The sequence below is a fragment of the Enhydra lutris genome, unplaced genomic scaffold (genome assembly GCF_002288905.1).
Source record: "Enhydra lutris kenyoni isolate GAN:26980312 unplaced genomic scaffold, ASM228890v2 scaffoldscaffold97, whole genome shotgun sequence".
Taxonomy (NCBI): Eukaryota; Metazoa; Chordata; class Mammalia; order Carnivora; family Mustelidae; genus Enhydra; species Enhydra lutris.
The window spans coordinates 1387861-1504354 of NW_019154181.1; the positions used below are offsets into that span (position 1 = coordinate 1387861).

The 116494-nt window shown below is 55.6% G+C and overlaps 4 protein-coding genes across 5 annotated transcripts in view; 3 read left to right on the top strand and 1 right to left on the bottom strand.

Annotated features, from left to right (window-relative positions):
- LOC111139225 (ATP synthase mitochondrial F1 complex assembly factor 2) overlaps positions 1–4665 on the bottom strand; it is an 18784-nt gene extending 14119 nt beyond the window's left edge. The window contains exon 1 of the mRNA XM_022491426.1: positions 4387–4665. Coding sequence (XP_022347134.1) covers positions 4387–4519 — 133 coding nt within the window. The 5' untranslated portion in view covers positions 4520–4665. The remainder of the gene's footprint in view (positions 1–4386) is intronic.
- Positions 4666–4971: 306 nt separating this feature from the next.
- On the top strand, positions 4972–27824 carry LOC111139226 (GID complex subunit 4 homolog). Its single transcript, XM_022491427.1, has 6 exons — positions 4972–5347; positions 10891–10950; positions 17698–17805; positions 23114–23215; positions 24737–24867; positions 27704–27824. Exons 1-6 carry the CDS (start codon positions 5159–5161, stop codon positions 27765–27767), a joined length of 654 nt encoding a protein of 217 aa, XP_022347135.1. The 5' UTR covers positions 4972–5158; the 3' UTR covers positions 27768–27824.
- Positions 27825–40428: 12604 nt separating this feature from the next.
- On the top strand, positions 40429–59628 carry LOC111139245 (developmentally regulated GTP binding protein 2). Of its 2 annotated transcripts, none has more exons than XM_022491460.1 (13): positions 40429–40630; positions 44458–44618; positions 48608–48697; positions 49164–49224; positions 50809–50899; positions 51482–51554; positions 51647–51737; positions 52556–52653; positions 53041–53117; positions 54312–54400; positions 55187–55245; positions 58410–58463; positions 58810–59628. In XM_022491460.1, the coding sequence occupies exons 1-13, from the start codon at positions 40567–40569 to the stop codon at positions 58894–58896; spliced, it is 1095 nt and encodes a 364-aa protein (XP_022347168.1). In that variant the 5' UTR covers positions 40429–40566; the 3' UTR covers positions 58897–59628. The 2 variants fall into 2 exon arrangements, with proteins under 2 accessions (XP_022347168.1, XP_022347169.1); XM_022491461.1 differs by having other exon boundaries at positions 40483–40630; positions 58410–58447.
- Positions 59629–67175: 7547 nt separating this feature from the next.
- LOC111139262 (myosin XVA) lies at positions 67176–116041 on the top strand. Its single transcript, XM_022491489.1, has 65 exons — positions 67176–70781; positions 72820–72902; positions 73493–73556; positions 74134–74243; positions 74586–74660; positions 74918–75008; positions 78349–78354; positions 78668–78771; positions 78897–78960; positions 80076–80189; positions 80698–80859; positions 82167–82280; positions 82727–82785; positions 82876–82999; positions 83228–83323; positions 83751–83882; positions 84326–84451; positions 85147–85224; positions 86031–86179; positions 86295–86340; positions 86512–86636; positions 86914–87031; positions 87301–87476; positions 87970–88054; positions 88691–88744; positions 88841–88922; positions 89008–89138; positions 89628–89723; positions 90693–90928; positions 92274–92455; positions 92748–92820; positions 93025–93216; positions 93523–93674; positions 93783–93877; positions 94385–94505; positions 94726–94793; positions 94868–94945; positions 95103–95283; positions 95404–95536; positions 95866–95971; positions 96106–96178; positions 97503–97624; positions 97856–97915; positions 98379–98454; positions 98803–98918; positions 99003–99121; positions 100361–100502; positions 101135–101246; positions 101332–101406; positions 101849–102027; positions 102647–102762; positions 103023–103095; positions 103353–103425; positions 103664–103737; positions 103986–104068; positions 105782–105912; positions 106941–107035; positions 107218–107295; positions 107616–107712; positions 108892–109052; positions 109453–109586; positions 111208–111341; positions 111653–111786; positions 112985–113125; positions 115940–116041. Exons 1-65 carry the CDS (start codon positions 67176–67178, stop codon positions 116039–116041), a joined length of 10587 nt encoding a protein of 3528 aa, XP_022347197.1.
- Positions 116042–116494: the final 453 nt, after the last annotated feature.

Below are 116494 nucleotides of genomic sequence, written 5' to 3' on the forward strand. Positions count from 1 at the left end.
TACTGGGCAACTACTATACTCAGTAGTTAAAGTAGCCTGAGATGACATGAAAATGAATGGGCATGGCTGTGTTCCAATAAAACTTTATTTGAAAAACAGGTGGCAAGCTGGGCTTTATCTACAGAATCTCCCTCAACCCAACACAGTCACTCTGTGAAGACAGTTAAGTGATGCCTCTGAGGTAGTAGAGACTCTGAGAAGCCAAATGACTTGTCTAGGTGACAATGTGAAAACAGAGACAAGACTTCCAGCCTTGGCTTTACTGGGTGTTGCACGCAGCCAGACATACAGCCTCTCCAAACACCTTCTCCTCTAAACCAGCTGATGGATCTCTGACAACTGGTACAGAGCTGGACCACCACATACCCTCCAACAGGCCTCCTTGCTGCAAAATCTCCTCTAACACCCCAGCAACCCTTTCCCAAACCCCTCCTCTTCTGACAACCTTCACTGGCACGGCCATTCCTAAGGAGCCAAGTTCAAGCTGCCTGCCAGAGTCTTCATGGAGAAGGCCCCCACTTGGGTTTAATATTCCACCATTCCCAAGACTCACAGAATCTCAGTGGCAGTGTCTTTGCAGTGCACTCACAGGCCTGGTTTCATGAACCTCTCTCCCACTGGGCTTCATTCTTACATTCCTCTTCTCTTTCATGTTTAACTACCTTCCATGTGCCAGCTACTTCCAAGAGCCTAAACTAGTAAAGTCTGCAGTAGAAGGGAAACAGAGATGGTAGATTGCGTGCCATAGTAATAGGAAATGGCACCACTGATCCAAATGAACGCTCTGCCTATGCCAATTTCAGTGAACTCTGCACATGTCCCCTTTGGTCGTGTTGTACCTTCCCAGGATATTGTAAAGGAAACTCATTTTCCTTTATGCATTCACACAGACACTCTCTGCTCCAAATGTCTGGGGGGTTTGCCACCCAACAGCTGGTGTCCTATAATTCAATGAAGTTCTGACACTATCTGCCTGGAGATAGCATCAGATGCCACAAGTTAAGGGCTCAGTCTCACAAGACTGCATTTCCTGCCCCCTTTAGATGCCAACCACAAGCCCAGGTGGTCTCCTATGCTTCCGACTGCTGGCTATAAATCAGAGGCTCCCAGGACCCCGCCTCAGGTTTGATGACTTTGCCAAAAGCAGTTCAGAGAACTCAGATAAATACCTGACTTACTAGATTGCCAGCTCATTATAAAAGGATATAACTCAGGATCAGCCACATGAAGAGATGTGCAGGGCAAGGTCTAGGGGAAAGGCTGTGGAGCTTCTGTGCCTTCTCTGAGAGAAGTAGCAAGCTTTGAGAAAAGCATGCTACTCTTCCAGCATCTCCGAGTGTCCGCCACCCCTGAAGCTCTCTGAACCCCGAAGTTCAGGGGCTTTTATGGAGGCTTCATTATACAGGCACGATTGATTAAATCACAGACCACTAGCAATCAAGTCAATCTCTCCAGCCCTTCTCCCCTCCCCAGAAGTCAGGGGGTAGGCCTAAAAGTACCAAACCACTCATCTTGTGGTTGGTTCCCCTGGCAACCAGCCCCCATCCTTAGGTGCTTTCCAAAAGCCACCTCATTTACATAACCTCAGGTGTGGTTGAAAGAGGATTATGAATAAAATACTGCTTTCAACTTTATATCTTTGGAGCAATTTTAGGACAGAAGACCAAATATTATAATAAAAACCTCTTCCATAGCTCTTATTGCTTAGTAAATTACAAGGGTTTTAAGAGATGTGTGCCAGGGGATGCCTGGGTGGCTCAGTAGCTTAAGCTGCTGCCTTCGACTCAGGTCACAATCCCAGGATCCTGGGATCAAGTCCTGCATCCGGCTCCTTGCTTGGCAGGGTGCCTGCTTCTCTCTGCCTCTGCCTGCCAGTCTGCCTGCTTGTGCGCGCTCTCCTCTCTCTCTCTCTGACAAATAAATAAATAAATAAATAAAATCTTTAAAAAGGGGTGCCTGGGTGCCTCAGTCGGTTAAGCGTCTGCCTTCCTGCTCCGTCATGATCCTGGGGTCCCGGGATCGAGCCCCGCATCGGGCTCTTTGCTCAGTGGGGAGCCTGCTTCCCCCTCCCTCTCTCTGTCTCTCTGCTACTTGTGATCTTTTTCTCTGTCAAATAAATAAATAAAATCTTAAAAAAAAAATCTTTAAAAAAAGAGAGAGAGAGAGAGAGAGAGAGAGATGTGTGCCAGGAACTGAAGGGAGACCAAAAGAGACAGCTGACCCTTGAACAATGTGGGTTGGAACTGGACAGGTCCACTTATACCTGGATTTTTTATAGTGCAGTAAATGTTATTTTCTCTTCCTCCTGATCTCTTCCTTATAATTCATTCTAATTTTCTAAATAAGATCTTCTTGTATCTAGCTTACTTTAAGAATCTAAATAAATAGTAATTATTATTATATATATTATACATATAATACATATAATAAATATATATAATAAAATATATATTATTATAAATAATAAAACATCTAACATACAAAATGTGTGTTACTCGACTGCTATCTGTAACGCTTCTGGTCAACAGCAGGTTATTAGTAATTAAGTTCTGGGGGAGTCAAAAGTTGTATGTGATTTTTCAATGGTGGGGGGTTGTAGTGATATTCCTAACCCTTATGTTGTTTGAAGAGTCAACTGTATATTTCTTCTTCCTTTTTTTTTTTTTTTTTTTAAAGATTTTATTTGTTTGACAGAGATCACCAGTCGGCAGAGAGGCAGGCAGAGAGAGAGAGGAGGAAGCAGGCTCCCAGCTAAGCAGAGAGCCCGACGCGGGGCTTGATCCCAAGACCCTGAGATCATGACCTGAGCTGAAGGCAGAGGCTTTAACCCACTGAGCCACTCAGGTGCCCCATCAACTGTATATTTCTTCTTATAACTCACAGTGTCACAAGTGCCCTTCCTTCTCCCTCTTTACTGGCTCTTCATGGCCCACTTTCATGCCCTTCGACTTGGACCGCCACAGGGAAAATGTCAGCTCCTTGTTGCATCCAGCTCTCTCCCCCATGTATATAAAATTATGAAACTTAACAGGACCCTCATAGGCAACCTGGTCCTTCAACCCACAGAGGAAAATGAGGCCCAAAGGAAGCAGTCCAGTGCCCAAGATCACGCTGTACCTTCAGGCAGCATTAGACCCCAGGTCTGTACTTCTGCCACAATGTCGAACTGTCTGTAGAGTTCTAGATTTTCTAAAGAAAATAATGTCACAGCAAGGTCCCTCACACCCTGCTGTCACCTCTGAACTTGTTCTGTCCACCCAACACTCTTCCTCCTCCTCTCCACTGAACTCCAACTTATCTGTCAAGACTCAGCTGAGGGGAGGCTGGGTGGCTCAGTCACTGAGCGTCTGCCTTCGGCTCAGGTCACGATCCCAGAGTCCTGGGACTCCCTGCTCAGTGGGGAGCCTGCTTCTCCCTCTCGCACACGCCCTGCTTGTATTCCCTCTCTTGCTATGTCTCTGTCAAATAAATAAATAAAATATTTTTTAAAAAAGACTCATCTGAAATGTCCTTTCATCCAAGATCCTTTCCAGACCCTCAAAACCCGCAAGATGAGAGTAGGTGCTTCTTTATGTTGTCAGTTTCTTTGTATTTCCCTTATCACAGGATAAACTGTTGTTTAATCAGACTATTATAACTTGCAGTGAACTATAATGACAGTGATTAGGTAGGACCTCACCTACCTTGAAGACTACCATGCCTCCAGCTCTCGGCACAGAAAAAATAACTAAAGAGTATTACTACTCTGCGCTCATTTAAGGGAATCATTCCCACTCTTACCCTAAAACCTCTTCCCAGACTCAGTGAAAGTGTTACTACCTTCTTCTAGGCCTTATCAGTCAGAAGTGAAAGGAGGCACCAGGATCAACTTCTTAGAAGAAATGGCAGGGATTGTGGTAGGACAGTGGGACCGAGGGCCACGGAACCTGTAGAGAAATTGTCCAGGATAGAAGACTGAATACCCACTGAATGCCCCGTTCCAGGATGCCCAGCCATGGGTACACAGAAAAAGGTCAGACTGACCGTTGCCCTCCAAAAACTTCTGAGTCTGCTCTGTGACCTTGGTGTGGTCCTGATCTAAGAACCTGAATTTCCCTGCCTGAGAACAAGAATGCTATTTGCTTTCCTTATCGGAAAAGAAAACCATAAGCTTTGAGAAAAACTGCACGTCCCAAATGGCAACTACTGTCTCACGCAGCGACGCGATGTGTGTCCTCGCCTGGCCGCCTATTTTCCCCGATCCGTAGCAGGACCCCCATTGAACTGAGTAACCTCACGAGCCTGAGCCCAGCCTCGGTGAACCCGCCCTACACAGCCGAATCCCTCAGCCCACCTTAGTCCGTCTCGGGCCCTGGCCCAAAGAGAATATGCCCTGGCCTTCCTCACCTGTTGGGGGCGCGTAGGCCCGAGCAGGGGTCAGTGGGTTTGGCTCCCGCCCCGCGGACACGGTGAGGGCAGCCCAGGGCCGGTTCAGGAGGCGGCGCCCGGCGTGCCGCAGCCGGAGGCAGCTCCTCCACATTGCGCCCGAGAGTCTGGGGGGACAACCGGCGGGAAACCTGAGAGCAGGAAACTGAGCGAAGGGATTCCCAAAGCCGCACGCTCCGGTTGTACGGAAACCTTTCACAACCTCCCCAGAGCCCTCAGCCTCCCCTGGACGCCGCCATCTTCCGCTTGACACCAGCGGCGCGCCGTCGCTCCTGCGCGCCTCCTGCGCACACCCCCAGTCAATCAGCATCACAAACGCTCCTCGCCCCGCCCCCTCCACGCCGCGCCTCGGGAAGAAGACTACAAGTCCCAGAGGGCCCCTCGCGCACCCCGCCACGTGTTTTCTCCTCCCGCCAATGGGTGGAAGCGCCGCGTGAGCCTGTTCCCTCCCCCCCCGGCGCGCCTGAGCCAATCGAAAGGGTGGTGTGTGTGCGAGGGCAAGTGGGGAGGGGGACTCAGCTCAGGACAGGGAGGCCCTGCTCGCAGGTCCCGGGGTCCCGGTGGCAGCCGGAGCGCTTGGTCCGCAGGCAGCGGGCGGGTGGTCTCCCCCATCCGCCCCCCCCCCCCGCGGGCGCGCCCCCGCCCCCCCCCCCCCCCCCCCCCCCCCCGGCTCCCGCGCGGCGGCGGCGGTTCCTTTCCCCTCCCCCCAGCCCTGGCTCCGGGGGACCCCGCGATGCCGGTCCGCACCGAGTGTCCCCCGCCGGCCGGTGCCTCGGCCGCTTCCGCGGCCTCGCTCATCCCGCCGCCGCCCATCAACACCCAGCAGCCCGGCGTGGCCACCAGCCTGCTCTACAGCGGCTCCAAGTTCCGCGGCCACCAGAAGAGCAAGGGGAACTCGTACGACGTAGAGGTGGTGCTGCAGGTGAGCGCCGGGCCGGGCCGGCCGGGGCCCGCGGGCCTCCTCGCGGCGCTCACGGGCCGTGCCCGCCCCCGGCTTCTCGAGCCCGCAGCCGCGGACCAGGCCCTCGCCGCCGGGCCTCCTGCACCAGGCGCTTCACCCCCCGGGACCTGCCCAGCTGGTGTCTCACACTCTCCAAGCCCCAGCCCTGACTTGCCCCTCACACCGGAGCCTGTCGGGAGCAGCTCCTGGCAGACCCTGAACACTGTCCCAGAGTCGAAGCCCGTGACCGGCCTGCCTGGGATCCGGAAGCCCCCCCGTGATTGGCCACCCTCAGACCTGAGTCCTTCCTCCCCAGGACCTCTCGTCCCGAGATCAGCACCCCCCTCCAGTCCCTTTCAGACCCTGAAAGAGCTCTCCACTGGTTTCTCCTGACTCGGGACCCTACCCGAGGCTGGGCCCATGTCAAATTATCTCAGACCTGAAACAGTCATCCTCCCCTCCCCTTTCCTAAGTTCCAGGGATCCTCAAACCCTGGGGCCCTCCTCCCAGGATTTCTTCCTTGGGAGAGCCTAGTTAGTCCCCTCCGACCTGGCTACCTGGGCACACTCCCTCCATTAGCCCCTGAGCGCCCCCCAGCCCACAACTGATTCCTAGCCTCTGGTAATTACTCCCCTCAAGACCAGGCACTCACATCCTGGGTGCTGCTGAGTGGAGTTCCTCCAAGTATGTGGGGATCTTGCCTCCTGGCCTCCCTCCCCCCACAGCTGTCCCAGTCTCTTCCTGGCCCAGGCACCCAGCTGCCCCCAGCCCCAGGCCTCCCACTCTAGGCTTCTCATGCTCCCTGCCTCCATTCTTTGGCCACCTCCAGTCCCCTCCCAGTCTCCCCGGCTTGCCTCCCCAACCCATACCTTCATCTTCCTCCTCCTCGGCTCCAGGGGACCCTCTTTCTGTGTTCTTTTATCTACACAACCAGGGCTTCCTCCTGGTCTCTGATAGCCATGTGCTGGGAAATCGAACTCACCCCGTATTATTTCTCACACGGTATTTCCTTGCTGTCCGTGTACACCTCCCCCCCCCCCCCCCCCCCCCCCCCCCCAGTTTGACCTGGATTTCCTAATACCTGGTGCCAGCCTCTGGTAGCTTTGGAGTGACAGCTTTACCTACTCTGGCCCTTTTCTGCACCTCACCCCTCTCATGCAAATAGAAATACACTTGACATTTTTTTCTCCAGGCAGAGATCAACAGTAGTTCATACTCCTTTTTCTCTCCCTTCCCCACAAAACCCCTTCCTGTGTAGCTACCCTTGCCTGCCTCAGGATCCACTTTCCTCCTCCCTTTGCCCCTTTTTTCCTTAGTGTGAGGCCCCGCCTCCTAAAGCCCCTCCCCATCTGCCCTCTTGAAAGGCCTTTTACAGAAGCTCTGAGGACCTAGTGTGCCACCTTACTGCTCCCATGACTGAGGACAGAACCTAAGATGTGTCTTTGCCTTATGTGCCCTTGGCTCTTTAAAAATAGTAAATTTTGGACAGCCTCTCTTCTGAGCAAGTGGGTGTCCCACCCAAAAGACAGTGCGGCTACATTTTCTTTCTCCTAACCGTAGAGCACCATTACCCTCCTTTTTCGTACTGTTTTGGGGGAATCAATAGTTTCATCTTTTTTTGGTGGAGGAAACTGCCTCTTCATGTTAATTGTATCTTTGCTCCATAAACTTAACTTTTTCACGTGAGCCGTGGCGTTTGTTATAACTGGAAAACTGTTGTGACTGATTCATTCAGTCTTCATAATTATATGCCTCATGTAGTGATCCCTCTTGTCTTTTGCTTAAAACGTGAGAATTTAGTATAAAGGTAAAGACTTTTTTCTTTATTGTGGGGGGCAACATTGTAAAATTCTGGCAGTGAGGTCCTTGGTGTGGGTCGTGTTTGGAATGATTGCGAATTTGTGCCAATTGTTTATTTTGACGGTTTCTGATGCGGTAGACCAGCAGGGTCGCTAAGTGTCAAAGAGAAGTGGTCTTTGACTTCTTCAGCAGCTCCCCGCTTCTGTCATTCGTGTGTTTCCAACGTCCTATCGGGTGCCCATGTCCTTGTGAACCAATAGAAGTGGTGATTGAGTTGGTGCAGGACTGACTGGTCTCAGGGCAGCCCAGAGCAGAAGCCCGGCTCAAACCTCAGTAGGATGTCTGCTGGTGGGAGCTGTGGCCGTGCCCAGGAATGCCGCCCTACATCTGGATTGGTGAGCTCTTTGTCCATCACTGAGACCGTCAGTGGCCTGTGAATTGGCCCATCGTCGCCCTGGTTTTTCAGCCAGGACCAGTTTCTTGGACTCAACCTTCTTAGAATATACCTCAGCCTCTTTCCTGCTTACTTGCTTTGTTTCCTAACAGCTTTGTTGAGATACAGTTCGCATCCTACGCAACTCGCCCACCGAAGGTGTTCAGGTCAGTAGTTTTTAGTGTACTCAGAGTTGGGTAAGCATCCCTGCAACCTAATTTTAGCCCCCTTTCATCCCGCCGAAGAGAAACCTCACCTCCTAGCCATCACGTTCCCGAAGATTTGCTTATTCTGGCCATTTCACGTATGTGGAGTCATACACTATGGGACCTTTTGTGTCTTGCTTCAGTTGCCGAGCGTCATGTCCTCAACGGTCACCTGCATCGTAGGATGTGGCTGTGCTTTGTTCCTTTTTATCATTGCATAATAATCCATTGTATGGATATATAGCATTTTGTTGGGCCTTTGAGCAGTCGGTGAACATTTGGGTGGTTTCCACTTTGGAAACCATTTAACGATGGAATGAACATTGCTGTATGAGCTTTCATGTGGACACCGTCTTCATTCCTCATGGGAGTGGAATGTTGGGTCTGATGGCAGCTCTGTGCTTACCACTCCAAGAAGCTGTCACACCGATTTCCAAAGTGCCTACCCCAGTTTTCATTCCCACCAGCCCTATATGAGGGTCCAGTTTCCCCACAGCCTTGCTGACACTTTTAACTTATTGCCTATCTCTTTGATCGCAGTCCTGCTAGTGGGTGTGAAGTGGTGTCTCATTGTGGTTTTGATTGGAATCTCCTTAATGACTAACAATGTTGCACATCTTTTCTTGGGCCTTTCTGGAGCCCGCCTTTCTTTCTTTCTTTCTTTCTCTTTATTTCTTTTTCTTTCTTTCTTTCTTTCTTTCTTTCTTTCTTTCTCTCTTCCTTCTTTCCTCTTAATTCTAGTTTAGAGAGTTTCCCAAACCTTCGTGAGATTTTGGCTGGGTTTCCCTTGTTGCCGTTGTTACTGTAACTACTCTGTTTCTCCTCTGCCATGCAAGGAGCCAAGACCAAAGTGAAGGCCAGGGTCACAGCGAAGGGGTACTAGAAAGAGCAGCTGTTGGACACAGCTGTGCTATGAGACGTTCTTGCTAAACATTTGCCTTGTTATCTTTTTCATCGAGATGCTGGCCTGGCGTTCAGTGTTAAGTTCTCTGCATTGTACTGTGTTTGAGTTCACCAACTGTCATCGAGATGAGTTGGGGCAGAAGGGGAGGGATACATGGTTGAATGGAGGCCAAACTGAAATTCTGATTCTTGAGCATGTGATAATCCATGCAAAATGTTAGCCAACTTCCAGTTCGCTTTTTAATCTTATTAGCAGGTATCTTGGCCACCTGATACCCTTTCCAGCAGCTGTGAAACCCCAAAGTGTATTGAATTCAGTGAGAATTGCATACATGAAATTTAAGGCCCCAGGTTAGAGCTTGGTGTGCCCTTTAAATAAAGTCCTTTGCTGAACCACGTTAGTGCAGATCAACCACTTTAGATCACATCCAAGGCCAAGGCCAGCCGATGAGGATATTTCAAGTGCTTTGGCAGTTTTCACATGGGCTACCTTTGTCACCGGGTCCAAACGGTGGGAGCATTTCAGCTTCACTGAAGCCCATTTGCTTTGGTGCTGACCTCCTCTGGCTGACTGTGCTCATTACAGTTTTTAAGGATTGCTGTAGTGTATGATTTACGGTGTAAACGAAAGTAGTTAAGTCCCCAAATCTGAAAATTACCACAGAACTTTCCTAGTCGTTTAAAATGAGACCTCACTTAACATTAAAATCTACGTGCCAGCGGCATTGTACTTGGGTTTGCTCTCTTTCCAGGGGTCTGCTTTTTAAGGGAGCCCAAGTTATCATGAAATGTGAAAATCTGCCTGTTTGGGACCAGTCTGTATAGATTTGGGTGAATTGTATCAGTTCAGGCGCACTAAGCTGTAAGTAAACCATAGCCACCTCAAAATAGTTTAAAGAATGAGTGAACCTAGCACTTCTGATTACAAGAAACTCGGAGGTGGCTTGGTTCCAGATTGGTCATTCAGGGGCCTCGTTCCCTTCCCTGTTTCTCCGCTGCCATCCTTGGCATTTCCCGGCCTGTTTGTCCTCATGGTCTCTAGGTGGCTGCCGAGGGCCTGGGCACTCGTACAGGTACTGCCACTTCCAGGGGAAGACAGAGGGCCTCCTCAAAAGCCAGCATCTTTCCCAGAGGCCCCCCCCAGGAGACTGGCACACATACCTGATTGGTTGGGTCACTCGCCCCTGAACTAATGACTCACGAGGGAACAGGGGCATGTGTCTGCCTTGGGTCTATCAGGGCTGCCCAGGCCCTGTGGGGCCGGGGTGGGTGCCAGACAAGGATCTGGGCCCTGGCAGCATGGAGAGGTCGGAAATTGGTTGTTGGGTAGGCACCCTGCAGTGTCTCAGCAACCCGTAAGTGGTGGGTACTTAGCCTTAAAATCTCCCGTGCCTGTTACCCCTATTCATTGTAGCCTCCAAACTCTTCACCAAGAAGTACAGGCGCTCAGCTATGAAATGGGCAGAGTGAACACTTAACAATATATTCCGATCTGGGGGTCAGCATTTTGGTTCATAACGGAAATGTTTGCCCAAGCAGTCTTCGTATGAGGTCTTTCCTGAATATGCTTCCCATTTCATAAAGAACTAATGCACAGGGGCGCGTGGGTGGCTCAGTCCTTAAGCTTCTGAACCTTCATCTCTGGTCATGATCCCGGGGTCCTGGGATCGAGCCCCGCATCTGGCTCCCTGCTCAGCAGGAAGCCTGCTTCTCCCTCTCCCACTCCCCCTGCTTGTGTTCCCTCTCTCTCTGTGTCTCTCTCTGTCAGAGAGATTTATTTATTTATAAATAAATAAAATAAAATCTTTTTTTAAAAAAAGAACTAATGTAGGATTGTGCTTAGTGTGAGTGTAGGGGAGGAGTACACTCTGGAGACCGGCAGGAGGCCTGTGTGCGTGGGCTCGCTGCTCCAGAAAAGCACTTTGGTCTCGAGATACTCAGCTGAGGAGGTTGAGAGGGTCCTGGGATCAGCTTCCTTGGTCTGAACAGGCCCATGGGTAGGGCGGACTCCCGAAGGTCTTGAAGGCCGGTGAGCCCTGGCCGAGCTCCATGGGCACCCACCTCCAGACCTCCCTTAGCCCACGTGGCCTGTGCCCGCAGGACATGTGGATTTCCACAGCATCCCCAGCTTGTCCCAGGGGTTCCTCCATTTGTAACCAGACTGTGTGTCCTTTTCCTTCCAGCATGTGGACACGGGGAACTCGTACCTTTGTGGATACCTGAAGATAAAAGGCCTTACTGAGGTAAGCACTCCTTCAAATGAACTAGAGCTAGACAGTGGGCCGCACGCATGGCCTTCTCAGGGTGTGAATGGCCAAGAGCGTGGACCCTGAGGCCCGACTAAAGCTCCCTGTGAAGTTGTACTTCACACACAAAGGATGTAGTTTTGATGTGTCCTGTTGGAAAGTGTACGGATGCACAAATCTTTAAAATTTATAAAGAAGTCACAGTGTTCCCAACACTATTGATTTTCTTCTTAATCCTTTGGTGGGAAAAAAAAATTGAGTAGGAATATGGCTACCTCTCATTCTAAGTTTAATGGTTTCTGAGCTATGCATTAATCCTTCCAGGCCCGAGGTCTTCGATATTCCTTAAACCCCTTCACTCACTGGAACAATGTCAGGTGATCACCCAGATCCTAACCCAAGGAGCTACTGGGGTAATGTAGAGGGTTTTCCTTTCTCTGCACCAAACTTTTAAAGTCCTAGAACTCCTAGGGATATGGAAGGCAAGAAAGAGCATCCATTCTTTCCCTGCTAGTGAGTCAGCAAGAAGACAAGGAGGGGACGGAGCCCAGCCGCCTAACTCCTCCGTGAGGACCTGGGCCTGACCTGGCTGCCGTGGTGTGGGCCTGACCAGTCCTCCCTGTCCGTGGCCCAGCTCCACCGAGCCTTGGGAAGGCCTGGAAGGACATCCTTTCTCTGCCCCTTGCTGGGGCTGTGAGCTTTCATTTCTCTTTCCTAATCTGTAAAATGAGAATGAAAAATACCCGCTCTGCTACCGTTGTGGTGAGCACAGAATAAGGTTTAGCATTGTCGAATCACCACGCGGACCCACAACCCGTGTGATGGTGTGCATCAACTAGACTGGGATAGTAAATAGAGTGGGATAGGGTAGGATATGGGGCGCCTGGGTGGCTCAGTGGGTTAAAGCCTCTGCCTTCGGCTCAGGTCATGATCCCAGGGTCCTGGGATCGAGCCCCACATCGGGCTCTCTGCTAGGCAGGGAGCCTGCTTCCCTTCCTCTCTCTGCCTGTCTCTCTGCCTACTTGTGATCTCTGTCTGTCAAATAAATAAATAAAATCTTTAAAAAAAAAAAAAGGATAGGATAAACTAGACCCACTCCATCTACTCCAGGGGGTCGTCCTAGGAGGGGAGGAAACAACATAAGAGCAAGAGGAGGACTCTAACCTGATACAAATGGAGGGATACTAAGGCCCTGAACAACCTTCACCTTGGAACAATTGTTTCTGTCTCTTTGATTCCCTTGGGTCCTCCTCCTTCTCTATTAGAAGTTTGAGAATTTTCTGTGACGTTTGTCGTTGGGATGAAGAGGTAACCTGTTTCTCGCCTCCAGAAACTTACCCAGTAGAGTAGGGTAGAAAATGAAGGATTCCAGCCTTTGAATTTAGGGCAGTGGGAAACAGTATGCTCAGCCGGTCGGCAGCCAGGGTGTCTGCTGAGTGCAGAATGTAAACATTTAGCTTCATGAGGACCCAGCAGAATCTGTCCCGTGGAATGCTACCATGGACCCTAAACCCAGCCACTGTGGTCCTAGGAAGCTGCATGGAAATGTGAGTACCATTAAGAATCCTGAAACGGGGACACCTGGATGGCTCAGTTGGTTAAGCGACTGCCTTCGGCTCAGGTCATGATCCTGGAGTCCCGGGATCGAGTTCCGCATTGGGCTCCCTGCTTGGCAGGGAGTCTGCTTCTCCCTCTCACCCTTCCACTTCTCATACTTTCTCTCTCTCTCTCTCTCCCTCAAATAAATAAATAAAATCTTTAAAAAACAAAAAAGAATCCCGAAACGGCATCCCCCAGGAGCAATTCACCCTAACAGAGGGAAACACCTCTGAGTCATGGGTGGCCAGGCTCTGGGGTGGGGGGCCCTTAGGCTCATGGCTGGTGTGGGGAGACCACCCTCCCAGGCCAGTCCTTCAGCCTCATGAGCGCGTGGCTGCCCGGACTGGTCCTCTCCTCGATGAGCAGCAGGCTCGGGTATGGCGCTAATGGCACATTTCATCAGAGGAGAACGGCCGTGCTTCTGAGTTGCCTGGGGCCTTCTCACACCTCAGGATTCTTTGAATTTTATCTTCTTTAACCACTTTTTTTTTCTTTTAAAGATTTTATTTACGGGGCGCCTGGGTGGCTCAGTGGGTTAAAGCCTCTGCCTTCGGCTCGGGTCGTGATCTCGGGGTCCTGGGATCAAGCCCTGCGTTGGGCTCTCTGCTCAGCAGGGAGCTTGCTTCCTCCTCTCTCTGCCTGCGTCTGCCTGCTTGTGATCTCTGTCTGTCAGATAAATAAATAAAATCTTTTAAAAAAAATAGAGATTTTGTTTATTTGACAGAGAGAGGGAGAGAGATCACAAGTAGGCAGAGAGGCAGGCAGAGAGTCGGGGGGAAGCAGGCTTCCCGCTGAGCAGAGAGCCCGACGCAGGGCTCGATCCCAGGACCCTGAGATCACGATCCGAGCCGAAGGCTCGAGAGGCCTAACCCACTGAGCCACCCAGGCACCCCTTTTACCACTTTTTTAAGTAGCTGTCCTGAGTCAGCTGACCTACCACACAGTCCACCTATGGAAAAGGTACAGTTCATTGGCCTTTAGTACGGTCATGGCGCTGAACACCCATCTTTCTTTTTTTTCCTTTTTTTAAGATTTATTTATTTATTTATTTGACAGGGGGAGACACGGCGAGCGAGGAAACACAAGCAGGGAGAGTGGGAGAGGGAGAAGCAGGCTTCCCGCTGAGCAAGGAGCCTGATGCGGGGCTTGATCCCACCACCCTGGTATTATGACCTGAGCCAAAGGCAGATGCTTAACTGACCGAGCCACCCAGGTGCCCCTGAACAGCTATATTAAACACTTTTTAAATTCTAAATCCAGGGACACCTCTGTGGCTCAGTCAGTTAAAAGCATCTACCTTTAGCTCAAGTCATGATCCCAGGGTCCTGGGATCGAGCCTCGCATCAGGCTCCTTGCTCAGTGGGGAGCCTGCTTCTCCCTCTGCCTGCCACGCCCCCTGCTTGTGCAGGCTCCCTCGCTCTCTGTCAGATAAATAAATACAGTCTTTAAATTCTAAATCCAGTATGTGGTCACTGTATATAATCACTGAAATGCCAAAAAATGGTGGGATTCTCTGAATGACTTTATTGCCTGTATTGTAAAATAGAGCTTTTCGGGTTTGTTCGCTTTTCCATTTATAGTTGTGAAAATATCACATATGTAACTTATTTTAATAAAAGCATTTAAATGGTTGGGTTTTAGCACTAGTCTTCCTCATGCATACAATATAGAAAATGAACTCTTAAATTGGAGGTAATTTTTGTCTCTTAGTTACCTCACATTCACAAATGAGCACAGTTTTTATTTATTTTTTTTAAAGATTTTATTTATTTGACAGACCGAGATCACAAGTAGGCAGAGAGGCAGGCAGAGGGAGGGGGGAAGCAGGCTTCCTGCTGAGCAGAGAGCCCAGTGTGGGCTTGATCCCAGGACCCTGGGATCATGACCTGAGCTGAAGGCAGAGGCTTTAACCCACCGAGCCACCCATGCGCCCCTGAGCACAGTTTTTAAACTGTGCCTTCTGGAAGTAAAATCCCAGAATTGTGAAGAATGGGTGTCAGGTAACATTTTCTTGGTAATTCTGAGCCAACCACCAGTGGAGAGAGGGGACATTTCTAGGGAGGGGCCCGCGTCTGGCACAGGGCTTAGGAGCCCAGCCTTCGGGGAGTCATGGGCTAACCCTCCCCTCATTCACTAGACGAATTTGGAAGCTTCTGCTGAGGTTGGGCAGACTTGTCTGAACCAAGGAGATGTCACACTAACCAAACTCGCCGAGACGGATATATACACAAGAGTGCGCATTTACTCATTTCTGAACTGAGGTACATGCATGTTCCAGAAGTTCCCTCTGACTTAGTAGCCAATTGGGTGTTAACCCCCCAGGAAGAGGGTCTACATGGAAAGCCAGACCCATCACCGGAGAGGTTTTGGTCGGCCTGGAATCCGTGTGGGGAGTGGTTTGGATGACCTGAATGCCTGACCATAGCTGGACCCCCCGTAGGAAGCCCTTGCCTGCCTTGGGGGTCGGGGGTTGCTGGCTTCGTCTCTTCCTCTCTGAGTCATTTTCTTGATGTCCCTCCTGCAAACGGAGTTCTTCCTTTGGCTTTAAAACTTACCGCCGGTCTGGCTCTATGCAAGTGCTTGAATCTCCTGGTCCTACCCTGGGAGACAGTTCATCTCTCTGGTAACTTCTGAACCTATTGACTCGTTCATCAGGCAGTGTTTCTTTTATTTTAATTCTCAGAGCTTGGGGGTACCTTGCAGTCCCCTTGATACACTGCCTGAAATGTTTCCAGCGCAGAATCAGTTCATTAGGAAAACGTGCAGTTGAGCCATAAGTATCTTCTTTGTACTGCAAGACGACCGCTTTATCATTTTCTTCCTTTCTGTCTTTTTTGTGGAAGCTTAAAAAAAAATGTTAAAGCTCAAACTTCAGAAAATCCACACGTGTAGCTTTCCATTTAAAATCTCAAGTCAGGGGGCGCCTGGGTGGCTCAGTGGGTTAAAGCCCCTGCCTTCGGCTCAGGTCATGGTCCCAGGGTCCTGGGATCGAGCCCCGCATCGGGCTTTCTGCTCGGCGGGGGGCCTGCTTCCTCCTCTCTCTCTGCCTGCCTCTCTTGCCTACTTGTGATCTCTGTCTGTTAAATAAATAAATAAAATCTTAAAAAAAAATAAAATAAAAAAAATAAATAAAATAATAATAAAATAAATAAAATAATAAATAATAAAATAATAAAATAAATAAAGATAAATAAATAAAATCTTTTAAAAAAAACCCTTAAGTCAGGTACTAACTGATCCAGAACTTTCTCTCTTAGTAGATCTCCCTAAAACAGATAAGCATGATTTAACTTATACTTTTATTTTATTTATTTAAAGATTCTATCTATTAGAGAGTGAGAGAGAGCACAAACGGGGATGGGCAGAGAGAGAGAGAGAGAAGCAGACTCCTCGTTGAGCAGGTTTGACCTGACCTGAGTAGGTGCTTAACTGATGGAGCCACCCAGGCACACCTTCATTTATTTGTTTGTTTGTTTATTTATTTTTAGATTTTATTTATTTATTTGACAGAGAGATCACAAGGCACCCCTATTTATTTATTTTTAAAGATTTTATTTTTAAGTATGGACACCCAACATGGGGCTCGACCTCATAACCCTGAGAGCAAGAATCATGTTCTACCGACTGAGCCAGCCAGATGCCGCTAGTTTATACCTTTAAAATCAGGTTTCCAGGGTCGCCTGGGTGGCTCAGTGGATTAAAGCCTCTGCCTTCGGCTCCAGTCATGATCCCAGGGTCCTGGGATACAGCCTCGCATCGGGCTCTCTGCTCAGCAAGGAGCCTGCTTCCTCCTCTCTCTCTCTCTGCCTGCCTCTCTGCCTACTTGTGATCTCTGTCAAATAAATAAATAAAATCTTAAAAAAAAAAAATAATAAGGGCTCCTGGGTGGCTCAGTGGGTTAAGCCTCTGCCTTCAGCTCAGGTCATGATCTCAGGGTCCTGGGGTTGAGTCTCACATCGGGCTCTCTGCTCAGTGGGGAGCCTGCTTCCCTCTCTCTCTCTGCCTGCCTCTCTGCCTACTTCTGATTTCTGTCAGCCAAATAAATAAATAAAATCTTAAAAAACAAAATAAAAAAAATTTAAAAAAAGATTTTATGTGCTCATTTGACAGAGACAGAGAGGCAGGCAGAGGGAGAAGGAGACTTCCCGCTGAGCAGGGATCCTGCTGAGGGACTCAGTCCCAGGGCCCTGGGGTCATAACCTGAGCCGATGGAGCCACCCAGGTGCCCCACAGATTTATTTTAAACATGTGTAGGTGTCTGATGCAGAATAAGAGGGGCCTACCTAGGGTCTGGAGAAGAAAGTGGGACCTCTGTGGTCCCAGGGACATTAGGACTGTAATCCATGGCTTGCCGGGCCAGTGACGTCATTACCACGTTTCCAGGAAACACCAGGGCCTGGCAGGCTGGGCCGAGGGGTTGCCCGGTTGGTTGGTCAGTTGATTGCTTTTTCATAAATGCAGAAAAATGGTGGACTTCTAACTGTGAACTTTTTCTTCCATTAGTTTTTTTCAAAATCTTGGGTGCCTCCTTATTAGCAGGTGACCAAATAGCAAATAAAATTGACGGGAGTATTCTAAGCATCCGGTTAGGATGACGGCTTATTTTTTCCCCCATGGTATTTGTTTCTGTTGTTGTGATTTTCCATCGCAGACGTAATTTACATGTATTTTCCTTAGAGTGGATGGCCTTAGTTCATATGATAGAATTAAATGTACCCTAATATACCAAAGTATTCTGCAAGAAAACAAAACAAAACACCCACCCCTGGAAGCCTGAAGAATGGAAAGTAAATTCCTTGCAAAGTAAATTCTACTTAGTTACTATCTGCTTTGTATTCTAGAACACTCGGAATGCACTTGTCCAAAATTCTTTTCTGAGGGAGCAGTATGTAACAAGTGAAGTTGAAGGAGGGTTCTCTGCTTCTGGCAAACTCCATAAAGTCCAGAAGACTCTCTGGGCACCCAGGTCACGTTGACGCTGCTGCCATTGGCAGATCGCTGGACTGACCCAAAGGTCATTGCTTAGCAGAGTGATCATTTTGTCAAAGTCCTGGGAATAAGTTAAAGTCAGGTTGATTTTTTCCTTTGGGAAAGGTAAAAACTCCTGTTTGAGACCTTATTCTGATACTTGGGTTTTTATCTTAGGAGTATCCAACCCTTACGACCTTCTTTGAAGGAGAAATAATCAGCAAAAAACACCCTTTCTTAACGCGGAAGTGGGATGCAGACGAGGATGTGGATCGGAAACACTGGGTGAGTAGGTCTTTGGTCTCCTCGGGGCCCCCCAGGCTCTGCTGGAAAGTCAAGGAACTTAGCTCTCTGGGTCTTATCATTGTCCCCTGTCCTGTCTGCCTGTACACCATTCCTTTCTCATCCTCTGTATGTGGGGAGCCCTGGGAGACACAGAGCAATGGCCTTTGTCTTTGGGGTTAGCATGAGGTGGAGATGCAGTTTCTAGACAGCTGCTTCTCCGCTGGCATCTCTGTGTGGGGAGAGCCCTGGCGGGGGGGGGGGGGCGCGGGGTTCTCACCCAGCTCCAGACCGACATGCACGGTCACAACTTCAGCATCATCAGGATGCCACTGGAAACTCCAGTGCCCCCACTTCTGACTGTCCCGTGTGGGGTGTGTTCTGACTCACCATTATTGAACATTTTGAGACAACTTAGAGTCACCGTGCTCGAGTCTTTTCATTGGCTTTCATACAAGTTTATGCCTTCAAAAATCCGTTTCCCAGCCTGTCATAATAGCCTTCTGGCTTAGTTGACCATGGCCATGGTGCATATTGGTTTATTTTATTATTGTTTTTTTAGTTTTTAGTTTTTTGAGATTTTATCTGTAAGTAATCTCTGTACCCGATGTGGGGCTCGAACCTACAGCCCTGAGATCAAGAGCCGCACGCCCCACCAAAGAGCCAGCCAAGCACCCCAGTGAATTTTGGTTAAACACCGAGGAAGTCCAATGTGCTCATCCTCTAAACCCACCCAGAGTGATTGCGTCCATAACGAAAACTCTAGAACGCCTCAGGCTTCCCACTACACCTCTACCTGGCCTGTCCGAGCTCTCTCCTGATTCCAGCACGATAGTCCTTGGACAGGACTCCCTACCGCAGACCCTCGTCCTAGTTAACCTCACTGTAGGTTAACCGCTTTGCTTGTTCATGTTTTCTACTTGAGATCAGAAAGGAACATCCTTCAGATGCTGAATTTCAATTCAATTTAAACTTGAGCTTTTAAAACCATTTTTGATAAGTTACATGTTTTACCTGTTGTCGCAAATACACACCGAAAGTCAGTCCTTTGTGTGTGTGCAACACGAGGGAATGAACAAGAGGGAATTGGGGAGCCCGAGCGGTGCGCGTAGAGCCGGCATCAGGAACAGAGTTTGAGGGGCTCCCTGCTGCCGTCTGGTCCCAGCCTGCCCGATGCGGGCTCTTCCGTGTTGCTCGAGGCCTCACGAGATGGATCCCTTCTCTCTCGGACAGCCCTGGCGGGAAGGCTCTTCCTTGTACTGAGCCACAGCCTATCTCCTGTCCAACCGGGGTTTTCCATCTCAAATCAGTTCTGCCAAAAAGGCAAGGTCTTTGAGACTCAGTGAATAGTCAGTTCTAAGCTAGGTCCGTGGCAATTTAACTACCTGGAAACCAGCTGTTAGTGTGCCAGACTTCCACTAGAACACTGGAAAATATCTGGATCTCCTTCGTTAGGCTGAATTGACGTATTTTAAGTGACACGGGGACGAAGAAGGCCATCCTTGGTATGTTAGGATGAGAAACTCGGCCTCTGGGCCCTTCCTCACCCAGCAGTCTGGGCACCTTTGCAGTACTCTATTTCCTGTACCTTTCCCAGCCCACGCTGGTGTCCCAGTGTCCCATGTGGGATCCCCATGTGTCAGGGCTTCACCAGTGACTGACAGAGGCATGCCCCGGAGACATGGCGGGCTCTGTTCCGTTCCAGACCACTGCAATAAAGTGACTATTGCAGTAAAGTGAGTCAAATGAAATCGTTTTGGTTTCCCAGTGGATATAACACTTATGTTTACGTGATACTATAGCCTGTGAATGGCACAGTAGCATTAGGTCTAAAACAACAATGTACACACCTTAATTTTAAAAAAACTCAAAGACTGAGAAACGCTCAGCATCCTCTAAGCTTTTCGCAAATCCTAATCTTTTTGCTGGTGGAGGGTCTCGCCTCAGTGTTGATGGCTGCTGACTGGCGGCGGGGGCGCTTGCAAAAGGTTCGGGTGGCTCTGGCCATTTCTCCAAACAAGAAAACAGTGAAGTTGACCACCGTGATGGGGGCTCTTCCTTTTGTGGACGATTTCTCTGTGGCCCCGGATGCTGTTCGATAGCATTTTATCCACCATGGAACTTCCTTCCAGACTGGAGTCCGTCCTCTCAACCCCTGCTGCTGCTTTACCAGCTAAGTTCATGTCATATTCTAAGTCCTTTGTTGTTGTTTTAAGAGTCTTCACAGCATCTTCACCAGGAGTAGATTCAATCTCAGGAAACCACATTCTTGGCTCCTCCAGGAGAAGCAGCTCCTCTGTTCAGGTTCCATCATGAGCTCGCAGCCACTCAGGTCCATCTTCAGGCTCCGCTTCTGCTTCTGGTTCTCTTGCTGTTGCCACCACATCTGCAGTGACTGGCCCCACTGAAGTCTCGAAGCCTCACAGTCATCTGTAGGGTTGGAATCCGCTTCTTCCAAACTCCTGTACTGATATTTTGACCTCTTCCCGTGAGTCACAAAGGTTCTTAATGGTATCCGGAATGGTGGATCCTTTCCAGAAGGTCTTCAGTTTACTTTGCACAGATCCGTCAGAGGAATCACTCTCTGTGCAGCTAGGGCCTTCTGAAGTCTATTTCTTAAATAAAAAGCCTTGAAAGTTGAAATGAGCTCTTGCTCCACAGGCCGCAGAGTGGGTGCTGTGTTAGCAGACCTGAACACAGCAGAAGTCTCACCGTCTGTCACCATCGGAGCTCTTGGGTGACCCGGTGCCTTGTCAAGAACCAGTAATATTTTGAAATCTTTTTTTTCTGAGCAGGAGGTATGAACATTCAGCTTAAAATATTCAGTAAACCATGTTGTAAACAGACGTGCTGTCATCCAGGCTTTGTTCCCTTACTAGAGCACGGGCAGAGTAGACTCAGCATAACTCTTAAGGGTCGCGGGGCTCTCGGAATGGCCCGCAGCGTCGGCTTCACTTGAAGTCACCAACTGCATCAGCCCCAGGCAAGAGAGTCGCCCTCACCTCCGACGCTCTGAAGCTGGGCGTTGGCTGCTCTCCGGCCATGACAGTCCTGGAGGGCATCTCCACCGACAGAAAGCGGTTTCGTCTATGTTCAGAGTCTGTTACTTAGTGTGGTTGTTTAGTGTAGTGTATTAGCTTAATGAGGGTCTAGAATCTTCTGGAGAACTTGCTGCAGCCTCTCTGTCAGCACGTGCTGCTTCAGCCTGCCCGTCTCTGGTACGCAGACGACGCCGTTCCTCAGTCCTCCTGAACCAGCCTCCGCCAGCTTCGGCCTCTCCCGCCGCTTCCTCACCTCCCAGCCTTCCCCAAACTGAAGGGGGAGTCACGGCCTTGCTCTGGGTTAGGCTTGGGCTGAAGCGAGTGTCGGGGCTGGGTTGGCCTTCTCTCCAGACCACTAAACGGCTTTGTTATCATTCATCTGTTCCCTCTAAGGCCCTCCTCATGTCCTTCTAGAACTTTCCCTTTGTGTTCACGGCTTGGCTCACTGGTGCAAGAGGCCTAGCCCTGCCCGTCTCAGCTTCTGAGATGCTCAGTCATTTCTAGCCTTTGATTTCAAGTGAGAGACATGCGACTCTTCCTTTCTCTTGAACACTTGGGGGCTATGGTAGGATTATTAATTGGCCTCATTTCAATATTATTGTGTCTTAGGGAAGAGGGAAGCCTGAGGAGACAGGGAGAGAGAGGGGGGAATGGCCAATCAGTGGAAGAGTCAGAACACATGCATTTATCGATGAAGTTTGCTGTCTTATTTGGGGGCAGTTGGTAGCACCCTAAAACAATTCTATTAGTAACATCAAAGATCACTCATCACAGATCAGAGTAATGAAAAAGTTTGAAATGTTGCAAGGATCACCAAAATGTGACACACAGACACAAAGGAAGCAAATGCTGTTGGAAAAATTGTACTAACTGACTTACTCAACACAGGGTTGCCACGAACCTTCAATTAAAAAAAAAAAAAAATGCACCATCTGGGGCACCTGGGTGGCTCAGTTGGTTAAGCATCCAACTCTTGGTTTTCCGCTCAGGTCGTGATCTCAGGGTCGTGAGATCGAGCCCTGCATTGGGTTCTGCGCTCAGCATGGAGTCTGCTCGAGTTTCTCTCTCCCTCACCTTCTACCCCCCGCCAATAAATAAATAAATCTTTTTTAAAAATGCAGTATCTCCAAAGAGCAATGAAGTAAAGTGCAGTAAAACCAGGACCGCCTGTCAATTGGAATCAGAGACCTTGTTTTTCACCCTCAAGTTTTCCTGATACTTGAAGTCGGTATCACGGTGGTGCCCTAAAGTCAAGATTCCATATACTTAATCCAGTTAGAATAGAAATACACGTGTTGGGGCGCCTGGGCGGCTCAGTCCTTGAGCGTCTGCCTTGGGCTTAGGTCATGATCCCAGGGTCCTGGGATGGAGCCCCCCCCATCAGTCTCCCTGCTCAGCGGGAAGCCTGCTTCTTCCTCTCCCACTCCCCCTGCTTGTGTTCCCCTCTCTCACTGTGTCTTTCTCTGTCAAATAAATAACATCTTAAAAAAAAAAAAGAAAGAAAAGAAAAGAAAAAGAAATATACGTGTCACAAATTCTGTATCTTAAATCTTATTTTAGGTATTTTCTTATAAAATGAATGCATATTTATTTTTTAAATATTTGAGTAAATAGACAAGCAGAAGGGAAAAAATCATCTATAACAACAATACCCAAAGTTAAAACAGGTATTAACCTTCTTTTTTCTTTTCTTTTACAAAAATAGGATCATGAGACACAGTTTTGTAGCCTATTTCTAGTCTCCGCTTTTAAAAGGACTTAACATATATTACCCACTTCCTGTTTCTACTTCACTGGCTGGCCCCAAGCCACGTTCCTGTGTCAGAGGACCCCGCTTTAGTAAAGCCCTTTTCTGCCTTCGGGTGACGTGATGGCTCTAAGTTGTTCTGCGTGGCTCGTGTTGATTGACTAGGAGATCTTCCCGCCAGTCCTTCCTGGCTTTGCTTGTGGTAAGGTGTCCTGAGAAAAGGCCCTCTGGAATCACATTCGTTCCCAACCCAGGGGGCCTTTCCTCAGACCGCATTAACTAGGCAGGTGTCACGCCCTGCTGCCTTGGCAGGGGGTGGTGAGGGGGTGGGTGGGTCAGGCCTCAGTTCACGGATGGGGACCACAGGCTCCCTTCCCCCATCCTCCACCTTTGCTGCTCTGTGGGCACGTCCAGCCGCCGTCACGCCTTTGCAAAGGCGCTCGCCGCTGGGCGCAGGAGGACGGTTGTGACACCAGCCTCCCCCTCCGCCCATCAGTCCTCATGCTCAATTTTTTGCTTTCAGGGCAAGTTTCTGGCTTTTTATCAGTATGCAAAATCATTTAATTCCGATGACTTTGATTATGAAGAGCTGAAGAATGGGGATTATGTCTTCATGAGGTGGAAGGTAAGGTCCCAGGCCAGCCAGAGCCGGCATCGCACCCAGCGCCCCATCTGCTCCCCAGGTCTGTGCTCATGACCGCTTGTCTCCGTGTAGCGTCTTTACACGCTCACAAAAGTGGGCACGGCTCCAGGCCACACTGGCCAGCTGCCACCATGCCCCATGGTTTGTCTTTGGTGACGCCGTTTGGTGGTTTAGCAGATGAATTCATGCTTGGGGGGAGGGGGTGGTCGGCCCTCAGCACCCTTGACTCTCCAGGTTGAGTCGTCCCTGGTGTTCTGGGGACTCAGGGGAGACCCAGAGTGCGTCCCTGTCACTTCCTGCTCTCAGTCGCGAACCCGTGTAAGTGACTGTTCCCTCTTCACATTTTAGCCAAGCTTCAGTGCGCTCTCAGCTTGCCTGCTTCCCTCCAGCAGGAAATGAGGGACCAGGAATGGAATTTGGGTTTTCCACTCTCACAAGCCCTCAGAGAGCTCCATCTGGCTGGACTCGAGAGATTGGCTTTGGGCTGACGCGTCTTTTGTGTTCTCTTTTGATAGTTTGGGATTTACTGCATTCCAGCCACAGGCTGGCAAAATCGTGAAGCGGGTTTGTGAAATCACTTTGAGCGGACACCTGCTTCCAACCCCTGGTTCCCAATCTGTAGGAGAAAGCGGTTTTATCTTGAAATCTTGCCAGCTTCCATACAGGCAAATCATTGAGCGTTATTCCCAATCTTTAGTTTGTACAGCTAAGAATTTGGGGAGGGGGGCGGGCTCCGTCCCTTCTTGCATAGACACAAGCCAAGTGCAAAGGGTAAAAGCCCAGTCTGCCCTCGCGAGCTTGCTCTCTGGTGGGAACCATGCCAGCAAATAAAGCACTAAAGGAAGTATCTTGCAAGGTTCTAATTTTAAAATTAGTTTTTAAAAACTAGCATTTCAGAGGTTGAGGAAAGGGACGGAGAGAGTCTCTCGGTGTGACTCGCTCTGGGCTTTCGGTAGACCTCCTGGGGCCCTGAGGCCACTGACCTCATCTCACCGGGAGAGTAGCTTGGCTATGGGAGATCACAGGCTCGCCTCTTCCCAAGGTGCCCGAGCAAGAACAGTACCCTTCTGATGGCCGTGGATGAGGTGTCGGGCTTTTTGAGGGGGTGTTACGCGGGCAAGTGGTGATTGATCTGCCCTCAGAAAGCAGAGGTGATCAGGAGCCTAGCACCAGTTCCCGGGGTGAGCCAGAAACCTCCTCTTCCCGGGTCGTTCTGTCAGTGGGCTCTGACATGTAGGTGGGTATCGAGGCATTTCCAAGATGCGTGGACTCTAGAGCCCTCTCTTCATTGCTGATCTCAGTGAGCTCAAGACACAGGCTACTGTGTTAGCATCTAGAATGCTGTTGACAGATCGGGTTGAAATGCAGATGTCCACCATCGTCCGGCAAGTCTGGGCAAGGCCATGGGACACTGGAGCCTGAGAACCACCTGAAGGCTAACGGGAAGTCCCAGACGCGGCTGGAGCACACCGTCTGTTACTGACCTCCTCCATCTGTGTGCAGGAGCAGTTCCTGGTCCCAGACCACACGATCAAAGACATCAGCGGCGCTTCCTTTGCCGGGTTCTATTACATCTGCTTCCAGAAGTCGGCAGCCTCCATAGAGGGCTACTATTACCATAGGAGTTCAGAATGGTAAGGCACCCCAGAGGCAAAGGGGGCGGCTTGATGCTGTCCCCCTCCCCAGGCTCTCCCTTCGCTTGCCGAGTCCAAAACCCTCTCCACCTGTTTCTGCGTAGTTTCTGTGCTCTATCTGCACGTGGGGGCCTGCTCATGGAGGGATTCCTATCCCTAACCATAGAGCAGAGTAAATCTCAGTGTGCTCACTGAAGAAACTCACTGCTCAAAGCTTTCAGGCACTTCTGTTATCAGCAGCATTTCTCCCAACCTTGGCCACTCTCGTATTTCTTCCCAAGTTGAATCAGTAACGAAAACGTAGGCTCCAGCTACGGACAGGGTGAGTTTTGCTGTTAGCAGCCTTTCCGGTTTTGGGGTCACGGTCCTCAGATGCTGGCCCCACGCGCTCTGGTCTCAGTCTGGTGACAGAGGGGCCCCCATGGGACCTGGCAGTCCTGCCCCGTGTTTCGTCTGAGGTGAGGGGTGGAGTGCCACCTCAAGTGCTGGCTTTGGTCCCCTTTCTGGGGACTCTCCTGACCCCTTGCTGCTGCTCCAAGCACCTTGCTGGACCTGAAGAAGGAACCCGGTCGCAAAATACCTGATTTCCTCTCCAAATGTAGGAGCACTGTATCCCCTTCCAAATGTTTCCCGCTTTGGCGACTTGCGAGTGATGTCTCTCGCTGGCTTGACTCAGGTTCCTTGTTCAGTGGCAGCAAAATGAGATCTGCAAATCAGTGCCCCAATTACCAGGGTTTCAGTAATTGCCCTGTTTTCAAAGGAGTTTTTCAAACCTGTTATAGCCTTTTTAAAGTAATAGCTCGATGGAGAGAATTCACATGCCATACGATGCACTCACTGAAAGCGTGCAATGCGGTCATCCTGAATGTTCCCAGTTGTGCGGCCATCACTCCGTGACCAGAAACCCTATGCCCCTTATCCCTCAGCCTCGAGTCCCCATCTCCTCCTAGCCCGAGGCAGCCACTGACCATCTTTCTATACAGACACGCCTATTCCCGACATTTTCTATAAAGGGAGCCTCATACACATGACGAACCAGCCTTCGTGTCCAGCTTCCTACACCTAGCCTGGTGCTCAAAGCTTCGGCTGTGTGGCAGCATGGGTCAGCCCTTCATTTTAACTGCTAGATAATTTTCCGTGGTACGGATAGACAGCAGCCCCTTCTTATCTGCGGTTTTGCCTTCCGCAGTTTATCCGCGGTCAGCACAGTCCAGAGGCAGATGGTCAGTGGTCACATGCCTGCCTCACTCGCCTCAACTCCTCACGCAGGCATGTCCCCCCCCCAAAATCCTCACAACAGGAAGGGTGACAACAGCACAAGAAGAGATTTCGAGAGAGAGACAGATCACATTCATGTAACTTTTCATCCCCGAATATTGTTATAACTGTTTTATTACTAGTTGTTGTTCATCCCTTACTGTGCCTGACTTAATAAATTGTACTTTACCATAGGTTTCTGTACAGGAAAGAAACAGCATACGTAGGATTCAGTACTCTGCACAGTTTCCGGTATCCACTGGGGAATGTATCCCCCAGATAAGGGGGGGACTGCTGTACCACGTTTTGCTTCTCCGTTCATCAGTTGCAGGGTTGTTTCCCCCTTCTGCCTGTTGTGACTAATGCTGCTGAGTGTATAAGTATCTGTTTGAGTTTCTGTTTGAATTTCTGCTCTCAATTCCTTCGGGCATAGACCTGGGAATGGAATTGCTGGGTCATACAGTAATTCCCTGACTTTTGAAGGAACCGCTAAAGCATGTGACGCACTGGGTTCCAGTTTCTCCACATCCTCCCCAACTCTTGTTATGATGTCTTTATGATTATTGCTGTCCTAGTGGGTATGAAGTGGGGTCTTGTGATTTGGGTTCATATATTCTGATGGCTAATGCACGAGCTTTTCCTCATTTTTTTTTTGGTGGTTTTTTTTTTGGTGAGAAATAAACTGCTTTTTCCCATGCTCCTCCTCACTCCCATGTGAAATAAGAAAAGGGAGAGCTAGCATCTACCCTGTCAACTCTGAATGTCCCCTGGGGGTTATCGTCCCTGTGTGCGGATTGTCCCAGCCTCTGTTTCTCCTTCATCCGCTTAACTCCTTGGAGCACCTACCAGAGAGGCAAAAACAAACACCTCAGAACTCTGATGTTCTCAAAGCCTCATGGCCGTGTCTAGGAAGGGGAGAAAATGCAGTGAATGGTGACATAGGCTTTGGGGTTGGCTGGGAAGTCCCCGTATTCCGTGAGTAGTCGTGGGCTGTGCTCTGCTCCCCATGAGGCCCCGAGGCTGGTCCAACCCGATGTTCCTGGAGAGGCTGAGTGTTGGACAACAGAAAGAGGCAGAGTGGAGGGCAGGGATGAGGCCCAGAGCTTGTCCACCTCTCCTTTTTTTTAAGATTTTATTTATTTTTTTGACAGAGATCACAAGTAGACAGAGCAACAGGCAGAGAGAGAGGAGGAAGCAGGCTCCCTGCCAAGCAGAGAGCCCGATGTGGGGCTCAATCCCAGGACCCTGAGATCATGACCCGAGCTGAAGGCAGAGGCTTAACCCACTGAGCCACCCAGGTGCCCCCCGCCTCTCCTTTCGTAAGAGGTACCCTACTGCTTCGTGGTCAGAGCACGAGACCTAGAAGCAGCTCCTCGTAGGTAGAGCTCAGGAGAATGGAACCAAAGAAACAGAAAGAGAAGCAAACTTGGTGCGGCCGCAGAGCTCTGAGATGCATCTGCCTTCTGATTCCAGCCTGGGGCCCGCCTGGTGCTCTGGCGGCGGGGAGGGGGTTCCGCACCTCTGTTCGGTCTTCAGCCTGCTTAGACCGCCTCCGTTTCTCTCTCTCCCCGCACTGCAGGTATCAGTCTCTCAATCTAACTCACGTTCCTGAACACAGTGCGCCCATCTACGAGTTCCGGTGACAGCGGTTCAGAGCAGGAACCAAATAAAACTGAACTTGGCAAAAAAAAAAAAAAAAAGAAAAAGAAAAAGAAAAAAAAAAGAACTTTGCCAAGAAAATTGTGTACCTGCCAGAACCAGGAGAACGTGTGTTCCTGTTTCTTCACGAGCAGACTCGCATTGGAAAGCATGAATGTTAACCCACAGAAACCAAGGAGCACGGCCGACCCGCGGGGCAGGCGCAGGGCGCGTTCTCCGCCCTTCCCCGCTCTCAGCGGCAGTTTGGTCTTCATCTGGTTTTAAGCTACCTTAAATGCACTTTTCCTTCCTGCACAGCTAACTTCTGTATCACCGAAAGGCCCATGAGGCCCATTCCTTCCTCCAACCCCACCTCCAACCGATTAGAAGGTCAGGCCCCCCCACAACCCCAATCACCCTCAGCCTTGGTGCTCAGTGGTCTCTGCCCAGGCCCCAGCCCTGTGCGCCGCCTCCTCCCCTACCCCCAGTTGCTTAGTCTGGTAGCTTAAGAGAAGGCAGAGCCCCAGCACACGTGTCTCCCCCCACCCTCCCCAGAGCTCTGTGCAGGGAATCGGGGAGCTACAGCAGCATCTGCCAACGGAACGGGAGGCAGAGGCTGCTTCACGGGGTCACCTGGCACTGCCCAGCCCCGCCGTGTTCATGCCGACCTAGTCAGTGGCTGGCAGGTTCCCTGGGCCTGCCATCGGGGATCACTGAATTTTAAGGCTTCCAGATCCCTGGCAGGAACAGATTCTGATCCTGCTCCACTCAGCACGTTTGCTCCAAACTTTTGAACTTGAGGGCAATACTAAACTTAAAAAAAAAAAAAAAAAAAAAAAAAAGGAAAAAAGGAAAAAAAAAGAGTTTTTTTATTACAAAATTATTTTTATGGTCCCTTTAACAAGGACCCTATGGCAAATGCACAATTATTCAGAATTACATTTTATCGTTTTCACATTGAAAACAGCAAATGTTGACTTAGTAATTTTTATACCTATATCTATATGTAAATGTATATTTAATCAACCAGCAGTTTCAAACTAGTCATCCTGGTACAAAAGTTTTGCAGCATTGCATCCACTCTAGTGCTCAACCTGAGAGCTGTCTTTGGGGCCTGGTTAGCATTTGTACCTCTCCTTTTGCTACTCACGACAACAGTGCTCCGAGGCAACCTTCTCCGTTGAGCCCAAGGGGCCGCTGTTCTCCCGAAACAGCACTCTGAAATGTTGGGTCGGGGGAGGGGTGGGAACATGAACACGCTCGAATAACTCAAGGCTCACGTGCCAAAGTGTGTGTGTGGGTGTGTGTGGGCAGGGTGTGGTTTTTTTTTGGGGGGGGGGTTGTTTTTTAACGTTTTAAAAAGCTTAATAGGTTGGCATCATTTGGGGTATCACATCTGTTGGCAGTTTACGAGACTTGCTCAGAATTCAGGAGGGAGAGCTGGAACCCACAGGAGCAAAACGGGCTGAAAGCTGTATATCCAGGGCCGGCGTAAGCACACACGTGGCCCCTTGGTCTACAGGAGTGTTGGGGATATGGTATATTCTTATAAAGTGACTTTCCTTTTGACAACCTTAGTACTGTGCATGACTGAGACTGAATTTCGGGGAAGCCTTCAAGGAGAAATACTTGGGAAACTAGGCAGTGGCGCCAGGACACCGAGGCCGTGTCATCCTAAGGCTTTGGGCAGAGGGAGACCGACCCCTATAGGGAGGCCAGGATCTTGGAGGCCCCAGAACGTTGGAGCCCCAGTGACCGCAGTGGCAAAAGGATTCCCGTCCGTTTGGCAGAGATGAGTCCTATGTTTTCTTGATTCTGAAACTTCCAGGCATCAGGATGGCTGGCTCTGGTCCCACCAGCCGATGGCACAGTACTGAGACCACGCTGGCTTGGCCCCCGTGTAGCTGGCAGGCATCCTGTGAGTAGAGGACACAGCGGGGCCGTGCTTTCCCGGGCTGCACGAGCCGTCCGTTCCCTTCTCACAGTGAGCTCACCCAGCTCGGCTGAATTTTGCAAGCTCCTTGAAGGCTAGAGGGAGGTCCCACACGGAACCTAAGGGGTGAGCTCCCTCCCTGGAGTTCACTGGGACCCTGTCCGTGTGGCTCTGGAGGTCAGTCGGTCAGTCCAGCGCACAGGAAAGACATATGCAAACGCTGCTCCCATTCAGCTAGCCAGATGGGCCAGGTTCGACTGTAGGATTTCTTCCCTTTTTTAGCGAGGTAATGAAGTGTACCCGTTGTATTGGGGAAAATGAAGAAGTGATACTTTTGCTAGATCTTCTGGGTACATCTGTGATGAAGCTTTGTTTGCGTAAACATCGGTGCGGTTGAGGACAGGGAAGGCATTATCTGTCCGCCTCCTCTTAGTAATTCCCAAACGATCGACATCAACCCTTTTCTTTCTCTTGAGTCCCCAAAGGAACTTTGGGGATCGTCCCCACCCGGGGTTACCCTTTCCTGAACCTTCTCAGCGGTTTACATGCCTCTGGTACTATGTGCAATAGTTTTGGTTGACACTTGTGTTCAGTAAGAAATCAGTGCAGGTTGCAGATTTTCTACCGTCTTCCTCCACCCCAAACCTGCCGTGAGGTGGGATCTTAGGGATTCCCACTGCTCAGAAGGCCTCCATTCTGCACCCCCAGCCTTGTCTCTCTTCTGTGCTGGAATTATCCCTTCCCACCTGCCCCTCCTTTTAAACTGTACAGCATTTCAGCTGCAGCCCAAAAGTAAGCAATGCCTAATATGAAGTAGAAAGTCCCATCTGTGTGCTGGTTCTGTTGGTAACGTGGATCTCACAAACTCCAGGGGGAGCAAAGGGGCTTTTCAGTGTCTTTTGCTTTCAGAAACAGGGAATTTATATTCTAAGGCCTTGAATTGAGTTTTTTTTTTTTTCCTCATAAAATAGTCTGATAAGCTAATTTTTAAAAAGAAATGCCATTAAGTATGTTGCATTGTGGTTTAAAATTACTAACAAGTTCTGGGAAAGAATATTTGATTTTGAATCTTACATGTTTTTAAAAATTAGATATGAAGGGGCACAAAATATGAATATTTTGTTTCTTTAGGGAGGACATGTGGAAAGGGTTTGAGGGTTTGGGACGGGAGAAGTATTTTGCAGAGATATCAATGTCCAAATAATTTTTAAAAAAATAATAAAGGTATTTAAGCAGTGACTTTGTTGTATTTCTATTTTTAAAAAATATTTATATAGAAGTGCCTGGGTGGCTCAGTGGTTTAAGCCTCTGCCTTCGGCTCAGGTCATGATCTCAGGGTCCTGGGATCGAGCCCCACATCGGGCTCTCTGCTCAGCGAGGAGCCTGCTTCCCTCTCTCTCTGCCTGCCTCTCTGCCTGCTTGTGATCTCTCTCTCTGTCAAATAAATAAATAAAATCTTAAAATATATACTATATATATATTTAACACAGAGAAAGCACAAGCAGAGGGAGAGGGCGAAGCATGCTCCCCGCTGAGAAGGGAGCCTGATGCAGGGCTCGATCCCAGCACCCCGGGACCATGACCTGACCCGAAGGCAGACACCTAACTGACTGAGCCACTCAGGTCCCCTGTCTTTGTCCTACTTCTAAGTCAAAACTATTCTGTTAGAAGAGACCAGGCCTCTTTTGGGCTCTGTGTCTGTGGAAGTTCCCGGACCGAGACAACCTCCCCCCATTATTATTTTTTTTTTTTAAAGATTTTATTTTTGACAGACAGAGATCACAAGTAGGCAGAGAGGCAGGCAGAGGGAGAGAGGAGAAAGCAGGCCCCCCACGGAGCAGATTCCCGATGCGAGGCTCGATTCCAGGACCCTGGGACCGTGACCTGAGCCAAAGGCAGAGGCTTTAACCCACTGAGCTACCCAGGCGCCCCTCCCCCCATTATTCTTATCCTTATTCGTCCTCATTCCAGTGCTGGCCGTAGGGCCACATTTGAGCTCCATTTTGTTAATTTCTACATTTCTTTAACAGTATGGAAGCTTTGGTGGGTTTTGTTGTTGTTGTTTTGCATGTGTTCAGGATTCATACTTTTATTTCACACACAGGAAATTCATGAACAGAACTCTCTGTTCACTGTCTGTTTTTTTTTTTTTTTTTTAGATTTTATTTATTTATTTGACAGAGAGAGAGCACAAGTAAGCAGAGCGGCCTGCAGATGGAGAGAGAGAAGCAGGCTCTCCGCTAAGCAGGGAGCCCGATGCGGGGCTCGATCCCAGGACCCTGGAATCATGACCTGAGCTGAAGGCAGCTGCCCAACCAATTGAGCCACCCAGGTGCCCCTCACTGTCTGTTTCTTAGTCCAGTGCCGGCACAGGCAGTGTGGACGGGGGGGCTAGTTCTCAGAGGAAATGCCCGTGCCCCAAAGCTCTCCAGCAGCGCTGTCCTGAAGCCAAGTTCTGGCCCTCAATGTCTCAGTACCCTGCGACTGAGGGCCCTAGCCCAGCCCATTAATGCCTGACTTTGATTTTGACACCACCCTGCCCGGTGCCCCAGGACACCTTGGCGCTCTCGTTAACAGTGTTAGGTTTCTAGACCACCTCCCTAGGCAGGGCAGAGGAACAAGGCTGGAAACGCCATATGAATTTCTGAGAAAATGTTTTCAGTGTTGAAAAGGTTTAACGTTGAGTTGAAATGCAAAGGGAAGTTACATCCCCGTCGTCGGGGCAAAGTTCCTGCATGTGTATAGTATCATCTCATCTCCCGTTGTTTGAGCAGCAGTGCTAATAACATTTCTCCCGCGACGTGTCAAGGAAGGAATAGGCTGTTCACAAGGCCGAACTGCTTACAGATGAAGACACGATTTACTGGTGGTTCTGTAGGGGGAGAAAGCTGTGGGACGCTTGGGTTCTTGATCCCAGATCTCCCTTTAAGTCCTCCTGGGACCTCCCATGCACCAGCCAAACCCTCTGAGCCTGGAGAGCGGAAGGAACAACCTTTACGTAGGTCAGAGAGTTGAGGGTTCTAGGAGGTGCTCCTGGAAGCCCTTTTGAAACCGTGCAAACACCCCACACATGTCACATGTCCTTCTTGCCAGATAATACTACAACATATTTGCCAAGGCTTGCCGTGTGCGCTGTGCCATTCTAAGTATGGGGGCGATGCGGAGACACGCTATGGTCCCGGGGCTGGAGGAACTAGCAGTCTGCAGTCGAGTGGAAATTGGCATTCTCGTCCGCACAGCTGGCAAAACCCTCTTTCGTATCTCAAGTGTTAGAGCCCCACTTTGAAAGCTTTATTGGCTTTTCTTTTAAAACCATCACCAGGAACGGTGGAAAGTGTGTGGATCGTGTGAAGCGTGAAACCCACGGCAGGACAGGACAAAGGGGAAATTGTAAATATCAGCGTTGCCTACATCGATCTCAACGGCACCCGAGGAGGAAGCATTAACGTTGCCCAGGACTGAAATAGGCAGCTGGCTGGGACACAGAAAAGTGCCTGAAAATTGGATTGCAATTGAGCAGCTTTTTCTTCTAGATTTTCCTTCCAAACATCTAAAGATTGAAACTCCCTGCTTGCACATGGCAAGCAAAATACGCAAGGGCTTTCATTTATAGAGAAGCATAGGCTGAAATTCAAGTTCATTTTGCCTTTTTTTTTTTTTTTTTTTTTGTCCTTCAGATTTTTCACCAGGCCTTATCATTCTCAGCATTGGTCCTCATTCCTCTCCCTGTTTGCTCAGTGACTAGCCCCCTCCCTGCACACTTTCTCCAACTAGCACTGCTTTTAAGCCTACTAGCACGTTAGAACCACCCAGTTCCCTTCCAGTACTTTCGTCTGGCAGCATGCCAGACCTGTTCTCTCACAACCTCCTGAGTGCCTTGAAGTTCCCAGGTGATCCCAGCGTGCAGGGAGGATTGGGTTTCCGGAAGAAATGAGAGAAGGGCTTTCAGGCTCGAGATGTTGCTTTACTGAGCGTGGTCCCCACTGGGTGGAGGAAGAGACAGGTGTTGAGTATCACAACGTCAGAATAGCAAATGCCACAGGCGCCTGGGTGGCTCAGCCCGTGAAGCATCTGCCTTCGGCTCAGGTCATGATCCCAGGAGTCCTGGGATCGAGTCCCACCTGGAGCCCCAGCAGGGAGTCTGCGTCTCCCTCTGACCTTCCCGGCTCTCATGCTCTCTATCTCTCGCTCTCTCAAATGAATGAGTGAAGTCTGTTTTTAGATTAAAAAAAAAAAAAAAAAGAATAGCAAATGCCAGCCTGTCATGTGCAGACAGAGCCAGCGAAAATGTCCCTCCATCTAGAAGCTCAGGTCCTGGGAAAATAAAGAGAAGGGGTGATGGTCTCATTTCTTATGAGGTCAGTGCTTATCTTCATCAGGGCTTTCATTCACGGACAAACACTTCCGAGCACTCGCTGTGTGCCAACCACCGTTCTGTGTGCCTGGGACGCATCCTTGCCCAGCAAATCCTAAGAACGGCCTCCCGTCCGCTCTTGAGGGGAGGGACACATAACAATGGCATAAGGAAGAGCTCATGGAATGTCAGATGTGGTATTAAATGATAAGCCTTCCAGGAAAGGAAAAACCTGAGCCTGGGGGAAGGGGGTGGGTTGCGGTTGTTAAAAAGACAGGCAGGTTGGGCCACATGGAGCAGGTGACATTTGAGCAAAGACCCCGGAGTGAGGCGGGTGTGAGCCAAGCAGATGTGTGAAGATGAGCGTTCCCGGGATGGGGGGGCAGGGGTCCCCAGGGCGCCAGCCGTGCTAGAGAAACAACAAGGAGCTGAGCCGGAGGCGGAGGCGGGGAGGGCAGAGCGACAAGGGCACGACTGTGGTGGGGATGGAGGGTGTGTAGGAGAGTCAGCCCCTGTGGGACATCGTGAATCATCATCACAATAAGCATTCTGGCTTTTTCTCAGAGTGGAGTTGCTGGAGGATGGGAGCAGAGGAGGGACGTGACCCGGTTTAGGTTTCAAAGGATTTTGCTGGCTGGTGGGCAGACCGAAGGGGCTGGTGTGCACGCAGAGACTGCGGTAAGGAGCCCACCGCACCCCTGGGAGAGGCCGCCGTGCCCCAGCAGAGAGCTCCTCCTCTGCCTAGGTTGTGCCAGTAAAGCCAAAAGGATTTGCTGATGGGCTGGCCGTGAAACGTAACAGCAAGACAGCAGTTGAGGGTGACTCCAGGGTGTTTCAAAACCTACAGTGGCCACCTTGTCATTTGTTGCCCGAGGAATTTTATTATTTTTTAATTTTATTTAAGCTTTATTGATTTCAGTGATCCCTACACCCAACATGGGGCTCGAACTTGTGACCCCGAGATCAGGAGTCACACGCTCTTCCTACTGAAACAGCCAGGTGCCACCTCCCCCCTCCCCAAGGGGATTTTTTTTTTTTTTTTTTAGATTTTATTTATTTGAGAGAGAGAGAGAGAGAGCATGAAAGGGGCAAGGGGCAGAGGGAGAAGCCGGCTCCCTGATGAGCAGAGGGCCTGATGTGGGACTTGATCCTGGGACTCCAGGATCATGACCCGAGCCTAAGGCAGTTGCTTAACCAACTGAGCCACCCAGGTGCCCCCACCCCAGGGGATCTTCATTTGCAGAGGTGACTGAGTGATGAGAGAAAAGTCAATGCCGTTGAAAGGTTTTCATTACTTGTATTTCCCAAGAGGAGGGGCCATGCCACGTTACACAGGACCACGTGGGGAGCACCGGGTTTGGGCTAGGAGGCAGAAGGAGCAAGAAGAAAGCCAAGGCCAAGAGGCTTAGTTGGGGATTCCAAGGGAATGGCTGGTTGGGACCTGGCAAAGAATTTAGGATTGGCTGGCCCCGGGGCACCTGGGTGGCTCAGTCAGTTAGGTTAAGCACTGGACTCGATTTCGGCTCAGGTCAGGATCTCAGGATCTTGCCAACGACCCCGGCATTGGACTCAGTGTGGAGTCTGCTTGAGGTTCTCTCTCTCCCTCCCTCTCTCTACCCCTCCCCCATCATTGAAAATAAATAACTAAATCTTTAAAGGAAAAAAAAAAAAAAGAGGTCGGCCCCGGGAGGGGTTAGTGTGTCCTCAGTCAGCAAGGCCACAAATGGCAGAGCCTCGGGAATAAAGGAAATAAGAAAATACATAGTTAATACACTTGGCCCTGTGATGAGAAGATGCCAGAGGGACGAATCTGAAGACACAGGACAGTTATGTACTCCGGCAGCTAGAGAGGGACACCCTGAACTCTCAGTGGCTGGGCCTCATGGACGTTTGTGCACTTGGCAGAAGTTGGGGTGTTGGTTTGGCTCCGCGGGTCATCGAGGTTGCTCCCGGCAGAGGCTGTGGCGATCTTTTCATTATTTTTCTTAGAGAAAGAGAGAGAGAGAGCGCACAAATGAGGGGAGGGGCAGAGGGAGGGGGGAAGAAGCTCGAGCAGACTCCGAGCTGAACGCAAACCTGACACAGGGCTCGATCCCAGGATTCCAAGATCATGACCTGAGCTGAAATCAAGAGTCAGAGGCTTAACTGACTGAGCCACCCAGGTGCCCTGAGGCTGTGCCTTTTGTGACCCGCACCCTCCGTAATTGTCCTGGGCAGGCAGAGGATCAAATGGCTGGCTTCTATGGGCCGGGTCTAGAAAGGTCTTCTGTTGCTTCTGCCCATTCAGTGACCACACCCAATGGCAAGGGAGGAAAAGTGGCCTCGCTGGGTGCCTGAGGGGACACGGAGATCAGTTGGGTGAACAGTGGGTCGTTCTGGGTGCAGGAACTGGAGGTTGGCTTTGGGTGTGAGTTCTAAATACGCATTAGGTTGGGACACCTGGGTGGCTCAGTTGGTTGGGCGACTGCCTTCGGCTCAGGTCATGATACTGTAGTCCCGGGATCGAGTCCAGAATCGGGCTCTCTGCTCGGCAGGGAGTCTGCTTCTCCCTCTGACCCTCCCACTTCTCATGTTCATTCTCTCTCTCTCTCAAATAAATAAATAAATCTTAAAAAAAAAAGAGTATGCATTAGGCTTCCAACTGGTGAAGGATGTTGTGGATCAGAAACTCAGGAGAGGGTCTGGACTGGAGTTAAAACCGTGAGAGCTGTCAGCACCTGGGTGGGGTACTTACAACCACGGGTTGTCATGAGCTCCCCGAAAGAGTGAGGGGAGACAGAGTGGCCCTCTAACACGGAAAGCTCATGCACATGAGGAAGATTGGAGACGGTAGAAACAGCCAACGAGGCCAGAGTCGAGCCAGCAAATGGGTGTCCTGCAAGCCACAAGAGGACAGTGCCTTCTGGAGGAGGGACCAGCTATGTCCCTGGCCTGGGGGTGGACCATGAGGTACAGCTATGTGAAGGTCACTTTTCTGACCTTGATATGAGCAACTTTTGGGGAATGGTAGGGGCAAACTGGGATCAGAGCAGGTTCAGGAGAGAAGAGAGGAGAGAGCAGAGAGTGAGAATAAGTAGCTTGGAGAGTTGCTTGCTGCCCAAGGAAAGCAAATAAATAGAAAGTCATGGTGAGGGAAAGTGGCCAAAAGATTAGCTTTTGTGAGGGACAAATTTACTTTATTTTTAAAGATTTTGTTTATTTATTTGGGAGGGGAGAGTACAAGTGCGGGGAGAAGGAGAAGCAGACTCCCTGCTGAGCAGGGAGCCCGACGCAGGACTCGATCACAGGACCCCAGGATCATGACCTGAGCTGAAGGCAGATGTTCAACGACTGAGCCACCCTGGTATCCCAGCTATCTTGGTTCTGATTTCCATTTCCATTTCCCTAGTGACCAGTGACGTGGAGCATTTTCTCATGTGCTTGTTGGCCATCTGTAGATGTTCTTTGGTGAAATGTCCAAGTCCTTTGCACATTTTTAAAATCAGGTTGTTGGGTGCCTGCATGGCTTAGTGGGTTAAGCATCTGCCTTCAGCTCAGATCATGGTCTCAGGGTCTTGGGATCAAGCCCTGAATTGGGCTCTCTGCTCAGCAGGGAGCCTGCTCCCGGCCCCCACCTGCCTCTCTACCTACTTGTGATCTCTCTGTTGAATAAATAAAATTAAAAAATCTTTTAAAAATTCGGGTTGTTTTGTTTTACTTTTAGGACTTTTTTCTGTATCCTAGATATTAACCGCTTATCTGGGTATGCTATTTGCAAATATTTTCCCCCGTTTCATGGGTTGCCCCTCTACTCTGTCAACAGTATCTTTTGATGGGCAATCAAATATTTCTACAGTTCTAGTAGCTGCCTCTCCTGAAGTCTGCAAACTCTATTTCAAAGATTCCTCAAGTGACATGAACAAACCAGCTTTGGATGGTCGTGTTTGGGTTTGGAGGACCCAGACCTTCCAAGCAGAAAAGGCCAGCTGCCCAGAGAATGCCTGATATTTGGGTTGTCTCTTTTGACCCCCGAAGTAGGAATGATTCTCATGTAATTGAGGAAGAAATGGAGGCCCACGGGGGTAGTGACAACAGCAGAGATGCCAAGACTCTTGGGAGGTGAGTCATAGTTCAGAACACGTGTGTTTCCCCAAGGGTGAACCGGAAATGAACACATCTCCATGGGCATAAGCGTGGTGGAAAGGAAGGGAAGCCCCGGGAGCCACGTCATGTCGAAGTTGGAGGCAGAGAAGTGTTGGAGACCCACTCCTGGGCCGGGTCTCCTACAGGCCTCCACGTTGATGCAGGCCTCCCTAGGTCCCAAAGGGCTTTCACAGAATCTTCTTTCAGCCTTATGCAGAGATACCCTTATCCACGGTCGTGGGGGCGGGGAGCAGGTTATATCACTTGCAAGCAGTGGACTTGTAAATGAAAGCTTTGCTCTCAAATCTCAGCCCTGCCCTGAATAGCTTAAGCCACCATGTGCCTTGTAATTGTATAATCTTGCTTTCTAGAAGGTGGATGAGAACTGCAAACTCAAAGCTTAGGAAGGCCCCTCTCTAGCTCAGAGGCTGGCACACGATAAGCATCCAGTAAGTGTGGCTGGGATCTGAGGAGGCCGTGAGACCCACGGAGGAAAAATCACTTACAATGGCCCTGTCATTCGAGAACTTAATGGGCAATGTGCCTGGTGCCCATTTTCTTAGCAGCCATGTTTTTCCCCGTTTCTAAGATACAGAAACAGATTTGGAGAGGTTAAGATATTTAACAAAGCTCACGCTGTTAGGAGCCTCAGATCTGAACACAGTCATTTCTAAGGACACACTCTCCACCCCCCCCCCAACTTTTTCCTAAAAATATACAGAAGAGTTGAAAGAATAATATACTTTCAACTGTACATATCATACAGTATATAACATATTGACATACTGTTAACATATGACCACTTTAGCATGCTTTCTTTAAATGTATACGTGGTTGGAACATCTTAAAGTAAGATACAAACATCATGTCCTTTAGCCCTGATATGGACTGAATGTTCTTGTCCCCCCGATTCATATGTTGAAACCCTATGCCCCCAGTGTGATGTTACTTGGAGATTTGTCTTTGGAAGCTTATTAGGGCCAGATGAGATCACAATGGGATCAGTGGCCTTATAAGAACAGACACCAGAGGGGTGCCTGGGTGGCTCAGCCGGTTAAGCATTGCCTTCAGCTCATGTCATGGTGCTAGGGTCCTAGGATTGAGCCCCACATCTGGCTCCCTGCTCGGCGGGGAAGTCTGCCTCTCCTCCTTCATCTGCCTCGCCCCCTACTCATGCTCTCTCTCTCAAATACAAATAAACATTAAAAAAAAAAAAAAAAAAAAAGAACAGACACCAGAAAGCTCTTTCTCTCTCTTTCCCTGTGTACATGCACTGGGTAAAAGCCATGTAAGGACACAGGGAGAGGGTGACTGTCTGCAGTTTAAGAATAGGGCTCTCACCAAGAACCTAGCCATACCGCACCCCAACCTCTGACTTCCAGCCTCCAGAGCTGTGAGGAAAATGAAATTCTATTGTTCAAGCCATCCATGTGTGGTATTTTGTTATGGCAGCCTAAGAAGACTAAGACAATCCCTCAGTGCCACTGGGTACGTCTGCTGAGAATAAAGACCTTTTTCTACACAATCATACCCAAGAAAATTAGCAACGATGCCATAATATCTAACATCCTATCCAAAGTCAAATTTTCCTCAGTTGTCTTAAGAATGTCTTTTTATAGCTGCTTTTAAAATGTTACCAGATTCTAGGCGAAGTCTACACATTATATTTATTATCTTTTTATCTAGAACGGTCCTACTGTCCCGCCTCTCAAAGCACCTTCCCATCATTGGCAATGGTGAAGAGCCCAGGCCACTTACAAAATGTACCACTTTCTAGATTTGTCTGATGTTTCCTCGTGTCTAAATTCAGAGCATTTTTTGGCAAGAATTCCAGTAGGGGATGCTGTCTACTTTATAATGCATCATATCTTGGGAGGCATGATGGCAGGGGCTAAGGCAAAGTTGGAACACTTCGTTTATGGGGTAATGGGGATCCGCCGTCAACCTCTACCCAAAATGAGAGCCACTAGGCTTTCAGCTCGGCGCTTCTTGACACCAGAGGAGTCAGTTGTGCTTGGAACCTTAAGTTCAAGGTTCATCACCCAAAATTACTTCTCTGTCTCCTAATCTCTGCTCATGCCCATCACAGCCCTGGCCGCGAACAGCTTGGCCCCGCCCCGCCCCGCTCCGGGCCGTTCTGGACCCGCCCCAGCCCGTCTCGGCCCCGCCCCGGCCCATCGCGGGTCGCCGGCCCCGCGGGCGCAGCGGGCGGAACCAATAGTGTCTGGCACTCCGCTCGACGTCGTCCGTCCGGACTCTGAATCCCGGAGCGCCGGGCGCACGAGGACGCTGTTCTCCGTGGGCTTCCGGGCGCACGCAGTTCTGCCGACGCCGAGAGGGCGGAGTTCCCGGTTCCGCTGCCGTGTGTGTCGGTGCGCCGGGTTCAGCTGCCACCATGGGGATCCTGGAGAAGATCTCCGAGATCGAGAAGGAGATCGCTCGGACGCAGAAGAACAAGGGTGAGGGCCGGCCTGGCGGGGCCTTCCTTTCTGCCCGCCTCAGTTTTCCTGTCTGTAAAATGGGGGAACAACTCCAGCGATAGAGCTGAAGCGGGCTCGAAGGCAGCAGAGAAGTGCCAGAGACGTGACCAGGTCTCCCAGCGCACCCGAGGCAGGCAGGACCAGGCGGGATCCGGGTCCCAGCGCGCTGGTCTGATTGCAGACGATCGCTGTGAGATCGGCTCGGTGCCAGAGCAGGCGACCGGGTAGAGAAATCGCAGCCCACAGCCGGCGTCTGACCCAGAGAGAGGCATGGTCGGGCTTCAAACCCGGGTCTCCTGGCGGCTGGGCCTGGGGAGTCGATGCTTTCCCCTTTTGTACTGGGAAGCCCAGGAGGAGACCTTTCACGGGTACAGCCTCACCCAGCGTCTCGGGAACGGAGGCCATCAAGACTCGAGCCTGGCGGACCTGGGTTTGAACTCCAGCGCCACCCGTACGTGCTGTGAAAGCTTGGAAAGTCACTTCGCCTCTTTGAGCCTCAGTGTCCTCGTCTGCAAATGGGGATCATAACCCCGTCTCATCTTAGCTCACAACTCAATTAAACTAGATAGTGTATGCAAAGTACTAGGCACATGGTAGGCACTACGTATTTAAAGTTACCCCTTAACATCGATAGCATGTAATAAAGAATCAAATGTGGAGTTCAGATTGTAAGGGCTGGAGGCGATCGCAGGAGAAGAGCAGTGGGGAGAAACAAATGATGACACCCAAGAAGGCTTCCAAGAGGAGGTGGGACTTGAACTGGTTAAGGGGAGGGTACCCCCCGGTGAGGGGCACTGCTGAGGCAACAGCATGGCAGTCCAGGTGAGCATGGTGTGTTCCTGGGGCAGTTCTAGATCTAGAACAATCTAGATCAGAAGGAGGGTCTGGAATAATGGGAGATGCGATTGGCCAGGGTGGGTGAGGCCCCGTGCCCAAGCAGTCCTGCTGTGGAGTTGCAGAGGCAGGAGGTGGGGAATACTAGGTAGCTAGTGTCAGTGTCTGTCCTTCCCTGGCTCTGTGTAGTTCTGGAGGCTGAGAAGTTGGGGGGCTTCATTCATTATGTAAATCTTCCCCAGGCCCTTACTATGTGCTAGGCTTGAACACAGCGGGCACATCCTTGCCCTCCTGGAGCTGACCTTCCAGTGGATAGTCTTTAAATGAATAACCAAATAAACAAGATCATTTCAGCCAGCCATAAATGCCGTGATGACAAACGAGGCCAGTAGAGCAAGAGTGTGGGACATGGGAGCTGGGCCTACTAAGGTAGAATGATCAGAGAAGACCTCCATGAGTTGGGGACATCTGTGCTGAGACCAGAATGAGAAGAAACCAGCCATGCAAAGATCGGGGGCAAGACTGTTCCTGGCAGAGGAATGAATATCACTGAGGCAGGAACAGACTTGGCTTGGTCAGGGATCTGAAGGTCTGGGGCTGGAGTGCAGTGATGAGAAAGGAAAGAGCCAATCATGTAAGGCCGTGTATGTCATGGGAAGGTGACAGTTGTTTTCTCAGGCAGCGGGAGCTAGTCGAGGGTGTAAGCAGCGGAGAGACATAGTCCGATTTCGGTTTTATTTATTTATTTATTTGAGAGAGAGAGAGAGAGGGCACAAGCAGGGGGAGCAGCAAGCAGGGGAGAGGGAGAAGCAGACTCCCCACCGAGCAGGGAGCCCGATGCGGGACTCGATCCTATAACCCTGGGCTCATGACTTGAGCCAAAGGCAGATGCTCAATGCACTGAGCCACCCAGGTGTCCCCTGATTTCTGTTTTAAAATCAGTTTTAAAACTCCCTGTGGAGTAGCATCTACGAGGATCAAGGAGAGTAATAGGGAGGCTTTGGCGGTGGGGAAGGGGATGTAAAGATCATTTAAGGATTAAGACCTAGTCCTTCCTTTCAGAGGGGCTCAGAATCTTACCAGCTGGGATGACAAGAAGGATCAGATGAACCTGACGCTTGTAGAACCCATACTTGACCACTTCTTATCGCCACCAATTCACTCCTTCATGTGTTAGACATTTCCTGAGTACGTGCCCTGTGCCACTGGAAGCTGAGATCCTGCCCCATTTGAGTGAGGGAAGTAAAAAAAAAACAAGATAGTATCGGATAGTGATCAGAGCCATGAAGACAATGAACAGGATCATGAAGCCAAGAGGGGCCAGAGGAAGGGTGGGGGTTACCATAGATCATAATGACAACCAGTGATTACGGGGTGCTTATGTGTGCTAGTCATTGTTCTTAGCACTTTCTCTAAGGCTTAACAAAAGTCCAGTGGTGTGGTTTCTCCTGATAACATCCTGCTTTGCAGATTGAGACACTGATACACAAGAAGATTAAGTAACTTTTCCAAAGTTATGTAGCCAGGAATGGCAGGGTGGGTGTGACATTGCCCACCGCCCCCTCTGGCTGGGGAGGGGAGCCCTCTTTGAAGAAATGCTATTTGAGCTGAGCCTCGAATGTTGAGTAGGAGCCAGCCCTGGGAAGATAAAGTTGCAATAGAAGGAATTGCAAATGCAAAGGTCCGGGGCACAAATAGTGTCAGCTTGTCCTGAAGAAACAAGAAAGCCTCTGTGGCTGGAATGCAGAACATACGAGAGAGTGGAAGGGGGTGTTGGAGAAGTAGTGAGGGACCACGTTACCTAGCCCCAGCCTACTCTTGTAGCGAGGATTTGGTAGCACCTCCTTTACCATCAGGAAATGCAGCTCCCCTTGGATACTGTAACTTTTGTATGCTCAGAATTTGAGAAAAATCAGTGTAATGCCCTAATCATAATACAAAGGAGGAGAAAAAAGAAGGCATAATTAAAATAGTGTTGATTTCAGTATTTACATGTTGGGGCGTGGCCCAGACACAGTGATGTTACAACAAAGGCGTGAGGTGTTCACACCTGGGCAGCATCACAGGGCATGTGCCGGCCGTGATGCAGCCCAGTGCTCAGTGTGTTGTGCTGGTGATTTAAGCACCCTACAAGAGGTCTGGGATCCCCAGATGGTGAGCACCTCCAGGTAAAGTTTCCAACAACACATGCTAGAGTCTTTCTTTAACATGCACAGAAGTCGTATTCCTGGAAATTTCAGTGTTTATTGACACTGTAAAAAAAAAAAAAAAAAGAAAAGAAAAGTCCTGTGTTGCTGTGTGAAACAGAAGGCTCTAGGCCCCAGGTTTTTCCTCTGCAAATGTCTTAGGGCTGTGAAAAGTCATATGGAACATGGGACGATTGATGGCTGTGCCAGACTGACTCACACTTTGTAGGGCTGCGGGCTTCCCTGGTCCTTGCCTGATAAATGCTGATGGGGACTTCACCATCACACCGACAACAGAAAACATCCCATCCCTCAAACTCCCCCAGGGAGTGCTGCTGCCCGGGTTGAGATCCACTGACTTGTGGTCCTGTGGTCTCGATAAGGAGACTAGCTTCTATCCTAAGTGAAGTGAGGCTAAGTGGGCCTGTTAAGCAGAGGGTGTTTTCTTCCCCGATCTAGTTCTTCTTTTTTTTTTTTTTTTTTTTTTTTTAAAGATTTTATTTATTTATTTGACAGAGAGAGATCACAAGTAGGCAGAGAGGCAGGCAGACAGGGGGAAGCAGGTTCCCCACAGAGCAGAGAGCCCGATGCGGGGCTCCATCCCAGGATCCTGAGATCATGACCTGAGCCGAAGGCAGAGGCTTTAACCCACTGAACCACCCAGGCGCCCCTCCGATCTGGTTCTTGATGTTTCCAGCCAGCATTTGGCTGAATGTGGGGGCACACCTACCCATGGGGATTGGAGACCCTGGATACTTACCTTCCGTCTTGCTTTACGTCCTTCAGCCACCGAGTATCATCTGGGTCTGCTGAAAGCAAAACTCGCCAAGTATCGGGCTCAGCTTCTGGAACCGTCCAAATCGGCCTCATCCAAAGGAGAGGGTTTCGATGTCATGAAGTCGGGTGACGCCCGTGTGGCGCTGATTGGATTTCCCTCTGTGGGTAAGGTCAGTGATGGTCAGCATGGGCCTTGGGGAGGAAGCAGGTTGTCTTCCAGACACGACTGTCCAGCGCCTTCTCTCGCTGCCTTTCTGAATTAGCTCCAGGGACCGAGAAGACCCAGCGTCCCCCAGGATCCGGTCCCACCCCTTTGTCATCCTGCCATGGCGACCATCGTTGCCTGTCTCTGGGAGGAGCGTTTCTGCTCAGTCTCAGACCCATCCGTCACATACAGACATTTACTGAGTGCGCACCCTGGGCCGGGCCCTGGTGATGCGGGAGCAAACAAGATCGTTCTGTCCAGTGAAGAGGCCGCCAGATACAGGCTGAGGGAACAATGACCAGGTGGCTTGGACAGGTGCTGGTGGAGCAGCTTTTAAACCAATTCAGCTAGAAGGTGTTAAGCCCGTGCCTCTGTGCCATGCACCAGGGGGAGGCCAATAACAGCTACTGTCACTTGAGTGCTTGCTGCCGGCCGAGCCGGGTAGCTGTGCTTTGTATGGGTTTGGTTTTATTTTCCCCTCTGCCTGGATCATGGGTGTGTGTATCACAGGAGGTGGGGATTGGTCTGCGCTCTGTCCACACACACACACCCACACACACACACACACACACACAAGATGGGATTGTAGCTGCACTGGCCGCTGGCATGTCCACTTCTCCGTGGCTGTCTGTCCCATTCCTGCAGTAGAGTTCCCTCACCCCATAATGGCTGCCCAGAAGCCCCCACTGTGCCCAGAGCATCCTCACAGTCCGCTCCTTCCCTCACGCGCCGATCGCGTCCTAGAGCTGGTGTTTCTGGAGGATGCGTTCCTCCAAGGCCGCCCAGGGGCTTGAGGTAGCGGGTTTTAAAAATACCAATCAGCGCTGCCATTTACCCTCTGACGCAACACTGACTGACTCCAGGTGGGGACAGTTGGGAATGTCTCCGAGCACCCGCTCACGGACGCCCACATGGGGAGCTGTGTCAGCATGGGGCTGTGGGCCAGGCCACGGACAGGGTAGAGGAAGACCACACTCAGTGTCGAGGTCTGCAGGCTTCCTTCCTGGGGACTCGTAGGTGCCTCTGACTCTTTGGGAGTGCCCCTGTCCCGGGTGGACTTTATCATCAGTACTGGTGGTGGGCGGGTGCTGGGTGCACTGCCCCCTTGTCCTCCATCCGTGTGGGCTCAGGACACCGCATCATTTCGGTTACCATCTAAGCCAGGTGGGACGAGAAGGGGAACGTTGCTGGAGGTGGAAGTGACACCAGGCGCTAGACATGAGCCACTGCCTTCCGTGGCTCCTCCTCCTCCGGGCCGTTGGCGGTTTCCCCAGGCGACGCCTTGCAATGCTCAGCATCAAGCCTGAGTGTGCCGTCTGACATGCAGCTTCCCCACCGGGGCTCAGATCCCCGTAGTAGTGTCGGGTGCTTATGACCCCTCAACTAGACAGAAGCTAGGCACAGAGCAGTGCAGGGGCCTCCTGCAGCTGCAGCTCAAAAGGAGCTTATGCCCCCTCTGGGCGGTGGGGGGCCCTCGGGAGAGTGGGGACCGCCCCCACGTGTGCCCTCTGCCGGCTGAACACCCTCATGGTCTTCAGTCCTGGCGGGGTGTCCAGATCCCTCTCTGTCTCTTTGGCCGTTTCTCATTTTCTTCTGTGTACTAGAAATTTCCAAACACGTGGAAGAGGTTAAAGCAGAGTACGGCGCACCCGCTCTCCGAGTCCGTCCGTTTCGCCATATTGCTCCGTCCCTTCGGATTTGGGTCTGTGCTGGCGTTTGCGGTTTTCTTCCTGTTTCGACTGACCCATCTGACAATAAAGTACAGACAGCATGCTTCCTGACCTTTTGCCCCAAAATATTTAAGCCTGTGTCCCTAAAGAATAAGGATATTTTCCTTCGTAGCCATGAGCTATCACACCAAACAAAACGAACAGTAATTTAGGGGTGATCTAACGCCGGGACCGCACTCTGATTTCAACACTCACCCCCAAACGACCTTTGAGGCTACTCTGTCCCAACCAAGGTCCATTCCAGGACCGCATGTGGCCCCTGTAGGTGTCATGCCTCTGCCTGCTCTACTCTGGAACGGTCCCTTTTGCCAAGACCTGAGCTCTAAAGAGACCAGACAGCGGCCCTGCAGAGAGTCTGTGCTCCGGAGGTGTCCGCTTGCTTCCCTGTGGTGTGCTTCAGCCGACTTGTCTGTCTCTTATATTTCCTGGGAGCCGAGAGTCAGGTGGAGACCTGGGACTTGTGGCCAGATTCTGCATAGGAGATGGGGCAGACCTCATTTTGTACCATGCCAAAGAAAAACCCCTGACCACTGGTTGCATTTCCAGAATGGCTTAGGGGGAGGCATGCCCTGTGTCCCTTCTATGTGGTTGCGTCAGTGTCCCCTCAAGTCCAGGTAACTAGAAAGTCCGCTGCAAGGTGCTGCCGCAGTGGCGTGTGGCAGTCAGTCCCTGTCAGTCCCTGTCAGCATCCCCTTAGTGACCTTGACGCCAGTGAATTGTCCTTGCCTAGGAGGTTTGTTAGCCGTGGTAAAATGTCAATTTTCCAGTTGTCTTCCTCCTTCCTCGCTAATTAGCTGATGTTCCTCTGGGGAGTAGCACTTTCTCTTATCGGGGTCAGCTCTTTGGTTTGCCTGAAAAAGTTCCTGGAAAGGCAGGACAAGTGCATTTGTGCTGCTGTTAAATGACCAGCAAGATGTTGGGGTCCGAGCTGTCCCACAGGGTGACCAGTAACTGTTTTTAAGCTTTAATTCTTGAGGTGTTGTGATGGACTCCATCAGTTTTCACCTGGTCTTGATTTTACTTCCAACCTGCCAAGGACTTCTTTTCCAAGCCCAGGCTGGGGGAAGAGCTTTGTTTACCAAGCGTGCCCTTGAGGGTCTGGCCCTGTGGCCAGTCCTGTCACCCTGCTGGGGACTGGGGCTCTCCCACCAGGGGAGGGCCCAGGCCTCCCCCTGCAGAGACCAGACAGGGTCAGAGTGCCCTTCTGTTGGCCTCCAGCAACGGTCACTCAGCGTCTCGGCAGCCCTGGCTCTCAGGGTCACCCCACTTACTCATACTTGTCCGCCCCATCAGGTTTCTATCTGTCCTTAGATTTCTAAGAGTGTCTGGATTTGAGACCAAGGTTTCCTTCAAGGCGTGAGGGTATATGAGTGGGATGTGCCCCCAGCCTTCCTGGTTGCCCGAGAGGCAGGGTCCATGTGGCCCAGTCACAGCTGTGTCTCGGGCTCTCTGTTCCTGGTGCCCTGCTGACAGGGCTGGGGCCAGGGGGCCCGGGCTGGGTTCTTCCCCCTCTGGCTCTGCCCATGGCTTTGCTGGCCCTCTGGCCTACTGCACCCATTGCCGTGGCCTCACCACACTCTGGGCTCGACACACCTTGGGCCTTATCTCCTTCCACCCCACGCAGCCCCCAAGGTGGGGACCGAGCAGATGGCCAGCATGCATATGAAGGACTCAGAAGCTCAGAGGAAGAAGTTTCTTCCCCGGCGGAAGCCTGGTCTCTCTTAACTCCCAGCCAAGCCACGGCTCTAGTCCCACAGTGAACCGTGGCACAGGCATTCCTATCCAGATCCTTCCCAGCTCACCCCTTCCTGCCTGGCAACACCTTTTCCTGCCATCTGGCTCTGCCTCAGACCACATCTGTCCCCTTGCACATCTCACCCCTCCCTGGGTGAGCAGCCGCTCTGAGTGCTAGGGGCTGTTGCCTGCTTAAAGCTCTCTGGGGCCCAGGAGGGGCTGGCGGGTTTGGTGGAGCGAGGCAGGGGGCTCCGACTTAGGAACCGGTTCCCTCTGGCCATGTGAGACATGTTGAGGCTTCCAAAGAAGGGGGTGCCCTCTCGTGCCCCACCTGCCCTGGGCAGGGCCACAGGTGACATTTCCAGCCGTTGAGGCTGAGGCTGAGGAGGGAGTCTGTGCTGCCTGTGTCCAGCAGGCACCCGGCCCCTGGGGATCCTCTCAGGAGGCTGGGACAAGACTTCTCACTACAACGACCTCCTTTTCCTCCTAGTCCACCTTCTTGAGTCTAATGACCTCCACAGCCAGCGAAGCCGCGTCCTATGAATTCACCACCCTGACGTGCATCCCTGGGGTCATCGAAGTAAGTTGGGGCATGCTTGGTTCCGGAAGGGGAAAGGGTGTGTGCTCGGGTTTGCGGTGGTGTAGATGGGTGTCGTGGGGTGGGGGTTGTCCGTGGGGAGGGGGAAGACTCTGAACTGAGCTGCCTTGCCCTCAAGCACTGGCACTTCTTGCCAGTACCCGTCGTGCTCCACGTCCCACACCGCCCCAGCTTGGGTCCCTTGTTCCCGGCTGGCCGGATCCCTCTGGCTCCCGTGAAGCTTCAGAGTTTGGGGCCGCTGGGGTCCCAGGGCCTGGAGCCTCCGCGGTGCAGGGACATTTCTGTGCAGTGCTCTTACTGTCACTGGAGAGCCCCTCCCTGGCGGCTCCTCAGCTTGCGCGATAGCGTCTGTGCCGGACTGGGTTGGTGACAAGGCCGGGGTCCTGGGGTCAGGCAGGCCCTTCCTGCAGGGACTCCTCCCCTGACCGTCTTCTCTTCCCCAATACAGTATAAAGGAGCCAATATCCAGCTCCTGGACCTTCCTGGGATCATCGAGGGCGCAGCACAAGGTAGGAGGTGGGGACAGGCGGGGGGGAGACAGGGTGGACCTCGGCACCCCAGCCCGCCCTCTTCCAGAGCCTGTTGGGTGTCCTGGCCTCATTGTTAAAATCGGATGTGGCTGCGGGGCGTGATGGGTCGGGGGAGGCTTACAGCCGCTCACACCGCTTTGGCCTCATCTCATCCTGGCTGGCCCCATCTTAAAGCTGAGGAAACTGAGGCCCCGTGGGGTTAAGTGACTTTCCCAAGATCGCGTAGCTCACCTAACGGGTTTGAATTCACTCTTCTACTCCACGGGCTCCAGCGTGGCCCTGCAGGGACCCCTACAAGGAGTGGACAACTGTCACTTGTGCTTCTTGTCCTAGAGCCCTGTCCTTTGTCATTTCGGTTCTGTGTTCTGACATGGGAACATGCCTATGGATTCTGGTAGCGGGGGGTGGGCTGCAGCCTCGCAGAGATGGGAACCAGCTGACAGTTCTCTGGCAAGTGACGGGCTCTGTGCTGGCTGCTGTCCCGATCCTCAGCTGGCCCTATGACTTAGCAAGTGTCACCATTTCCTTTTCGTAGCTGGGAGAAGTGTCAGGGATGACAGATAAAGGGTCTGCCCTGAACTGAAAGGGGCTGCCACTCAGGGGCAGAGCTGGGGTTGGCGCCCACCTGTCTGGGTCTGCAGCCCTCACATGGCTGGGCAGCAGGGCCTCCTCCCTGGGGGTCCATTTGCCGTCTCTGCCCTGCACCCTCCCGTACCCCACTGTCCTCATCAGGGCAAAGTCCGTCCCGCCTGCTTGTATTGGGGCAGAGGGAGTGGCGATGGTCCCCCAGGAACCTGCGGTCCCTTCTATGTCGTGGGGTTTGGGGGTGGTCTGGCCACAGTGGGGGGCAGTGTGCGGATAGCGTCAGGAGGCAGCTGGCCCATGAACGTCACTGGGCCCCAGCCCCTCTTTCTCAGGAGGGAGGCCAATCATGGCGGAAATCTGTACTAGATCCTAGTGCTGTGACCTTGGCAAGGTGCCTGGCTTCTCTGGTGGCCTCGTAGCCACAGGGTCTGCTCCTTATAAAGTGGCAGTCCCCACAGCATCCTTCCTGTGGCATCTCGTGTGATCCCCTCTGCAGCCCTCGGAGTGGGGCTGGGTCATAGCACCTGTTTCCAGAAAGGGCAGATGTGTTGAAATCCTCATACCACACTAGCTTTGTGATCTTGGCCAAATGCTCGAGTATCTCTAAACGAGGTCTCAGTTTTCTCCTCTGTGAAATAGGTGTGATAATGCTGCCGGTACACGATAGTTTCGAGGACTAAGTGAGGAAATGTTCATGAAGCACTTGGCAGGAGGCCTGCCGCATGGTAGGGACAGGGGAGAACGGTACTTCTCCGGGGGTGGCAGTGTCACATCGCCTTCTCTCTACAACAAGCCTCCGGGAGTAAGACAGCACGTGGAACAAAGAACAGGGCCCAGGAGATCCCAGCCCAGGGCCGGCACTGGCAGAGACCAGGGAGGAATGTTGAAGGACCAGAGTCTGGGGCCCTGTGGGCTGGGTGCAGGTCACACACGGCCTGCCTCTGTCACCATGACACCGTGTCTCTCACACCCATCCAGGTAAAGGCCGCGGCCGGCAGGTGATAGCTGTGGCGCGGACGGCAGACGTTGTCATCATGATGCTGGACGCCACCAAGGGAGAAGTGCAGAGGTCTGCAGGCTGGTGCGGGGGGTGGGCTGATCTGGGGAGGGCCCTGGACGGGCTCATGGGACGCTGTGGCCCAGCTGCTGTGACCCTGAACTCATGATGGGTGGCCCAGGGGGTGCTTGGGCCTCTCCCACATGGGAGCAGCGGCAGGCCTGTCCACAGGCTAAACCTGTGTGGTCCTCCTGGAGCATCCTCTTGCAGAGGCTTGCGTCTGGCACGTAGACGTCTGGAGACTGAGGGCTGTGCTGTGCTGGCAGAAGCCTCTGCCGCTGGCCCCTCGCCAGCACAGGCCGTCCTGGCTCTGGTCCCCACCTGCCAAGGCCGAGGTGCCTCAGTTGCTGCCCAGACCCACGAGGAGCCCGGCCCCAAGCCACAGAGGCTTTGTTCATGCCCTGACCTGCTGACCCCTGACCGAGGGGCACACTGGGCCTCCCTCTGCCTGCCAGCAGCCTTGGCTTGCTGGGCTCCTCGTCGGGGGTGAGAGGGCACTGGTCTCCCTCCGGGTGGGCAGAGGCTTCTGATATAGCATGGAAGCCGCCCGGCCTGTCCCTGGGCACTGGCGAAGGTTTGCCACGGCCCCGCCAGGTCTCTGCTGGAGAAGGAACTGGAGTCCGTGGGGATCCGCCTCAACAAGCACAGGCCCAATATCTACTTCAAGGTGAGGCCCCTCTCACTGGGAGGCCAGGCCCGGGCGGGATGGGGACGACTGCCGCTGCCCCTCAGTGAGCAGCTCCCCCTTCTCCTCTCCAGCCCAAGAAAGGCGGCGGCATCTCCTTCAACTCGACAGTCACGCTGACCCAGTGCTCAGAAAAGCTGGTGCAGCTGATCCTGCATGAGTACAGTATCCTTTCCCAAAGCAGCACAGGAGGGGCAGCGGGAGTCGGGCGCCTTGTGGCCCAGGATGCTGACACACCACACCCCAAGCTGCCCCGGAGCCATCTGAGCAGCCGCCAGGAAGGCTGCAGCCCAGTGACATGGAGCACTTCCTGTCCCCTTTGCCTCCATGCTCCCCAAGCTGCAGGCTGGTCGGGCCACGGCCGTGCACTCAGCAGTGCCTTCCTGACTCCCTGCACGTTCTGGGACTGGTAGCCAGTCATATCTGGGAGGAAGGTGACATGGTGAGGGAAACAGCCCCTGAGGACAGCCTGGATAAGCCTCAGGGAGAACCAAGGCCTAGGTGAGTGTCTGGAGGAACCTGGAGGATAGGGCAGAGCCCCAGAGGCAGAGAAGCTCAGGACATGGAGAACTCTCCATGGGACAGGCTGTCTGCAAGGTGGTGAGGCCCCTGTCACCGCAGGTATGAAGCAGAGGCAGGGAAGCCTCCGGAGGAGAGTGCTGCATGGGGGCAGGTGGGTTAGGCTGGTGCTTACAGACAGCGCTCGTGGCCCTGAAGCCTGGGGTGCCGCTGAGCATTCTGGCAAGTGCGTTTTTCTTCTCGCCTGGTAGGCGAGTGAAGCCACCGACTAAACTTTACGTGTTCTGGTTTCTGTTGAGAGTATGAGGGCGCTCCCCCACTTCACTGTCTTGTAAAACCTCCAAGGCAGAGGAGCTCCGAGGTCCCTTTCGGCACTCTGTTGCTTGCCTGGCTGTTTGGGCCCCTCCGATGCGGGAACCTGGGGGCTGCTGGTGCACTGGTGGCCCTTAACCCGAGCCCCTCAGAGATCTTCAACGCAGAGGTGCTTTTCCGAGAAGACTGCTCCCCGGATGAGTTCATTGACGTGATCGTGGGCAACCGGGTGTACATGCCGTGCTTGTATGTAAGTGGGGCCGGCCCCCCGGTGCATGTGCGGGAGGGCTGACCCCCATGGGAGGCAGGCGGCCCAGAGGAGCGGGAGGGGCCTGGAGTTGCTCCGCCCACCCACCCCCTTGGGGCTGTGTGAGGCCTGCAGACTATCTAGCTTGGCACCTGGGCTCTAGTCCAGCCTTCCCTTCTGGGCGTGGACAGCAGCCCCAGGCCCCCACAGCCTTTCCCCATTCTCGAGGCACCAGGGAAGGGAGGCCACTGGCATTTGCCTCCCTGCCCGTGTTGCTGCCGCTTGCAGAGGGAGGAACTGTGGGCCGAGCCAAGGCATTCGAGGACCCATTTCGTGCACTTCTTTGTTCCTTTCCCTCCCTAACACCTACCTCCCTGGTCTCGATCCTAGGTTTATAACAAAATCGACCAGATCTCAATGGAGGAAGTGGACCGCCTGGCCCGGAAGCCCAACAGTGTGGTCATCAGGTGAGCACTCGGCTGCCCCGAGCCCTTCGTGTATGTGAGCTCGTCAGGCCTCCCAGGCACCTTGGCCACACAGGCCCCCCCATGTGCGCCCAGGGCGGAAGAGACCCATCTGAGTAACGGCTTTGACTCTGGAGTGGCCTGGGCAGAGTGGGTGATGCGGGGTGGGCTCTGGCTAAGAAAATAGAAGGGAAATAGTGCCACCTCCGTAGAAGGTTCATAATCACTGAGGCCTCAGAGCCGGCCTCAGAAAGCCCACGGGTGTGAGCCAGCTCCTCCTGATCTCCGGAAGACGGGGCTTCCAGCAGCGGCAGCCTGGGGGGTAAAGGGAACTCAAGTCCTTGGGTGGGCGGGGGCCATCCTGGCTGTGGCCCCCAGCCCTGCTTGGAGTTGGGGGTCCTGGGGTGCTGCCTGCACCTTGGCTGAGGACTGTTTGTTCACTCCTCACCATCCCTACAGTTCCCTCCTCTGGGAAGCCTGACCTGGGGGCTCTGCTCTGCTGGCTGCCCAGCTCAGACAAGGCTCTCTAGCCTCACAGGCTTATGGGGAGCAGGATGCTGAGTGACCGAGTAGGGTGACTGGTGCAAATGATGGGTAAGGGTCCTGGACCATCTGCTGGGCATTTCCAGCTACCGCCAAGGGCAGCAGAGAGCGGGCATCCTTCCCAAAGAACAGCTCAGTTCCTCTCCTGCTGTGTCCCGGGCTCCCTTCAGGGGCTGCGGAGAACATATCTTCCTCAAGGCGTGAGGTCACCTCCACACCACACCTTCACCTGCTGTGCTCACAACATGTCACGCTCAAGGTCATGTCTGTAAACGATCAAGCCAGGGGCTGCCCCATCATAGAAATCCCCACCGGGCAGCCCTGTAGCCACCAGTCTCCCAGCAACTGTCAGGAGGAGAGCCCCCCTCCAGGCGCCCTGCATCCCTCAGCGCTGCTGTGTGCTCTCCACAGAGCGCCACGGAGAGCCCCAGGAGAGACAGCTGAGCTCTCCTGGGCATGACCGTAGCTGTGACCAGAGGCGCCCGCAGCTGAAGTGTCAAGCTGCTGTCAGATCTGCGGGCTTGGTTCCCACGGGTGCCAGACGGGCTGCACTGGCTTCGGTGCAGGTTGTCATTTGCACAAGTGAGAAAGCAGGGAGCCCCGGTCTCTGAGCCCGTGGGGGCTGCTCTGACCGACTGCCTTCGTCCCTGGCAGCTGCGGCATGAAGCTGAACCTGGACTACTTGCTCGAGATGCTTTGGGAGTACCTGGCCCTGACCTGCATCTACACCAAGAAGAGAGGACGTGAGTGCGGCGGCGGGCAGCCCAGGAGACGGGCTGAATCCCCCTCCCGATGGGGCGGCCAGGCTCTGCCCAGTACCCCTGACTCAGCTGGTCCGTACAGATTGCAGCTTTTCTCCCATCTCACAGCTGGCACTGCCCTCTGCCCCGGGCTGCTAGAGACCATGGCTGAGCTTTTGCAGTAAAGAATGCTGCTTTCTGGGGCTGCCGGTCCTGAGGATGCCCCGGGTTGTGGGGGGGTGGTGGCTAGAGGCCGGCCTGTGGTTCCCCATGGGCTACAGTGATCCCCCCCCTCCCAGCCTCCTCTGGGTCAGGACCTGAGGCACGTGAATACAGGGGAGCCTTCACCATGTGGAGTCTCCCCCCACCCCCACCACCTCTCACACCCTGTGACCTTGCAGCTGAGTTCTGGCAGTTTGTGCAGCCTTGACCTTGTCATCAAGGAAGGAGCTGCAGCTGCCCCTGACTGGTTGCCAGCAGCTGTCACGTCTTGCCAGTGCTGTCCAGATGCTCCCCGTGACTGGACTTAGGGCCCTTGTGTCTGATGGGGTTGCAGGCCGCCTGAGTCCTGGACGTGGATTTATGTTGATTTCCTGTGTTAAAGTTAAGGTTGCAGAACACCACACAAGGACCTGTAGGGAGGGTGTGCCAAACGGCGAGGGAAAGGGTAAACCAAGGCTGAGGGCTGGAAGGGCCTCTGTCCCCTGATGGAAGGCAACCACAGAGTAGCTTGGGGCCTTAACTGTGGTTGCCTCCCTGTCCCCCCACCTCCAATCTCTACCTTCGCAGAGAGACCAGACTTCACAGATGCCATCATCCTCCGGAAAGGGGCCTCCGTGGAGCACGTGGTGAGTTGCCGAGTCATGTCCAGACAGCGAGTCAGGGAGGTCACCGTGCCCCCGATGGGGTCTTGTCGAAGGCCCTCCCAGCCCTCTGCTGGCTTGAGTGACACCAGCTGCGGTAGCAGAGTGGCCGTGGGCAGGCCCCAGAGTGAGACCTGGGGTCACCTCTCAGCCACCATTCCCAGCCTGCATAGCAAGCCTGCAGGCCTCGCCAGAGGCAGGGATGTTCCGCCCACCCTGGTGGTGGCTAGGGTGTGCGGTTGCATGAGGTCCCCAGCAGCAGGCCGGGCACTGGGAAGGTCCGGGAAGTAGTGGTCATCCCCATCCTGTCACATCCTCGCGCCACAGGCCTCTCAGAGTCCCTGTTCTCTCAGATAACCCTCTCAGAGTCCCCTGTTCGGGTGCTCCACCATGGAGAGCTGCTGCCCCGGGGAATTTCTGTATTGTTAACTCCAAGTTGTGTTTCCCCAGTGCCAGCCTACAGCTCAGAGTTACCACCTCCCTGCCCATAGCCCCTCTTGGTTTCCTCTCCCCCGGTCAGCGCCCCCCACAGCCCTCCCTGTTCCCACCCCACCCCCCAATAGCTCTGAATGCTTTTTGCACTCAACACACATTTACTGAACACTGACAGTAAACAGAGCAGCCCTAGTTCCAGCCAGAACAGGGTCCTTCGGTGGCAACAGATGCCAAACACCCAATGCCTGAGTCAAGAAGTCACACCTAAGGGGAAGTGCAACAGAGTGAGGGAACGGGGAGTGACCCTGAGTCTACACAGACAGGCCAGATGGTCTCGGGGAAGGGGACCTGATTGGGTCTGTAGATCAGGGAGGACCTGACCTTGAAGAGTTAGGGGTGGTGGAAGCCCTCCCAGGCAGAGGAGTGAGGTATGCAAAGGTCCTGAGGCAGAGGGGCCCTAGGCTGAGCCTGTGGGCTCCAAGGGGGAGGGTGCAATTCCAGATCTGGAGTTTTGTTGCAGGTCCAAAGGTCACGCGTCCCTGAATATGACCTTGCGCCGTCTCTTACAAAGGCATATGGGCCCTGTAAGAGCCGGTGAGGGCCCAAGAGCCTGGAACAATGTGCCAGGCTTTGGTTTTGAGGGGTTTTGTTTCCCATCTAGCTCATTTCTTCTCAGGATCTGTATGGTGGTCAGGTGGTGGCCTGGCCTGCAGGCTGGGCTCCTGCATTCGTTCATTCAGCAAGCCCAGCCCAAGGCCACTGCCAGCTAGAGGCCCTGATACAAACGGATGGGGCTCGGCCTTGAAGGCTAGCATGCCCGGCAGAAGCCACATCCCTTAGATGACTCATAAGGAGCTCCGTGGGAAGGTCCCTGTCCCTACAAGCCTGTGTCAGAACCTGTGAGTGAGGTGTGTCCTGGGGACCGAGCAGCTGTTGGTACAGGGGGACCCCCGGGTGCTGGCCCTCGGTGGGGTTACCCTGCCCCTTCTGTGGGTACTTTCCTCCACCCTCTCAGGCCCTGGCTTCTTGCCCAAGAGGATGTAGGACTTCAGCCACTCTCGGGAAGAAAAGCGGGAGATAGCAGGAGAATGATTTTCTAGGCAGGGGGAATAGCAGGTACAAAGGCCCAGAGGCAGGAGCAGATGTGGGGAGTGCTGGCTGTTTGCCATCAGCTGCACAGAGGGTCAGAGGCAGGAGGTGCTAGACCCAAGGGTGAGAAGCGCCCAGTGGGGTGGGAGGGGCTTTGGGGGCCAGCTCCAGAGCCTGGACTGTGTCCCCCACAGGCGTACTCTTCAGTGGTCATGTTCTCCCTGTTCGCCCTCCCCACAGGTGCCTCCCTCCTGGGACACCCAACTGTCCCAGTGCCACAAGGTATAAACAAGGAAGCCTGCCTAGATGCTGATGGCAGGGACCCAAAGTAGAGGAACCAGGGAGACATTGGAGTCAGGCAGACGCAGGATCATACCCTGGTTCCCCCATCCTGGGTCAGCCTCCCAGTGTCTCAGTTTCCTCTCCGGGGTGTAACTGACCCCCAGGCTCCGGGCCTTTGTGATACACCCAGCCCTGGTGTGTATTCAGTGACAGCTGTTGAAGGCTTTGCCTCCAAAAGGGTCACAGGCCGTATCCCCCGCCGAGGCAGCGAGGACCTTGATGGGCTCTCAGCGGTGAGAGGTGCGGTGGGCGCAGGGGAGCAGGAGTCCCCCCATCATCAAACAACACCATCTCTCCCCCAGTAGAAAAGATGGCCTGGGATGACCTTCATTGTCCCTAACTGCTAGAGACAAGTACAGAGAAAGACACAGGAGGCCCAGAGCAGGTGGGAAATGCTCTTACAGGCTCAGCATCCTCGCAGGAGCGGGGCCGAGGGCTCAGGGCTCTGAGCAGGACCTATAAGGCTTGCGGGCACATGGGAGGTGAGGCAACACCACATGGCCTTCCCTCTGGCCCCCCTTCCACTGCCCCCGCTCCACTCTGCAACCAGGGGCCCCCGATCTTGGGAAGAGCTGCCTGCCCCTCCAAGGACCCCTGCTTCTAGCTTCCTTTTTTTTTTTTTTTTTTTTTTAAGATTTTATTTATTTATTTGACAGAAACAGTGAGAGAGGGAATACAAGCAGGGGGAGTAGGAGAGGGAGAAGCAGGCCCTCCACTGAGCAGGGAGCCTGATGCGGGGCTCTATCCCAAGACCCTGGGATCATGACCTGAGCTGGAGGCAGACCCTTAATGACTGAGCCATCCAGGCCCACTTCCAGCTTCCTTTAAGAGCTCTGGGATTCCTGAGGCGGGGGTGGATGACGTCCTGGGTGGGAGGCTCCAGCTCCCAGCTGTGGCCAGGAGATGGGGACCAGCTGTGGTGACTCCAGGTTGAGGTGGGGTGTCCTGAAAACCACCCCCACCCATCCGAAGGGGCATCTGCCGGGGTTGTCATTCAGGCAAGGCCAGCAGAAGGCTGTTGACAGCCAGATCCAGGCATCTTCTAAAGGCTTCGAGAACATTTCTAATGGGCACCACAGCTTTCGGGCCAGACTGGAAGTGGGAGCATCAGAACAGCCTGCTGCTTGTGGCTCGATCCTGTGGTGTCCACAAGGCCACTGCTCTCTGAGCACCTGCCTGGGAAACTGCTGCCGCTTAGCACACCCCTGGGGCTTGGGGGTGTGGCCAGGCGCGGGGGGCTTGGGTTCTGACTCCTCTCACTGTCCTACTCTCCCATCCTCCAGTGCCACCGCATTCACCGGTCACTCGCCAGCCAGTTTAAGTATGCACTGGTGTGGGTAAGTCTCTGGGCCGGAGATGGGTGGGGTCACACCCAGCATCGCCCCTGGGTTGGGCAGGAGCATGGCATCTGTGCTGTTTTGCCCGGTGTCCCGGTTTGGGGGCCTGCATGCTGACTTGTGCTGGCCTCTCCCACGTTGGGATCCGGGGATGGTCAGACTCCTGGGGACATTGTCCTGTCTGCAGGTGGTCTGCCAGTGCTGTGGCCCCCACTTCAGACTCTGGCATTCCCGTCCCCCCAACATACCTACCGCCGCACCCGCCATCCTCCTGTCATAGCTATTCCGGGCTTGGCCCTGCTCAGGACAGAGGCTGACATGGTCCCTCTGTCTGTACCCCGCCTAGGGCACCAGTACCAAGTACAGCCCGCAGCGAGTGGGCCTGACCCACACCATGGAGCACGAGGACGTCATCCAGATTGTCAAGAAGTAGTGCCTCCTGCTGGGCCCCCTGCCTGCCCACCCTGTCTCCCCGGAGAGTCGGACCCAGCCGGACACACCAAAGCCCAAACAGGAAATAACATGCAAATACATACACCCCAGGAAGGGGTCTCTCAAGTCTCCACTGTTTCTGGAAGTTTCTTCAGTAGACAGATGATACAGAGTGTATTGGGGCAGAGGGACATGGTTGGGGAACTTGGGCTGGTCTGGTGGCATTTCCCATGAGACTGGCCCCTTGGATGGGGATTCTGTGTTTGGAACCCCGGGCCTGCACCCTACACTTGGCCCCCTCAGGCACTGAGGGGGCACCCCGCCCTCCTACCCTGCAGCCAGGGCCTCATGCGGATGGCTCGCTCAGTGCTGGGGCGTGGAGCCGAGCCTGCCCGGGTCCCAGGAAGCTCTGTTTCTGGTGGGGCGCCTTGGGCCTTCAGCTCCCGCCGTCCTCTCTGGCACTTGAGGAGGGGCTCTCCCAGGACAAACCCTCTGCCCCACCCCAGGGCTGCTCCATGATGGCTTTAAGCCCCAACTCATGCCCTCCACAGCCTGAGGAGCCCTGATGTACGGCCCTCCCAGGGCCGCCCCTGCCCAGAGCCCACGACCCAGGACATACACGGATGCCGGGAGTGGCGGCTTCGGCGTTGGGTTTCTGTACTTTTTCTCTAAGCCCCTGGTCTTGGCTCTCCTTTCTACAATAAAGAGTGGAAACAATCCCTGTTCAGACTGAGGACAGTTCTGTCAGTTGGCTGGACTCTGTCACCAGGCTAGGTCGGGGCCAGCCACGAGCCTGGGGATCCGAGTATGGGTGGAGTTCTGGCTGTGGGAGAGCAGGCCCAAGTCTGGGGTGCAAAGGAGAGTGTAGTGGACCTCCAACGTGGTCTCTGCCCTGGCGGGTGGGCCAGAGGCCACAGGCCCCAGATGTGGCACCTCCCAAGGCTAGGCCTGGCTGCCAAGGTGGGGAGAATTCTCAGAAGGTCCTTGTGGCTTTTGGGGTGGCAGGGAGGCTCCCCCGGGAGAGCAAGGTAGCCAGGTCTGTCATCTGTTACCTCAGCAGGCAGGGGCGGATGGGCCTTGGTGTGGGGCCAAGGAGGGGCAGCACGTGGTCACTGAGCCCCTACCTGCCAGGGTGGGTGTGGGGCCGTCCCAGCAGCCTGGTCTCCAGGGGCAACAGCATGTCCTGGGCTTCCACAGCTTGTGAGCGCGCAGCTGGGATTTCAACTCCAGCTGGGGCTTCTCAGCCACAGGGGAGGCTTCCTGGAGGAGGTGGGCCTTTTGGGAGTAACAGGTTTCATGGGGCTCCCAGGCACTGGGCTGGCAGGAGACAGCGAGGGCTCCCCCCGGAGGTCTTCAGGTCCAGCTGGGGTGTGGAGCAGGCCCCCTGCCCTGCTTTCCAGGCTGTTCCTGGCTCCTCTGTCAGCTGCTTGGGCTTCTTTCCTGAGACAAAACAGGAATAATAGACATCATTAAATATACATGGAGCCCCAGGCGGTCGGTGTGGTGGGCTGGGCCTCTCTTACCCGCAACACCGAGCTGCTGTGCTGGGCTGGCCATGTTCCTGGGGCCACCCGCAGGACCCCCATTAGGCGGCATGCAGGCAGGGAGCAGGCCACAGGACCCAGGTAAGAAGACCCCGGCCCCAGGCCCTTGGGGTCTGCCACAAGTACCTCTCCCCAGGCTGCAGAGAAGGGAAGAAGGGAGAGGGCAGTGGCAGAGCTGGGCCTTGCCCCTAACTCACAGTGAGGTGCTCCACTGGCCTCAGTTTTCTCATCCATAAACTGGGCATGATGCGCACAGAGTTTCCCTCTCAGCAATGGTCGGATGCCAGGACAGGTAAGTGCTGTGTGGCTTATCTCAGCCCCTCTCCCCACGGCCACAAGGCCTGGCCATGAGGTCCCATGCAAGGCTTTCTGCCTGGGTGATGGTCACTGCCACTTTCTGCCTTGCAGTTAGGGAAGGGCTCTGTGTTCACAGAGCATCAGATCCAGGCCTACTCTGTGCACCAGGCTGGCTGGGAAAGGCTGTGGGGGAGACAAGGCTAGAGATGGTCAGGCAGTATGTGCTCGGGGCAGGCATTGTCTGAGTCTCCAGCCACTGGGCCACCGTGTTCCTCACCACGGACAGGCTGTTTCCTGGGCCAGGTCTGTGTGTCCACAGATCAGGGCAATCTGCCTCTCTGTGCTAAATATTTGGTTTTCTGGATGGGTGGCTGGCGTCGTCGTACTGTCTGGGCCCCTTGTGAGAGCGGAAGGAACAGTGAGCAGTGCACACCCAGGTCGGTGTGAACTAGCAGCTTGCAGGGTCTTGGGCCGGAGAAGAGGTCCTTAGGGCTGGAGAAGGCCCCCCTAAGAGCCCCCCGAGGTCCTGCCCCCACCCCACCAGGCTGAGCAGCAAACACTGGGCCCCACCCCAGACAGCCCCCCTGTTCCCACCACTAACCTTCCCTGGGCCACCTTCTGTGCGGGAAGGCTTGGGCCGGACTAATCCAAAGCCCCTTCCTGCTCAGACAGCCTGTTTCCGTGAAGGTCAGTGAGACCCACACCCTCCCTCAGGCCCGGCCACAGACCACAGGGCTGTGTTCCCAGAGAGCCCAGCCCGCAGCTTTACAAGGCTCAGGGCCAAAGGAGCCAAGGGTGTGAATATTCATTCCCATCTGTGCGTTTCTCTCCCTGTCCCTCCTCTTCACCTTAGATTTTAAGCTTCCTCCTTTCAGCAACCTCCGTTGGTAAGAATCCCCCCAGCCAAAGCTCATCTGCCTTCAGGATCCCCTCTAGCCTGGCCCCAGGAGCGGGGCTGGGGGGCTCGTACCACCTGCTGGGGAGGGGCACCCCCTCAGCAGCTATTCGAACCGCCTCTGCCACGCCCCCCCCGGCCCCCAGCTAGGAAACTCATCTTCTCCAAATGCTCCAGGCTCCTCTGCACCCACTTTTCCAGGATGGAGAGGCCAAGTCCGGGCCGCCGCCTCCGGGCCTTCACCCTACAAGGGTTGACTCAACCTCCCTCTGTTTCTCTCGATTTCTCTGTCTCTCCTGGGTCTATCCCACTGATTTGCCACCTAATCTGTATTAGTTGGTCGTGCTGCCATAACGAAGTGTCACAGACTGGAGGTCCTAGACCACAGAAATGGATTTCCTTGCTGTTCTGGAGGCTGCAGGTCTGAGATCAAAATGGCGGCAGGGTTGGTTTCTCAAGAGGCCTCTCTCCTTGGCTCACAGGCTTACAGGCCCCCTCAGCCAGCATTTTGTCTGTGCACCTTGTCCACTGAAAAAATTATGAGCCCCTGGACATGTCATTCTCTGTGGCCACCTCCTTTTCATGGCTCAGCTCCTCCCAAGTACCTGCTCTCCCCCGTGTCAGTCTCCTCAGCCACCAGGTCTCCCCAGCCTGCTGCCCAAAGAGCTCCTGCCCCAGCCCAATGCCATACGTTTCTAAACAGCTGACCATTTCTAACCATGTCTACCCGGCCCAGCAAACTTGGTATAGCCAGTGAGCACCCCCTCACCTCCATCCCTCATAGTCCATAAAGGCTGGAGTGGGAGACCCCGACTTCTTCCTCTGTCCTCCTATACAGGCTCACCCCACCCCCTGCCTCTGTTTCATGTGACTTGTGGATCTAAATTTCCCTGCCTCCTCATCTGGGCACCCCACGGTCCCTGCAACACTCCTTGTGCTAGAACAAACCCCAGGCCTCACCACACGGAGGCCCAAGAGCTTCTCCCACACTTACCAAGAAGCAATGTGAGGCAATGGTCCAGAGCACGGACACTCGGGAGCCAGACCACCCAAGCTCGACCGTTTCAGGCTCTGTGGCCTCAGGCAACTCACCAGACCTCTCTGGGCCTGTCTCCTCATCTGTAAAGTAGGAAGAATGATACCTACTTCCCGAGGTTGTAGTGAGGGTTGGATGAACGTTGTGTGGCTGGGTAGTTTGAAATTCCTTGCTGGGGGTTCTCTGCTGAGTGATGGAAACTCTCTAATCTGGAGCCCTACATCTATGGGATGGGAAGAGCGGTTCCCACCTTACATATCATGCAAATATTGTGAGATATTATATATCTTAGATTATTATATATTAGAGCAAAGCATTCAGAACCAAGCCTGGCCCACAGTAAATCTTGGCAATGTTGGTTACTTTTGTTATTTTCAAAATACATATGTGGTCTTGGCACTCCTGACAGCCTAAAACCCTTCCAAGGCTCCATGCTCTTCCAGGGACAGAGATCGAAGTCCCACCCCAGCCTCCAGTTCTCATGGAGCAGGTCCCTCCTGCATCCTGGCCGCTTCTCACTCCACATGCTCTGCCTTCCCTTGCCCCTCTCACCTCTTGGCCTTCCCACATGCTGTTCCACCTGGCTGGAACACTGTTCCCTCTTTCATTTGATCAGCTCCCACTCATCCTTCAGATCCTGGCTCAGGGGCACCTTCCTGGTCTTCCAATGGACTGTTATGTCCTGGCCTTCAGAGCCCTTCTCATGGCCAGCAGTGTTCCCCTTGGGGAGGCTCTTTGCTTCAACTCTATGTCCCCATGACACTGAGAGTTCCACGAACACACAGACTGTGGCTGGTTCCAGTCAACCATGGGAGCCCCTAGCACCCAACACAGTGGCTGGCACTGAGTAGTTAAACACCCTGCTCCACATCCCCTGGGCTCCTCAGAGCACCGTGAGCCCTCCTGCAGCAGGGTACACCTCTCTGAACCTCAGTCTCTTCATCTCAATCAAGGACCCTCCACTTAGGGCAGATGAAGGGTGTGACTCTGGGACATGTTCTTGAGTCCAAACTTACCCTGCCCGCTCTCCCTGGCCTCAGTTTCCTCAACTGTCACATGGACCTTGGGAACGGGGTTGGATCTTGTGGTCCCAGGCCAACATTCTTCCCAAGAGCTCCTCTAATGGGGTGTTTCCATGCACTGTTTCCAATCCCTTTTTTCTCCATTTTCACTTTTTCTTTTTTCAGATGTCATTTGTTGGAATCAGAAATGCACTCACATGGTTCAGAAATCCAAATGATACGGAAAGATTTACAGCTGGATAACCATTTTCATCAACATCTTGAATACCTTCTTCAATATTTCTATATGCACATGAAAGCAAATAGCAATGTATATTCCTTCCCCTACACTTGTTGCAAGAAAGAAGGCCTGGGTATGAGCCATAGCACTGTTCACTGTGCTCTGATCATTAGCAGATTCTGGGGATTGTCCCCTATCTGTACACAGAGATCGTCTCTGCTCCTTTTTATGGCTGTGTAGTACTCCACCATGGAAGGCACTACAGTGTGGGTACCAAGGAGTAGCTCGGTGTGTATACTGTTCCTGTGTGCACAAGAGAGCTCTGCAGGATGGAGTCCTGGCCTTGGGCTCCTCCCTCCCTCCCTTTCTTTTTTCTAACAGCTTCGAGATATAATTCACATGCCACATGGTTCACCTATAAAAGCATGTCTGATACATTCACAGGCACGCACGCCCTGTGACCAGAGCGTTCTTGGCTTCCTTGAACCTTTTTGCATCAGGCTAGGACCACCCTCACCCCCCATGCTCCGTGGGGACCACCCTTATGGTAGCTGCCTCTAGCACTCAACTCTCCATCTTTGACCAACCTGCCCTGTGTGCCTGTTGGGTACAGCTGCTCTGCCCTCCTCCCCAGCCTACTTTCCGCCTCTTTGTCCCCAACAGTGCAGCCCTGCGGGGTTCATGCCTTCTCCTCCATCTGCACTCATTCCCTGGTGTCGTCCTCTGGAACTGTCCTTCAACACCGCCTAGGTGCCCCTGACACTCTAACTGATGTCATCAGTCCTGATCTCTGTGGTGCACCCCCACCCACGCCCCCACTGAGTCCCTGGAGATGCCTGATGGACACCTGAGACCAACAGTACAAGGCTGAGATGTCTGGCCATTCGGCCTCTACCTGTTCTGCTCACAGTGTTCCTCATTCAGCCAGTGGCATCTCTATCCTCCCCCTTGGGCAGGAAGGAAACCTCAGAGGTACTCACCGCGTCCCTGTAAATCTTAGTGGCTCTGCCTGCAAAAGGTACCAACATCCCATGACTGCCCTCCAGCTCTGCCTCTGGCCCGGGCCAGGCCTCCAGTGTAGCTCACCTGGACCACCATGCTGCGGCTTTCACGCCAGTCTCCTGCTTCTGCTCTCATCCCCTGCCTTCTATCCACCTGAAGCAGCCAGAGTCGTCCTGGGAAGACCAAGGTCAAATTCCACCCCTTCTCTGCCACAACACTCCCACCGCAACACCCTCACTTGCTGTCAAGGCCAAGTCCTCATCCTGACCTCTGACCTCACCTCCAATCTTCCCCTCTCACTGCACTCTGGTTACCCTGGTCTCACTGCTTCTCCATCACATCAGGGCCTTCCTGCTAACCCCCCCAGGGGTCCCTCCAACACCTCCTGCAGCTTTTGATCCCCCATGTCCTTTCCCAGTGTCACCTTCCCCAGTCCCTACTCAGAATTGCACACACACAGTCCCTCCCTGCTTTATTTTAACCCCCAGCGCTCATCACCATCTGACCAATTATAGCTCTTCCTTACCTTCCTTGTTTGTTGACAATTCCCCCCACCCCTGTATGTCAACTCCCCAAGGGCAGGGTTTTTCTGTCTCCTTCTTACCTGTATCCCCAGTGCTCGGCCCATGAATGAACAAACAAACAAGGGCACGCTGGCTACAGCATCTGAGGGACAGAGTCCAGGCTGGCTGAGGAATCCAGGTGGGAGCCCCAGACAGGGACACAGCCTGGGCGATTGCTATTGGCATATCAGAGACAAGCCCCATGGAGGCCTCGGTGCCTGAGGGATGGAGACCTGACTGGGTCCCTCCCTGGCTTGGCCAGGGGTTAAAGAAGGGCCTTCAGCCCCCCTCAAACTCCTGAAAGGCCCAAGCTCTGGGGTCAGCTTAGTTAAGCCCCTGCCGTCACCTATCAGTAACTGAGGATCTGTCTTCAGCTGCTCTGAGCCCTGTATGTCCTGATCCTTGATCTTTGGGGAGAGGGGGGAAGAGGACCCGAGGCCTCAAGTCTCAGAGCTCCTGCCCCTGAGTTCACAACCCCCAATGCCCCGATACCCACTGTCTAATGAGCAACAACCCGTACCACTTATGATGCCGATTCTCAAAAGTGGACTGGTCACTGGCCAGATGGTGGGTGTCTGGCCTGGGGGCCAAATGTCCACACTGGAGCAATGAGCTGCACCCAGAGAGGCAGGGCCACAAGAGCATGGCCTTCTCTGCAAGGACAGAAACTGGGAGGAGATGCCAGGGCTGGGGAGGCATCCCAGGTACGAGCCACGCATGTGGCCCCTCTAGCCACTTACGCTACCCAGCAGCTCCATCAAGTCTTGATTCCTCATGGAGGAGACAGGGCATGGCTTACCACTTCCATCCTACAGATGAGAAAACTGAGGCCCAGAGAGGATAAAGAGATTTCCTGAAGCCACGCAGCCAGTTGCTGGCAGAGCTAGGAGTCAGAGCCATGACTGACCCGCCCTCTGTTTCCTACCCCAGCCCTCTGGCGTGCAGCTTCACAAGACCCTCCTGGAGTTCCCCAAAGACACCCCCACTTTTTCCTGTCTTCTGAGCTGGCTGCCCGTTTCTCCCCAATGCATTATTCATGTTCCCGAGAGCTGTCCAGCTCTGGTTACACTGACCACAGCCCTGGACACCTGCTCTGCCCACTCCCCTCCTCCATTGCCCAGGTCCTCCTGGGTCCAAGGTTCCCTTCCAAGGTAATTCAGTGGGCTTTGAACCTTGCACCCTGGCTCAGGAGAGGTGGCTCCCCTCTGGCGCAGGATGCATGTGCTAGGTGGATTCCCACAGGTGGCTTCCCTGCTCTGGGACTCAGAGTCTCTGTGGAATGGCAGTGGTCCAAGCATTCACTTCATTGGGCTGAGGCGGGTGAGCCATAGGGAGGGCTTGACCCCTCAGCTTGGTTGTCCTCCTGGTGATTCTAAGGCCAAGGTGGTCGCCCCAGCACAGGCCTGGGCCAGACCTCCCCTGCTGCCGGGTAAACAACACCCACACACTTTCCACCGCAGCTGGGGTGAAACCCAAGGCGGCTCTGGAGGAGATGAATTATGGATCCGCCCTCCCGGAATCTGGTCACAGCCAGAAGCAGCTTGGCTGTCCCTTCCAGGGCCACCCAGGCCAGTGCCGGCTGCTCCCAGCCCGAGGAGGCCGCGTGTCCAGTGGCGAGCAGGAGACACAGCGTGTCCCTTTGGCTCCAAGTCCCCAAGCGCGTGACACGGGGTGCAGCCCGGTGGGGAGCCGGCAGCCATCATGGCAAAGGAGGAGGAGGATGAGAAGAAAGCTAAGAAAGGGAAAAAGGGGAAGAAGGCCCCGGAGCCCGAGAAGCCCAAACGGAGCCTGAAGGGGACGTCGCGGCTGTTCATGGGCTTCCGCGACCGCACGCCTAAGATCTCCAAGAAGGGCCAGTTCCGGAGCGCGTCGGCATTCTTCTGGGGCCTGCACACCGGCCCGCAGAAGACCAAACGCAAGAAGAAGGCGCGCACAGTGCTCAAGTCCACGTCAAAGCTCATGACGCAGATGCGCATGGGTAAGAAGAAGCGGGCGATGAAGGGCAAGAAGCCATCCTTCATGGTCATCCGCTTCCCGGGCCGGCGCGGCTACGGCCGCCTGCGACCGCGCGCCCGCTCGCTCAGCAAGGCGTCCACGGCCATCAACTGGCTCACCAAGAAGTTCCTCATCAAGAAGGCCGAGGAGTCCGGCAGTGAGCAGGCCACGCTGGACGCCTGGCTCAACCGCTCGGACTCCCGTGTGGGCTCCCGCAAGCTGCCCTTCCCGTCGGGCGCCGAGATCCTGCGGCACGGAGGCCGCCTCCGAAGGTTCCCCCGCAGCCGCAGCATCTACGCGTCCGGCGAGCCAGTGGGCTTCCTGCCCTTCGAGGACGAGGCCCCATTCCGGCCCTCGGGCTCCCGCAGGTCGCTGTACGGGCTTGAGGGCTTCCAGGACCTGGGCGAGTATTACGACTACCACCGCGAGGGCGACGACTACTACGACCGGCAGTCACTCTACCAGTACGAGGAGGAGGAGCCTTACCTGGGCTATGGCGGCTACGGCCCCTACGGCCCCTACAACCCGGCCTGGCCGCCCTATGGAGACCACCCCCACGGGTACCCGCCCGAGGACCCCTACGACTACTACCACCCGGACTATTATGGCGGCCCCTACTACCCCACGTACCCCTACGGCTACGGCTACGAGGATTACGAGCCCCCATATGCGCCCCCGGGGGTCTACGCGTCCCCCTACAGCTACTATGATGGGTACCAAGGCGAGCCGTACCCGCACGGCTACTACCTGGATCCCTACGCCCCTTATGAGGCGCCATACCTGCCCTACAACCTCCCGTACGACCTCCCGTACGACGTACCCTATTTTGATCCCTACGGGGGGCCTTATGGCACCCCCTATACCGAAGGCATCTATGGTGGCGCGGACCAGGCTCTCTACCCTCCGGAAGCGCCCTATCTTTACCCAGAGGAGCCAGCCTTCGCCTACCCGTGGGCACCGCCGCCCATCCTGTCGCCCCACAACCCGTACGCCCACCCCATGGATGACATCGCGGAGCTGGAGGAGCCGGAGGAGGCGGGCGGCGAGCGGCAGAGCACCTCCTTCCGCCTGCCCAGCGCGGCCTTCTTCGAGCAGCAAGGCATGGACAAGCCCGCCAGGTCCAAGCTGTCCCTCATCCGCCGGTTCCGCCTCTTCCCGCGGCCCCAGGTGAAGCTGTTCGGGAAGGAGAAGCTGGACGTGTCCCTGCCCCCGTCCCTGGACATCCCCCTGCCCTTGGGGGATGAGGACGAAGACGAGGTCGAGGAGGAGATGCCCCCGGTGTCCCGGGTGCCCTACGCCCACCCCTTCTGGGGCTTCCTGACGCCGCGCCAGCGCAACCTCCAGCGCGCCCTCTCCGCCTTCGGCGCCCACCGGGGCCTGGGCTTCGGCCCCGAGTTTGGCCGCTCCCCGCCCCGCCCGGCCACCTCGCTGGCGAGGTTCCTCAAAAAGACGCTGTCGGAAAAGAAGCCCATCCCGCGGCTCAGGAGCAGCCAGAAGGCGCGGCCGGGCGGCCCGGCGGTGCGGGAGGCGGCCTACAAGCGCTTCGGCTACAAGCTGGCCGGCATGGACGCGGAGCGGCCCAGCACGCCCATCATGCTGCGGAGGGCCGAGGCGCGGGCCCGCAACAACAACAACTCCCGCCGGCCGCCCGCGCCCGCGCCCGCGCCCCCGCCCCCGCCCCCGCCCGCGCCCCCGCCCGCGCCCCGGCCACCCTCGCACTGGAGCGCGCTCCTCTCCCCGCCCTCAGCCAGGCGGCCCCCCAGCCCCCGCCCCGCGGCCCCGCCAGCCCCGGCCCCGGCCCTCGCTGGCCTGCCCCGGCCGGTGTCGCCCTATGGCTCCCTCCGCCGCCACCCGCCGCCCTGGGTCGCCCCGGCTCACGTGCCCCTCACGCCGCCCGCCGGCTGGTGGGCCTTCATGGAGCCCCCTTCCGCGAGCCTGGAGGGGCCCCCCGACCCGCTGGCATACCCGCGCCCCCGGCCCTCCTTCAGAGGCTCCCGCCGGCTACCGGCGGCCTTCGGCCTTCCCTGGACCCCGCTGCCCTCTCCCCAGCCCTCGCTGAGGAGCCTGTCGGGCCTGGGCTACCGCTCGCCCGTGGGGGGCCTGTCCCCTCAGCCATCCCTCCACGCTCGGCCCTTCCAGCCTCCCTTCTCGCCCCCACCCCGCCGGCCCCGCTCGCTTCGGGAGCCCCTGTCCCTGCGCCGTGGCTCTGGGCGCCTGGGGCCACCCCGCTCGCCGGTGCTGGGCTCCCCGAGGCCGCCTTCGCCGCCCCCTCTGTTGGGCCACAGCTCGCGGTGCCGGTCCCTCAACCTGCCCTCGCGCCTGCCGCACACGTGGCGCCGGCTCAGTGAGCCCCCAACCAGAGCGGTGAAGCCGCGGGTGCGCCAGCCCTTTCCCGGGCCTCCTAGTGCTGGCCCCTGGCCGGTGGCCGCAGCTGCCCCTGAGCGCTGGGAGAGCCAGCGGGAGTCTGAGGACTCAGAGACACCCTGGACAGTGCCCCCGCTGGCCCCCAGCTGGGACTTGGACATGCCTCCCGCCCAGCGCCCACCCTCACCCTGGCCAGGAGGTGCAGGCAGCCGCCGTGGTTTTTCCAGGCCACGCCCCGTGCCAGAAAACCCCTTCCTCCAGCACGTGGGCCCTGTGTGGCCCCCTGCTTCCCAGCCTGAGGATCCAGACTCGGACATGACCAATGTCTTCCTGGGTAGACACCATGACCCAGGGCCTGGACAGTTGCTAAAGTCAGCCAGCCCGATCCCTGAGAAGCCAGAAGAAGAGGCCGCTCTGGGGGAGCCTCGGCCACCAGCAGAGCCTGAGCCCTCCAGCCCGACACCCCCCAAGGATTCCCTGCCAGAGCGGAAGGCACTAAAGCTCAGCCTCTCCCACCCCCTGGCCACATGTGATAAGATGAGAGCCACGGGACCACCATGGCGCCGCTGGGGGACACTGCCCAGCACCCCAGCCCCCTTGGCACCCTCTGGGGCTCCAGCACCCCTGCCCAAGGCAGGTGAGCGGCGCCAGGCAGGCCCTGGGCGCTTTGCAGTGGTCATGCCCCAGGTACAAAAACTCAGTGCTTTCCAGCGAGTTCGTCCTGCCGCCCTGCAGCCCCCTGTCCAGGTGACCCAGGACCCAGAGTCCCGCCCCAAGCCAAGAGCCTGGAGTTTGCTCTGGTCCTGTTTCTGGCTGCCGGCGGAGGCCCATCGACCCTGGCCACAAGTGCTCACCAGCCCCCAGTCCTGCCGCCTGGGCCCTGGAGCCAACTGCCTGCCCCATGGGGGCCCCTGGGAAGAAGTTGGCCCCAAAAGCTGGTGGAACAAGGTATGAAGGCATAGGTCAGAGGGAGGGTTTGGGGGTTCTGTCCTGGGAAACAAGACAGGAGACAGCCTCACGATCCTGGTGAGCTGCTGCCTGCTTGGGCCTCAGTTTTCCCATCTGTAACCTGAGGAGAACAGCATTTGGCCTTCCAGAGCTTTTGGAAGATCGAACATGAAGGATGCCCAGCACAGGTGGGCACAATACAGAGACTCTGGAAACTCCTCCCAGTCATTTTAGGGAAGGGATCTTGTCCCAGCCTGCGCTCTGGGCAGCCCTGTCCTGGGCCAGTCTGGATGGCACGTCTGCCCCCAGCAGCCCCTCAGAGATCTTATCTGAGTACAGAACTTCAGGACATGCCTGTTCCCCCTGTCCCATCCTCACATCCATGTTCACACTGTTTCTGTTGCCACCTCCTGACCCTCCCCCAGCCTGGAGTCTTCCTCTTTCGACTTCCTGCTTAAGGTGAGTTCCTTGGGCTGCAGAATTCTGAACTATCCAAGGGTGAGAGGCTCAGGATCCAAACTTCCCGTGTCCTCATGGTATGGGGAGGAAACTGAGGCCCAGAAGGCCACACAGTGGATGAAGGACCAGCCCAGGAGTCTGCCTGGGCCCCCCGTGGGGTGCAAGGCAGGTGGCTTGTCTGAAGGGTGCCAAGCTCATGCCTGGCTACCACGCGCATGGCGGAACGCGAGCCTGATGCTGGGTGGCCCTCAGTGGAGGGGGGTGGTCACCGGAGACTCCCCCGGGACGCCTCGGGTGGGCGGGGCACGCAGGGCGGCCGGTGTTTCTCAGCCTCTGCACACAGTGCCCCGGGGAGCGGGTGGCCAGCTGGCCCAGCAATGGCGACTGGGGCAGCCTGGCTGCTGGGGGGGCCCTGGCCCCGGCGCCGGGTGCCCCGTGCCGTGTGGGCCGCAGCATTGTGGGAGCGGGGCGCGGGGCGCCCAGGGGTGAGGGGCAAGGATGCCTGGGCCCTCCTCACCCTGGAATACGTGAGTGGCTGAATTATTCAGGGTTTGTGGCCACTGGTGCACATGGCCAGACGGGTGGGCGGGAGGCCAGGGCCTGCAGGGTGATACTCTCTGTGTCCTACTTAACAGCCTGGTGACAGGCCTGCAGCACGCAGGGCTCCCTCCTGGTGTCCCCTTCCCTTGCCCGCTCAGAGGAGGGTGCAGGGAGGCTGGGAGGGCGGGATGCACACACGTTCTCACAGTCGTGTGGGTCACAGGCAGGCCTCTGGGCCTGGGACACGTTCTTAGGTGTATTGCAGCCAGGCTCTGAGCAAACGTGGCATCCTTGATGTCATGAGTGTGCACACAGATGGGCATGGTGGAGATCCCACAGCCCACGGAGGGGCGGGGGGGAGGCGGTGCACAGGACCTTTGTCTTAAGATCCCCGCCAGCTGTGATCGAGAGAGCCCCAGCCCTCCATGCACTTGAGAATGGGTCAGACGGACCCTGAGAGTGTGTGTCTCAGCCAGGCAGGCTAGGCCCGCGTGCATGTCCACAGGCATGTTGTAAGACCACGGGTGTGGGTGAGAGTTGCATGAGCTATGAATGCCTTTGCATATGGGTCTGAGCGCAGGGGTGTATGTGTTTGCCCTGGGCTGGAAGCAGAGGTGTGGTGCTGAGGGACACAGTCTCAGTGTCCGCCCTCCACCAGCATGTGGATGTTCATTAGATGGTCACATAAGCAAAGATGCGGGGTCCACCCAGGGCCAGGATGTCGTCGCTGGGACAGCATGAGGTTGGGAGGACTTCCAAGCAGTCAGAGGGAACAGTATGTGCGTGTGCTCAGCCCCAGGTCAAGGACACGGGAGACCTGCCACAGGGGACACATGGGCACAGGGCAGGCCTGTGTCCCTGAGTTGCAGGCAGCCTCCATGGGCCACAGTATTCCACAGCAGGGAGGCCCCAGGACCCAGTCTGGCTTTGGCCTTGGGCTTCTCTCCTCCCCAGCAGGACCAGGTTCCAGGGGTGTGCAGGACCGTCGGCCATGCACAGGTGCCCTCCGTCTGGGCTGACCCCAGACTCTCTCTGACAGATGCACTCCATCCGCAGCCTGCCCCCCACAAGGTTCCGCGAGCAGTGCCGGGACGACGGCGTGGAGGACATGACGCAGCTGGAGTGAGTGGAGTGTGGGGGTGGAGGGGTGGCAAGGGGTCACCATGGGCCAGGGCGCCTCCTCCTGAGAAGGGGGCCTCTCACCTCCTGGAATGTTTCCACAGCCTCCACGTCCTCACCTGTGAAGTGGGGTCATGTGGCATCACAAAGCCAGTGTGTGCTTGTCAGAGCTGTGAGTCACGCAGGCCTGAGTTCAAATCCCAGGCCCACCACCTCCTGGCTGGGAGACCTTGGGCAGATCGCTTTGCCTTTCTGTGCCTCAGCTTCTCATCTGCAAGATGGGAGTGGGTGGCTGTTACTGTGAGGGTGCCGGCACCTTGGAGGGGCCCAAAATGGTAGGGTTGGTGTTATTATCTGGTGGCAATGACTCAGTCCTCACGTCTGCTTCCCCAGAGGATCCCCTTACCCAGGGAGGTAGAGACAGTGATTAGTATAGACATGGAGAAACCGAGGCACGGAGAAGTTAAGGACCTTGCCCAAGGCCTCACACTGAGTTGGTGTCAGAGATGGGACTCAAGCTCAAGCCTTTCTGACCAAGGCCCTGCCGTGAGGGGGAAGGTGGGCCCTGATGTCCCCTCTTCGTGCCCTCCCAGAGACCTCCAGGAGACCACCGTGCTGTCCAACCTCAAGACAAGATTTGAACGGAACCTCATTTATGTAAGTCCCAGGGCTGGCCCTTTCCTGGGCTCAGAGCACAAAGGCGGCTGCCTCTTGGGACCACAGTGGGAAGCACAGATTTCTCCTGCTGAGCTCCCAATGTGAGGCCTCTGGTTTGAAATGTGGGCTTTCTACCATTTGAGTATAACATGCTAGAGTCTGGGGTTCTAGATGGTGGATGTCACCCACAAGGGCTCTGGCTACCTCAGAATACCCTGGGCTCCTGACTCCCTCCCCACTCCAAGCAGGAGAGGTTTGACCTCACCTTGAGGGAGAAGTTTCTGGAGCCTAGTCCTGACTATGCATAAATGGAGTACACAACCGCTGACATGGCCACCTTTGCAGATTTCGTGGCTGTGGGGTTTTGCTTACTTGAGCCTTCTCCGAGCCTCAGCCTGGTACAGAGTCTGAAATCCTTCAGCCAGAGTAGAGGACCCATCGAGCTGTCAGAGGGTCCCAGGTGTGAACACGGGGGCTAGGTGGCCAGAGACACCTGGCTCCGTGGAAACAGGCTCCCGGAAGCAGGGGAGGAGGTCTATGAGGAGGCATAGCATTAAGACCACCGTCTGCCCAGCAGACCTACATCGGCAGCATCCTGGTGTCTGTGAACCCATACCGAATGTTTGGAATCTATGGGCCTGAGCACGTGCAGCAGTACAGCGGGCGGGGCCTGGGAGAAAATCCCCCGTGAGTGTCTCTGGGGCTGGGGCGGCGGGGGGTGGGGGGTGCTGTCCTGGGGTCTCCTGGGTTTCTCTGCCTGAGCTCGGCAAGTCCCTGCCTGCGCCCAAGCCATGCATAGGGCCAGCTTACCTGTTCGGCCCAATGGTCTCTCCCCGAGTCTGGCCATGGTCCTCTCTAGGTCAGAGGCCTCTGTGGCTCCGACCAGAATGGGCGCAGGGAGCATTTCCCCAGGATGAAGGGTAGAGCAGAACTGGCTGCTTGGGTGGACAGAGATGCTCTCCAGCTGACTCCCGAGGGGTTTGAGAGGCAAGGTCCTGTCCCAGTGATACCTGTGGCCTGTCTCTCCAGGCACCTCTTTGCAGTTGCAAATCTTGCTTTCGCCAAAATGCTTGATGCCAAACAGAACCAGTGCATAATCATCAGGTGGGTCCGGCTGGGGACCTTTGTGTCCGTGGGGCAGGGTGGGGGATGGGGGAACATACGGGAGGAATCTCAGATAACAGGTCTGCATCAGGCCAGACCCGCTGTGGGAGCTGGGGTAAATCACTTGGCATCTCTGGGCTGGGCCGGCCCGCCCACGTCCTCTTATGTCATAGGAGGTCAAAGAAGGGTACGGGTAGGGGGAGCCCAGAAGAGTCTGTGACCTTGTGGATGCTCACTCGGCTCCTTTGCCTGGTCAGTGGAGAGAGCGGTTCTGGGAAAACCGAGTCCACCAAGTTGATCCTGAGCTACCTGGCTGCTGTGAACCAGAAACGAGGCATCACGCAGCAGGTGAGTCTGTCTGTTGCGTGATTTGCCTGAGTCCCCAGGACTCCCGAGCTTAGTGCTCCCCCTGGGACAGGCTCCTAGGCCCCACTTGGAGGATGGGGAGGCTGAGGCCAGGGTTGCACTGGGAGGGCTTCTAGGACTCTGGCTTTTTCTGCCACCACCCTCCCCACCCAAGGCATGGCTGCAGAGGAGTCCCTTCTGCCCGTGCTCCAGAGCGGCTCTGGTTTCTGCCCTGCCGGGCCTGGCCAGAGCAGAAGCCCCATTTCTCCTGCCTGGCCTCATCTTCCTGGTGGTGTAAGAGACAGGACAGGCCTAGGCATGGGGGTGGACTGCAGAAGGTGCTGGGGCACTGAGGACATGGAATCTGGGAGATGCAGGCTCGGAGCATTGTGGAGCGTGCTAGGTCCTCCAAACCTGAGAGTGTTAGGCCCTCAGGAAAACTTTCCTGAGGACATGCTGTGTGCCAGGCCTGGGCTAGGAGATGAGGAAGCAGGCAGCAGCAATGCGAACAAATGTCCCCACACTCATGGGAATTTTGCTACAGTAGAGGAAACAGAAGGAAAGAGATACACAAGGAAATTACATCTATGTGAAAGGGTGGGAAGTTGTGGACAAAAAAAAAAAAATAAAACAGCAAAACAATAGAGGAGGTTGGGGGAGTTTGGGGGTTTATAATTTGAAGCATGGTGGTCAGTGAAGGCTCTACTGAGAAGGCGAGGGAGTAGGCCCTAAAGACATCTGGGGAAAGAGCAAGCAGGTGGAGGGAAGGGCAAGTGCAAAGGCCCTGGGGTGCAAGGAGGTCTGGTGTGTCCAGGGGTTAGCAAAGTGGCCTGGGGGAGTCCAGATGAGGGAGGACAGTGGCTTTGACCAGGGAGGTAGTGACGGAGGTGGTGAGCACAGCTGGACCTGGGAGCAGTTTAAAGGTCAGCCGATGACTTGCTGAGGGACCAGATTTGGGGTGTGAGAGAGGGGATCGGTCCAAGGGCAACTCCAGGTATTTGGCCTGAGCCATAGGCAGCGTGGAGCTGCCATTAGCTGCATGGGCAGGGCAGTGGAGAAAAAACAGGTAGGAGTCTTTTCTCCCGGGGAGTCTGCTGGGCGTCCCTACAGCGATGGCGGGAAGATGGTGGATACGCCACCAGCCTGGAGCTCAGGGAGGGTGAAGCTGGAGGCAAAGGCCCAGCAACTCAGACTCCAGAACCTTCCTTTGCCCCAGGCTGGGCTTTCAAATCCTCTAAGTGTGGATTTCTGGAAGGACTGTCTAGGTGGGCAGGGCAACGTGCTCTTTGAGCACCCCTATGTCCAGTGTGATACGGAGTCACACCAGGGCGGCCCAGCAGCCCTGGGAGGCAGGTGCATTTGTGTCCATTTACAGACTGGGAATCTGGGGTCTGGGAAGGGAGAGCACTTACCCAGAGTCCCAAAGTGTGGGGGTGGAGGAGCTGGGATTTGAAGCTCAAGGCAGAGAGCTGTCTCTGCAGGTGTTGGGAAGGACGATGAGAGTGGTGGGATGTGGCTGGATCTGGGGGTTTCTGTGCCAGGCCTTCCATAGACATGAGGATGGGCCTGCCAGCTGTGATGCTGTGGGCTCATTTCCTAGCTGCTGCTGGCCCCGCTCACGTAATCTGACAGTCCTTACCTAGGGTCGGTTTCAGGTACGGCTGGATCTAGGGTCTTAAACAGCATTCCTTGTTTTGGCTCCATCCCCATCTATTGGCATCATTCATTCTCTCTCCCATTGATCAGCAAGATACGGCCACAGTGTCACCTGCACCTCCTAACGTGCCAGGAAAATTCTCAGGGTTCTCTCTTGTTGGACTAGTTTGGGCCACGTGTCCTCCTTGGGCCCAGCTGTGCCTCAGTGGGCCGAGGCCTGGGCCAAAGTCTCTGCCTCTGGGCTGGGAATGCGACAGGCATTCCCCAGGGGTGGAGGGTGGCTGGATGCCACCCAGCCCAAACTACAGGCCGTCACCCCACCTGTGGGTTGAGCTAGGGGGCCCCCCAGGACCGCATGCTCACCCATCTAGCCCAGCATTCCTCTTCCCACTCCCTGGCTGTGTGCTAAGGACAGAGGAGCGGCTGACTCCCACTCAGACACCCTCAAGGGGATTCCAGAGTAGGGGATAGCGTGAGCCAACATCCAGGCAGACGCCGACTCACTGAACAACCCCAGGCCAGCTCACACTCTCGTCTGGGCTGCGGTCTACTTCTTTGTGCGATGGACATGGTATTTCCTGACTAAACAGGACCATGACCGTGAACAGATGGAAGAACTGGCGCCTTCCCCCAAGTAACATTTCTGCAAAGAGCAGGCCTTCCAGCTGCTTCTTTCCTAAGAATTCATCCCGAGGAAATGACTCAGCCTGAAAGTGCTGTGTACACAGTTACCCACATGCTTGGCACGGTGTTGTGATCTCACTCATGGGACTCTGCAGTCTCCTGGCTCAACCTCACCTTTCCACGTGTTTCCTGATCTGTGAAATGGGTGCGTCAGTACCTACCTCCAGGATGGTTCGCAGCCATATAATTAGGGCCACTAATCCTGCAACTCTGGCACGTGGTAGGTGCCACTGGCTCTGCCTTGGGCAGCTCTGCAGTCCTAATACGCTGGTCTTCATGTCATTCATTCAGCACATATTTTTTGAGGGCCTCTGATGCTCCTGGTCTCGCGTAGATGCTGGGGACCCAGAGATGGCACGCAAAGATTTTTGCCTGTGGGGGCTGACGTTCTAGGGTGGGGGAGACACGATGCAAGGAAGTGAGGGGATTTGCCAGCGGTGCTGAGGGCTCCAGAGGGAGAGAACCCTGGTCCAGAAGCTGGCGTGGGCCTGGGTCAGGAGGGCTTTGCAGGACGAGGGAGGGAAGAAGTGGAGATGGAGCCAACCAGGAGCTTGGCTGTGCAAGGCTTGGCTTTGAGCCTGAGTGATGTGGAAGCCTGAGGGGAAACGTGACCTAACAGGTGTTCAAAGGACCCCTGGAGGGAGCAGGGCCAGGATCAGGAAGGAGACTCCCCTGGGAGCCCAGGTGATTGACAGGTGGTGATGGCCATGGAGACGGGGTAAAGAGGACATCCCCAGAGCTTTTTGGCAGGTAGACCCAGCAGACTCCCATACCCTGGGACCACACTGCAGGCCCCATGCCTAGACAGCTGGGGTCTCAAAGATTCTTGGGTTTGCTCTCACCTGGCAACCCCCCTGCCCAGCCCAGGGGCCCAAAGGGGCCAGTGGTCCCTCCATGCTCTAAGGCCCCTGGCTTCCTGGAGGGAGAGGGGTTCAGTCCTATAGGTGACCTGCTTCTGTTCTTGTCCCTCTCTCCTCCTTCTCTGTCCTGGGCACTCCTGAAGATAAAGGTACTGGAGTGTGCCTTTGTGAGTGTGCATGCATTGTGTGTGATGGCAGGATGGGCAGGGAGGGGCATCCAGAGGCCTGTCCTGGCTGGGGGCTGCTGTGGGAGGGGCCGGGGGCTGGGAGAGTGTAGCTGTGGCCTGAGTGTGGAGGCTGGCAGCATGAGGGGTGTTGGGGGACACTGGGGAGACTCAAGGATTCTACAGGGAGCCCACCGCCTCACACAGGGGGTCCGTATCTGGTAAAACCTAGGGGTGGCCCTAGCTATACTCCCTACTTCGGGCCCCCAGAACAATTCCCACATCTTCTGGGGTCCAGATCCTGGAGGCAACACCCCTCTTGGAGTCCTTCGGTAACGCCAAAACCGTCAGGAACGACAACTCCAGCCGCTTCGGGAAGTTTGTGGAGGTCTTTCTGGAAGGGTGAGTGGGATGGTGGCAGGAGGGACCCCCCAAGATTTTGTGGTGCACCCCATGTTCTAGTGCAACCCCTCAGAGCCCACGCCGGCCACCACCCTGCACAAGCTGACTGAGCTCCCCCTTTCCAGGGGCATGATTTCTGGTGCCATAACCTCCCAGTACCTGCTCGAGAAATCCAGGATTGTGTTTCAGGTGGGACAGGACCTCCCGGGGCCCTTGTGCGCTGGGAGGGGCTGGGGGTAGGCAGATATGCAGAGCCTGGCACCTGGCGGGGTTGGGGCAATGTTGAATTAATGAACAAAGACATGTTTCTGTGTGAGCATGTGATCTCCTCTCCTCTCTCACCCCCTACAGGCACACTGACACTTTCTTGTCCCCGAAGCACACCACCCATGATCCTGCCTCAGGACCTTTGTACCTACAATTTCTTCTCTCTGAGCACTCCTCCCCACCAGACACTCACGTGACCCAACCCCCATCTCCTCCAAGTCTCCCCTGAAGTGGTACCCGCTGGGGGAAGCTACCCCATTTAAGATGCAGCCCCTCCACCTGGGTGGCTCGGTGGATTAAAGCCTCAGCCTTCGGCTCTGGTCATGATCCCAGGGTCCTGGAATCGAGCCCTGCGTCGGGCTCTCTGTTCGGCAGGGAGCCTGCTTCCCTTCCTCTTTCTCTGCCTGTCTCTCTGCCTACTTGTGATCTCTGTCATTAAATAAATAAATAAAATCTTAAAAAAAAAATAAGATGCAGCCCCTCTCCACCCCTCTCCCAGAACTCCCACCCCCTCCCTGCTTTATTTCTCTCCAGAGCACTCTGTTCTATCTGACATGTCTTATTTTCACTAGCGGTTGGCTGGGTGTCTATGTCCACAGCTAGCAGGTGGGCTCCAGGATATCGAAGGCTTCTGTGTCCCTTGTTCCCCACTGGGTCTCAAGGGCCTATAAGAAGGCCTGGGGTGCAGTTAGGGCTCAGCCGCCCAGGCTGAGAAAACCATCATGAGGCCCGGCGTGTGCACATCTGGGCCTTGGACACAGTACAAGTAGCTGGGTATGCCCAGTGTTCACATGAGACCTTGGTCTCATTCCTCCAAACAAAATTAAATCCTGACCAGTGCCCCCTTCCTACCAGCATTCCAGGGCTTCTCTGCCCCTGCACCCACCCCCAATCAGAGCCAGGCTGGGTGCTCACTGCTCACAGGTGCCCGGTCTCACCTGTATCTGTATGGGCAGGCACACCTGGCCTCGTATGTGTGTCTGGGGGTCACCTAGGTAGGTGGCTCCCTTCTCTGCCCCTGCCCACCCCCGCTACAGGCCAAAAATGAGAGGAATTACCACATCTTCTACGAGATGCTGGCCGGGCTGCCCGCCCAGCTGCGACAGGCCTTCAGTCTACAGGAGGCTGAGACCTACTACTACCTGAACCAGGTGAGCCCTGGCAGGCATCCGAGGCCCCCAGTCCTGATATCCCTGCCCCATCACCCTGGGCAGGCTGAGAGAACCAGCTCATGGTGTCCTGATAGCCAGCGAAGGGGGTGGGGATTGGCGGGGGGAGGGCATAGCTTTGGATTTAAAGTGTGTCTTTTCACAACAAGGTGACAGGCATCTTTGGGGTCCAAAGTGGGGGTAGAGGAGGCCTACCTGACTTCATTTCTCTACAACCTAAACAAAGATAAGCAGCTGGGAGTTACGGCACTTCCGGTTTTGTGCCTCAGTTTCCTCATCTGTGAAATGGGGACAGCATAAGACCACGTTTTAGGGTTATAGTGAGGACAAGATGAGCAAACGTGTGTATATATATATATATATATATAGATATATATATATATATATATATAAAGCAGTTGATCAGGGCCTGCCTCCTGGCCCATGGGAGTGGGACAGAGCTAGAGTGCCTGCCCAGGGTCCCTGACCCCCAGCCCCTGCCCTTGTCCAGGGCGGGAACTGTGAGATCTCAGGGAAAAGTGACTCCGACGACTTCCACCGGCTTCTGGCCGCCATGGAGGTGCTAGGCTTCAGCGGTGAGGACCAGGACAGCATCTTCCGTATCTTGGCATCCATTCTGCACCTGGGCAATGTGTACTTCGAGAAGTATGAGGTGAGAGCCCACAGCCTGCAGGTCCTCTCCTCAGAGGTTTGGGGGCCATGGATACTAGCCTTTCAGGGCACGCCATGCACATTTCATTTGTTCTCTCTCCCACCCCTACCCCTACCCCAACCATTGGGGTCGCTCCTCTTTTTCTTATTGATGTATGAGAGCTTTTTATATATGAGAAGGAGACCAACTCTTGGTTCCTGGTGGGAACTGCCAATATATTTTCTGGCTTGTCATTTGTATTTTGATTTGTACCCAGGGTGTTTTGTTTTGGCGTTTTCTTTGGTGGTTGGTTGGTTCTGTTTTGTTTTTTTTTTTTGCCATGTAGGTTTTTAGAATTATTTTCAGATATTTTATTTAGGAACCTTTTCTTGTATAAATTTAGACTTTGTATCATTTTTAGAGAGGGATTTATCTCCCTAAATTGTAACAGCTGGGGCGCCTGGATGGCTCAGTGGGATAAGCCTCTGCCTTCGGCTCAGGTCATGATCCCGGGGTCCTGGGATCGAGCCCTGAATCAGGCTCCCTGCTCAGTGGGGAGTCTGCTTCCCCCTCTCTCTCTACCTGCCTCTCTGTCTACTTGTGATCTCTGTCTGTCAAATAAATAAACAAAATCTTAAAAAAAAAATTGTAACAGCTTTCACCCAGCACTTTTTCAAAATGTGTTATGGGGTGTGTGTGTGTGTGTGTGTGTGTGTGTGTGTGTGTGTTCACATTTCATCTTTGGTTCATCAGGAGTTTATCCCAGTAAAGCGTGAAGTAGGAATCTGGTTCCTTTTTTTTTTCCATGTGGTTACTCAGTTACACTAATTCTGTAATTCAAGAAATAGAAATTTATCATGTACTAAATTCTCACATACATTTATGCCTAGTTTCTCATTTACTGTTGTGCTTTATTAACTTATGTATTGTGTGTCTATTTCCCACTGTTTTATTTTGTTTTTTAAAGATTCTATTTATTTTTTTGAGAAAGAGAGAGAGTGTGTGTGAGTAGTAGAGGGAGAGGGAGAAGCAGGCCCCCCACTGAGCAGGGAGCCCGATGTGGAGCTCCATCCCAGGACCCTGAGATCGTGACTTGAGCTGAAGGCAGACACTTAACTACTGAGCCACCCAGATGGCCCTAAAGTCCCCCTCAGTGCTTTAATTATTGTAACTTCATAACACATTTGACTATCCGTCTCCTTGTGCTCCTCCACTCCCCTTCTATCTCAGAAATTTCCTGTTTTTTCTAGCTTATTTATGCTTTTTACATGAACTTTAAGTCAAGTTACGTAGTTTAAAGCATGTTGCCGTTGCTGTTTGGCGTGTAGACGGATGCGCAGGAGACCGCCTCGGTGGTGAGCGCCCGGGAGATCCAGGCCGTGGCGGAGCTGCTCCAGATCTCCCCTGAAGGCCTGCAGAAGGCCATCACCTTCAAAGTGACCGTGAGTCCCGGGCCCCGAGGGCCCCCGCCAGCACCTGGATGGTATGGACTGTTCCCTCTGCCTCGAATGCTATTCCTTCTCGTCCTTCAAGACCTGATGCAAGCATCCCCCATCCAGGGTGCCACCCCTAAGCCCTGGGTGGGTCATTACCTCCCCCGGGGCTCCCACAACCACTGGCCCTTTGTCCCTTCCCAAGGCTGATCTCGCTGGGTCTGTCGCCTTATGCGTGTGTCTCCGCTTTAGAGCAGCGGTCCTGCCCCCGCCAGCAGCATAGTCAGGCAGAAGTGGGGGTGAGGGTGTCTTATTCCACCTCTGGCCAGCCGTGCACCTGAGACCAGTCACACCAACATTCCTGATCTCTTCCACGTGCTCCCCCCAATCCTCCCGGGGGCTTCCTAGAGGCGGCAGCCAGCCCGCTGCCATTCAGGGGCCTCATCCCTCCACAGGAGACAATGCGAGAGAAGATCTTCACCCCACTGACCGTGGAGAGTGCTGTGGATGCCAGGTGAGGCCTTGCCCCTCCCTGCCTAACCCCCAGATGCCTGCACCCCACCCCCGCACCTTCCCACCTGTCCCAGCACCATCTCTGTTCCAGGGACGCCATTGCCAAGGTGTTGTACGCGCTGCTCTTCGGCTGGCTCATCACCCGGGTCAATGCCCTGGTGTCCCCTCGGCAGGACACGCTGTCCGTCGCCATCCTGGATATCTATGGCTTCGAGGTAGGGCTGCACGTTGGGTGAGGGGCAGAGGACATTAAGCCACCTCTCCCTCCCTTCTCTGCTGACAGCCCCCACCATCTCCTCTCTCCTCCTTCACATACCCGCCTGAGGCCGCGGAAGGCAGGGAGGGCACTGGGCAGCTGGGGCCAGTCAACGGGGCCCTGGGCGGGGACACGTGGGCTACTGGCCAAGGAGGGAGCCGGCCCAGCCTTACCCCCCGCCTGGCAGGACCTGAGCTTCAACAGCTTTGAGCAGCTGTGCATCAACTATGCAAATGAGAACCTTCAGTACCTTTTCAACAAGATCGTCTTCCAGGAGGAGCAGGTGTGCGGAGCCTCCCTGAGCACTCGTGTCCCCTCCTGACGAGCCAACGGGCCTCGTTGGGGCCAAGCAGGACAATACTGGTTCTCAGAGGGCAAACCGGAAGTGGTCAGGCGGAGGGGAGGGAAAGGTGTTCTGGGCCGGGAACCAGCACATGTGAAGGCCTGTGCTCTGGACACAGAAGATGCTGGGTGCTGAGCCGACAAAAGCCCTCTTGGCCTTGTGGAGGATCCTTCTCCCCCGCTGCAGGGCTATCCCAGGGGGAGGGTGGAACGGGACTCAGAGATGGTTCGTGTTGCCCTCCCGGGGAGTGAGCTCCCTGTGCGAGCAGAGGTGCCCCTGGCCAGACCCTTTCACGGGGCTCCAGCCTAGGAGGCAGGGTGGGTGCGGCCTGGACAGGGCAAGGAGGCCAAGCTCTGGACGCCTGCAGGAGGAGTACATCCGGGAGCAGATCGACTGGCGGGAGATCACCTTTGCTGACAACCAGCCATGCATCAACCTCATCTCGCTGAAGCCCTATGGCATCCTGCGGATCCTCGATGACCAGTGCTGCTTTCCCCAGGTGAGCCATGGGTGCTGTGTGAGCCTGGTCAGGTTGGTCAACGTCTCTGAGCCTCATGGCCTCATCAGGCCTGGGTCCTGCCTTCTTATCTGCTCAGGGACAGGAGCTCAGGGCACCCAACCTACAATTCACGACCTGGGGGACGGAGGCTGGATAGGGGGCTGTGGGTGTCCAGAAGAGGGTACCAGCCTGGGAAATTATGGAAGGCTTCCTGAAGGAGGTGACCTTGAGGCTGGACCTCAGACTCTGATTGGAAGATGCAAGTCCGGGGTGGGATTCCGCTTAAGCCTCCCCAGTCAGGGCAGTGGGGCTGCTGGGGGCAGCTGTGACTTGCTGCTCCCCAGCGCTCACCTGGAAGCAGTTTGGGCTGGAGGATTTGCCACTAGTCCCGGAACGGGGTGCCCAGCTCCCCTGCCCACCTGCTGACCCCCGCCTGCCCACAGGCCACAGACCACACATTTCTACAGAAGTGCCATTACCACCACGGCGCCAACCCGCTCTACTCCAAGCCCAAAATGCCGCTGCCCGAGTTCACCATCAAGCACTACGCAGGCAAAGTCACCTATCAGGTGAGACCCAGGACAGCCTGCACAGCGTCCTGCGAAACGGTCCCGCAGTTGGAGACACAAGCGCACCAGGGGCTGCAGACACTCCCTCCTGGTTCTAGTTCTGGTCCCCTTCCAATCCTCAGCTGTGTGACCTTGGGCAAACTGCTTTACCTCTCTGAGCCTATGTGGGGACATCTGGAAAATGGGGCTAATGATAGTGCCCATCTCCTGCGCTGAATGTGATTAGGAGTAGCTGTTACCAGTAACGACGCCGATGCTTACTCTGTTATCTCAGACATGTTCCTGCCCTGGGGGTGGTGTCTCCGGCCAGGATCTGAAGCTTCTGTCTCCATTCAGGCCTCGTTTTCCTCATCTGGAGGACAGATACAGGACAGGGTCCTCCACTAAGGATGGGGCCAAGACCCAGACTGTTTATATGAAGCTATGGCTGGTGCCCCCTCCCTGGAAGATGGGAAGGGTATTGGGGGCAGAAGGAGAGGGGACCACAGGAGGGGGAAGTGTCCCGTATTCTCTAGGACGGATAGGGAGATAGAGGCCTGGAGGGGCAGGGACGGAGAGCCCCTGACCCACTGTAGGGAAGAAGGAAGGAGGAGGGGAGCAGACAGACTGATGCACACTGGGGTAGGTTATCCCCCTGCCCTGCCCCCAGGCTGCATGGGCTCTAACCCAAGCTGCCCCTTGTTACCCCTTTGCAGGTGCACAAGTTCCTAGACAAGAACCACGACCAGGTGCGCCAGGACGTGCTGGATCTCTTTGTGCGGAGCCGGACACGGGTGAGCAAGCTTCACCTCCCACCACTCTGTCCCCACCGCCCCCCCACCACTCTGAGAGCAACCAGCCCACCTTCGGGTCCCTCTCTCGGTCCAGGAAATGGGGAGGTCCCCTAGGTACCCAGGTGCTGGCCCTGCCTCTAGCACACCCCAGGTCCAGCCAGGCTCTGACCCTGATCTCAGCCCTAACCCAGAGTCTTGCCTTGTTCTGTACTTTCTCCCATTGCTGGTCCTGACCCCTGAAGAGCCATGCCCCTGGCTGGTCCCACTGGATCACCCTGCCTGTCCCCCGGCCTTACCCACCCAGCCATGCCCTGCCCTGTCCCTTCACTGAGCAGTTTTCCCAAATAGCCCTGTTGTTTCCAGACACCCTCCCCCATTCTCTGGGTGTCCACCTTCTTCTCTGTCAAATGGGCACCCTGCTGAGGTCATTGCCAGAGTTCATGACCATGTGTGTAGAAGGCCACCGTGGGACCAGCTGCACAATCAGACAGAAGGAAAAAAGTCAGCCCGACCACGGGACAGGTCCCTTGGAAGGTGCTGAGCACCTTGACTTGAAAGCGGTGTGGTCCAGGAGGACAGCAGCCTTGCAGAGAGGGCAGGGGCCCAGGGAGGTGGTTTTCTGATCCCTGTGGTCTAGAGATTTGGCTCGTTTTGTTTTTAACTCCTTTTGCCCCCACCCCCTCCACCCCCGGCCTTGCCACCAACCTCTGTTTCCTTGTTTCTATCTCTCGGCCCCTACCCTGCCGTGTCTCCCTATCTCTCGGCACCTGGACCACTGCCCCGGCCTGCTGCCCACCCCTGCTCAGGTGGTGGCACACCTCTTCTCCAGCCACGCCCCACAGGCTGCCCCTCAGCGCCTGGGCCAGAGCAGCTCTGTCACCCGGCTCCACAAGGCACACACAGTGGCCGCTAAGTTCCAACAGTCGCTCCTGGATCTGGTAGAAAAGATGGAGAGGTGAGCATGCAGTGGGGTGGGCATCCAGCTTCACCTCTGACCCACACCACCACCCTTACGGTCAACACTTACCTTCTCTGGGACCTCACACGGCCGTCCTCCCACCCCTGCGCAGGTGTAACCCCTTGTTCGTACGGTGCCTGAAGCCCAACCACAAGAAGGTATATGAAGAGCCAAATCATCTTCCCCGTGACGTGTGACCTGGGGCAAGTGGCTGTGCCTCTCTGGGCCTCCATCCGCCCAGCCCACTGTGGGGACTGTTTGTAACTGCTAGTGCCTGGGGCACGTGGGTGGGCTGGTGTGCAAACTCCCTATCTGGGCCGTTCTTACAGGAGCCAGGCCTCTTTGAGCCAGACGTGGTGATGGCGCAGCTGCGCTACTCGGGGGTGCTGGAGACTGTGCGAATCCGCAAAGAGGGCTTTCCAGTGCGCCTGCCCTTCCAGGTGTTCATCGACAGGTATCGTAGCAGGGTGGTTCCTGAGCTCCACAGATCCTTCAGCTCTCCCGCTGCCCCAGGAGTACAGAACCCAGGCAGGACACAGCCTGCCATGCACAGTTGCTCAGGTTGTTCACCACCCAAGCTCATCACCGGCTAGCTATCACAGGGCTGACTTATCCTTCCGCTTTTTTCGTAGTTTTACCGCCTGTGTGTGTGTAGGTTCTAGGAGTAATTTGAAGCTATTACAAGTTTCCAGCAGGTGGCAGTAAAGTGTCTTATTCCACGGGAACCGTAGGTACCGCTGTCTCGTGGCTCTCAAGCACAACCTGCCAGCCAGCGGGGACATGTGCGTGTCCGTGCTGAGCCGTCTGTGCACGGTCCTGCCGAGTATGTACCGCGTCGGGGTCAGCAAGGTGAGCCCCACCCCACGCGCAGCCCCTGGAAGCCACAAGTTCAGGGGCTTCAGAGCGGGAGACGATGGAATGAGAAACGGCGCGATCGAACATTCCTGACCCAGAGAGCAGCGCCGTGGGGCTTGGTCCCGTCTCGGGACCGGTCCCTCCTCCGGTTCCCTGTCGCGGCTCCTCCCACCTGTCTGCGCTCAGCCCGCCCCGCACCCACCCCGGCTGGTCCTCCCTCACTGTCTCCCGGGAGACCCTCACGGGCCGCCTGCCCTCCGCAGCTGTTCCTCAAGGAGCACCTGCACCAGCTGCTGGAGAGCATGCGGGAGCGCGTCCTGCACCTGGCGGCCCTCACCCTGCAGCGCTGCCTCCGCGGCTTCCTCATCCGCCAGCGCTTCCGCTCGCTGCGCGGCAAGATCGTCCTGCTGCAGAGCCGGGCCCGGGGCTACCTGGCCAGGTACTCGGCCCTCCCAGGGCATGGCTCCCCGGAGCCCCATGGTGAGGCTTGGGCGGGGCCATGTCAGAGCGGGGAACGAAGCTCCCTGGCCCCGAGGAGGCGTAGCAAGTAAGAGCCGGGTCTCGGCCAGAAGGATGTTCCCACTATGGCTCTGCCTTGCGCTGTCCTGCCCACCGAGCCCCTGGCCCTCCTGATCTCTCCAGCCAAGAGGAGCCCCAGCCTGCATCTTAGGAGCCCGGGGAGGACAACCCATTGGGGTGCGCCTGCTCCCGGCAGTGTGGTCCAGGCCCTGCCACTTAATTGGCTGTGTGACCTTGGCCAAGTCACTGCCCCTCTCCGAGCTGTACAGGGCTCCCATAGTGAACCCTGGGTGCTGATATCCAGGACGGGCTGGCGTGGGCATCTCTGCACCTTGGCCACCCTGTGATCCCAACCCCTGCCTGCCCCATTCCCTCCCCCCACACACTTCTTTCCACCCCCCCACTCCCTCCAGGCAGCGGTATCAGCAGATGAAGAGGAACCTGGTGAAATTCCGGTCCCTGGTGCACACGTACATGAACCACCGGCATTACCTCAAGGTGCAGGCCGGCCCCTCCCCCTGCTCCGGGGAACCAGGTGGCAGCGGGTGGGAGGAGGCACTTAGCACCCAGGAGGGGACTCCTGGCCTCAGACAGTCCTGGGTTCCAATGCCCACTCTGCCACTTGCTAGCTGTGACCTTGGCCTTGCCCGTCCTCACTTTACCCGCCTTCCCCTGGGGTTGTGGAGGGGGTTCCGTGAGATCTTGCTCGTGAAGGATTTGGCCTGTGCCGCGTTCATGGCGAGGCCTTCAGTCGTCGGGTATGACAGAATTTGTCGACTGAAGCCGCCCTAGATACAGTTTTCCTTTTACTTCAATGCCCGTCTTGGCCTGTTGTCATATAAACCAACGACCCAAAGGACAAATGTAGTCCCCAAAGCCTTGAAGAACTACCTGGCTTCTACTGAAGGCTTTGTGGAGGGATGGAGGCGCAGACCTCCTATGGGTCTTTCCTTTTCTCCCAAGTATTACTCCCTCTGCCTCGTGCCTCTGTGTCTCCGGCCATATCTTTGCCTCCCTCTGCCGCCTGCGAGGCGCCAGCCACCCTCTGGGAGCCGGCTCAGGCTGCCCCCGGCCTGGGGCCTGCCGTCGCCTCTGCCCACCATTCCCCTGCCTTGACCATCTGCTCTCCTGCAGCTGAGGGCAGAGCAGAGGTTCCGGGCGGAGGAGGCGCGGCTCCGGGAGTTGGAGGTGGGTGCGGGCGCTGGGTGACAGCAGGGGTAAGAAGGGAGGCTGGCCGGCGGGCGTTGCGGCGGGCCTGCCCCTCACTCGGGGCTGTCCCTCCAGGAGCTGAGCAAGCGGGAGGTGGTAGCTGTGGGGCACCTGGAGGTACCTGCTGAGCTGGCAGGACTCTTACAAGCCGTGGCAGGTCCGTGAGTGCTGGACCCTGGGGTGGGGGGTGGGTGTGGGCGGGCACTGGACTCTGGTGCCCCACGACCTCCCTCTCTCCACAGGCCTCAGAACGGCCCAGGTGCCCCGGGTGGCCCCTGTGCGGACTCCCCGGCTCCAGGCTGAACCCCGTGTCACACTGCCCCTGGATATCAACAACTACCCCATGGCCAAGTTTGTCCGATGCCACTTTAAGGTAAAAGCTGGCGTGGTCCCACATGGCCCTGGCCAGTGGGCACTGACAGATGAGAACTCACACTGATGTCAGCCTGGGGCAGGCTCCTGGCCATGCCCTGCAGCGTGGGGTATGAGCCCCTGAGTTGCTGGATCATGAGGAGTCTGGGGGCTCCGGGGGAGGGCTGGACAGAAGTGGGGGGCCCTCGGGGGCTTAGGAAGTGGCTGTTTGCCCACCAGTTGGAACTATTTCAGATGTCTAACAACCGGTTGAGCCACGGGACATCATCCCGTCTCATTTCCAGCTCTCCAGGACGCTCAGATGGTCTTCACCCCCAGCTTGCTGATGGCCAGAGTCTTCCCCCTTTCAGGCCTCAGTAGCCCCATCCACACCCTGGGGAAAGGAGCCCATAGCTCCCTGGCTCTTGTCCCCCTCCCTGGCACAGAGCAGTGGATCCAGATGTGCCCACAAGCCCCAGCTCAGTCCCCACACCCCGCCCTGTGCCCACAGGAACCTGCCTTCGGGATGCTGACAGTGCCCCTGAGAACACCCCTCACACCGGTGCCAGCAGAGTGCCACGCGGAAGCCGTGAGCATCTTCAAGCTGGTAAGGGTCCGCCCAGGCCGCCTTTGAAGTCTCAGGCCGTGAGGCTCCTTGTCTTGCCATCCTCAGTCCTCCACTAGCCCAGGTCATTTAGCCCAGGGCTCTTCTTTGGAGGAAAGACTTCTGGTGTGGGATGGAATCTGGGCTCCACTCTGGGCTAGGGCTAATCCCACTCGGGGGATTGGGAGCCTTTCTTCTCCCAGCCGTCTTCCTGGCAAAGAGCTTCCCAGGGACACCAAGAATAGATCTGGGTCCTCTCCTCGCGGCCTTCCTAGTCCAAGGGGGAAGGCAGAGCACACCTGACCAGTGACGACTAGCATGGACAGAGGTTGGGCACAGAGGCCAGGAAGTCTGACTGGAGCCCTAATCCCATTCTGGAGGGACAGAATCAGAGAGGGCTTCTTGGGGGGAAAGTGCGGGGTTGGGGGGGTAGCATTTGAGCTCAGAATCTGCCAGCTGAGACAGATGGCAAAGGCACAGAGAGAAGAAAAACTTGATGTCAGACACATCAGTTGGTGCAACTCAGAAGGGCAGAGGCAGGGAGGGTCCCAAGGGCCTGTCTGCCAGATCCGGAGCTTGGAGTTCATTTCGAGGGCCCTGGGAAGCCAAGGAAGGTGCTTGGTCAGACAGGGATGTTAAAGAGCGCTCTCTGGGGCCTGGAGCAGGAGGTGGGGGCTGGCTGGAGGCCAGGGATGCAGGCTAGAGCTGGGGCTATATGGAAAGCGCTCGTGGAAGCTTCATGAGCATGAGAGAAAGTCAGAATGCACTTTGGATCCTGACCTTTGTCGTAGTTGGCGCAAATCGCCTGGTCATTTGGCACGGGACATGGCAGTTATACTGTGACACGGGGGGCTGTTATCTGGGCTTTCCGGGGACATGGGGGAAGGATGGGAGAGGGGTGCATGTTGGGGTGATGGGACCCTGGCAGGAACCACCTTCCAAGAGGCCCAGGAGAGTCTGTTTGTGGCCTAGATCCTGCGTTTCATGGGCGACCCCCACCTGTATGGCGCCCAGGAAAATGTCTTCGGGAACTACATCGTGCACAAGGGGCTGGCGATGCCTGAACTCCGGGACGAGATCCTGGCGCAGCTGGCAAACCAGGTGTGGCGCAACCCCAGTGCCCACAATGCCGAGCGTGGCTGGCTCTTACTGGCTACCTGCCTCAGCGGCTTTGCACCTTCCTCGCGCCTGAACAAGTACCTGCTCAAGTGAGTGGACCCAGCCAGGGCATGAGGACGGGGACGCAGGCGTGAGGCCCCCGGGGCGGGATGTGAGAGGTCAGGCCGTGCAGGAGTGAGGTCTCTGTGCTGGGAAGCTCAGGCACTGGGGCTGGACCGGAGGCTGGTCTCCGTCTCCAGTGGGCTCAGAGCTAGAAGCGAGGGGAGGTGTTTACTCTGGAGGGTAAGGCTCAGGCAAAACTCAGACGATGGCCAAGACCAGGGTCTGGGGAATTTGGGGGAAAGGTGCTGATCTGTCATGTCATGGGAAAAGGACCAGGGAGTCAGGAGCAGAGATGCTGGACACGCGACAGTCGGGGTTCAAATCCCAGCTTCAACCCATAGAATACCGGAAGTGGTGTGTGGGTGTAGATCTTGCCGGCGTCCTGATCACATTGGTGATGCCGGTGACAACGATGATGCCGGGTGAGAAGGGTGATTTGCAAAAGAGAGAGCTCAGGCAGGCCCCGGGTGCAAAGCCCAGCTCTGATACTTCCCTGCTGTGTGACCTGGGCCAAGTCACTGCCCTTCTCTGAGTCTCTTTCCTCACCTGTGAATTAGCATTGGTAACAGGACCAATGGAGGGGGTGCTGTGAGCCTCAGTGTGCAGGGCCACACCCAGTAGGTGGGCAGCTCAGAGGGTCGGTCTTGGGAAGCTGGGGCAGCAGGTTAGGACCACTGCCTGCCTGTCTGGGGCTTCCTATGGGCACAGCTCTGGGTTCCCACTTGCGGCCACCGTGGGCCTGCTCCACAGCTGTTCCAGCAGCAGGGAGGGAGGGAGCCAGAGAGCCAGGTATGTGGGGTACCTGCCTCTGGAGGGTATCTTCTGATTGGGCCTGGGTCAAGTTGAACACTTTCAGCCGTCTCTTGTATGGATAAGAAGCTGGAGGCGGGCTCAGAGGGGGCAGATGACCCCCTGGGAGGCTTGGTGAAGGGATGGGAAGAGTGTTCCAGAGTCCACATTCTTGCCCACACCCTGCTGCAGAGCCCACCTTTCAATGACGTTTTGCTCCAACAAGCTTTGGTGGGCCTTCTTGGAACCCGTTTGGCCTTTCGTTGGACCTCTGTGCTGGCTAAAGATACTTCTGGTTAGCCTGGGACCCTTTCAGCTTAGTCCTGGGACTCTGGGCTCTCGAGGGACCCCTTCAGTGTCATCCCAGAGCTCTGGACTATAGCCTGGGACCCTCCCGAGCCAGCCTCAGAGCTGGGGCCTTGTCAGCTTCACCTCACAGCTCTGGGCTAGCCTGGGCCTCCCTCAGATCAGACTTAGAATCCCCCTCTATCGCGGGCTAGCCACAGTCCCCTCTTCATCCTGGCTCCAACTCCCACCCATCAGGTTTGTGTCTGATCACGGGCAGAATGGCTTCCAGGCTGTGTGTCAGCACCGGCTCATGCAGGCCATGGGCCAAGGCCAACAGCAGGGTTCTGGGGTGGCCCGCACCTTCCCGCCGACCCAGCTCGAGTGGAGAGCAACCCAGGAGAAGGCCAGCATGGCGCTGGACGTGGGCTGCTTCAATGGTGAGCTGTCCTCTCCCCACCACGGGCTGCTTTCCCTCCTCCCTCTCTCCCTCCGGAGGGGCTACTGGAGTCAGTACGCCTGGGGATCAGGAGATGCTGGGGAGGGGCCCTCTGGGTGTGGCCGGGGAGAGAGGTCAGCAGGTGGATGTGGGGGCTGGACCTGGAATGGGGGAAGGGAGCGGGGGTCGGGAGGATGCAGATCTAGGGTCCAGGACGAGAGCGGGCAAGCAGGCAGGAAAGGTGCTGGCCTGGGCCGCGGATGCATCCTGGCTAAGCCCAGCATCTGCCCCAGGCGACCAGTTCTCCTGCCCGGTGCACTCCTGGAGTACAGGGGAAGAGGTGGCTGGAGACATTCTGCGGCACAGGTTGGCTCCTGGAAGGCCCCACCTGGCACAGCCTTGGGTAGTGCAGAAGGAGGGAGGGGGAGGAGCAGAAGACCAGAAACACCCTCCCCCCACCATGGGGTCCACTCTGGTCATGCTTAGGGTCTGGCTCGTGTTCCATGGTTTCTCCAGACAGTACCTGTTGACTCTGTCCCTCATCCCTGCTCCTCCATGTGCTGTCTCCAGGGGCCTGGCAGACGGCTGGCGGGGCTGGACGGTGGCCATGAAGCATGGGGTCCAGTGGGCAGAGCTGGCAGGCCATGACTACGTGCTGGACCTGGTGTCCAACCTCGAGCTGCTCCGGGACTTCCCAAAACAGAAGTCCTACTTCATCGTGGGTGCAGAAGGGCCCGTGGCTGGCAGGGGAGGCCCCAGAGCGTAGGTGGCTACCCGGGCCCTTCACGCAGATGGCCTCTCCTCGCACACGGCTTTTCTCCCAGCTGCTGGTTCAGAGCTGAGTTCTAAACCTAAGCTTTAAGCAACTTCTACACCCAGCGTGGTCTCGCACTCACTATCCCAAGATCAAGAGCCTGATGTTCTGCTGCCCCCGCCCCGGGTCCCACCTTTAAAGGGAGGGAGTCACCCATTTCCAGAGCCCAGAGAGAACATGGTGGTGGGGGGGTGATTCAGGGAGAGCCACAATCTCATAGGAGGGGAGCTGCTCCATGGTCCCCTTCCCTACAGGTTGTTTGGGAACAGCTGGGACTCGGATGAGGACACGCCCACCAGGCCCCAGGACCAGGGACACATGTCCAGAGTAGCTGACTCCGATGGGTACTGCAGCCACAATGAGGACGGTACAAATGGGGCCCAGAGAGGGACAGCGAACCACCAAGGCCAGCCAGCAGTGGCCACTGTCTCTGGTGGGGAGGGATCCTGGAGGCAATGGGGTGATTAGCAGGAGAAAAGATCTTGGCTTTTGTGTCCCCCACCCTCCCAACCAGACTCAGACAGCCCGGGAGAACCCTCTGTGCCCCACAAGGGACTGGACGGCTACCTGGACAGCCTCTTCGACCCCGTGCTGTCCTACGGGGATGCGGTAGGGATTGGTGGGGTTGGTATTTGCAGACAGCTGGGACCACAGGGTGGTGCAGGAGCATCACACAGCCAGGGCTGAGGGGTGGCACGTCTCTCCTGGGTCTCTGCTGGGGGCCCGGCAAAAGATGAGGGTGTCCTCATGGCTCAAGATGCTCCAGGCTGACCCCAGAAGGACCCATGGGCCCCTCCTCCACCTCCAGTGGGAGCCAGCCCCCTCAGGCACTCTTGCTCATTCTGGGAACTTCCAGGAGCCCCTCCGTGGCATGATGTGGGCTCTGAGCAGAGCACAGCATCTCCTGGAACCTGTTCATTCACTTGTGGGAGGGGGGATGGGTTTGGGGAGTTTGCATGGCTGTGGGAGTACTGACTGGTATGCTGCATGACCGGAGGCTGGGCATGGAGCAGATGCCCCAGGGACAGAGGAGGTGGCTGGTGTCAGGTGCCCGTTGCCTTGGCGTCTGAGGAGCATGACAGTGAGGCAGACACTTGAGCCACCTGCTGCCCCCAGGACCTGGAGAAGCCAACAGCCATTGCCTACCGCATGAAAGGGGGAGGCCAGCCTGGTGGCAGCGGTGGTAGCAGCACTGAAGACCCCCCCAGGAGACCCCCAGAGCCAAAGCCAAAGCCAAGTCAGTGCCTGCCCCCAGGGTGTTTCCGGGGTCGGGCGAGGTGAGGGGGGCTCTCCTGCTGGTTCTCGGGGCTCCTCCACCTGCTAGGATGGAGGCAGCCACAGGCCTGGCGGGAGGGGGTGGGGGAGACAGCGGCAGGGTTGGGGATAGCTGGGGAATTCCTACTTCCCTCTACCTCCCATCCCTCGGGATCCATGCCCTCTGACTCGGCTCCCTCCAGTCCCAGGCCTAGATGCCTCCACGCTGGCCCTGCAGCAGGCCTTCATCCACAAGCAGGCCGTCCTCCTGGTGAGTGCAGGATGGGTGCGGGGGGTGTCCTGATTTCGGGCCTGCCAATCACCACTGCCACCACCTCTCCCCAGGCCCGGGAGATGACCCTGCAGGCCATGGCACTCCAGCAGCAGCCCCTGGGCCCTACCCCAAGGCCCTTGCCCCCAGAGGTGAGCCTGGCCTGCCCAGCCGAGAGGCATGCTGCTCTGGGGCATTGTTGTGCCTCTCTGGGGCAGTCGCCCCGCAGCCCATCCTGGGCAAATGTGGGGTCCCTAAGAACAGGCGGGTGTGTCCCAGGAAGTGCACCCTATCCCCTGTTCTCTGCAGAAACCCCTACTGCCAGAGGCACGGCCGCAGTTTGTGGGCACTGGACCCCCAGCCAAGCCTGTGCTCCTCCGCTCCTCTCCAAAGCCTCTGGCCCCTGCCCCTCTGGCCAAGGCCCCAAGACCCCCCATCAAGCCCGTGGCGGTCCCTGTTCTAGCTCAGCACCGGGTTTGTCCAGAAACCAGTGAGTGTCCTATCCCCGTGGTGGGGGGCGGGGGGAGGGCTTCCCAGGACAGGACTGGGATTGTAGTGTGTCCCCTGGGGCCTCATTCTGTCCCCTACCCCCACCTCCCCTTGCCCACAGCTGCACCTTGCCCAGATCTGGTCCGGTATTCCACACTCAACTCAGAGCACTTCCCGCAGCCAACACAGCAGATCAAGAACATCGTGAGGCAGTACCAGCAGCCGCCCCGGGGAGGCCGGCCCGAGACCCTCAGGTCAGCTCTGCCCCTGTCCCCGCCATCCGGCACTCTGGACGGTGTGGGAGGGGCCCTCCTTGCTGTGGGCCCATCCACCCGGGGAGCAGCCCCCTGCCCAGCACCCTGCAGAGAGTGAGTCTGCTCACGCAAATGGTCCCAATGATCCTTCAACCAGAGGAAGGCCTAGACCGCTGCTCTCTAGGTTGTGCTGTGTGACCTCAGGCCAGTCTCTGACCCTCTCTGGGTGCTCACGTGTAACAATGGAGGTGGGGCTGGGGGTGGAGGAAGAAGTTCCCTGTTACAGGTATTTGTGGCTGGGAAGAAGAAACCCCTATCCAATCCACCAGGAAGGATGGCAGAAAGATGTTTGTGAAGCGGCCAGATCCCCATGAGGAGGCGCTAATGATCCTCAAGGGGCAGATGGGCGACCCAGCGGCAGCAGGGGGCAGCCAGGTGAGGGACACGTTTGGGCTGCGGCCCTGGAGTACCTCCAAAGCCAGCTGCCCTTATAAGCTGCTGCCCCTGCCACTGCCCCCTTCCTGCCCCCCCCATTCTGCCCCTGAGCACTCTCTTTGTGGTGGGAACAGGTGCCCAGAGAGGCCGTGGCCTTGGTCAAGCCAGTGACCAGCACACCAAGGCCATCCGTGGGACCCACTCCAGGTGAGAGGCCAGGAGGGAGAGGGGAGAGAGGGGCACGAGGGTCGAAGGGTGTAAGCCTGTGTGAGCACAGGGGAGTCCTAGTCTTCATGTCCATGGCATGTCTGTGTCTGTGTCCCTGAGCCCACGTGGACCTACTGTGTGCACATTCATGTAAGTATATCAGCACTTATGTAACACTGATTTCAGGCCAGACCCGCTCTGGCCTCAGTAAATCCCCACTCAAATCCTTCAAGAAATACTGTGTTCCGGTCTCTATGTTACAGGTGAGAAAACAGACACAGAGAGGTTACATGACTTGTCTAAGATCACACGGTTCAAATGGGTTAGACCAGGAATATAAACTCAGCCCTCCTAGACTCATAATTGCAACCCTAATCTCTATGTCCTCTGCTTCATGGCAACCACAGTATATCTTAAAAGCTCACATCACGTTGGGCACCTGGGTGGCTCAGTGGGTTAAAGCCTCTGCCTTCGGGTCATGATCCCAGGGTCCTGGGATCAAGCCCCGCATCGGGCTCTCTGCTCAGCAGGGAGCCTGCTTCCCTCTCTCTGCCTGTCTCTCTGCCTATCTCTGTCTGTGAAATAAATAAATAAATAAAATCTTTAAAAAAATGTTTTAAAAGCTCACAGCCTGTCTCTGCCAAGAACTCTCCCATGATTTCTACGATGAACTCCAGACTTCTCACTATGGCCTATGAGACCCTGCATGATCTGCCCACCTCCGCAACATCATCCCCTCCCACTCTCCCTTTGGCACACTCTGTTCCTAGAATACAGCAAGCCCACTCCTACCCCAGGGCCTTTGCACTTGCTATACCTAGAATGCTCTTCCCCAGAAGATCTTTGCATGCCTGGCCTGTCTCACATTCGGGTCTTGGCTCAGTGTCATCTGAGAGGTATGACAGATCACAGAGACTGAAGGACCCTCACAGACAAGCCCCTAGACTTTCTCCTAAATACACGAGATTTATTTCCATCCCAGCTCCTAGAACTGAGACCTTTGTTATTTCTCGCCATTCCATCAACATCTACCACAAGACTGTCAACACAAGGGCAGGAGCTTTGTCTCTATTGTTCACACCCAGCCTCTAGCACAGACCGGCTGCATACACTAGGTAATCTATATATGCATCAAATGAAAGACTGAGCCAGGGCTGAGCTGTTATGATTGTTCATGTGCCCTCATGACTGGTATGTCCACAGTCAGGGGTGTGGGAAACCTCTTAGCCCTGGTCCCTTACCTGACAAGAGGTCGCCCCCAATACCCTCCCTCATCGGCCCTGCGTCTCTCACTCATGCCTACCCGACTCACTGTGCTCCCCAGTGCCGCCTTCGCGGTCTCTGGAGCCCTCTGAGGAACCCCTGCAGACGCGGCTGCACCGCCTGGTTAATCCCAACTTCTACGGCTACCAGGACGCCCCCTGGCGGATCTTCTTGCGCAAAGAGGTACTTGGCACTGTTGAAGCCAAGGGAGGGGCTGCATGGGGGTGGAGCCCTCTCCCCTGCAGGGGGCAGGGAGGAGGGGCGGGGTTGGGGATGGGGCACAAAACGTGGTCCATGTAAGGGGGCGGAGTCAGAGCCAGAGTATGGAGACCGCTGTATTTAGGGGATGGGGCCTGGTGGGAAGCAAAGCGAGGGGACTGTCCCAAGGGCCTCACTGGAGCCCCAATCCCACAGGTGTTTTACCCCAAGGACAGCTACAGCCATCCCGTGCAGCTAGACCTCTTGTTCCGGCAGGTGAGGTCTTCTCTTCCCTTTCTGGCTCGGTGTACTCACCAGGGCAATGGGTACATAGACTAGCTGTCTGCAGATTTCATTTCTGTACTCTTGGATGTGGGTTCCTTGACCACAGCGAGGATGGGAAGCTGTTCTACTGAATTTCCCACCTCCACTGTCAAGGTCAGTAAGCCCACAATTTGGATTTAACCAGATAACACCGTTTGTCTGAGCTGGATGGTACTCAGAAGTCAAATCCCAGCCCCAGTAAGTACAGGAGGAAGCTACGGCCCAAGGACAGCATGGGTTGTAGAAGAGAGGAGGAAGGAGAGGGACCTCTGTAACTGGGACCTGATTGACACAGATGACCCCACTGCCACATAAGTAGAAACCTCCGCATTCCCACTCCCACTAGAACAGTCCAGTCTGGGTTCCCAGCTGGGGGAGTCTCACCAGCCACCTGCATTGGGGTTCATTCCCACAGATCCTCCATGACACGCTGTCCGAGGCCTGCCTGCGCATCTCCGAGGATGAGAGACTGAAGATGAAGGCCTTGTTTGGTACCATAGGGGGCAGGAAAGGACACAGATGGGGCATCCAGCTAGAGTCAGGCTAGCCCTTTCCCACAGGGAGATTGGGGATGATGAACCCAGCCCTGTTTGCCTCCTGGACAGCCCCCTTGGCTCTGTTTCTGGGATATTCCCTGGCTAGGTGTCAGGCCGAGTTCAGATTTGCCTAACACACCATGTGTCCCCAGCCATCCTGTCTGCCCGTGGATCTTGGTTTCCCCTTGTAGGCACTGAGAACACAATTCCAGTACCTTCTTGCTGGGTGTCAGCCTCCCTCCCTGCAATGTGGGCTGGCAAGGGAGGGGAGGGAGGGTTCTGACCTGACCTGGCATCCCTTAGCCCAGAACCAGCTGGACACACAGCGGCCCCTGGCAACGGAGAGCGTGAAGCGGGCCGTGGTCAGCACCGCACGTGACAGCTGGGAGGTCTACTTCTCCCGCCTCTTCCCCGCCACGGTGCGAGCCCCCTGCCGGCCCCCACTCACCAAGGGGCTTCAGGGAGGAGACTAGAAGACTCACGTGTCCCTCATCCCCACCCAGGGCAGCGTGGGCACTGGCGTGCAGATCCTAGCCGTGTCCCACACAGGCATCAAGCTCTTGCGGATGGTCAAGAGCAGCCGGGAAGCTGGCGGGCAGCTACAGGTCCTGCGCATGTACAGGTGACCTGGGGACAGGCGGGTGAGAATGGGGCTGGCTGGAGGTGGGCGTGGACCGTCAGCAGCATCTCCTCCCAGACTCTTGCCCCAGCCAACTGCCAGCTGCCTGTGATGTGCCAGGCTCTGAGCCAAGCCCTTTAAGCAAGTCCATTTTACAGACAGGGCAACTGAGGCTCAGTGACAGAAGTGGCTTGTCTCAATTCACAAAACCAGGAAGTGGATGAGGCTAGAAGCCCGCCACCCTGTCCTGCCTCTTAGCCTCACCCCAGCCCTGCCCTCCCAGAGCTCACTGTGCAGTGCGGGTGTCTGTGCTGTGAATAGCCGAGAAGGGCAAGGGTACTCCAGCATAAGACCTCATGGAGTCTGCGGACCCTCCTCTGCCAGCAGCCCCTTTTGTCCTCTGTCACACAAGCCCAGAGACAGAGCCTCGTTGCTGCTTGTGTGAAAGTTCCTTGCTTTGAAAGATGCAGAGAATTTGGTCAGTGGGTGAAAGAGAGACATTTCTGTAGGCAAGACCTAGAAGGCTGGATTAAGAAACAAACAGGGGCGCCAGGGTGGCTCAGTCGGTTAAGTGGGTAAGCCTTTGCCTTCCGTCTGCTCAGGCCATGATCTCAGGATCCTGGGATCTAGCCCTGCATGGGGCTCTCTGCTCAGCAGGAAGCCTGTCTCTCCTTCTCCCTCTGCCACTAGTCCCCCCCCCAACTTGTGTGCACACTCTCTCTCTCAAATAAATAAAATCTTTTTAAAAAGAGAGAGAGAGAGGGGTGCCTGGGTGGCTCAGTGGGTTAAAGCCTCTGCCTTCGGCTCGGGTCATGATCCCAGGGTCCTGGGATCAAGCCCTGCATCAGGCTCCCTGCTCAGCAGGGAGCCTGCTTCCTCCTCTCTCTCTGCCTGCCTCTCTGCCTACTTGTGATCTGTCAAATAAATAAATAAAAATCTTAAAAAATAAAATAAAGTAAAAAGAGAGAGAGAGAGAAAGAAACAAACAGAGCAAGGCAAAGCGTAGTGAGGGCTGGAGTGTGAGTTCACAGGGTGTTAGGAAGTAAGCTGGAGCCACAGGCAGGATGGGGTGGGGAGGTTAGGCAGGCTCCCAGGTCCCATGGTGGCAGGGGGCAGGGGGCTGGGGTGGGACTGGGCTTTGCGAACCGTACAGGGCAGGAACAGAAGGACCAGGATGGGAAGGGAGGAAGGCACCCTCCGGCCAAGGAGCCCTGCCTTCATGCCACTCTCCCCGTCCTCCAGCTTTGCAGATATCCTCTTTGTGACCATCCCCTCCCAGAACATGCTGGAGTTCAACCTGGCCAGTGAGAAAGTCATCCTCTTCTCAGCCCGAGCTCACCAGGTCAAGACCCTGGTGGACGACTTCATCCTGGAGCTGAAGAAGGTCAGGGTCCTCCTACAGATGCCCTCTCTTCAGGGGCCCGGGGGCAGAGAACAGGGCTCTTCTGCATCGTGGACAGGAGGCATGGGTGTGAGTGTGTGTGTGTGGGTGTGTGTGTGTGCACATGTGTCCACAGACATCTGGCATCTTTCGGGCCTTTGCAGAGGCTGTGTCTGGGACACCTGTTCCCACTTTTGCCAGCTCCCTCAAAGCCTTTCCTAATGCCCTCATCACAGGTGTCACCCCACCCCCCACCCCGAGCCTGTGAGTGCCCGCCTCGGCCTCTGCAACCTCCCTTCCTCCCCACCAGGCAGCCTCAGGCCCAGCAGCTGGCCTCAGTGGGGCAGCTTTGGGGGGTGGGGGATGGGTAAGGCCTGTACACGTCCTGACGGCCACCAGTGTCCCTTGGACTCTCAGCTCCAGCCCTTCACAGTTGTGGCTCCAGCCCTTCACAGTTGTGGGAACCCCTTTGACTGGCACAGCATCCTTCCCTCTTGCACCCGCGGAATGTTTGGAATGTTCGCTTGCCCAGGAATCAGGGAGGAATACCTGCGGGAGAGAGGAGCCAGGGCATGGCCCCAGGCTTCTGGGAGGAGGGGATGGGATCCAGCCCCTCTCCTGGCCCCTCCTCCCAGGACTCAGACTACGTGGTCGCAGTGAGAAACTTCCTGCCCGAAGACCCAGCACTGCTGGCCTTCCACAAGGGCGACATCATCCACCTGCAGCCCCTGGAGCCTCCCCGAACAGGTCAGGGCCCTGGGATGCTGGGTACTGGAGGGGGACGCCTGGCCAGGGGCCTCCTGGCCTGTGCTGACATCAGCTCCACCCCCAGGCTACAGTGCCGGCTGCGTTGTCCGCAAGAAGGTCGTGTACCTGGAGGAACTGCGGCGCAGAGGCCCCGACTTTGGTGGATACCCCCGGATCTCTCCCCTCTCCTCGTCTAGCTGCCCTGGCTCCCAAACCTGGAAACCCTAATTGGCTTCATGCACTGGCACTGCACGGGCTCGGTGGGGTTTCTTCTGCCCCAGAGCAGTCCTCCTGGCAGCCCCCTAGCCCAGCCCTCTGTCTGCATGTCGGGCTGAGGGGTCTCTGCAAGTGTTAGTGTTCCCCTGTATGTGGCCTGGGTCTCTCTCTGCCCGAGAGTCTACAAGCGCCGTGTCTTCTCGTCCACCTCCACTGAGGGAATGCCTTCCCTGTCCCTGTGTCCGCATCTGCAGATAGGCTCCCGGCAGGGCTCCCTCACAGACCCTGGGCCAAGGGCAGGAAGGAGCTCGATTACCCCTTCAGGAGCCCCTTCATCCCAAGACGAGACCCTTCTGTTTGTCTCAGATCCCCTACCTGCCCCCTAGGCTGGAGGTTCGGGACCATCCACGGGCGTGTGGGCCGCTTCCCTTCAGAGCTGGTGCAGCCCGCGGCCGCCCCTGACTTCCTACAGTTGCCAGCTGAGCCGGGCAGGGGCCAGGCTGCAGCCGTGGCTGCTGCCGTGGCTTCCACAGCCGCTGCATGGGAGGTGGGCCGCAGGAGGGAGGTGAGACCTGCAGGGCTGGCCATGGGGCTGGAACAGCAGGGGGTTCTCAGCCTGATGGTGGAGGCGGAGGGGAGCAAGGTCAGTGAAGAGTGTGACCAGTTCCAGGATAGGAGAACCTGGTAGGGCTAGCCAGATGTGAGACCTAGGGGATGGGACCAGAGACGGCTGGAGGTGTGGCCAAATGGGGTTGGGGTGGTGGGGGTCAGCAGAAGGACTGTGATGAGGCCCCTGGAGCAGGACCAACCTGGGGGCCAGTAGGGGTGGGGCCAGGCAAATGAGGTGGGGTTGGGTGTGTGGAATGGAGCTAGCGAGGGCTGGGGTGAGGTAAAACTAAGGAGTGAAGGACAAGGTCAGCCACAGCCAAGCAGCTGGGGAAGCTAACCCTAGGCTCAGATGAGGGGCATGGCCAGGTGCAGCAGGGGGCGGGGTCAGCTGGGCCTGTGGAAAGTGGGGCCAGGAGAAGGGGGCCAGGACTACTGAATGGGGGTGGGTTTCGATGGGTGGAGGTTAGGGGTAGCCTGAGAGGCTCTGGACAGAGTCAGCCTGGAGTTGGGTGTGGCAGCTATGAATGTGACCCCGTGTGGCAGGACAGGACCTCTTAGCTCTGGCCCTCCTGCAGGGGCCCCTGGTCAGGGCTGGCTGCCCTGACGGTGCGGAGGACGGCCTGACTCTCCCCCCGTACTCGATGCTTGAGTTTGCCCAGAAGCATTTCCGAGACCCTCAGAGGAGACCCCAGTGAGTGGTGGCCCCACCCTTTATCCCCACTCTGAGGAAGATCCTTCTGGGGCTTCTTACAGCTATCCACGTGGGGGCACCCGCTTGTGATGGGGGGGATGAGAAACCCCCCCAGATGTGCGGTCCGCCTGCAGCTTCTGCTTCTGGGAGCCTTCCTGCGTGGCCGACTGACGCGGGGTGGAGAACATTCTGGGTGGGAAGGGGTTGTCGCCAGAGGCTCAGAGGCTAGACTAGTCAGTAGTGCCTATCTCCTGTTGTAGGGATGGCCTCAGGCTCAAATCCAAGGAAGGTCGGGAATCCAGAACCTTGGAAGACATGCTCTGCTTCACCAAGGTGTCCAGCCCCGGGCCTGTTTCCCCATCTGTAAAATGGTGATGCAAGATTCCCCCTTCCAGGCCCTTCGGGAAAACAGCGTTGTCCTCAGTGGGCCCCCTCCCAGCTCTCAGCACCCCAGCCACCTGATTCCTCCCAGGGACAGGATCTGTCCCCATTGCCGAGCAAGCCTGGCGCCTCTTCTGTGATGTGGACTCTCCCGTGGTGAGACGAGAGGCACCCCTGGCCCTGACACAGCTCCCTTCCTCCCCTCACAGACCCCGCTCCAGGAATCTCTTATCGAGCTCAGTGACAGCAGCCTCAACAAGATGGCCACCGACATGTTCCTAGGTGTGCGGGTGGGATGGAACCATGGCCAGGCCCCCGGGACCAGCTGGGATCCAGCACCCTGTGACCCTGCCTATCCCACCCATCTGGTCTTGAGTCTTCCCCCTCCCCTCAACTCAGACCTGGGGCCCCATTAAGCCCCCAGCTGCCTCCTGGGGACAGACCCAACCTTGGGGTGCCATGGGGGCGGAGCAGGCAGCTAGGTATCTGCTGGCCTGAGTGGGGCAAGTCTTTCCTATAGCTGTGATGAGGTTCATGGGCGATGCTCCACTGAAAGGCCAGAGTGAACTGGACGTGCTTTACACCCTCCTGAAGGTCAGTCCAGCAGACTTCGCCAGATGCTCCCTTTTCGGCTTGTGTGGCTCAGTTTCCCCATCTGTCACCCAAAGTTGCAGGACTTTGGGTGGAGGGGAAGCCCAAAGAGGAGTGCATCCTGCAGGTGGGGAGGGGGCTGGGGAAAGGACACCAGGCCTTTCTGCAAGCACACACCCTGTTCTTTTGTGTCTGGTGTGTGGCACGGGCCCTGGCCTGGCCTTGCCATGTAATGGCCTGCCCTCCTTCAGCTGTGTGGGGACCATGAAGTCATGCGGGACGAGTGTTACTGCCAAGTTGTGAAGCAGATCACGGACAACACCAGCACCAAGCCGTGAGTGAGCTGGGCCTTTCCCTCTGTCCCCTAGTCCCCATGCTGGGTCCTCGCTCCAGGAGGAGCCAGTTTAGACTCTCACCCCCCACCCAGGTCTTCCCTCCTAATTCTCTTCCCCTCATCCTCTTCCTCACCCAATGGTTAGAGTACACATGTTTGCAATTGCTTGGTCTGGGACGAGCCGCTGCTGCTCTCTCAGCCTCATTTTCCTCGTCTGTAAAATGGCATTGATCATGTGATAAATCCAGGATCTTGGTTGCAAGTGACAGAAACCCAGTTCAAGATGGTTTAACCAAAAGAGGATTCAGATGACTGAAAAGCCCAAGTATGGCTTCAGGCATGGCTGGATCCAGGTGTCATTGGGAACAGGCTTTCTCTATACTCTAGCCCTGTTGCTCTCTGTGTTGATAGCGTTCTTAAGTAATATCTCCTATCCACTGGCAAGATACCAGCTCTGGGAAGACATTTCCCAGTTTAGTAGTCTTAGGGAAAGCCAGATTGACCCAAGATTGTAGCAAAAATTCCCAAATCTAGTCTTTTTGGCTTCAGTTAGTCCCATGCCCATCCCTGAACCAACCACAATGGCTGGAGGATATGGAGCTTTGACTGGCTAGAACTGGGTCAGATTTTTGTCCCTCAACCAGTCACTGGATCCAAAGGAAGGTTGAACTCTTATTGGCCAGACCAGGATCAACAAACCATCCCTAAACCAATCACTGTGGCCAGGCGGCTACAGTGTTCTAGTTCTAGGCCAGACTGGGCTCCCATATCTGTCACCAAACCACCGTGAACTGGGGAGGACTGGGTGCTTTCTTTTTTTTTAAAGATTTTATTTATTTATGTGACAGATAGAGATCACAAGTAGGCTGAGAGGCAGGCAGAGAGAGAGGAGGAAGCAGGCTCCCTGCTGAGCAGAGAGCCTGATACAGGGCTCGATCCTAGAACCCTGAGATCACGGACCTGAGCCGAAGGCAGAGGCTTAACCCACTGAGTCACCCAGGTGCCCCGGAGTGGGTGCTTTCTTAAAGGAAGCCCAAGTGCTGGCCACAGGCCCCAGCAGGCTCCACAAATGAAACCTTGCCTGCGGGGCGGTGGGAAGGTGAATGTGTCTTACATGGAACTGGCACAGAGCAAGTGGCCAGCATGGGGCACTCTTGTTACCACCAGATCCACCCTCCTGTCCCCATCTGGTCTACCTCTCTCACTTGCTCTCTACATCCCCCCCCCCCCCCCCCCCCCCCCCCCGCCCCCCCAGCCAGGAATTTTAGAAGCACTCAGCATATCCTCCTGCTCCTTCCCACCCCCTGGCCCTCCCTGTTGTCCCTCGTGCCCAGCCCCAGCGGGCACGGGTTCCTCTTGCCCTCCTTCAAGTCCCTCCACCCAGGAGCCTCCCCAGAGAGATTACACCCAGAGAATACTTGTGGGTTTTTTTGTTTTATTTTTTGTTTGTTTGTTTGTTTTGTGCATGTCTGGCTTGTCCTGTCAAGGGCCGCATCTCCTTCTTTCCGTGTCTCCCACCTTGTCTTCCCAAGCACAATGTACTGTCTGCATGGCTCTGGGGCCCTCCTGCCCTCTCTCCCTGGCTGGGGAGCACCGTCAGCCAACAAGCTGCCCGAGAGCCGGAGACGTCCAGCCCCATCCCCGGAGTCTCCCGGCATGGCCCTCCAGGTCCGCGGCCAGCTGTGATGTGGCCCTGTGTGCGTGTCCCCACAGGGACAGCTGCCAGCGAGGCTGGAGGTTGCTATACATTGTGGCTGCCTACCACAGCTGCTCCCAGGTCCTCCAGCCACACCTCGTTCGCTTCCTCCAGGATGTGAGCCGGACTCCAGGCCTGCCCTTCCAAGGTGAGGGGCCAGTGAGTGGTGACCCTGGGTAGTGAGCGCATGGAAGGGATTTCTAGGTGGGCTGAGTGGCAGGAGCAAAAGCCTGGAGGTGGCACTGTGTGGCGTGCTGGAGAAGGAAGGGGGTAGCCAGGGCCTGGAGTGCTGGGTAAGGCCCCACTTCTCTCTCGGCCATTGAGAATCCCCACGGGTCTTGAGTGGGTCTGCGCAGGGGTGAGACCCAGCTGATGGCAGGGTCTCAGCCTTTCCTCCCTTGGAGACTGGAGGAAAGGGGCTTGTCCTCAGCCTCACCCCTACCCTTGTTTCAGAGCAACCCCTGGGTTCCCCTTAAGAAAAAGGTCATCAGGGACGCCTGGGTGGCTCAGTTGGTTGAGTGGCTGCCTTCGGCTCAGGTCATGATCCCAGCGTCCTGGGATCGAGTCCCACATCGGGCTCCTTGCTCGGCAGGGAGCCTGCTTCGCTCTCTGCCTCTGCCTGCCACTCTGTCTGCCTGTGCTCGCTCGCTCTCTCTTTGACAAATAAATTAAAAAAAAAAATCTTAAAAAAAAAAAAAAGAAAAAGAAAAAGAAAAAGGTCATCATAGCAGTCATGAAGGAGATAGCGGACCTCTTTGTCCGCCCCCTGAGTCCTCCTCTTTCATTCGGTTAACATTCCCAGAGAAACAGACGGTGGCGTCTTCTGCACCCAACTCTGGGTGAGGGAGGGGGGCTGGCAAGGGGGTCCCAGCTGACAGGGGAACATACCCCCCGGGCAACAGCGGAGGTGACGGCTGTTTCCAAGGCCCATAGGTAGCTGGGGGACCGTGGGCTAGACAAAAGGCTTTAACCACATGGGCCATGAGTTTGAATGCATCTCTTGGCTTTGGGCAAATCCCTGCCCCTCTCGGGACTGTTTCCTCAGCTAACATCATGTTGGGGAGTAGATACCCCGTAGATTGTGGAGAGAAACCAGAAGGCTGGTGCTGGTGGCCGGAAGAGCCTCTTTCTTGCACTGCCTACCCTGGGCAAGGCCTTGACTCTCTGTCTCCGCAGGGATTGCCAAGGCATGTGAGCAGAATCTTCAGAAAACCTTGCGCTCCGGTGGCCGTGTGGAGCTCCCCAGCAGCATGGAGCTTCGGGCCATGTTGGTGAGCGTCAGGTGGGGTCAGAAGGAACAGGGGGGAAACAGAAGCCCAGCCCAGAGACCCAGTGGGCACTCAGCCCTCACCAGTCCAGAGCCCCTTGGCTTGGGCACTTCCGTGGCCGGGGACAATGGCTGGCCCAGATCCCAGGACACGGCCTCTCTCATCTACTCCCCTCTCTGTCCCAGGCGGGCCGCAGTTCCAAGAGGCAGCTCTTTCTTCTCCCCGGAGGCCTTGAACGCCATCTCAAAATCAAAACATGCACCGTACGTGAGGGAATGTTTCTGGCAGGCAGGGGCAGGAGGGTGGTGGTGGTGGGGTGCCCTAGGGTGCTAAGTCCCGCAGGGCAGGACTTCCATCTCAGGGAAGCGGACTAAGTCTCCGAGAGGTAAAGGGTCATACTGCCGAGAAAGAATTTGAATTCCAGAAGCTGTGCTCCTTCCCTGCATGAGGCCAATTCTCAGAGGATCCTTCACGGCCCTTGCAGAGGGCCTGAGGAACTCTGTGCTTGGCTTTGCAGGGCCTGGGCCACCGGGAGGACAGGGGTTAGCTCAGCTGGCCTGGCCTCACCCTTCCCTCCCTCCAGGTGGCCCTGGACGTGGTAGAAGAGATCTGTGCCGAGATGGCTCTGACCCGCCCCGAGGCCTTCAGCGAGTATGTCATCTTTGTCGTCACCAACCGAGGTGAGGGGCCAGGAGGACTGGGGACGCTGTGCCCAGCCCTTAAGTCCCAGGTCAGATGCCGCTTCTTCCGGGAAGCCCAGGCTGCTGTGCCTAAGAACTTCTGTGCGCCGAGCACCCCAGCTCTGGATGTTGGCTTTGCTTGCCAGACCGGAAGTTCATGGAGGACAGTGGCCTGCTCGGCGGGAGCCCATGGGCCCTGCCTTCAAGGAGCTCATATCCTGGGACGTTTCCTGGAGTGGACCCTGGCTTCTGGAGCCCGCCACGCATGCATTGCTTCTTGTCTCTCAGGCAGTAGCAGCGGTCTCCCCCAGCCCTTCTCATGCGGCCCAAAGCCCCTTCTGTCTGCTACCCACTCTGGACCGTGGTCTTGCCTCCTGCCACCCTGGGCAGGAGGAGCCAGCCTCCTGCCCCTAATCCTTGTGGCTGCTGGCTGGGTTCTGAACTATGTGTCCTCAGCCCTGCCCGCCTGGGTCCAGCTAAGACAGGGGGCAGGGGATGGTGGTAACAAAATCGTCCTCATAACGGACATGTATGGACCAGATACAGTGTTCCAGGCACAGTTCAAAGCATTTTAATTGTAAAAACTGCTGGAGGGGGTCCATTGTTTAGTGGAGGTTAAGGGGTTTCCTGAAGGTCACACCATGGGCAGTCTAGCCTCAAGAGTCTGGGCTTTATCATCACGCCATACCTCCTCTTTGGTAAAATGTTACTGAAGACCTGGGATGGGCAGCAGAAAGGTCCATGCGAGAAGCAAGAGCTTAACCCTCCCTCACAGACTCAGACCCCCCCCATTGCCAGGCCCCCATCTTCCCCACCCCCCATCCATTCCAGTAGCCATTCCAGGCAAGGAGGTCTCCCCTGAAGGAGTTCTGTAGGAAGGCACTCATGGGTCTCACGCCCTGGGGCCTGTGGTACTTCTCTGGGTCCCCAGCCTCCTCTGGAAAGGGGCTGGGGTTCCTCCAGGCGTGACCCAAGGCACTTTCCGAGACCTAGATGGGCTGTAGCTTGGAAGCTTGGATTGGAATGATTCCCACCTCTGCTGATCAGCATTCCGCAGGCACGGGGCACCGTGTTCCATACACATGCTCCGCTTAAGGAAGAACCTCACGTCCTGGAGCAGGGAAGGGCCCTGCCCGAGCTCTGCACATCTGCTCTGCAGCCACCCCTGTCTCTCCACAGGCCAGCACGTGTGTCCGCTCAGCCGCTGTGCGTACATCCTGGACGTGGCCTTGGAGATGGAGCCGGTGGATGGGGGCTACATGCTGTGGTTCCGGCGTGTGCTCTGGGATCAGCCCCTCAAGTTCGAGAATGAGCTCTACGTGACCATGCACTACAACCAGGTCAGCACATGGGCTCTGGAACCTTTTACGCTTGCCTGTGTGAAGTCGGACTCCACAGCCTTGGCACCTGAGGCCTTCCCAGCTCTAGTGACTCTGGTGCAGGCTCCGTTTTCAGAAACCCCGGCCCATGGCCGTTCCCGAATGCCGCAATGCGGATGTCCAGGACACTCTTCCCCCGCCACTGTGGGGACTCCCATGTGGGCTTCCAGGCCACAACCCTCCCCGCTCACCTTCTCGTACGTCTCATCGTTCCCCGGAGCCCAGGAGGGTGGCCGGCACCCCCAGCCCAGAAACGAGCAAGACTGGAACTATTGCAATCGCACGTGTTCACGTGTTCCTCTGAGGAACAGGTGAGTGCGGGGTGGCCTACAGCCCCTCATTGGAATTCTCAACCCCGCAGGTCCTGCCCGACTACCTGAAGGGCCTCTTCAGCAGCGTGCCAGCTGGCCGGCCCAGCGAGCAGCAGCTGCAGCAGGTGTCCAAGCTGGCCTTGCTACAGCACCGGGCCAAGGGCCACTCCCACCTGCCCAGCGTGTGAGCACCTGCCACCTGTCAGCCCCCTCTCCACCCCAGCCCCCCGAGCTGGCCCTCCCAGGCCCCAGCACTCTGCTCCTGCACCACTGTCTGCCAAGCTGGCTGGGAAGTGGAGAGCGGCCCTGGCCCTGGAGCAGAAACGTTCACTGCGGTACCGCAACCCCAACCCCCCACGATAGGAGATCCCTTAAATAAATCCTGGGTGTCAGGCAGCCTTTAAACTGAGTTCCCCAAAGAGGCAATACCTTGGTCATCCTAAGACTTTTGGCCTCAGAACATTTTTACGCTCTCAAACATAGGACCAAGGAGCTTTTGTTTATGTGGGTCGTACTTACCGTACTGAAAACTGAAATTGAGAACCGCCTTAAAATATGTATGGTTTGAAAAATAAGGATAATGTATTACACATTAATATAAATAACCATATAATAATTGTAGTTCTAAAAACATGTGAGAAGTATTTGTAACTCAAGCAGTAGAAATTAACGTTACGTGCTAATGCAAACGACTTCTAAAAACCAACTGTGTTTCCCCAAAAAGATCTAGTGAGGAGAGTGACACTGGTTTACATTTTGCACATCTCCTTACCAACTGGTGTAACGGAACACAGCTGGGTTCTCAGATGTGCTTCTGTGGGTGGGTGAGCTGGGACCTCACAGGTCATGGGGCCTCCGGTAAGTTCCACTTGTGAGAGAACCCGAGGGGAAAAGTCCAACTAACATCTTAGCTCTTCAGATGTTATCAGGGAAATGGCTTTGACCTCCTAGGCCCTCAGCCACACCCTGAGAAGCCGTGGTATAAATAATAGTAAGATAACGTAGGTATGCTGTATGTATTTCCAGGAACTCGTAATAAGGTAAGAACTCTGAATGTAAGGCTCTTTTTATGTTCTAATTTTAAGGAAAAGGTCAAGGAAGGATGGACAGCTATAACCCCAATATTGGGGGAAAATAAATCACTGAGTTTTACTTTTTGGAAGGTACTTAACATGCATCATTTCAGCTAATCTTTATTTTCCCCCTTACAAACAAGGAAACTAAGGCCCACAGAGGTTACAGGGCTTACCGAAGCTTACCCAGCTAATAGGTGGGGGAACCAGGATCCAAACAGAAGGGACTGAAGTGGGGGGTCTGTTGGCCCAACGGGTCCAGCCTGGAGCCCCACACTTCTCTGCTCCACGCTCTGACCCGCTGCTGGTGGTCGCTTTGCTCCCCCCCACATATTTCCCCCACCCTAGTGCATCTCACCCTCATGGCCTGGGCTTCCCCTTGCGGAGCGGGGCTATAAAGGACTAACCCACCTTGGGTTCAAGTCTCAGCCCCCCCAGTTCACTCAGTCACTGTGTGACCCGGGGCCAGTCGGGGAACTTCTCAGAGCCTCCATCCCTGCACCCTCACGCAGGGACCCTACTTGTAGCGGCCACGGTCATGGAGCGCCTGCCGTGGCCCCAGGCGCCAAGTGAGCCCACTGGACAGGCAGCACTGAGCAGTCTAGGGAAGTGTAAAGATCACATCCCTTTGGCCTAACACCTGCCTCGCAGCGAGGATGGCGGAGACTGCGTGCGGGGTGTGCGGAGCCTGTGATGCTGGGCGCTCAGGACCATCCTTCCTTCCACACACAGGCGAGAGATGCAGGACTACATCCCAGCCCAGCTCTACCGCTCCCTGGCCGGCTCCGCCTGGCTCGGCCTGCTGGGCCAGCACCGGCAGCAGACACAGGCACTCAGCCCCCACCAGGCCCGGGCCCAGTTTCTGGGTAAGAGTCTGTGGCTGGGGTGGATAAGCGAAGGGTACCCCACTGCGGAAGGGGTTCTGGAGGCAGGGGAGGGAGGCACTTTTTTCTTTGCACAAAGGCATTTTCAGTGCTAGCAGAGCTGAGCAGCTGCCTGGAGAGAACACCTTTCCAAGAAGTTCACCAAGGCACCACTGAGGCTCTGGGCGGCTGTGGGCAGATGCAGGGGGGCTGGAGAGGAGGAGGAGCCTTGGGGCGAGGACACAGATGCTGGACGCAGCGGAGGGAGGACACAGACAGCAGGCTGACCGACCACCCCCCTCTCCCCTCCCTAGGCCTCATCAGCGCCCTACCCATGTTCGGCTCCTCCTTCTTCTTCGTCCAGAGCTGCAGCAACGCCACGGTGCCAGCCCCCTGCATCCTCGCTGTCAACCAGAATGGCCTCAACTTCCTCAGCACCGAGACCCACGTGAGTGGCCTGAGCCTGGCCCCCACCCCCTATCCTCCGGAGCATACTCCCTGGGGTTGGGGACACATTGCTGGGCAGTGGTGGAAGCCAGCCCTAACACACCGCAGGCCCGCTCTGAGCCTCATGTGCCCATCTGGAACATGGGTATGATAGCAGAACCCAGCCCACGGGCTGTCGTGTGAAGGTTGGCGCGGTGGGCGCTCACATAACTAGTACACGGGTCTGCCCCACCTGTCTGAGCAGCCGCAGACGCTGATTTCTCGCGGGTCTGGAGGCCCAAAGCCAGAGAGCAAGGACCTGGTGGGGTTCGTTTCCCCTGAGGCCCCTCTCCTTGGCCTGTAGATGGCCGCTGGCTCCCCGGGTCCTCACGTGGACTTTCCTCGGAGCGTACATCCTTGGTGTCTTCCTAACGTCCAAGTTCCCTCTTCTCCTAAGGACAAGGGTTGGATTTGAACTACGCCCACCCACCCCGATGGTCTCATTTCAACTTCGTTCCCTCTTTCAAGGCCTTGTCTCCACACACAGTGGCAGTCTGAGGGACAGGGCCTTAGGACTTTATTGGAGGTGATCTAGGATGCTGGAATGAGAAAGTGAGACCAGGAAGGGACAGTCTCACACACCTTGGAAACACACCTTCTGGAAGGGTGTGTGAGCAGCCAGTGGGAACTGGGGCTCAGTGGGGAGGGGGGAGAAGGCAGGGCTTGAGACAGCCTGGGACACACCCCTGGCAGGATGTTCTGGGAGTGAGGGAGCTGGGGTGTCTAGGCACCTTGTCACCCCCTGTCACTAATCATGGCATTAACTCCCATTGCCCTGGCTTTCCATGCATGGGCTCAGGGTTTGCTTCTGGGGGTGGAAAGAAAGTTCCAGGCAGAGAGGGGCAGACTTAAAAGGCAGCTTGGGTGGGAAGGTCAGGGCACCGCTGGCTTCTACCACACCCCGGGATCCCAAGCATTCAGAACAGGGCCCAGCACCGTGGAGATGGGTGCGTCCTATTTGTAGAATCAGTTTCACAGGCGAGGAAACCGAAGTCCAGAGAGGTAAACTGACTTGCCTCACGTCCCACAGCAAGTCGCTGGGGAACTGGCACTCCAGCCCCAGGGGGGTCCTGCCTCCTGCTGATCTGATCTGCAGGGGAGAGGTAAGGGTGGGTGAGACTGTCCCACCCACAGGCCTGTCTCCTCCCCTCTCCCTCCAGGAGCTGATGGTGAAGTTCCCCCTGAAGGAGATCCAGTCAACTCGAACCCAGAGACCCACAGCCAGCTCCAGCTACCCATACGTGGAGATCGCGCTGGGAGATGTGGCCGCCCAGCGCACCATGCAGCTGCAGCTAGAGCAGGTGGGCCCAGCCCTGACCCCAGGCCTCAACCTCCAACCCAGCCCCTCCCTCATTAGTTCTACCCACCAGGATCTCTGCCAGGCTTGCCTCCATGGTAGGTCAGGTCCTGGCCATACCCCCCAAGGAGCATCCAGCTGGGTGCTGGGGACAGAGCTAACCCAGCTAACCCAACTGAGCACAGAACTGTGGGTCATTAGGATAGTCTGGCAATGAAGCATCTTAGTGGTGGGCTCATGGGAAAGGGCCAGGTTATTTGTAGAAGATTGAAGAGTTTGATGGGGAACTAGGGAGACACAGCTGGCCCAGGGGAGATCTTAAAAGTCTTATCAAAAGATCTTATCAAGATAAGACTCTGGGGCATTCCGAGGGTACTAGGGAGCCACAGAAGGTTGGTGAGAAGGCAGGGACACAGGAAGTCTGAGGAAGCTCACCTGGACTGAGGCTTGGAAGATGGATGGTGAGGTCTGGGGTTGAGGGTAGAAAGGGTATGTTCCCATGTGACAGATAGGGAAACTGAGGTCCACCTGTCCTGTACCTTCCCATATCTGGAGCAACTGTGGCTGCTTCTTAAAAGGCATGGCTGATCTCTAGATTCCTTTCCAAGTCTCACATCCCTGGGGAGAGAAGATTGAGGCCCAGGGAAGGTCTGGGACCTGGGCTAGGGCCATGCATGTCTGCGCATGCCAGGCTTCCACATCCACTCAAGATCTGGGCCTATGACCAGCCCCCACACCAGGGCCTCCCTTGGAGGGGCTGACCTCCCAGTGCAAGACGGAGGGACTCCCACCACCCTGGCTCTGCCTCTGAGGGACACAACAGAGCCCTCCATGTATCCCTTGCAGAGCCTGCAACTCAGGACCAAGCCCCCTGTTCTGCTTCCCACCACACCCCAGTCCTGCTCCTGCCAAGCTCACCCCCGGTCTTGGCCTTACTTTCTGGCCCGGCCTGCTTCCCAGAACCTTCCTTTCTGAGCTCACACCACAGCGAACTTACCTTCCATGTCTTCCTGGGCTCCTTTTCTGCTGCCCCCTCTTCTGGATGATATCTAAGTATTGCTGAGTCTGAACACCTCGCCCCTTCTGGCCCTGAGGCCTCCATCAGTGCTGTGACAGCCCCCATATTTCTGGCTCCTGCCCTCACCCCTCATCTCCCTGGAGACCAACAGTACTTACCCCAGAACCCTCACAGGCACTCGGGTCCTAACCCAGGGGCCCTTTCCATCCCTCTCGCTTCCTCTCTCTTATTTTTCTGGCCTCTGCTCTCACCCCCCTCCCCTCTGCGCACAGCACTGGCCTCTTCCAGCTCCCTGATGCCAAGCTTGCCCTTGCCTCTCTGCCCCAGACCCTTTGCACTCACTGTCCCGTCTACCTGCAGTGCTCTTCCCTGGTTCATTCCTTCCCTCTATTTGGGTGGCAGCACAAGCGTCACCTCTTTCCAGAAGCTTTCCCTGACTCTCCTCCTGGATGTATTACTGTCTTCAGCTTGGCAGACCTCCCTGTGGCGTGTAGATCTATCACTTGTTTACATATTGTCTGTCTCCCCAACCAGAACACCAGCCCCCAGAGGCCAGAGCTGTGTCTGTTTTGTCCACATTGGGTCCATAGCACAGCCCCCGGCATGTAGTGGGTGCTCACTAAGTGGTTGGTACGATGGATGGTTGGATGGGGCCTTTTTGGCTTTTCCACTTCCTTGCAGACCTCCAGCCCCTTTATGCTGCTGCCTCTGCCTCTGGCACATTTGACTGAGGGGTGGGGCGCGTTCATTCAGCACATAACCACGGAACGTCTCTACATAGCAGGCTCTGCACTGGCTACAGGGATCCCCTCAGCCCTTAACCCCACCGAGCCCGGAGTCAAAGAATCTTTCCAGCAGACCCCATGATCAGTGCTAAGGACGATGTAGCTGAGCTATCTGGGATGTAATCAGCGAGGGCTTCCAAGAGGAGGTGATACTGAGTATGGCGGCAGTGCAGCCGACAGACCTAGGTCCCTGACTCGCCCACCTTTGACAGGCTGCGTGAGGGGATCTCAAGGCACCCCCACTTCTTACTGAGCTTCAGTTTCCACACCTGTCAAGTGGGGCCACGGCTCCATGGAGGCCTTGCATGCGGCACGTGGGTGGGAGGGCTGGCTGGGGCATCGGCTGGCACGGTGTGGACTAGAACGGGTAAGGTGCGGGAAGCTTTAGGAATGGTGCCTGGCGCACCGTCCCGCTCAGTCAGCATCCTTTCTCTTTACCTCTGTCAGAGCAGCTCCTGTGGCCCCTTGGAGATCCCTGTGGGGCTACCACCGCTGCCTGTAGTCTGAGAACCATGCTCAGGTGGATTTTCCACACTTCTCTGCCGCCTCTTCCTCCCCACCCCATCTGGGAGCCCTGAGGCTGGCCCCAGCTTATTCTCGGCCCTGGGTGCCAGGTGGTAACCATGGCAACACATCGCTAGACGCTGACCACTCATCTACTAGACTAATATTTTTTCCATGCAAAGGGTTTACATGTAACAAAACGTCATGGAATTCACGTGCCCATCCGGAACATGGAATTCTCCCTGCAGCCCCGTGAGGCAGGCCCTGGGAAACTGAGACCCTACTGATGAGGCCGCTGAGGCTCTGAGAGGTGAAGTCACCAGCCCTAGGTCATACTCGTCAGGTGCAGCAAAGCTGGCAGATGCCCTAGGTCTCCTGCTTACTGACCCCTTTCAGCCTGGAGGTGGGGACAAGGATGGGACCTGCCAGTACTCTCCCAACCACACCTCACTCCAAGGTGAGAGCTGGGGAAGCGTTGCTGGGTGCGGGACTCTCACCGTCTCTCCTGCAGGGCCTGGAGCTGTGTCGGGTAGTGGCTGTGCACGTGGAGAACCTGCTCAGTGCCCGGGAGAAGCGGCTCACGCTGCCCCCCAGTGAGATTACACTGCTTTGATCCAGCCCCCAGCCCTCCTGCTGCCCTCTGCCAGAAGACTTGCTGTGTGGTCCCAGGGGAGTTACTGGGCCTCCGTGGGCCAGTGACCCCTGGAAGGGGCCAGACCCTTGGTGCAGAGACCAAGGTTGGGTAGGTAGGACAAATGACCTAAGTCCCTGGGAACACAAGAAGACAGATCCACAACTGGGATGGAATTGCAGTGTGCAAACTTGGGTCAGATAACAGGAAGAACTTCCAAAGGCTGGCCCATGGGGACTGGAGTCACATACCCCGTATGGGCCTGGCCCCGACTCACCCCCATGGCAGAGAAGCCCCACACCAATGGCCTAGTCAAACTGGACTGTGAATTTGGTTTACCGCAGGTCTGATTTTCTTTTTTTTAAGATTTTATTTATTTGACAGACAGAGATCACAAGTAGGCAGAGAGGCAGGCAGAGAGAGAGGAAGGGAAGC

What these genes read in the sequence shown, in the direction of transcription:
- LOC111139226 (XM_022491427.1), top strand. Translation starts at nt 5,159, where the DNA reads ATGCCGGTCCGCACCGAGTGTCCCCCGCCGGCCGGTGCCTCGGCCGCT. An exon ending in ACGTAGAGGTGGTGCTGCAG is followed by an intron (nt 5,348 to 10,890) that starts GTGAGCGCCGGG and finishes TTTTCCTTCCAG; the next exon opens with CATGTGGACACGGGGAACTC. An exon ending in ATGTGGATCGGAAACACTGG is followed by an intron (nt 17,806 to 23,113) that starts GTGAGTAGGTCT and finishes TTTTGCTTTCAG; the next exon opens with GGCAAGTTTCTGGCTTTTTA.
- LOC111139262 (XM_022491489.1), top strand. Translation starts at nt 67,176, where the DNA reads ATGGCAAAGGAGGAGGAGGATGAGAAGAAAGCTAAGAAAGGGAAAAAG. An exon ending in CCCGCCTCTTCCCCGCCACG is followed by an intron (nt 98,919 to 99,002) that starts GTGCGAGCCCCC and finishes ATCCCCACCCAG; the next exon opens with GGCAGCGTGGGCACTGGCGT. An exon ending in TGCTTTACACCCTCCTGAAG is followed by an intron (nt 103,738 to 103,985) that starts GTCAGTCCAGCA and finishes GCCCTCCTTCAG; the next exon opens with CTGTGTGGGGACCATGAAGT.
- LOC111139245 (XM_022491460.1), top strand. Translation starts at nt 40,567, where the DNA reads ATGGGGATCCTGGAGAAGATCTCCGAGATCGAGAAGGAGATCGCTCGG. An exon ending in GATTTCCCTCTGTGGGTAAG is followed by an intron (nt 44,619 to 48,607) that starts GTCAGTGATGGT and finishes TTTTCCTCCTAG; the next exon opens with TCCACCTTCTTGAGTCTAAT. An exon ending in CCCAACAGTGTGGTCATCAG is followed by an intron (nt 53,118 to 54,311) that starts GTGAGCACTCGG and finishes CGTCCCTGGCAG; the next exon opens with CTGCGGCATGAAGCTGAACC.